At 46.9% G+C, this 141431-nt stretch overlaps 3 protein-coding genes across 11 annotated transcripts; 1 reads left to right on the plus strand and 2 right to left on the minus strand.

The window, feature by feature from the left end:
• Positions 1-16714: 16714 nt before the first annotated feature.
• On the plus strand, positions 16715-76203 carry BCL9 (BCL9 transcription coactivator). 7 transcript variants are annotated; one of them, XM_051619340.1, is made up of 9 exons: positions 16715-16846; positions 60939-61021; positions 64017-64323; positions 65906-66222; positions 67156-67345; positions 67803-67902; positions 68312-70541; positions 72430-72690; positions 74003-76203. In XM_051619340.1, the coding sequence occupies exons 3-9, from the start codon at positions 64271-64273 to the stop codon at positions 75118-75120; spliced, it is 4269 nt and encodes a 1422-aa protein (XP_051475300.1). In that variant the 5' UTR covers positions 16715-16846; positions 60939-61021; positions 64017-64270; the 3' UTR covers positions 75121-76203. The 7 variants fall into 7 exon arrangements, with proteins under 7 accessions (XP_051475300.1, XP_051475308.1, XP_051475316.1 ...); XM_051619348.1 differs by lacking the exon at positions 16715-16846 and adding an exon at positions 45150-45264; XM_051619313.1 differs by lacking the exon at positions 16715-16846 and adding an exon at positions 53345-60820.
• Positions 76204-81888: 5685 nt separating this feature from the next.
• Positions 81889-89496, minus strand: ACP6 (acid phosphatase 6, lysophosphatidic). Of its 2 annotated transcripts, none has more exons than XM_051644018.1 (10): positions 89321-89496; positions 88481-88609; positions 88268-88398; positions 87510-87589; positions 86629-86716; positions 84939-85071; positions 84137-84237; positions 82748-82843; positions 82373-82538; positions 81889-82067 (listed from the first exon to the last, which is right to left on the minus strand). In XM_051644018.1, the coding sequence occupies exons 1-10, from the start codon at positions 89459-89461 to the stop codon at positions 81927-81929; spliced, it is 1206 nt and encodes a 401-aa protein (XP_051499978.1). In that variant the 5' UTR covers positions 89462-89496; the 3' UTR covers positions 81889-81926. The 2 variants fall into 2 exon arrangements, with proteins under 2 accessions (XP_051499978.1, XP_051499977.1); XM_051644017.1 differs by having other exon boundaries at positions 89264-89496.
• Positions 89497-105759: 16263 nt separating this feature from the next.
• On the minus strand, positions 105760-124934 carry GJA5 (gap junction protein alpha 5). Of its 2 annotated transcripts, none has more exons than XM_051608048.1 (2): positions 124662-124934; positions 105760-108645 (listed from the first exon to the last, which is right to left on the minus strand). In XM_051608048.1, exon 2 carries the CDS (start codon positions 108590-108592, stop codon positions 107483-107485), a length of 1110 nt encoding a protein of 369 aa, XP_051464008.1. In that variant the 5' UTR covers positions 108593-108645; positions 124662-124934; the 3' UTR covers positions 105760-107482. The 2 variants fall into 2 exon arrangements, with proteins under 2 accessions (XP_051464008.1, XP_051464009.1); XM_051608049.1 differs by lacking the exon at positions 124662-124934 and adding an exon at positions 119355-119473.
• Between the last annotated feature and the right edge of the window lie 16497 nt (positions 124935-141431).

Here is a 141431-nt window from a genome sequence, read left to right on the forward strand (position 1 = left end):
CTTAGATTTTAAAAATTTCACAGAAGTACTTGAGTTACAAAGTGGACCATGAAATGTTTGTGGAGATGTTCTTACTCTCCCTCTACTGACTGACATCAGAACAAATAATGGGGTAAGGGAGGAGAGGCAGGAATTTTAGGATAACAGGAAAAGTAAACGGGTGATGCTAAGCTTCAAAATGCAGTTGTCATCCTTAGAAAGGACACGCTACACTTGCCTTGTTTTGGTTTCCCTTGTTCCAGAGAACATTCCATTTCTGTGAAAATTTGCCATTTCAGTTTAACAGCATTTATGTTCTGAGTGATGCTTTCCGCCTGAGCAGGCTGCAGTTCTGGTGACCCCAGGCTGAGGTTTGGGCTAACCAATAGTCGCTGGGGAATCCGAAAGGGCAAATTGCCAGTGCTGGTAAATCACCATTTAGTGAGAGGAAAACATGTATTCTGGAATACGTAATACTGCTCCTCAGCAATGCTCAGCTTCAGCTTCTCATTCAGCAGCACGGACATGAGTGATTTTCCTTTCACTCTGCAATGAATATGATGTTGTTGAAAGGTCCCGGCCTGACTGCCCTGGGAATTGATCCCTGTGGAAGCCCTCAGCAGAGAGGCAAAGGATCCTGGCTACAGGCTGTTCTTCTCATCCGGTTTCAATGATGGTGGAGGAAACAGAGTTTATACAAAACCGAGCCCAACCCCCAGGAACATCTTGCTTTGTTTATGTTCCGAGCTAAGCCTGCAACTCTCGCTCTTTGGAAGAACTACTCAGACATTTCTCCATCTGACTGACTTCACATCAATTCCTTGATCTCATCGAGAGATCTGGCTTTTAGCTCCCGCTCATGACGTCCTGCTTTTCTCTATCTGCTCTCTAGCATCTGAAAGATTCCTGTATAACGTGATTATGCAACCATGCAAATGGACATGGTTCTTTTCATTTTCTGAAAACCCTGCTTCGGGTCTCCCCTTGTGAAAATAAAATCATCAGTGAGAAATACACTGTAGAAGGGAGCAGAAGGGAGTTTTATGTGGCAGAGTTGGAATGCTTGAAGGTACTATTACAGATGGAAACAGACTATTTGAAGCAAATCGGTGTGCCACCATCTCTCCACAGGAACCAGCATCAGTTAATAGACTCAGACAGGTCTCCTCTGAATCCTTTCCCCCTAGGAAACCGCAGATACTCGCCTTCCTGGTTGTTTTCCTCAGCTGGAGGCCTCCCCCCTCACCCCCCTCCCGCCCCTTCTCCCAGAGCTCCAGGGAAATTCGCAGGGTGGCTCTCCCAGAAGGGTAATTTGCACCCTCCCACTGTAAACAGGCAGTTGCCTTCTTCACTTTGCACCCAGGCGGGAGAGCCTCTGGAGGCATTTAAACACGCTGCTGCTGCTGCTGCTGCTGCTGCTGCTGCTGCTGCTGCTGCTGCTGAGCATGGTACTCAGCGCCAGGGCTGAGGGCCATTGAGGAGGAGGAGGGAACGAGTCCCTTACACAGAGAACGAAATAAATAAAATGCACAAAGTTTGTACTACCTTGGGTAGTGATTCAAGACACCTTGGCCACCTCTTATTATCCCTGTAGGTAAAGATGGCCCTTATCCCATGGGATGATCCCATGGACGGTCCCTGTAAAAGCACCGGGCAAGCTGAGCTTTGCCACCGCTGCAAGCTTGGCTCCAGCTCCCTCAGGCAGCCCTCTCCTCACTCTCTGGTGGTGGTACCGCATTGCCTGCACAGTGAAAAGGATACACTAGCCCTCTCTGATTCTCTCCAGAAAAGCCGCTTTTTCCACTTCCCTGCCCTTGAGGCGGGTCTTCCCTACCCCAAAACTTGGCCTTACTGAGTCACTCCTGAATCGATCCAGCTCCCCAGACTGGGTACCCAGGGCTCCTTCCCAGGCTCGGGCAGCAGTTTACAGCTGCTGTGCTGGGAAGCAGCAGCCGCGGCAGGTCCCCCGGTGGCAGGTGCGGCAGAAGACAAGCCCCGGGCCGGCAGCAGCCAGCCCACCCAGGCGGCGGGACAGCTGGGCAGGACAACCTCCGCAGGGCGGGCGGCCAGGGAGGCAGCGGGGCCGCTCCCCGCGGCCGCACCGCTGACCAAGGGCGGCGGGACGGGCCCGAGGGCGCTCCCCGCCTCGGGGCCGCGGGGGCGAGGGCAGCGCGGCGGTGCCGCCCCGCCACCCGCCGGGCCGGGCTGGGCCGATCCGATCCGATCCGATCCGGGCAGACCCGGGCCGGGCCGGGCCGGCAGGGGGCAGGCGCGGCCCCGCCTCCCGGCCCGAGCAGGGCTGTGCCCGCCGCGGTGCCCGCGGGGCTCCTGCTGCTCCCGCCTTCTCCCTCCCCTGCTTGCTTTCTTTTTGTGTGTGTGTGTCCCTTCCAATTTCCCCCTTTTTTGCCTTCCCCGCCCTCCCTTTTTCTTTTATTTCCCTTCTTTTTTATTTTTCCCCTTTTTCTCTCTCCCCCTCCTTTTTTTTCCTCCCCCCTTCTTTCTCCCCCCCCCCCGCTTTTTTTCCTTTTTCTCCTCCCCCGTCCTCGTGTCCCCCCCCCCCCCGTTTTATTTTTTCCTTCTTTTTCCTCCCGGGGAGCTGGGGGGGCGGTGTGGCTCTGGCTGCCTCCCCCCTCGGGTTGCCTTCGTCTCCCGCTGCCCTCCCCGCCCGCCTCTCTCCATTTCCTCCCGCTCCCTCTTGTCAGCGCCGCACAGCCTGGCGTGTTTCTGTGTTCCTCTCCCCGCCGCGCAGCCCTCCCTCTGTGCAGCTCTCTCCGTGAAATGGAGCTGAACAATTGCACCGGAGCAGCTTTTTCTGTTGCTGCCATATGTCCGTGTGCCGAGGCACCATTTCTCTTGCAGTGCTTTGAATGCATTCGTGCCTGGAAATACCAGGACAATAACCCAATTGAATTTCTGTCTGTGCCTTTTTTTTTGTTTGTTTGGTTGGTTGGTTTGTTGTTTTTTTTTTTGGCTCGTAATGAGGTTTGAAATGCAGCGTGAATGAGATGTGATGGATGGTTGTGCTGATGCTTTCAGCTGGTTCAGTTCAGAATCATCTGAGATGCCCAGGAGGACCTTTCAGGAGGAACAGAGAGCATTCTCCTGGATGTTACCTGCTGTCCTGGCACCAAAAGGACATACCGAGTCACTGAAGTGACGTCATCCTTTCTTTCCTTCTTCCTTTTGAAGATAGACACTGCCCCACAATTAAAGAACCTCTAGTAATTGCCCAGTTCTGTAGATATGAAAGGATGATGCTTGCCTTCATCTGCAGGGCACTTGGGATGACAGTAGCTGTGATCAGTGTGTGCACTGCCCCATTCACCTTAATATGGTGTTAGCTGAGGCTGCCTCAGTGGCACAAGACATTCTCCTCTTGTCCCCTGATCTGCCCCCATGAAAGCCCTGCTGGAGCATCCCATGTCTGTCCTCTCTCACGCACATAGGATGCACAGCCCTGTGTCCCTCCTCCTGCTAAAAAGGAGCTTTGAGACTGGGAGATGTACTGCCCTGTAATTAATGTACACTCAGCCTCAAATACACAGTGACAACAATTTAAATGTCAACATTCCTAGTTAATCCCCTGTTAACAAAATATGCCTGGAAAGAGACGGGTCTGCATAATCTCCAGTGAACAAGATCTTATTTTAGCAGTACAAACACTTGGGAGATTTCTCCAGTTTGACCAACGACACCAAAAGATTTGCTTTCATAATCGCAGCTGTAACTGATGCGTTTTGATCCCCTCAGAGAAGAAACCCACTGCATGTGTTAGAGCAGACAAACCCTCCCCTGCCCAAGCCCTCCTCCAGAGCAGCAGCAGGCTGGTCTTCCTGGGTGGTGTCTGTGTAACAAGGGACGTGATTTCTGTTCTCTGATGTTCGCCTCTCTGCTCTCTGTTCAGCAAGATGTCCACAGACTCTTCCTGAGTCATGTTTTCCAGCCCAAACAGCTAGCAATATTAAAAAGGAAGGTATAGGGAAAAACTGATTTCAACACCCTTGCAGGAGCATTGGACCAAGGACCACAGTCTTGTGGTGTTTGGATTCCTCTCTGTACGTGTGGAGGCCAGACTCACGCTTATCCTGGGGAGCCCAGGGAGACCCCGAGTGGTGTTCCTGTTGTCTCCCTGCAGCTGTTTTAAACCTTCTGCGTAGGTGTTAGGCAGAGCACCCAAGGTGAGGAGATGAAACTCCTTGCTGTACAAAGCTGTCTGACATTTTCAGCGCCCTGGCTCCCTGCAGGCAGAATACCTGTGCTTCCAAGGCTGGCATCCTCAGATGCAGGGCAGCAGCAGCCCCCCTGTGAGGCTGCACTGAAACAAGGCTTCTTGCCTGGGGTGGATTGCTGCCTGAGCCTTAGGCCCAGCACAAAAACACAGTAGAGAAGTTGGTGGGCCATCGTTCCTCTGAGGATCACCCCAGTTTAACACGCAGTCCTCGCATCCCCTGGTTATTTGTGTTTGTGGTGTGCAAACACATGTTGGGGAGTTCCACAGTTCTGCCTGTCGTTTTCAATCACTGCATTCCTGCATGCCAGCATCACCTTACACTTGACAATAAAATAATATCCTCTTCTTTCCCTTGAATTTTATGGGATTCTTTATTTTATATATTCTTTGTCACTTCCTTTCTGAAGGATGTCTTGAGGGGTGCTCTCCCCATCATTACTTCAGTCTCTCATTTCAGCCTGACTCCATTCACACCCTCCTTCTCACACTGCCTCTTTTATTCTGATTTCTTCTTCCACCACCACCTGTCACCAAAAACTCTTCCTTCCCTACTGCATTATCTTCTTATAGAGACCTATCAACCTCCTATTTCTCCATTCCTAACTTCTCCCTGCCATTGTTTGATAAAATACCTTCTCTGCCTCCCTCTTTGCCACTTCGTAACATTCACTCATGCCCATCCCTTCACTGCTCCCCACCAGGGAAACACCCAGGAACCCACCTCACAGTTGCTCCATTCCTGTTGCATGCCATGACTGTGCAGCAACACTCCCTTTCACAGAATCATGGAATCATTTAGATTGGAAGACCCTTAAGATTACTGTGTTGAACCATAAAACTAGCACTGACAAGCCCACCACTAGTGCATGTCCCTCACCACCACAGCTACATGTCTTTTAGACACCTCCAGGGATGATGACTCAACCACTTCTCTAGGCAGCCTCTTCCAGTGCCTCACAACCTTTTCAGTGAAGGATCTTTTCCCTACTTCCAATCTAAGCCTCCCCCGGCACAATTTGAGGCCATTTCCTCTTGTGCTCTCTCTTGTTACTTATGAGAAGGGATCGGCACCCACCTCACTACAACCTCCTTTCCGGATGACTCTTCCAACAGAACCCAAGATGCTGTGACAACAGCTGTCTACCATCATGACATCCAGACAACGCTGCATGCTCTCTGTCTGGTACAACTAGCTGCTGAGCTCTCTGAATCTCAGCCCTGCCATCCTTGCATGATCTCTGCAGTAAAATAAAATGGCCTGCAGGGGTGGGGTGAGGCTGCTGGAGCCTTCTCCACCTCACTACAGCCTCCTTTCAGGTAGGTGTAGAAAGCAATAAGGTCTCCCCTCAGCCTTCATTTCTTTTGCAGCACTTAGCCCAGCTTGTGTTCACTCGGTGCCTCTCATCCCTCAGAGGAGTCTTTTCCCAAGGATAAATTTGCCCCAGTATTCCCCATTACTCATCTGCACGGGCTCTTTGGAGCTGCAGCTGTAACCCCTCGACATCTCCCCTGCCCACAGCTGCCTTCCCTGCCTTCCCTGCTTCTCACCTCTGGGGCCCTGAGCCCCAGAACAGCCCCCATGCTGCTGGTCCTCTGGAACCTAGTGGGATGGAAATGCAAAGGCCTTGTTCAGCATAAGTCAATATGGAAAGATGTGACTTCTGGGCTGGGATGGGCTCCCTAATCATTTAGTAATGAGTCTAAGGTGCTTGAATCAAGTAACAGTTAGAGGTGGGTTTGTGCAGCCCTGATCTGCCCTCTTTGCCATCTTGTTCTGCCAAAACAAGTGTGCAACACAGTCAGGCTCTGGAGATAATTGTGCATTTTCAAAGCTTCCATTCTTCTGCAGGACTTGCAGTGCTTCCATCTTTCCCTGCCCTTGCCTTATTTCTGACTCTCTTCCCATCTACTGTGACTGTTTTCTATTTTTACTCTTGACAAAGGGTTGTGGGCTTAGAGGCTGCTTTTGTAGCCGTAGATGTAAAATGCCTGCTGTGTGGAGTTTGTAATGAAAGAACCGCTCCTGGAAATTAACTAATTCACAGACCTAAATAATTAGCTCTGCAGCCGCCGCACGGAGCAATGGAGGAGTGTCAGTGTGGTTTCACTGCCGAGGGTGCTGGGCTAGGGGAGAGGGAGAGAAAGGAGGTGGAGAGACCCCTGTCTGTGATCCCAGCTCTTTCCCTGGCCCCTGCCCCCGTGAGGAAGCTGTTTCCCATCCCTGTTCCCCTTCCCCATGCTCTCACTCTTCTTCAGTGGAGCTGCTCGGGGCAGGAGCTATTCCTCATTATGCCTACTCAGCACCTTGTACAGGGAGGCCTTGACACTGGTGGGGGCACTAATCACTGCTGTTGTAAAAACAATAAATACTGAAGAGATAAAGAATTATGGAACCAGATTGGTCCAGATACCGGTTTGTCCCTTCCTGGATTTTCTTCCTTTGCTATCTGCCTCTAGGGGAATGGCCGCAGGGCTTTGACAAGGGCAGGTCCATCCTCCATGGTAGCCCTGCATCAAATCTCTTCTCCTTCCCTCAGGCCCCAACTCAGTCCTCCCTGGAGCAAGTGAAGAGATTCCTGCAGAAATACATCGGAAGTGGACCAGGGTCTTCCTCTCTAAGCAGCATAGTTTTGATATCAACCCCAATGGTGTTTAGAGTGCACTGGGAACAGACAAGGTTGCCCATACTATTTCAAGGCTAGATGTTTGATAGGAGGGATTTCTATCCATACATGTTCTCATGGAGGTTTGGTATGTCCACACTACCCTCTCTGGCTCACTCTCCTCTCCCTAAGTGCTGCTGGAGATTCCTGGGGAGCTCCGCTGGGCACCTCCCTATGCAGCAGTGGCCAGCAGCACAATGATGGGGTGAGCCCACTGCCTAGGGGCTTGCTGAGAGACTGCCAGAAGCTTCCCTGACCCACAAGAGGGTCACCCCTTCCTTCTGCCCAGCACCTGCCTCCGAGCAGGCAGCACAGTAACTGTGGCTTGTCCTTGCTGGGATGGTGGTTAGGACAGGGGCTTGCTGAGTAATACACAGCTCAGATGGGTTTCTGAGGCTCAGGGCAGCCAGAGCACACAAACTGGAAAAACCCCATTCTGCTGAGTCCCAGAGGGTCGAGGTGGTGACAGCTGGTGCTGTTTGGGATCAGGGATCAAGCCTCATGTTGCGGCTGCATGTGCTCCCAGCTGACATGCAGGGCTGAGCACTGCTGGGATCGCATCCAGCACGCGAGGATGCAGAGGCACTCAGGATGAGGGCCTAGAATGAGGAGAGGAAGCAAAATAATTGCTGGGTGAGGGTGGATATATATATATTCAGCTCCTTGACTGAAGTGTGCCTTTCTGCAGGATTGCTGAATGTGAGCTCTGGCCACAAGAGAAAACAGAACGGGAGCTTTTTGGCAGTTGACAGAAACTTGAAGAGAAGGCTCAGAGTTGGGCCATGTTCGCTGAGGGGATGCACGATGGTGACTGCTAGGCTGGGAATATGTGAGTGTGCATGCTGAGGCATACCTGGCCCTGGGGCAAGTGACAAAGTGTACCTGAGATGTTATGGAAGGCACGCTGCTGAACTGAGGAAGCAGGACTAGTACAGGACCCAAGGTGACTCATGTCCCACCAGCTCTGCTGTGCCTGCGTGCTCTGGTACAGAGTTAGCAGCAGCAGAGCTAACTCTGTATTGCAGAGGTGTCCATGTCACTGAAGTGGCAAATTCTGCAGATTGGCTCTTCTGGGCATTGGCTCACCTGCTAGATGGGTGAGGTGTAGCTTTCCTAAGAATTGTCTTGTCACCAGGTGTTATCTCCATCACTGCAAAGATGTATCTGACTGTGATTCCCAAGAATCTTTGGACCTGCCCCAGGTTTGGCAAACCTGCCTGGCTTGATAAGGATCACTCCAGTTATTGCTACGGTTGGTGACTGTGAACCTGTAGAGAACCCCAAGAATACTGGAAGTAACTGAACTGCTGAAAGCCTTCTCTTTGTAATTGCATCCTGCAGGACTTAATGTGTTTGTCAGGGCAGATGGTCAGATGTCAACTATGAGGGCAGAGCCAGAGCTGAGGAGGTGTAAGGATTAACCTAGCAAAACCACTATCTGTGGTTCAAGTCCACCAGTGCTTTCAAGTTCTGCCAAGCTACTGTGGCTGGAGGTGGTAACAGTCTCCTGTACCCAGCTTACACGTGATTCAGAGGTTGCACTTCTTTTCACACTAGATCTGCCAGAGGTCTGGAGAACCATCTACTGTGCTGGTCCTTACGATGCCAGCATAGGTAGGCTCTTTCTTTTGACCTGGCAGTGCTCAGCACCATGCATTAAGCTTGCCTCCCGGCACCTCTGCAGTCACTTAAATGGTCTAGATACCAGCTCATGCTGAATCTGAAGCAGGTGGCTCAGGCTAATGACTGCAGAGAGCCATTACTGCAGCAGAGGTTTTTTTCCAGCAACTGTGGTTGTTCATTTGCCCAATAATAGCAACAGATATTTGGGCAGGAAAAAATCAGCAATAAAACACCAGTTAGCAGTTTGAAGTTTTAATTCCCTTACTGTCCCCTCTCCTGGCACCTAACCTCTGTACTCTCTTACTCTGGATCCTAGCTGCATGACCCACCTTTGCTAGGTTTCTTTGGACCAGGACACTCACAGGCACATGCCATTCCTCTGCCTCATCCCAGGCCCTGATCTGTTGCCCTGGCCTGATGTGTCGCCCTGCGTTTGCCCTGCAGCACTGTACCATCCCAGGGGCTCCTGGGTGAAGGCTGGGCTGGGGATCACTTGGGCTGGACATGAGGGACCCTCCTACAGCACTAACCATCCACTCACAGGTGACTTTGGAGCACTCTGCCCCAGTTCTGACAGTAACTGGCTTAGTACTTGAGCATAATTGCTGGAAAACTGGTCTCCAGTTACCAGCTCTAACCTGGGTTCATCCACCTGAACCCAAGCATGGACCTGTCACGTAACTACTGCTGTGCAGGACAAGCAGTCGGCATGCTGCAAGCACCCAGGCACCACACCTGAAAGGTGCACGGCCCTGCCTGAACCCCCAGGGTACCCCTGCCTTCTGCAGGCCGGCTCAGCAGTGGCTTTCCCCCCTGAGCTGGGGGCTGGGATTGTCAGCTCCAGGCCCAGCCCCACCGGCGGGGAGAGGGGTGTGTGTGCAGCTGCAGCTTTGGGCAAGAGATGCTAATGGGAAACAGAAACAATTCAAACTGCCTGGTGGTAGGGAAACACTAACAACGTTGTGGGCTTGGAGTGTGTAAGTCCTCCTAGTGAAGTAACTGCTGGTGAAATAACTTTTTTTTTTCCTTTTTCTTTTTTTTTTTTTCATTATGACACAGAAGTTTTCCAGCTTGTTATACCGGAGCCAACAATATTCTTCAGTGTTAACAGGGTCTTGGGTAAGCCAACATTTTTCCTGCTAAGCATTACCAGAGAAAGAAGAGCAGCATGTTGTATGCCCTTCCCATATCTAGTCCCTGGGAGCACTGCCTATCTCCTTGGCTTGTGAGCAGGTAGAGGGTGAGGGGGGGTCCCGGCAGGGCAGCAGCGGCTCTTGGGGATGTGCTGCCCCTCCTTTTCAGCAAGAAGTCTGCAGGGCAAGCATGCTGCAAAATGCACCCTTTGGAGAGTGAGGCTGGGAGGGCTGGAGCGAGTCTCTTTTTTCCTCTGGGAGGTGGCAGAGCACATTCTGGATAATCATTTCATGCTGCTTGGGAGTGGTTCGTAGTTTAGTTTCTCTGTGGTTGTGTTAATTGTGTGGTAAGGTGCTTAGAGCCTTCTATCGGCATCTTTATTTATTTAAATGCAAACGAAGAAGGCATTAAATCAATTGTTCCTTTTTCTTTGCTCTCACTTGCCTTATCATTGCTTCTATCAGAGACTCTTAGCTGTACCAAGCTTTTGCTTTTTCAGCTGAATCAGGTACACTGAGAGTCCCAGGCTGGATTTCCTGCAGACTCAGGGAGACTGCACTGAGGGAGAAAGCACACCTTACATCACTATCTTTCCCCTACTGCTATTTCACTTCTATTTCAGGGCACTTCCTAACCTTATTTGCTATCCAAGGCTTTGGTCTGTGACCCCCTGTGCACCTAGCTCTCCTGCAATGCCAAATAAAACAAAGACAGACTAGCATACAGTTCTTACCCCTTCAGCTACGCTGCCTTTCATGGGCTAAATCTACGTGACTCAGTTGGCCCCTCTGCTGTTTTAACCTCTAGGTCCTACAGCTAGGAGCAGAACCCAGGATTCCACCGTTGGATTATTCTCCTGCTATTTAGCAAACAGTTTGTAACTAAACGGCAAACTATGAGCCGAGGCCCTCTCTCCTCGCCAAACTCCATAAAAGATAATTACTCCTGGAGTTCAAGTGGTGGCATGTTTTGCAAGAGATCTGGAAGCCTAGTATGCAGCTTTCAGATAGACATTGTAATTGTGCCTATGATTTCCCCCCTCCTTTTTTGTTCCCATATTGAAAACTTGCTGGAAAACTAAGATGTCTGTCAACAGTCTGCTCATTGTGGTGTGCTACAGATGAAAATACCTGTGTGCTGATTTGGGGACATTTGTTAAGTGCATGGGCTGGCAAAATCAAGAGCATGTGATTCTGAGGACTGAGGACTCTGCATCTATCATTACGTGGTAGTAGCAGGATGAAGGTAGTTGTGGTGCTTGCCAGAGGTGCAACTCTATGTTTGCACCATGCAGAGGTCAGAGCAAGGGATGCTCTTCATTATGGACTGGGTTCCCTCTGGAGTCTACACATTTTCCTTTAAACTTTGACTCCTCTTTGTCTCTGGTGATATCTCCTGTAGATGGATGCTGGACTCTTTGCTTGCCCTAAATTCTGTTATACTTACCTCATTACTCTCCTAATGATGAGGTGACAATGCTTTTGCTTGATTTACTGGTGGGGTTACAGGTGTATGGTTACACTTGTTGGTACCTTGCTACTACATGCCTAGTTTTTCAAATGGCTGGGTGTGCTAGCTTCCTTTGCAAAACTTCCCTGCACATTCACCTGGTATAGTTCCCTTGCCATGGACTTTATCACATACCTGTACCCAAAGCTTCCAGAAATATGCCCTGGGATTTCCTACAACCCCCCAAAAAATCAGGCCCTACATGTGGGTGTTGATATAATTGGTCTTCAGGGTGGAGAAATGACATGATGGAGTATCCATCACAGTGGCTATGGGTATTCTGGACCCAGGGTGGTCTGGTACCTACTCTGGGAGGAGCAGCAGGGCAGCGTGTGTCCCTTCTCCTCCTTGTGAGGAGCTCCCAGCTGCCACAGCTTATGGCACAGGCTTGCACCCTGCCTTTCACCTCTCTGTTTGAATTTTTAAAACACAAAAGGATGTTTTCACTGATCAAACCCCAGAAAACAGGCCTTGGCACCATATGCAGGAGAGCATTGCTACTATCAAACAGAGGTTTTGGACCAAGGAAGCAGGGCAGGTGAGAGGTCTCCAGGCGTCATGCAACGATGGAGCGGGATTTGCTTGGGAAGGGAGGAACATCAACATTTTGTGCACACCAGTTGGGCAGAGCTCTTCTGCTCTTCTTCTGGTTGTGTTGCTAGGAGAGGAGTGCTCTGCCCTCTTCATGTCTATGAATAGCTCGCTCTTGTTTATTCAGCTCAGCTCCGCCTGCTGGTTACAACCACAACCGGCACCATCTCATTGCACGACACCACCATAAAACAATGCAACAGCAACAGGAACAGTTCCCCCTCCGGCTGAGAAGGCTTCAGGATACCTCTCTACTGCACCACTCTAGAGCCATCCTTCTCCTCCTCCCACATGCCATGCTTCCAGCAGAAAGGTCTAAAACCAGCCGAACAGCGTGCTGTCACCCCCACAAAGCAACAAGAGGCAGGACTACAAATCACCACATGAGCTCAGAAACCTGGCTTTAAAATAAACACACGATCACTTCAGACTCCTTTTCTGCTATTCCTGTGTCAGAGCCTTTCATGAGCTAGAGAAGTTACTTTTTCAGTGAAGGCTGAGATTCTTGCATAAGCCCGTGAATCCAAGGTCAGGGACCTTAAGAAAGTAACAGATGGCTTGAAAATTGGCAATAATGGGATTCCCGAGATTTACTTAAGAATATTTTGTCTGAAGCCTGAGCAGGAATGAAGCATCTATGGTAAATGAGTTAGATGGGCTGTATTGACAATGGGAAAACTAGTGAGGCTGACCAAAAGACTCTCCAAAGTGCTGCAAAAAGTGACCAAGCACAGCATTTACTCCAAAGGATAGAGGGAGAGGCAGCAATCGCAACCAGCCCACACATTATGGGATGTGCATGTACCAGCAGACACAGGGAGCCATGCAAGTTCAGAACGGCAGTTACACAAAATTCCCATCTTTCAGAACAGCCTGGGTACTCCACTGCAAAGAGTAAGTACTGGTCGAGGCATGGCAGCATAGATTACAAGAGGTATGGATAGTTGCTGCACAGGTACAGATGAACCACCCCTTCTTTTCCTGCATCATGAGCTTCCACACGGACGTATTTACCTGGGCATGTCGTCTTTCTCCACCTGGGAATTTTGTTGGGATGAAATCTCAATACTGCATATGTTTATCCAGAGTTTCCACATGCCCACCAGGCCTTTCAGATAGCCAGGTTGCTGAGCATCCGGAATTTCAGGATAGGTCGACTGCACACTGGGGAGGTGAACTGTATAGCATGCACATATTACGTCTAACGAATCAAAAAATTGTCAGACCTGCTGTGCATATGCTGTGCAGATGATCTGCATATGCACGGTACACCCAGTGCATTCTAAAGGTGTCTGGTCTCCCCTTCATGTACAGAATGTCTGTACGGTGCAGCTGTATATATTTCTGCTTGACAAACAGAACAAACATAGGGGTTTTTTTACACATTCCGATATATTTGTAGAGGAAGGAACAGCTGAATGCTTCAGTGAAGAAGACAAGGAAACTTAGGTATATTCATATGTATGGAGGTGAGACTATCCTATTACATGCTACTTGTTTTACAGCAGCCACCTATACAATGTATCTGGGGTCAGGGTCCTATTATACAAGACATTGTACATGCACATAGTGAAAATGTGTTATTCCCCCCTGTTCTCTGTCAAAATCCTCCACCATATAATCTAAATTAATACTGGTGCAATAAAGGGGCATTGCAATTCCTACTTGACAAAGGATGAGCCAAATAAAGGGAAGCTCTTAGTCTCCTAAAGCAGGACACAGGCAACTTTTAGACATCTGAGTGCAAATTATGCTCCTGCAAACCCTTGTTCAGCTGATGCCTGGTGTTGGGGATGCCCAGACCCCTCAGATTTGACAGTGAGGCCCTACGGCTTCAGCAGCTCTGCTTCACACCTATCTGGGAAAGCCTCCTGTTTGACAAAACTAAGCACAACAGCAGCAGCAGGAGGAGCCAGCCATTAAATGCCTCTTTGCCTAGAGAGCGAAGCCTCCCGGATGGACTCTGTGCAAGCCCCCAGAGAGGCTGATGCTTCTTTTTTAAGGCACAGTGACCAAAGGGGTTAAAGCATCCACAGGAGGCTATGGAAGACCCAGCCTTTCCGGCCTCCTCTGCCCCAGGGCTTTCCTGTCTGCATCTCCCATGGACATGCTCCAGCTCTGGAGCTGCCGGCTGTTTGGGAAAGAGAGGGCATGCTTACCTCTTCTGCCAAAGGCATTATGATTTTCTTAAAAGAGTTGTGGCTTTCCTGGGCACACACACGCTGGAGAGGAAGCATCTGCAGGAATTGCCAGCCTGGCTGTTTGGGGTTTCGGCAGAGAGGCAGGGACAGGCCACACTCCCATTCCACTCTGGAGCAACCGCTTCTGACTTATACTTCATGTGTCTTTAATGTAAAATACACAGGTAGGTGCTGGGCAAAGGGACCCATGTTTTCCTTTGTACATGGAGTGCCATGAGATCAATGAGATTAAACATGTGCTTACATGCTGTCCTGAATTTGGGCCATGAGGAGCAATGGGAAAGTAAACAGAAGAGAAACGTTATGGAAATGAAGGAAGAGGGAAAATCCACCCTGCCAAGAGCAGCAGCTCTCATCAGTTGCAAGAAGATATGGCCTCACTGGGAGCTGATTAGGCATTAGGAAATCCAGGGACTTGAAAAGAAGACTAAGTCATCTTCATCAAGGTCCAAAAACGACCTGAAATGTGAGACTTGGAGCAGCGGTGAAAGGCCATCCATTGGGCACAGCCGCTTCCAGGAAAGGTAAGTTTAGCCCTGGTTTGTTCTTTCCCATTAGCAGAATCTGGATACATGAAATAATCAGGTTTCAACCTGTGACAGCCTGGAGAGGCTTAAAAGACTCAGAAATCCCAACCTGGGTGTTAGGCTCTGGAGAGGTGTCAAGAGTGTTGCTGCAGAGAGCATGCAGGGCTGCAGACCCTGCTGCCCTACGTCCTGTTGCGGACACTGTGGGAGATAAAGCTGGATGTGATGACCACTCTACGCAAAAATGTGTCTTTGTTTTCAACAGGATTAGTGTGTCCTCTTCTGAGGACTTGCGGTGCCGTGTCCTGTTGAGGACTGTGTGCCTGCCCCTGCTGCTTCCTGCAGCCTGCTCCGGGAGGGTTGTCTGACAGCTTTGCCCAAGGCTTTGGTGAGAGCATGCTCTACAAACTCCCAAGTGCCTGACTGCAAATGGTTTGGTTTGGTTTTCCTGCCTCTTCAACTCTAGACTATATGTTCTTCCCCTTTTTTATATTCTCCATGTTGCCTTGTGTCCTTTCACCCAGATCTCTTGGCACTACCCTGCTCTTCCAGCTAGGAAATTTGTAGAGTGTCTGATGCCCCAGCTTTCTCTCCTGGCTTAGCTCTTCCCCTTCTCATTTCTCCCCAGTCATTCTAGGTTACAGTCTTCCTTTCCTGCTTGACCTCTATTTCTCTTTCCTGGGAAGCACCTCATTTGCATCTGTCCTAATATCCAAGCTACAAATTAGACCTGTTTAAAATTTCTCACAGTGAAACCCTGACTCGTATAAAACATTTGAGTTTGGGGGAATTGTAGGAGCTCTATTTTTGGCCAGTGGCTTTTCTATGGAGCACTTGAGTCCAAAAATGTGCGTTCTCCCTTCTGCTACAGGTTCAGAAGGTGACCTTGGGTAGGTCACTTCATCTGCCTGAATCTGTTTTACCACTTGTTAAATTTAGATTAAAAAAAAAAAAAAAAGCCTTTGAGATCATTGGACAAAAAAAGCTATCCAAGAGGTGATTATTATGATTATTATAATTATTTTTATTAAATGAAACCAGCTGATGGTTGCGCAAGACTCTTCTGGGCTCTGCAGACCTTTTCCACTGAGACTCAGAGAGAAAAAAAAAACACTTTTGTTGTCGCTGGACAGGGGCGTGTTTTTTGAGATTGAGTTTTGTGGTTTTGTTACGAAACGTATGACAGTGGGTCATGTGGTTTGCTTTCTGGGCTGAGTGAACCCTGGTGAACCCACACATCAGGCAGCACGGAGTTTAATGATTCACACCAGCTATGTTTTGGTTTAGCTTTTGCTGGACGGGGAGGGTGTACAAACAAACCTGAACGCCCAGGGAACCCTCTCAACTAAAGTCACCGAAAACAACCACTTTGCCCAAATCTCTGCGAGCCTGGATCAAACGAGTCCCCACTGCTGGGGGAGACGCTTTTTGGGTGTCTCGGGTTGTTAGCGCTGGCCATGCTTGGAGACACCAAGGCTTTCCCACTGGAAAACCAGGCTCCCTCACCCCTGTCTGGGGGGGCCACGAACGTTCTCAGGAGCCCACGAGGGCCTGTATTTTGCCATTCCTTCTCTCCCGTCTCCTGCCACCGTGTCTCCGTGAATTCAGGAGGCTGGTAGGTGCAGGATGAAGCTGACCCCAAGCCCCTCGGGGGCTGTGTCTCCACCATTTGGTGCCTGAGGTTATTTGTAAGGACCTTGGGGGAAGGGAACGAGAGACATTCTCCCCCGGATCCCCTGTCGATAGGGACCCTGGAGGGGCAGGAGCACGCTGGAAGACATAGTTGGCAGCGCTGGCCAGGGAGGGAGGGAGGGGAGGGATGCGCTGGGTCGGCAGGATGTGCTTGGCAGGTTTCCCCTTCCCTCTGCAGCCGGGGCCCGGCCTGCCGGCCGAGGGAGGCTGGGAACCCCTCACCCTCCCGGCCAGGCTCTGGGCGCCTGCCATTTTCCCTGCTCCCTGCTCCCTGCTCCCGGCCAGCGCGGCTGGGGTGCGAGGCAGAGGCGGCGGCCCGGCCCGGCCCGGCCCGGCCGCCACCGGAGCTGGGAGTTCGCATGGAGGACGCCGGAGCAGGAAGGAGGGAGGGAGGGAGGGAGGAGGCAGGAGGAGGAGGAGGAGAAGGGAGGGGGACGTCTTGTTTGTGGCTTGTCAGCAGCCGCTGGAGACAAGCCTCCATGTGTGAAAGCCGCTTGGCATGAATGCCTGGGCCGTACCAAGCGCCGCGGCGCCCGCGGGGGGAGGCCGCCCCGCCGCCCCGCCGCCCCGCGCAGACAATAGGCCCCGCAAGGCTTCCCCCTAAGTTGCCTTGATGCTGCCCGAGCGCCCGGCCAGCGCAGGCCGCGCCGCCGGCACGCTGCCGCTGCCCGACATGCCGCGCCGCGCCTGAGCCAGGTAAGCGCCGGCCCCGCCGCCCAAGCCCAGCCCAGCCCGCCCCGGCTCGGCTCGGCTCGGCTCGGCTCCGCCGCCCCCGGGCAGCCTGCGCGCCGCGCTGCCGGCGGGGGGGCCGATGGCTGGCGCCGCCGCCCCCGGGGCCGCCTCCCCGCCGCCGGCTGCCCCGGCGCGGCTCGGCTCGGCCCGGCTGCCAGCAGCGGGGGGCGGCGTGTGCGCTCCAGCCTGCCCGCCTGCCCGCGGGCGGGCTGCTGTGCCGCAGTCATTCTCGGCTCCCCTGGCCCGGCCCGGCCCGGCGGGGAGGCGGGAAGTTTGGCAGCGGTGCCCGTGCCTCAGTTTCCCCCGTCGGCGGGGGCCGGGGGGAGCCTGGGAGCGGCGCGGGGGAAAAGAGAGCCGGGACCGAGCGCCGAAGGGACAAGAAGCTCCTTCCACCTGTTGGCTTCTGTCCCGGCGGGGTTTTGGGGGGGGCTGGCGGGCCGAGGATGGGGCGGGGAGGGAGCCGGGGCTCCCGGGCGCGCTGCCCTGCGGCGGGGCGAAGCCCCCTGAGGAGGGAGGCGAGCGGCCCGGGGGAGGGGGGAGCGCCGGGGTCTTTGTCACCGCTCCAGCCCTCTGCCTCCCCAGCCGGGCAGGCGCTGCCGCAGGGCTGGGAGCTGTTTTCGCCCTCCTGGATGCCGGGAGATTAAACGAGATGTTATTTACACTTGCCGTTTATCAGCAAGTAAACACCTTGCTCGGCGTGAGAGCAGCTACGTGAAGCCTGCTTGCTGGAGGTTTGCTGGCTGTTCACCTACTGTTGGTGAGGTGATCGTGTGCAAGAGCAAAAAAAAAAAAAGCCCGAAATAACAAAATAAAAGGCAGAGGGGAGGGAAACCCCGAGCCCAACGCCCAGCCTCGTTCCAGCATCGGCACTCGCTTTGGTTAAAATTTGGAGGGTTATTATTTTTTTTTTTCCTTTTGGTGTGAGATGCAAAAAGCCTCTCGGTGCACTAGGTGCATCCCAGCGAGGTCTTTCAAGTTTGTCATCTGCCATAATTCAGGTTGCACTGATTCGAGTTGTTTTGTTAAAAAAATAACCTAGAAGAATCGGAGCTGTACAAATGTTCATCATCCTAATGTCCTGACACAACCTAAGCAAGGCAGGAGCCGAAAGAGGGGGAGAGAGTGAGGATATGCGCTTTCCCAGTCAAGGCTGGGAGGAGAGCATCATGTGTTGAAGAATATGAACACGAATGGGAGATGGGGGAGGGAGTCTAAATTGTCCTGAGACCCTATTCAATCCAGCAAGGAAGATGGAGGATCTTGCTGCTGCAAAAAAAATGTACGGCAGAAATCTCAGCCAGCTTCTCTCTGACTTGTTACCTCCCTTCAGTAAATAAATAAATAACCAGAAGAAGAATAAAATCAAAGCCCTATGATTTGCTGTAACGTTTTCCGTGATACCTTTATCCCACATGCTTTACAGTCAGCCAGAGAGTCCAGTGATGGAGGTATGTGGGAAGCTGGGAGAAAGGCTCAGGTTTATCGTCACAGAAGGGGGAGAGGTATCAGATCATGTTTGAAAGGAGACTTGCCAGGCAGTGAGGTAGGGAGGAAAAATGCCTGTTCCAGGCAGCTGGACCTAGGCAGGAGGTAGCAGCTCTGGCACCTATGGTTCTTGTGCTGGGTGAAAAACCTGTGGAGGGAGGATGTAAACAGATGGGAAAGTGGAGAGGAAGAATGTTCAAGGAAGACCTTGGACTGGTTCCTTGGAGGGCTTAAAGAAGAGGGGAAATTTTGAACTGAACCAGAACATGAGCAAGGATGGACCATAGCTAAGCTGAATATGGTGTAGCAGGTCTTTTTGGTGTGGAAGAAAGCGCAGGCTGAGTTTTCTTGACAGAGTTTGGGGCAGTTGGTAGAGGGAAGAGGTCATTGTAGGCAGCTTCGAAGGGTGATAGCGACTCAGGCAAGGATTGCAGCTGAGGGGATGGGGAGAGAGCACGTGGCTCACCTGTTCCATTGGTGGTTTCTCTGGTAGGGGGACCTTCTGTTAAAATGTCTTTGCAAGTTTCTGTTAAATATGTTGGAATCTGGCAACTGCAAGGACAACATACCCATCCCTTGTGAACATTTGTGTGGGGATGGTATAAAGCTTTTTAATGAATGCTCCTATACACCCTGCCCCTCTGCATGCATGGCAACAGCAAGTTTTTGCACACATGCCTGCTTGTGCAGCACATTCTTCCTCCTGAGGGACAACGTGCACACATTGTAAGCATGATTCCTGCACAGACACAGCCCAATTCTTGTGCTTTCCTCAGTTTACATAATAGCTTATTCTATCAGCCTGGTAGCAGTAGTATTTGACAGCCAACTTTGTAATAGCACGCATCACGATATGGGGCGCAGCGTAGCTGAGACTTAAAACCAGCATGTGCCATGTTTTAGCTTTTCCATTCACGGTAGTGTTCCCGTGATGGAGCAGGCACGTACCACAGACATGGCTCGCACAAGTGCTGCCATAAAAATGTTACACACATACACATGCAGAGGACTGATCTTGGGTCGAACACCCTGGGAGTTTCTCTCTTTGGGAAGAAGCTGAAGCAGTGCCTGCTGGTTGCAGACAGAGCTTGCTTGCTGCTCCCGCACACGTAGATCACATGCATGCACACTCTACCTTTCCTCTCTGGGATCACCTGTTTGAATTCCAGCTGGGCTGGCAGTGCAGGGAAGTATTGCACCCCCCTGGATGGAGAGTTGATGCACTTTCTGTTCCAGCTTGGTGCTGGATGGGCTTGAGCCACAAAAGCTTAACAACAGGGAACGTTAATGAGCCCCCGCTTAGCATGCTGAGAAGAAAGGCCAAGGGCTGAGCAGGCATAAAAACAGTGGCGTGGAGCTACCTGGCCAGAGCCTGAGCCTCGGCATGAAGGCCAGGGAGGGAGCAGAGTCTCCAGAGCTGGGAACAAGACGGCAGCACTGCAGCAAAGGCAGGAGAGGAGACCATGTTGGGGGGAGGAGAGCAGGCTGCTGTTTCCACATCATCTCAAAACTCAACATGCTGTCAGGACAGAAGGAAGGCTTGTGCATATTTTATTTCACTTTTCTCCTTCTAGGACAAGCTGCTGATTTGATCAGCTATGCGCTTTAAGATCCTCAATGTGCTGATCAGCAAGTATGATTGGAGGCCAATAGCCAGCCTTGGCCTCCTGCCTCTGCTCCTTTGTGGGCAGTCAGTTGCATCCCATGCCGCCTTTCCCTGGAGAACGCGTGCACAATTGAACCATGCGCACCGCTCCTCAACTATGGCATGGGATGTGACTAGCTGCATGGAGATGGGGACAGAAAATGGCAACGTGTCAGGGCGGGGGTGGTGGGAGGAGGCTGGGAGGGGAATTGGCCATTTCTTATGCTGTTTGCTGATGTCTAGAAGGAGATTAGATGGGTAAATCAGTCTTCCTCTGAACTGGTTGTGCATTGCTCCAGTCAGCTGCTCTCACCTCTGAGATCTTGATCTCAGGGGTTGGTGGGGCTGGCAGTAAACAAGATGGATTTCACTCCTTCAGCCTGGATTGTGTGGCGTGGGGTCTGTGAGACAAGGATTTCTCCTCAGTAGTTTCTCAGTGCTGCTTTTGCATGGCGAAGCCACTTGAGCCACAGACATCGCTTCTGCCCACAGGAGATGGGAACATCATCAATGCTCTCTGCCTACACTTAAGGGTGTAGACATGTTGGGCATTGTAGTTTTGGTAACAGTCTCACGCACACAAACACATTCCTGTGTCCTGTAAGCAAACTTGCTGCTCTGAACACCATTTTGGGACACATGGGGAAACAAATATTTTTGCCGTGTGATGCAGAGTTTTGTACCTAACTGAGGTAACCTTGTCCCTGCTTTATCCTTCACTTGTACCACTTTGAGAAATGGTGGTCTGGAACACAGAGGTTTTGAACACAGAGGTCTCAGGCATGGGAGGTCTCACAGACCTTGAGATCCTGATTCTAAGTTTGATGGGCAGCCTTAGGCAAACTGCTTTAAAGCTCAGATCGACCCTCCTGCTGCTATCTGGAAAATGGGGGTAATGCTTGCCCACCTCCTAGGGAAGGAGCAGCACACCAAATAGCTTGGGTGACAGCTGTGAAGTGCCGTGTGCTCCTGTGCGGGCACGACATCAGGCTCGCGTGCTGTCGCATGAACAAAGCGTGTGGTTTTGTGCCGTGTGTGACTCGGGGTGCGATAAATTTTGCTGGAAGTCTGCACGCGCTCGGCGCTCTGTTGGACAGTGAATTTTGTTTTGTCCTCCCAGCAGAAAACAGTGCGAGTTGCCAGTGACACGGACTGTACATGTATTCCCATAACAACAATAGTATAAACATATGGTAAACCTGGTATAACAACTGCTGTTCCTGTCTCCACACAAAACAAGGAGCCGATTAACAAAAACTTGAGGCTGTCTGAGGCTGTATCTCCCCAGACTGTGATCTCATCAGCTTTCCCAAGCTAACCGCAACGTGGTCACTGCTTGGATTGTAAATTTGGGGTGGGGTGGGGGGAGTAGAGCAGTTTGCAGGAATGGCTATTTGTGATTCAGTCCTCTTCCCTCTGACTCAGTACTGAACCATCCCATGGTAGGCTGTTTGGGGATAGTACGCCTAGGATGTTGTCCATCAGTTTGGTTCTTGCGAGAAGTACTACAGTACTGGGGCTTGCTTACAATTTGAGTTTTGTCTTGGAATCTTTTGTAAAAACAATACCCTAAAAACTACTTCTGACTATTAAAGACGCCATGGTAATTTTTGCCAAAAGAAGCAGGGGCGGATGGTGGGGGTGGTCTTAGCCCTGGGCACTTTGCCAGACTCAGGCTCAGGAAATTGCAGTCTATCTAGGTAAAACTCCCCTATAGTTTAAATGAAAAAAAAAAAAAGTATTAATCTCTTACTGTCTTAAAGAGTTAGTGCTGTGTTCCTCTGGAGCCTTAAACAGACTGTACATTCTAGCTGGAGAGACGATTACAGTTGCTTGCTGGGAGAAGAATTTTTTATACAAAAACTGGGGCCTTTTTTGCATTTTTGGGACGCTTCTGATTGCAAAATGCTGTATACATTTCAGGCTATTGCAACGCTTGGATCAGCATACAAGTATAAGTGCAAGAAGATATGCTGGTGTGGTGTTTGTGCAGGGGGCAGGCAGCTAGCAAATACATGTTTTTTTCTGTAGCAGAAAAATAAGGACCAGTTTTTTAGTCTTGCACATGTGCATCTGGGGGCTGGATTTTGTATGTTTAGCAGCAATTGCTTTTGTAAGCTGCTGCTAAGGCATGTAACTGGCCGTGTGCAATTGCAGTAATGGAATGTGAAAATGCAACTACCCACAGACCTGTAATCTTGCATGCAAAATACTGCTGGTCTAGTTCTCCAGGTACAAAAAAATGGTCTGAGATTGTACTTGCCTTTCCATTTAGCTGTGTTCACCTGTGTTTTTCAGGTGGCAACTGTGTGTATGTAGTGCTGAATATCCTTCCTATTTTTACTCCATGAAGGAAGAGGAAATGAAATCATTACTAATGATTGGGGTAGTACCTGTGTTGTGGTAAGCACAGGATGAAGTTACAAGGTGAGGGGAGTGGGTTACAATGATAATTTAGTAACTCTTTGAAATCCTAGGGAAATGTATGGGCAAAGAAGGAGAGTGAAGAGGTGAGCTTCCATTCCCACTGCAGTCAAGGAGTATTGAAACATTGATTTGGTCAGTGGTGTCAGGATCTGGCTTCGCCTTCTGCCCAATCCGGTACTTTCAGAGCCTGCCAGAACAGAACGTGCATTTGGGCACAGATGGATGCAGGGCTGATGGATGCAGGACTGAACATCAACACTGTGAGGGTGTCTTTGGTTACTCTAGCCTAGGGCAGTGTGGACCAAAGTGGAACACGTTTCCTGCTTCTCACTCAGGGGATGTGTATCAGCCCTGCCCTGGCAAGCTGGAGGTGGAGGGGCAGATGGGGGCAGGGAGACACAGGGGACTGGGAGTAGCTCACTTTCTCCACCACTTCACTCTCTGGCTTCTCTGGTGACAGTGATAACAAAGGGCTGCTCGGCATTAGGTGATATGGATCTCTCTCAGCCCACTAAACCTGAGTCCCACAGGCTTCTCACTAGCCCTTGAGGCTTGGGTGTCACTGCTCACTGCCAGGGGTGGCCTGGAACAGTCCTCCTGCAACTTCTCCATGAGGTCGAGAAACATGGATTTTTTCCTACTGATAACTGTGATTATATTTTGGGATTATTTCTTGCCATCCTAGGTCCTTGAATGCAGTCACTTCCATTTTGCATGCTCTTCTTTGTAACTGAATCTATCAATGTATATTTAATCCACTTGGCACCATGGTTTGTAACTAGGCACTGTTTCCCAGCCTTCTGTCGCTTGTTTTCACAATTACCATCTTTAAGTTAGGGTGGATGCCTGCCGCTCAGCTTTTCCCTGGATTGCTGTTCTGTCTTGGAGGACCTGTGCTTGACAGTCAGGTCCACAGTCAGCATGGCTCGCATCCTTTGATCTGAATGCCAGCTAGGTGTGTAGGACTTGGGTCATGGAAGCTAAGCCTGTTGGCTTTAATTCTCATTTCTGCCACTGATTTGCTGTCTGTGATCACGGGCAAGTCCTTTAACCTCAGATGGCCTCAGCTGACTTATCTACTCCAGAAAGATGTTGTAATGCTTAATTATTGCCAGCTCTTCAGAAACCCCCAGAGGAAAAAAAAAGAAAGCATTTTATTCAGAAGTGTCTCTGACCTCTCTGGCCTTTCTAAGCTGTCTTGGTGGTGCTCAGAGGTTTTCTCTCTCCTACCTTAATAATGTTTCTTCAATTTTTCATCTGTACATTCACCTGCTCTCTCAGCTGCATGTAAAAATGCCAAGCTGTCTGAAGTCATAGAAATATTTTTATAAGCTTGACAGCCATGACAAACATTCTTCCTCAGCAATAAACAAACAAGGTACACAACCTGCCATTAACATCAGTTTATAGCAGAGTGACCTTCGTCACTCATTGACTAGGGAATCCTAGACAATTCCTGTGCTAGCAAGCCATAAAGTAGTGTTGTCTGAGGTTAGGAAAATACTGGATCCTGTGGGTTTCTGTGTGCAGTGAGTAACTGGGAAGCTCTGTTTGTGTGTGCAGGAGTGCAAACAGACACTAGATATTTGGTTTGTTCAGGGCTCTTACACACAAAGTTTGGCTTGGGTGTACATGGCATTGGGGGTTTGGTGTTTGTATGCACAAAAACCTCTTTTTCCGTAGTGGCAGTCGAAACATAAAGTCAGTACAAATTAAACTGGACAAATATTAGACACTTTTGAAAAAAGCTGCAAAGGTGTTAGTGAGCAGAGCTCCTGTTGTACAGCCTCCCATGCACCCTTCTTCTGTAAGCTGGTAGAGTTGGCAAGTAACCGAACCCGCACTGCAACATCATCTTCCCACAGGTAATTCTCCACGTAAACACTCAGACCTTACCTGTTCTGGAGTGTTCTAATTTAATTTTCTCTGAATATGTCTAAATCCAGATCTCCAGAGGCTTTGGTGTTGGTGATGAAGAGCACATGCTGCTCTTTTTCCTATACTACTTTGGTTTATCTCTCATTCTTCTAGCAGGCCCTCTTCCTTCCTATCTTTGGGTAACAGGCTCTCTCTGAGATGCTCAGGAGAAGAAAGCCAAGACTGTTCTTCACCTGTATCTTTGATAGAAGATAGAAGTAGGGAGCTAAGTTCCTTTCTACCATCTCATTCATATGTTGCCTCTGTCTCTGCACCTTAGTTCCTCCATTCTTAAAATGAGGATGACAACTCTTCACTCTGTTTTTGCAGAACCTTTGAAAGCTAAGGAGAAAAAAAGTGCAGGGTTTTCTTCCTATGTCTTAGGGAGACCATAACTCTCTCCTCTCCTCTCCTCTCCTCTCCTCTCCTCTCCTCTCCTCTCCTCTCCTCTCCTCTCCTCTCCTCTCCTCTCCTCTCCTCTCCTCTCCTCTCCTCTCCTCTCCTCTCCTCTCCTCTCCTCTCCTCTCCTCTCCTCTCCTCTCCTCTCCTCTCCTCTCCTCTCCTCTCCTCTCCAGTTCTTATTATATTCTGTCCCTCTAGGTCTCCTCTACTTCCACCACTCCTGCAATCTGTCTCTCTCTGCTGTTTCCACATCCCCTTCTATTTGCAGCTCCCTTCCTTCTGTTCATGTCATTTTCTTCTCTCACCCTGTATCTTCTACCCTCCCCCACTATTCATGCGCTGCACACTCTTCCTAACGCTTCTCTCTAGTTTAGTCCCCAAACTCCTCCCTTGCCTCTCTCTCTGCAGTGGACCCCTTTTTGCTGTCACCAGTGTTATGTCCCCACAGCCCAGCTGCACTGGAGCTGCTAGTGGGGCTGGTTGGCCAGTCCAGGGCCCAAGTGAGAAGGACAGGGCATGGGATTGGCTGGGCAGCTGCCCATGGAGGCCATGGCTCAGGCGCCGGTCAGCTGTGCTGGAGCTTGTCCTCTGACCCAGCAAGGTGAGACCCCTCTGCTTGTGTGCTGCTGGCTTTGGATGGGGCTGTCTGGGATTTTGTTCTGGCAGCATGGTTGTCACTTCAGTGCCTGTGTGCTTTATTTCTTCCAGGGAGCCTGATGGAGTCTCTAGTCTCAAATTTTGTCTCCTGATGTCACCTCACCTCCTTCGACATGGCCTTGCTAGTTGTTCTGGTTCTGGCCCATTCTTCTACTCCTTTTCCCCCAACTTCCCCTTAGCTCTAGACACTCTGCCCTGAAAATGTGATTGTGCTCTGCCTGGCTGCTTAGAGACATCTGTGGTTGTCAAGGGGAGGGTGACTGTCCCCCTGTGTCCTTTCCAGCTGAATTCCAGGTCCCCTGCTCTGCCAGGGAAAACCATAATGGAAGGAGGGGAGGACTTGCACCAAAGGTCTGTGGAGGTCTTTGCATCTTGTTGGAGAGCTGCATTGAGCCACCAACCCAGTGCCCAGTGGGTCAGGACAGCTGTGCTCTGTTCCTGAAAGACATGTGCTTATCAGGGGAAGAGAGCTGCTCTTTGGATGAGACAGGGGCAGCAAGGTCACTGTGTTAGGGAGAACCCTTTTCCCATCTGCCCAAGAGAGCTACATGATCTCATGCAGAGGCTTTCCCACTATCTATTGTAGGATAGGGTTTCCTCCAAGTCAGCTGGAGTAGGTACATCCTATTTAACCACCTCCTTGCAGGGACGGGATTTTGGCTGCAAGGATTCTGGCCAGCAGCAGCAGTGGAAAGGTGGTATTTTTTAGATATCCCTTCATAGACTCTGTTTGGCCTCCCACAATGGAGATGTGGTGTGGAGAAGACCTTCCCCAGGGTAGGTAGAAGTGGCTGCAGCTAGGCTGATGGGAGAGCCAGGCAAATCAGGGTTTGACAGATGTTCCTGACATTGAGGCACAAAGAGGTCACACAGATAGCTGTGTGTTGAAGTTAATCCAGTGTCCTACAGGATAGGCCATAGTGACTTCCTGGCCTCCAGTAGAGCTTGGCTCCATTTCTGGGTAGCACCACATTTGCACCTGCCAGGTGTGTCTCAGTCCCAGACTCATAAAACTCACGAGTCTCAGCTCTCCTGAGTTTCTGTTATCCCCCTTCTGTCTCTGCAGCAGACCAACCCTTCCTTAGTGTGCTGAGATGATATCCCTCATGCTCCATGCAAGGTGACATACACCTTTTCCCACTTTTCCCACAGCTGTTTCTCTTTCTCTCCATACCTGTTTCTCCTGTTTTACCTGCTCTTTCCCTTCTGCTCTGCCTCTGGGCTGGGTCTCTTTCCAGACTCTTTCCAGAATTGTGTTCTTCTGCCTCATTTGCCTTCCCAGCTGGCTTCCTTGTCTCTCTGGTCATGCTGTGAGCTTTCAGCAGCCAGGGGAGAAGGACCATTGCAAGAGCTGGGCATAGGCTGGAGGGTGTCTAGGAGAGCAGAGGAGGAAGGCAGAGGGTTGGTGGTTTGCTGGCATGTGCTGTTAGCAACATGAGAGAAGTCCCCTTCCCTGAGAAGACTGATTTTTCCCATTGCTTCTACTTCACTATTGGCAAGATCCTGAAAGGTTAATGAAGTCATTCACTGCAAAAGGAAAAAGCACATCTTTCCGTGTTTTGCATAAATTAATCTTGAAGGTTATGGAGCAGCCCGTGTACAGAGCACAGGACACGCAGCTATGTCCCCTCATCTAAAATGCAGCTCTGGGAGTATCATGTAGGTGATACTGTCCACTCCAGTCCTTAAGATCAGTTTAGGTTAAAACTTAGGTAAAAAGCTGTGGCATCCCCACCCATCTTTAGTCATGTTTCATTGCATGTAATGGGGACTGGGGAGGAGGTACCCAAGAATGCCATCCCCTTCCTCCCATTGCATAGATCCTTTTTTCCCACAGATCCTCTTTAGAAAGTGCTCTCTACCAGGTTTCATTTCCACTGGATTTTTTTCTCTCTGAGCAGTATGGAAAAAAATCATTCAATTCATTTTGCATCACATGAGTGGGAATAAGGACCAACCCCAGAATATAGGTGTTCTGATCCTTACTGCACTCAGATAACTGAAAATAATAGCACATAAATGCATCTTGTTTCTAAACCTCAGTCTTAGGGACATTTCCCTGCTTTATGCAACAAGAGCCCGAGCCAGGGCTCCTAGGAGGGTTGAGTCTATGAGCCTGACAGCTGGCTGCTGTAGGCAGCAGCACCTTTCCTTTTGGAAATGCAGATGGTACCAACCCAGATATTCAGGATGGGGAGGGTACAGGGCCAGTGTCCCCACTCTCCTGCTATCTTGCTACTGGGACTCTGGATGTTTTCCTGTGGCTAGTGTTCCAGGAAAACAGGAGTTTTATTGTTTCGGGCCTATATCTGTTTTGTTCTGCTTTCTGTGTCATCTTTTCACGAGCAGAGTGGGTCATACGGGGCCATACAAGACCAACTGGACCTCTGCATTTAGGCAGACCCTGAATAAGAGTATGGGATTCGCTCTGAAAAAGTGTATTAAAGCCCCGAATTGTTGAGTGCTTGAAAATAAATGAGGAAACCTGGCTAGAAAGAGGACATGTTGAATTTTGACTCACAGCAAGCTCCCTAGGACTCCCTGAGTCTCAAGGCACTGACCCAGACCTCCATCATCCCCTGCAGGCACCCCTGGGGAGGTCCTTCTGAGACTGTCCCTCTTTGTAGGCAGGAAGGATTTGTACACTGTGTGCTGAGTGCAGATATGGGACTGGGGACTTGTGCAGTGTGCTGTGCAGACACTGGATAGACACAGTGCCTGTCCTGAAGGACTTATTGTAGTCCCAAATTAGAGCATTTATGGTGCTTTCTGTAGTGGTTGTGGCTTGATGTTCCTCCACCAGGATTTTGTTTCCCTTCCCTCCTCTGTTACATAGGGAGCTTGTTTGCTTGGTTTCTGCCATCCAAACCACCACTGACTGAAAAGACGCCTGTATGCAGAGTCTTAGGAGGTTTCTGGCACTCTGTCAGTGTAAAGCATCTTGTTTATTAGAGCCTAATGCCCAATTGGGATGCACTTCTCACTAAAGCTCTGGAATTCCTCCCTTTTGACCCTGAAGATGCCATTCAGGGAGGCCCCCTGAGCCCAGTGTATGTTTCTGTTGATCGTCTTATCTGCCACTGTCTTGCTCAGACTGCAGGTTTAGTGATTTTGTTTCCATTAGAAGATCTTCTCCAGCTCACCTCTTCCTGCAGGGATCCCAGATAAGCAAATAAATATGATTCAGTGGGCTGTATTTCAGCATATGGAAGCATGTACATTTTGAACATGCAACCCGATACATGTGTGGATGCTTGCCTTGGTATTTGCTAGTGCGTTTGGGCTGGAGGAGATAGCAGCAAAGGCCTTAGCAGCTGGGAAGAAAGGAATGACAGGCCTGCCAAGGGAGGGAGGAGAGAGTTTGGTAGCTGAGATGAGGATTGGGTGACAACTGGAGGGGGAGATCAGATTTAGGATCCATGTTGCTCACTTAAGAAAACAGGAGAAGAAGTAGTACATTGTTGATTGGGGATTGTGTTATTCCTGTGCATTATTTATTGATCATCAGCTAATGGTACTGCATAAAGAAGTGGCACTTCTACAGAAATTTCATGGGCAGCTGGAGGATCAGTTCCCGGAGGTATTGTAACCAGGTCAGGTTGGTGTAGGGAGTCCTGCTGGGCTCAAGTTTTGACAGGCTTTGGAAAAGAGAAGATTGTTCAGGAGGCATTTGGAGGGGAGAAGGGGGATGTCTGTGGCTCACCAGGGAACAGTGATCACTGTGAGGATAAAGGGGCAGGCTGGAAGAAGACCTGCAGACAACAGTGAATTCCTGGTTTCAGTAGCTTCAGGATTCTAGCCTGAAGTATGAGAAAGCATAAGAAAATTGAGTGTTTAGGAGGAAGCTTCAGGAGTAATAAAGGCAGCTGGTGAGGAAGGCCAAAAGTAAAGAGAAAGCAGGTTTTACTACATGCTGAGCCTTGAAGTGGATCCTGGAAGGCTTGAATTTGAGGCAGGAGTTGGAAGAAGGCATTTACAGTAAGAGATGGCCTGTGCAATTAATGTGACCAAACCATTCTTCACTTACGGTACTGTCAGATAGCACAAACCCACCAGTTTGCAGACATGAGGTGTTGATGTGCTATGACCACCCAGGGACAGGAGGCTGTGTAGCTTTGTAAAGTTTGTAGTGCAGACAAATGGGTGTCAGGGTGGATGCTCCCAGCCAGTTCTCGAATACAAGTCATCCCTTGCGTTTGAAAGACGTCCAGTCACTTTGCGAGGTGGGACTGATATTTTGGTAGGTGGCAATCTTCTTTCACTCAGCAAAAACTGCAGGAGGAAATCACACTACTTGGTGCAAACCATCTTGGAGTGAGAAGCAACAGCTGAAATCCTGGTGGACTCAATAGTCTGCAAAATACCCAAAACCGCAGCACTGAGGGGTTTAGTTTTGAGTTTCATTTTACCCACCATTTCAGCCATGTCAGTGTTAGGCAGGGAACACCCTGCTTACTGGCTGTGGCTGTTTTCGTAAGCCAAGGGCAGTTCTAAGTGGTGGTTGCCTTGGTGTCTCTTCTACCTGAGAATCTCAGCGCCGAGCTGGTGCAGAAATTTCAGGGCTGGAGGGGAGGAGGAGAAGCTGCAACGTCAACACAGCTTCATGGGCTGTCCTTTATTTTTCTGTCTGCAGCTTGAAGCCAGCTTTGTTAGATGCAGTCAGACTGTGAACATGGGGAATCTTGTAGCACAGATGGGTTGCAAGGAATTCCGTTAGCTAGAGCCAGCCTCTTCCCTCCGCCATCGTATCCAGCACAGCTGAGCCATGGTTACTACATGGCCTTGGGTTGTAATCTCTAATTATATGCAGCATTGATGCAAATCATGCAACAAGTACAAATGGCTATTGATGTGTTTAAGAACTTTTTTTTTTAAGTTATTTTAAGTCTACACACTGCACAGCACCCTACAGCAAACCTCCTTACTCTGTGCGGCAACCGTGGTGGGATAGGTAGTGCTAAGTGCACTGAGAAGTTGTAACCTTAACTGCATGGGAGCGGCCTGGTTTTGAATGAACCAGGCTATGGTGGGACACACCTCTGTTAATCCACTGTGTCTATTAAAGCTAGAAGGTGACTTGGGCCAACCAACAGAAATACCTTCAGAGAGCATTTCTTTACTTTGGAGGAATCTGAGGTCATCCGAGATCTGGGACTTGAGTTTTAATAAGGCTTATCCATTCAAGAGGGACAGTCCATTTCAAAAGCTAAGTGCTGATGAGTCCAGGAATGATAAAATCACTCTTGGATTTTTTTTGTGTGTGTGTGTGTGAACTCCTAGAAGTCATCTATGTTGGTATAAATGAGATCATTTGGCCTAATTAGTTCCAAGCTTAATTAGCAGTAATTATCCCAACATGGGAGTAATACCCGAGTAGGAAGTACCGAGTCCTCGATTAGATAGATCTCTAATTGGTGTTACAATATTGTAATTAAAGCGTGCTTATACGCCTCTGCCTCTGCAAGTGATTTGTTTTATGTCTGATTAAACAGGGAGTCCAGCAGCCTCAAGGAGGCCAGGACATCGCCACTGATTGAAACAGTGTATTATTCTTTGTTATAGGAAAGAAGTGATGAATCACATATACTAGGAAACACTGTGGGCCAAATTAATCCTTTGAGTAATTGCTACAGGAGTTAGGGAAATTACAACAGGGGTGAATTTGGCCTCAAGTGCATAAACTCTATCTGTATATCACACAGTTAAACAAATACTCATTTGAATGTGCAGTCTGGCAATTACACCATCAGACAAATGCAAGTAACTTAATCTGCGTTTGCGATCACTGGATTGCAGTGGTGAGTTTGGGTGGCTGCTGAGTGATTGTTACTGGATTGCACATTCTGCTCAAATTTTGCAGGAGGTGATGCCATGTGTCCTGGGATGTGCTGCACACCAAAGCAATTTGCAGAGTTTGAGATGGCCGCTCCTGGCTGCAGTGTCCTCTTGTTGAAGTGAGACCCTAAAGGTACTGCTAGGGTCACCAACTGCACTTGGCAAATGGAGGAGATGGACAGATACAGTGTCCTCTTTTCTTCCAGAAGTGTTACTTTTGATCTGGCCAGTCTGGCCTTCCCTAGTACAAGACACTATGGAAGAGCAAGTAAACAGATGCATTTTGGAGAAGTTTAAGAAAATGAGAGCAAAACAGGAACTTTCTGAAATTAGTCAGCTTCAGAACATGAAAGCTTCCTGTGTCTTTTTAAGAAACCACCTCCTTAGAAGTTGGCAAGTGCACTGCTTTATTACTTATCTGTTCGCTACATGAGTGGGCGACTGTACTTCCTGATTTGGTTCTTCAGTATAGAGAGATCATCAGCATAGGTCTGTAGAGGACACTAACTCCTCGCCTACAGAAAGTAGCAAATAGGAATAAGGATGCATGTATCTTCTGGCTGTCAGAAAGAATTTTGAAGCACATTCGAGTCATATCCGAAGTAAGATGTCAGCTTATTTCCATTTTACAGCTGCAGAAACTGAGGCACAAATCAGTTAATTCTCTTGCTGTAGCTCACGGAACTGGTGTGTATGGCACCACCAGGAATGCAGTGCAGGGTGTCATCACTTTCTTCTTCACCCACAGCATGTTTCTTTTCCAAGGGGGAGAGTCCAGAATGAGGGAGGTGACTTGAGCAAGGAAATAAAATCCACACAATTCTGTTAAAGCAGTATTAGGGATAATAATTTAAACACCCCATATACAAGAATTCAAAGCAAGGGTTTCCATAGCAGCATTGCTTGGCCCTATTGTATATACTCTGTTTTGCATTGCTCTCATGATGTCAAAGGCATGTTCTAATATCTGTGTGTGCAAGATGTCTGAATGAGAGTTTCTGCAAAACTTAAGGCTGAATTACACCATGGAGGCATATTCTTGTGCGGTGCTGGGAGGAAACAGTGGAACTAGGTTTTGCTAGGATTTTTCTCCAGTGATAAATTTTTCGTAGAAAATTGCTGATTTGTCAAATCTGGTGCTATTTTTGGGAAAACTTGACTCCAGTTTCATGTCCCATCTTGAAAAAAAAAAAGTAGGAGAATAGTTTTGAAGCTGTCAAAGTGAAGTGCTTCAGGAAGGTAAAATGAAATCTTGCGTTTAATTAATTTGGTCATAATTGCTAGGTATAAGCTTTAATTTATTTATTTTTTTCCCCTGATCAGATCTGGAAATCTCTGAAAATCCTGAAGGAATAAAAAGCATTACCTTTCACTCTACATAGTCCCAAACTGCCCTGGGAGCAAGGGGCAACAAGGGAGTGACTGCCTTTCTCAGCACGATGTGTAGCTGCCTGGTGCGTTGCAGAGGGAGAGGTTACCCCCCTAGTACCTCTCTGCCTACCTGGTATAGGCAACTGTCAGGTAGTAAAAAGTGCTTCTGCAGTAATGCTCAAATCTTTCACAAGGCCCAACTCTTCTTAAAAAAAACACAACAGTATCACCTGAGTATCATAAGGTTAAGCCTTTAGTCCAAGAGGGTTTTGTGTGGGAGCCATTGTCTCCCTTCAGCAGGGAATGGGATCTCTGTGAGGGAGGCAGCCGCTGCCTCTCCCTGATTGATGCCCCACACTAGGGATGATTGGACCTGTCCTTCTCATTTCTGTGCACATGGCAAAGCATGTCCTCCATGGCAGCACGGCTCTTCTTGCACTCACTTGCCTGCACCCCACACTTGCAGCACCTTGTCCATGCTCTGAAGCTTTCTGGGGGAGAAGGAGGGATGTTGCACACAGGGCTGGGAAGGAGTGCTCACACTCATGGAAAAGCCCTTGAGTTGGTTTGGTGTCACTCTTCCTGCTGGCAGCACAGTTCCTCACTGCCAGCATTCCCAAATGTTAGTGTAGCCTGCATGCCAACATCTCCTTTCTCCCTGCTCCTTCATGTTGCAATTGCTAATTTCTGTGCCTGTGCCTGAAGAGCTGTAGTTTAGACTTGCTTCACTGTGCATCGAAGCCATTCTTGTTTAGGGAAGAAACTGCAAAATGGGTGTGGGAGAAAGGAAAAAAAGATAGCTTGTTTTTCCTATGTGGCAACAATGGATGCTGGGTATTAGAGAGAGACAAGCTGACAAACATCTGAATGAGTGGAAGAGACTCCTAACCCAAAGGGAGGAGTTGTGGTTTAGGTTAAAGCCACAAAGGAAGTGAAGGAGGTTACCACTTTCCTGTCTGTGGGCAGGAGGTTCTCCTTGTGTTCATTTGAAGGCTTAGCTCTAGCTCATTCTTCCTTAGGAACATGCTCATCTGTGTACTTCTTGAAAAGCATTCGATCTGACATCTGATCTTGGGAGTGCCAAACTTCCCCTTTATCCACAGAAATCAGCAGGAGCTGGGACTTAGGGAACTGGGTGGGAATCACAGCGTAATTTATGTAGCCAGATATTCTAAAGCATCTTGTTAAGCCATGTGTCTTGTTTGGTGCTAGAGCAAGTAGTGCATTTCTCTTTGATGCTTCCTCTTGCTGATTCCACTCAAATGTTTTGTTGTAAATATCTGTACCTCTAGAGCCTGCTGGTTTATCACCAGGCCTCACTTCTCTCTTGTTCCTAAGTGATTGGCAAATTGCATAGCTGTCCTGCCTGGATCTAGCAGTCTCACATGCTGATTCAGGGCAGATTCTGAATGCTATCGGGCCCCTACCAGCATGGCCTGTGATAATTATTTTCCTTGATTTTCACTGTGTGCTTTTCTTTTAATGGCTCAGAGGCTCTGCCTGTATGTGGCCAAAGTTTGTTGTCTCAGCTCTATAGCTTCGTTCTTCATCTACGAGGAGAGAGTGAGTGGTTAACCTGGGTGTGCTGCAAAAGGCATACCAGGAGGGAGATGAAAGAACACAGGATTGCTCTTACAAGTGAGCAAGCCTTGCCCTGAGTCTGAGGAGTGCTGCCATGCAAGCCAGCTATCATAACCTGAGCTATCAACTGGCAACTGCACAGTTAGAACCACTGTCAGTGACACTGACTTCAGCGTGTGCTGCCAGCGTCCTCTGATCACTGTGTGTTACTGAACATGAGAAGAGCATCTGAAAGGTGCTCCCTGAAGAGCCGTTATGTGGTCTCTAACCTTCCATTGACAGCTCACCTTAGCCCCTAACCCCAGCCTCAGGGTGCAACAGAGTTATTTCATTTACCAGGTGTGAAAATCTTATTTTGCCACGTGAGGACGATTGCTCTATCAGGTGTATTACAGTATCCATTTTTTAGATTTTTGTTTTGTTAGGGTTTTTTGTTTGTTTTGTTTTTTTATTAAAAGGCTTTGTTAGAACTACAAGATACCATTAAAGATTTATATGTGGCAAATGTGTCCTTTTTTGCAGAGTGTTTCCTTTTAGAGACCTTCACGGTATCGATTTCAAGTAGATTTTCCTCCTCTGTTTTAAAACATTTCCTTTGTCTATGGATTTTCAACTTTACTTACTGGATCTGTGTGCAGTACGTTCCTCAATCCATGCTATCAAGCCAAAGACCTTTACTGCTGGCCTTCAGGGACCACTTTTGAAGCTGGAAAGACCATTCATTTGCTGTGTTCACTCATTCTTGAGCAAGTATCCAGCATTCCATCCTTCTTTCTCTGGGTTGTACGCTGTTGTGTAACTGAGCCCTTGCTCTGCTTTCAGCATGTGCCAGTGGATCCCAAACCTATTCTGGCAACAGCCTCAAGCTGTCCCTTGCTTGGAATGAATGGTGTTTGTTTGGATGTTATAGATGGAGAGGAAAAACAAGCTGTATGATGGGGAAGTGAAGAAACTAGAGTGGTTAGCAGCTGAAATTGTAAGGTCATTTGTTTTTTGTGTCAGCATTTTATTGCTCAGACTTATCTATGTGGCATTCCAGTGGTGTGCAGGGGTTCTTTCTGGAGAGTGCAGAGGACTCAGCAGGGAGGGTGGGAGCACTGACACAGCGCAGAGCCTCGAGGAGTGAGGTGACACTGCCCTTTCAAGGGGAAGTGCCTGCTCTGCCTCTGCATGAGGCCCTGGGGTCTGTGTTCTGCTGGTGGGCGAAAGAGCTATCTGACAGCCAGCTACAGGTATAGGTTCAGTCATCTTTTGGTGGATCATATGCATAAGACATTGAAGACTTGGATTCAGAGCTTAAAGCATCTGGCTTACACTATTTGGCTTTGTTTACTGTACTGTTATAGCCTTAGGGCCACAGAAAGTGCAGCTTTATTGAAATCACTGGAGTTGTGCTTTCTTATGGCAGCAGGGAGATGGGGACATGTTTTTTTGGAACATAATGCCAGAAACATAAACCCTTTTCTTTGGAAGACGCTTTGTAAGGATGGCTTAAGCAAGTGCCTGGGAAGCATTGTCCTAATGGAAACAAGATGTGGAAATGATAGGATCTCAGAACAACTGCTATTTCTTCCACACATCTGTGACTTCAGAGCCCACTATCCTAAGGCTCAGTCCTTCTTTGATTACTGGCAAATCTTAGTTTTGAACCTCATATACACCAGCAAGAGCTGGGACACCATGGGGGATACTGCAAACTCTGCACATCGGGGAAATAGGGACCTGGATGAAGAAGCCACCTGAGTTGCATGAGACCCAGGCAGGCTGAAATTGTGTTAACTGGACAAAACAGCAGAAAACTTTGTTATATGATTGTTAAGGAAGGTACCTGTGCTAAACTATTTAAATGTTTACAATAAATTCATGGAAATATAGAACTGATCTGGTTGGAAAAGGCCTTCAAGACCATCAAGTCCAACCTCTAACCTAGCACTGTCCAGTCCCACCACTAAGTTATGTCCCTAAGCACCACATCTACACATCTTTTAAATAGTTCCAGGAATAATGAATTCATGCTGCTGTATTTGATGCCAGATAGTCATATAAAAGCAATTACCAAAAATGGAAATGGTTCTTAAAGATGCTGTAGCCAGAGTATTACCTGCATTTCTTGTGTAGTGGCTGGACTGCTGGCATTCATTTTGTCTTGGTTTGACAGAAAGGACAGGCAAAAGGTACAGATTGTGTATAGGAACAGCCCACAGCAAGCCAAGGCACAGGGAAGGTATCCCATCAGAGTGACGTTACCAAGGCAGGTCCCCTGTGCAGCACCACCTCTAAAAATGCTCTAAAATATACTAAGGATATAGACAGAAAAGAAACATGCTGCCATAGGTGCCTCTCAGGTTCTGCAAGACAGGTATTATAAGCAGATGTATTTGTGCTAGAGAATAAATAGATATGATTTAAAGTAAGCTGGCAGATTTTGTGCTCATATGGACTAAGAACATTCACACAGTCTGTTATTGCAGTTCAGCTGTGGGAGGCAAACACCTTCAGCTGAGAGGGACTAGCAAAATATTTAGGCAGAAGTATGTCCAGTCATGACATCTGTTGTGGTCCAGAGTTTGCACAATAAGAGTGCACAAGTAAAAATACAAGTGAAGCTTTTATGTAGCTAAGTTAAACTCTAGAGTGCCCTCTAATAATGATGACTCAAGTTTTTATTGGTATAGCCCTCTATCATCTCAGGTCTTGCAGATCTGAAAGCTGATGATGAGTACTGCAGAAGAAAGTCAGCACCACACTGATGATAAGCCAATGTCTAAACTAAAGAGTGAGGGAAAATCTGCTTGTTTTCTTTGGAGAACCTCACTGTTTTATGTAATCTTTGTACAGCACCTGTGAATCAGTGACGGGTACTTTTGAAATGTATTTCCTTCATCAAAAGCTATTTGAAACAACAGGTAGCACCTTTCCATTCAGTCTAAGCTCCCTTGACATTTTTAAATGACAGATAATGAAAACTGTCTTCATTATAATTCAAGCAATTTCATCAGACTGTCACCAGCAAACAATGGCAAATTAAAGACTGAACAACCCTCAACTCTACCCTCCTAAGTAGCTGTGCAAGAATGCCAGTGGTCCTTTCTACAGCTTCTAGGAAACAGAAGAGGCGATTTCTCAGGTGGGAAGCATTCAGGTATGCAAGGCACTGGAGGTCAACAGGAAGAAGTTGAAATCTGTCTGGAAAACAGTGGTCAGATGGCAAAAAAATGGAGCAGAAATGTGAGGATGCTTGTGGGCGAGAGACACGGCTTCTCTCACAGAGTGCTGAATTCTGCGCTGCCTTCAGTTTATGAATGGATTTAAAGCATGGTGCCAAACAGAGCATATTGCAGTTGTCTAATCCTTAGGTGACAGAGGCAGGCATGATAGTAGACAGAGCTGCATCCAAGAGGACTCATCAGAACAGCCCAGACAGCCTGGCATTATTGCTACCTGATCTGTGGGAATCAGTCCAGGCCCCTGAGTCTGAACTGCCGAAGGGAAGCCTAGTTGAAGGAGCAGCTGTTGAGGTATGGTGCTAGCTTATTTTACCCTGCTTGTCTCGCCCCAGCCAACATTGCTTCAGACTTGCCTGCACTGAACATCGGTTTCCCAGGTCCTTCCCCCCTCCCCACATTCTTAGAGTTAATCAAGCTACCCCCCACAGTTAAACTGAAGGGAGACACAGAGCAGAAGGGGCATTTCACAGTGAAACATCCTTTATGTGAGATGGCCATGGTATGGAAAAGGCTAGCACCAGGGAGTGAATTATAGGGGACCAGAAAAGAAAGAGGCTGTGGCGGAAAGAGGGTTGTTATTGGAGCACACAGGAGCAAAATGACTGAGATAGAAGGTGTAGATAAATAGTTAGAAATAGCTGCAATGATGTGATTTGGAAGGAAAAGCAGTCACTGCTTCAGACACCAGTGGTGTTCAGTTTAGGGAGCTGAGTGGTAAATCACAGGCGGGTTAGGACTCCAAGAACATCTGTGACCCTGTGAAATGCTAGAGAGGGAAAAGTTGCAGTAACAGTGAGTAAGATGCAGATCTCATCTATCTGAGCATGAGTATCTCAAGGTGAAATAACAGAAGGAGAGGAGGTGGGAATATTGATTTCTGCCTCACAAAACAGACAACAACGCCTACTTTTTCATAGCAAGAATTTAACCATTCGCTTTAACGGGCCAATCTGCAATACAGTGGGGGCTTGATTTCTTCTTCATGTGCAATCTAGAGCGGAAATGATGCTGAAGTTATTTTTATTTTATTGTAGCCTTGCAGGAGAGACATGAGCAAAATTTTACCCTCAAACACCTGTGTGCTGACCGTCGGGGCAGCTGTAGGCCCTGTGTGTAGCCCGTCTGCGCTGCTGCCCTGTTGTACAGCAGGCGGGTACCCGGTGCAGCCGGGTGCTGGAGGAGCAGCACTGGGAGGCACAAAAAGCCTGTTATGCCAAGAGGGCTGTTGTATGTGTTGGCGACAGATGACTTCTGTCTGTCTGAGGGCAGACTTAGCCGCCTTCTATTTATCCCGTGAGAAGGATGCTCCTAATGAAAGGTGCTTTCTTAGCTGGTCATGGCATTCTCAGAAGTATTCCTGTGGGAATCCAATTCCGTTTGCTTGGTTTTTACACCATGGAAGTGCACATGTTTGTACCCTGGTGCTGTGGGGCAGGCATTACAGAGACTGTAGCTGCATATGGCTGTGCAAGGGGGCTTGCTGTCTTGGACTAGGCTCAGCAGGTGGCTGAATGGAAGCAGGAGGTTAGGCTAGCAATTTTCTGAACCGCTGCCATGTCTTTTCTCATTGAAGTAAAAGATGATAATGCACATAAAATAGGAGTGTACAGTCATGGCCGAGAATCTTAAAAGGTTCAAGGGTCAGGCAATTCCACAGCCAAATTTGCCTGGCAGCACCACAGCACTTGGTGTGTGGTGGTAGTTCCCTGTAAAACATGGGGACAGTGTAATGGGAGTGTTCCTGGGCAAGCATTGATTTTGGAGTCTCCTGTAAGCCAAAATTTCCCACCTTTGTTAGCATTAATTAGTATTTTTTTCATGTGTTGCAGAAGCATATGTTTCCCCACTTTCTGTTTACCTGATTTCCCTTCTGATTCAGTATCTCTTCTCCCTTTTTTTTTTTTAAGTCATAGGAGCATCTGTCTCTATGGTATTTGCCTCATACCTGGTTGTTGACTTCAGAGATGACTGTCTAAATAGGGCAAGAGCTTCCTGCCACTAGAATGTCACAATATGTGGGATTTGTTCATCGCATCAGAGTTTTGATGTGGGATAATGTCTTGAATGGGGGAAGACCAACTAGAAAGCTCTCTGGAGCCCCAGAAAAGTATTTTAACCATAGGCCCAGTTCCATGCTCCAGCCAAAACTTGATTAAGGCTCAGATTATTTGAATGTTCATGTGAGCATAGGAGCATACAAGATCAATTGTTTCTCTCTTTTCAGTGTAGGTAGGAAAAGTGAGAGGAGGGCCTTTCTTGCCCAGCTGAATTTGCCATAATCTGTACACTCTGTGTGCACAGTTCACTGCCTGCCATAGTGATGTTGTGCAACCAGTGCTGGTCAGATCCATCAGCCCATCTCCTTCCTAACAGAGCTCTGTGCACTGTGCAGCCAGTAAGGCAGTAGTAGTTGGTATAGGTGAGCTATAGGTGGGGACATACCACTTCTGCTAGTGGTGGGGACAGAGGTAGGGTTTCTGTATGTGTTGTGGAGGATGTGTGTGTGTGTGTGTGTGTATATATATATGGATACTGACATTGTTATGGATATATATGCATTTCCCTCTTCTGTGAGTCTGAAGTAACGCAAGTCAGGGTGCAGAGGGACTGTTCACCTGAGCCGAGTTCCGAGTGTCCTCTGATCTTTGCAGGATTGAGGTTTGGCGAAACTGGGGAGACTCAAGGCAATGTCAAATACGAAAAGACACTGAACTAGAGAGAAAGCCACAGCAATCTCTCCTCCTTCCTCAGGCCTGATTTCCTAATCTTTTAGGAATGATTTACAATAAATAAAAGACTTCATGAAATAAGGTTTTGGTTTTTTTTCCCAAGTTAACAGTGGATGTTTAACTACTCTACCCTGTGGTCCTGTTTTTCCATCTCTTTCACACTGTCCAGCTTTTGACTTCATCCTGCAGCAAGATTCATGAAGGCAGCTCCCCTGTGCCCATGCAGAGAGATCACAGTGGTATTCGAACCATAATCACCTGGATTCCTTACAGAAATGGGTTGTTTCCTTTTGAGAAGGCTCATTAGAGCACACAGCCATGTAAAACTCAAAGCTCCTAAGAAAAAGATTTCATACAGCCTGATCTTGCTCTTGTACTGCAGCGCCTCTGATCATTTACACCAGAGCAAAAAGAGGGCAAAAAAACCCCAAACCCAAAGCAAACAAACAAAGCAAAACATCCTCCTAATGATGTGTGTTCTTCACTTCCAACAGTGATAGTGTTTTACACCCACTTTGCACAGGTGTACATGGATACAGAAGTCGGGAGGCAGTATTGAGAGCAAAGCTCTGAAGGAGTTAGTGGAGCTTCCCTGCTGGAAGGTTATAATCACATTCAAAGAGGGAAATCTTGCCTCAGCAGACAGGAAATCTGTGATGCAATTTTAACACTGAGTTGCTAGAGATAAAATAGCCCATAAACTGAAAAAAAAAATTGTAGGGAACCCTTTGCTTGGCCCAAATGTGCCACGGCAAAAATAATAGTGAGGAATCCTTTGACCGCAGAGGAAGCAGTGTACTGGCTGCAGGTGCACATGGTGACTACATCCTTTACCTGCAAGGAGAAGTGCACATCCTTGGTCCTGAGTGTAGTGACCATTGCCAGGTTCTTCCTAATGGGGACAGACTTTCTTGAGGGAAGGTTTTTAAGCATTAACGACTGAAAAGGCTCAATCTCCTGTTGCAGTTGAGGTGAAACTTGTTTCATGTGGAATGGCTGTATGCCTGGAGAAGAGGCTTCGCTTTAGAGGGTGGATGGTCAGGAGCAGGGTATACCTCAGAAGAGAGTAATGCTTCCAGCCTTCACATGCTAAGGCTCTGTGTTGCCATTTTTCCTGCCCTCAATCCCATCTTCCAAAGTTCCTTTTCCTCAGATGTTCCCACCTCCTCCAGTTGTGCCAGTTCAGCTGCTTGTGGGGATGAAGAGCTACATTGGAGCTGGTTTGGTGTTAAGGATTTGTTCTTGTTAGTAGGGCTTTTTAAAAAAGAGTTGGATCATTTAAACTGCTTACCTCTATGTGTGGCTATATAAATAGTTTAACTGGCACAAGTGAGTGGCAGTAACTGAGAGAGTGCGGCAGGATCCTCTTAAACCGGGGCTGTTGCAAATGGAATAGTGAAATGGAGCCACAGCCCCACATGCTCTTAACTTTATTTGCATGAGTAGCTCCATTGTGTTTCAGTGGGACTCTACTTACACATGTAAAATTAAGTGTTTGAAGGGCCTGGCCCTTAAAGAGAATAAAAGCTGTGATTGGGGTGTGCCATGCTGTGAACCATGTATAGAAAGTGTAATGCAAATCTGTTTTGCTGGCTGGCCTATCTCGTCTGATCTGTCTGCTCTGAAGAACTTTCCTTAGGCTTGGTTTGCTCTAATGGAAGAGGACCCTGCGTTTGAATAGAAAGGCTGATGTTCTGTCCCTGCTGCAGCCAGGGTGTTGCAAGTAGACTGTAGGCAGTGTGGTGAGAGCTGTAATGTTTCCAAGATGTTCTTTGGATTTGCCAGAGTGCTCTAAAGAGCCAGGACAGCTGGCCTTTCTGGGGCGGCTTTTACAGACTTGGCCAAGGCAGGGCAAGGCCCCAGAACAGAGGGATGCTCTCTAGGTTGGCAGTGGCAGTCCTGTGGTCTGGGCCTCCACTACCAGAAATCCTTCCTGCCTTACAACCTGTCATCACAGTTAAGATCACTTGGGAGCCTGTTGTCAGTTCCCATGGTAAAACCCTTCAAGGACAGCAGAAGGGATTTCTAGCTGAGAATCCCTGCCTTGGGAATTCACTGCTTGTGGCGGTTTCCTGTGGTGGATTCCCAAAGGTGGTGGTGGGTGAAGTAGCAACTTGACTCTTGAGAGTGAAGCAAAACACCTTGATAGTTTATTTCCAGAGCCCCAAAGAGAGGAAGGAAGAGACATAAAGCCGTTGGAGGGGAGAGGCTTGGTGTGGTTATTTGAGACCGCTGCCTGCAGAGTTGCACAGTCATTTATAACTGTTTGAAACGTGGGGGGATGGGGTCGGGGGGATGGGAGGGGAGTTGGAGTAACCACAGCATCTGCGAATTAGTAGCGTTTTATGCTCCTTTTCCCCAGTCCAACCCTGCAAGGGACAAGACAGCAAAGTGCCGGGTCAGAGGAGGGAGGAGAACAAAACAGGCAGTCAGCTAACACCTCATATTTTATTGCTGCTGTTGCATGTGCCAGGATTCAAGCACAGGCCAGGATTTTCAAAGGTACCTTCAGGAAACGGAAGATGGGTGCCTGGCTTCCTTAGGCTCCTTAGGAGAACCCTAGCCTCTCCTGCCCAAGGGAAACAAACTTCCTTTTAAGTGAACCATGATGCGTCCCTGATGTTGGTGAGAGCGGGTATTCCACAGGCTGCTGCAGCCTTTCCTGGGCTCAGTGGACTGAGCCCTATGCGATAGGGCATGCATAAAGGAGAAGGGAATTGTAGGTGTTATATTAAAAAAAAACTTGTGTCAGTGTGAAAATAGAGAAGGTTTATACATCAGGTAAAGGAGCCGGCTGAACCGATGGGAACAAAGGTTGTTCTAGCGGAGCTCATCAGTCAGGTTTCACCAACACTTCAGCTGTAGGAAGCGCTGCTGTGCTCGTTGGAAAGGTAGAGGTAGGGCGAGCGCCGGTGGGTGAGCTGGGAGGACTGGCCGGAGACAAACGGTTTCCCCCTCCCAGTTCTGGATTCTGGGAACTTATAGCCCGAAGGACTTGACTGGAGAAGCTAATGGAGAGAAGCAAGGAGGAGGCTTCGGTGGGCTGAAAGTCTGTCCAGCGCGAGATGTTTAGGAGGGCTGATCTGCAAATCAGAAGGGATTGAGAACCGCAGTTCCGAAGCATCCCCCTGAAGGAAGAGTGTGTGACTAGGCTAAGAGGTGCGAATTAGCTACTGTTGCACTTTCAGGAAGCTGTAAAGAGTTCTTTAACAATGTTACCAAGTATGCATGGGCAAGGAGGGAGGGAGAAGAAAGAAGAAAAGCCCCTTCCGGGGCTGAGCTGAGCGAGGAGGTGGTTTTATCTGCCCGAGTGATGTAGTCAGAATGCTCGGTGCTGAAAGGGTCTTCTTCCGAAGAACTGGGTTATCTAAAAGTGGGAGTTGGACAGGGTAAAGACTGGGTCGTTTGAGGATAAAGGGAGAGCAAAATCTGCATTTCTATTAACTTCTGTTGTATCGGCAAAACAGGTTATTCAGGCATCTTTCTCGTGTTGGGCTGCATCTGCGTGCCGCGGGTGGTTTGGGAAGCTCTTCCTCACGGCCGGCAAGATCGCCCATTTTAAGAGCGTTTTGTGGAAGTGAAGGGAAAGGATTAGTGGATGTTGAAAGTGCCCTTTTGATAGAGAAAGTCGCAGACTGAAAAGGGCGGGGGATTGCTACAGATCTTGAAAACTCAGAACTGCCAGCCGGTTTCAAGCTACATTGGTGGTTAATCCTCCAAACATGGAGCGTTTTATTCAGGATAGGGCCCGTGAGCGTATTTAGGAGCTGATACGTTGTATCTGTTTGTCATTACTGCCTGGTTCCTCCCTGTTTACTTGCAAGCTGCTGCTTCACCCGGTGCTTTCCACCCTCAGACCTCTGAGCCGCTCCATCCACCCGCTGGTGGGCAGAGCCAAGTTTCTCCGCTACCAGGTAGAAGAAACGTGCTTCTCCTCCACAAGTTCCCTACTGCATTCTTCCTGCCTTGCCCAGGGCCGGCCTATCTCTCCCCTTCCTTCTTCAGAAATACGTGGAAGGGAAATTCCAGGCTCGGTGTCAGCGGGCCGAGGGAGCCAGCGGGCCGCTCCGTGGTGCTTCCCCGCCAGCCGGTCCCTCCGGGCTGTGCCCCTTTCGGGGTGACGGCCGCCTTAGGGGTGCCGGTCGGGAGCGCGGGGGGGGGGGGGGGGGGGGGGGGGGGGCGGCCAGCGGCTCCCGCGCCCACCGGGGCCCGCACCCGCCCCTCCCCGGGCGCCGCCCCTGCGGCTTGCGGGGCACGCCGAGCCCCCGCCGCCGGGGGAGGGGACTCCCCGGGCTCCCGGCTCGGCGGAGGGGAGTTGGGAACAGTGGGTGCGCGGGAGGCGCGGCCCCTTTAAGGAGCGCCCTGGGCGCGCGGTCCCTTTAAAAAAGGGGAGGGGGAGGCGGGGCCGCCCCGAGGCGGGGGACAGGCCGCGGTAATGGCGGGGGCGGCGCCGCGGCCGGCGGAGCCGGGGGGGGGGGGGCGGGGGCGGTGCCTTGGGCGGGCCCGGGGGGGAGGCCTGTCCCTGGCAGCGAGCGGTGCTGCCGCCGCCGCGACGGGGGGGGCGAAGGCGGGAGGAGAACGTGTGCGGGGGGGCGTGCGGAGGGAGGGGGGGGGGGGGGGGGCGTGCGGGGCGCAGCCCCCGCCCTCTGGCTGGGGAGGGGCGGGGCGGGCGAGACCACTGCCCGGAACGGGGAGGAACGAGGCGGTCCCTTCGGCGGAGTGAGTAGGGGACAGTACCATTCCCGGGGCGGGGCGCGCGCGACGGGCGGTACCATTCCTCTCTCCGGGTTGCGGGACGCGGCGGGAGGGGGGGGGTGGGGAGGAGGAGGGGGGGGGGTGTCGGGGGAAGCTGTGTGGGGAAGAGCGGGGGGGAGGGGGGGGGAGCAGGAGGGGAGGGGGGGGGAGCGGGCGAGAGGGGCTGCGATGGGCGGTACCATGTGTGCGGGAAGGAGTGGGGGGGGGGGGAGGCGCTGGCGGACAATGGAGCCTGTGTGTGTTTGCGGGAGGGGGAAGGACCCGCCGTCGCCGGGGGGAGACGCTGCGCCGCCCCCTCCCGCCCGGGGCTGAGCGGAGCCTCGGCCCCCGCCCCTCCCCCACGGCCCGGCGGTGAGTGAGGGGGAGGCGGCGTGGCCAGCGCCGGGCGACCACCGCCCGCCCGCCCAAAGTTTGAGAGTTGGGGGCGGCCCGGGGGGGTTGGGGGGGGGGGGGTGTGTGTGCTGCGGGAGGGGCTGCTGCGGGGAGCGCTGCCCCCAGGACGGTGGCGCCCCGGCGTACCCCGGGGGCTCTGCTGGGCGCCCCGGCGTACCCCGGGGGCTCCGCTGCGCTGCCTGGAGGGGTGTGCGGTGCCCCGGGGGTGTGCGGCGTGGCGGGGGTTGGAGGATGCTCTGAGATGCGGGAGGTGCCCCGGGGCGGCGCGCCGTGGAGGGCCATGTGGGACGATGCCCTGGTGTGCGGGAGGTGCGCCGGGGGGGCCCCCAGTGAAGGGGTGGGGGGGTGCCCCGGGGGCTGTCTGCTGTGGAGGGGTGTGTGGGGTGCTTTGGGGTGCATGGGGAGGCGGTGCTGTGTGGAGGAGCATATGGAATGTTTTCCGCTGCATCGGGGGTGCAGGGGGACTGTGTTATGTGCAGGGGTGTAGGGGGTGCCCTGGTTTGTAGGGGGTGTCGTAGAGGTCGCACTGTGTGTTAGGGATGTGTGGGGTGCCCTGGATTGCACTGCGGTGCATGGGATGTCCTACGAGCTGTGCTGCGTGGAAGGGGTGCCTGGGATACACACACTGTGGTGCCGGGGATGCCCTAGAGGACTTCTGCTGTGTGGGGTGCTCTGGGGTGTGTGGGATGGCCACGTGGCAGGGGTGTGTGGGGTGCCCTGGGTCGTGTTGGGGCGTTGGGTGCCTGTCCTGGGGACTGCAGCACTGGGCTGCTTTGGAGGCCGTGCTGTAGGAGTGGGTGCCTGGAGTGCTCTGGGCTGGGCTGAGGCGTGCTGAGTGTGCTTGGGGTGCCCTAGGGGCTGTGCTGGATGGAGAGGGCAGTGTTGGGTGAATTTGAGAGGTAGCTCTGTGTCTTTCATCCCAGTGAGGGATTGGGATATAGAATATGAGGGGGCTGCAACACCCGGGCTAGTTTCTTGGGGATGAGGGGTGTGGGCTATCCCAGAAGAAAGATGGTGGTGCAAGTGGGGTGGGACCTGGGTGTGTGGGCTTTGCAGTGGAGCTGAAGTGAGGGGCTGGAGCATGAAGGTCTACAACAGGGATGCAGGTGATGTCCCGAAAGCGGGTCTGTTACCCGGTGTGCAAGAGCCAATCCACACACAGAGGGACTGGGGTACGAGGTGAAGCATGCAGTGAGGGGGTGGGAGATGGTGTGTGGCGTATTAGATCATCTGGATGTTCTGTGAGGAAGGGATAGGGGGCTTTGTTGCAGGGAGTACTGAAATATGGGTGTTTGGAGGAAGGGATGTGGAGAGGTGGATGAAGAAATGTGGGGGGTGGATGTAGTGATGGGAGGATGTGAGGAGCGGGGACTTGAGTGATTGAGGGGAGAAAGGGATATGGGACTGGGATTGTGATACAGGGAAGCATTGGGAGCCAGAATATGGGGTAAGAAGTGCTTTCAGCATGAGTGAGGTGGTGGACATTGTTGGAAAGGGACTTGTGGGGGTCCAGAGCTGGGAAGGAATACAGGGAAGCAAAGCATGTAGTGGCAAACTGGTATGTGTGATGGTTGTGCGAGAGAAGTTTGTGGTATACAAGGGCATGGGAGGGGATCTTGTATATAGGGATAGTGGGGAAGAGCAGCATCTGACAAGATGGGGTAATTGTGTTTATGTGGAAGTGTTTCTACTAGGTAGAGAAGAGGCATTGTGCATCTGTGCATGAGAAGGAGTCTGTGTCCTGGCCTACTGCAAAGGGGGTATGGGAGACAGTCAGTGGGGTAAGAGGGGCTAAACCTGTAGAGATAATGTAAGTTCAGGAGGCTAAGGGTTGGATGGAGGGACACACACACATGGACAACGGATGGACAGCACTGGAGACTCCAAAAATGCTTAGGGAAATGGTGGGACAGGTAGATGCATGCAAACAGCAAGGCTCCACTTCTAGGTTGAGAGAGAGCACCCTCAGTTTTCTGTTCATGAGGCCACTGTGTAGGTGACTGGATGATGCAATTAACAAGGCTTCAGATGATTGAATTTTTGGGATGTGGAATGTGGATGTTACTCTAGGAAGGCAGATAAAGCATGAGAACACAGATGGGAAGAATCTGATGTGACAGTCAGTTGTGGGTTGTTATTTGGGTACAAAACATTAAGGTGGGATGATTACGTGGTTAGTGGTTTAATAGTAAACAAAATGAGAAATCAGGAAGTTGTCATGTAGCAAAGAAAGTATGGAATAAGAAATGGCAGTTGGGAGCTGGTTGTGGAACAGTTCAAAGCCCACCAATGTGAAAGGGAAGATGCTTTTATTCTCCAGATGCCAAAATTCACTTGGACTCTAAAACTGGTCTGGAAATGAACCTTGCTTTCTGGGAGAGGAGCATCAAGTCTTGTAGCTCTTACCTTGTAAGCTAACAGCTTCTCCATGGTTTGGGCATTAGCTTCACTGACTTTGGGGCAGAGAAGAAAAGCTTGTGCCAAGTCTCATTTGTCTCATTAAACCTTCCTGTTGATGACTAGTTGCTTTACTGTCAAAATACAGTCGGTGGAAGTGGGGGAGATATTTCTTCCAATGTTGAGGGGTTCCAGTAACATTTTTATGTTTCCTTGAAAGTATTTTGTCCTCGATTTCTCGAAGGAAAAGCCCACACAGTCGACACAGGATGCTCTCAAGCATCCTTAAATGTATCGGGCTTTAAAAGCAGGAGGAAGGAAAAGTGTTGTAGATTTTTTTTCTTTTTTTGTTGGAAGCGAACAGTCAGTGATTGCCCAAAATATTACAAAAGCAAGTATTTGAAAGCTAGGCAGGGCATTACATGAAATAAATAATAATAATAAAAAAGATCACAAGGTATGGAATGAAAGAATTAACGTAGCTAAACAGCTTTATTCCTGTCTTCTTTTTGTTTGCCTCCCCTGCTTTATATTCGCGTCTGTAATGCCCCATTGCTGTCTACAGTGGGGTGTTACAGGTGTTGAGCTGGTGCAGTTAAACAGAGGGTAACCCACAGGGGTTTTTGTTGTTCATAGTATGCTCGCAGCAGAGCTGTGCTAGCAGAAGTGCACATGCCTGTATCTCATAGCAGACTGATCTGCTTTCTCCTGGGAATCACGGGAGTTGCTTTGGTGAAATATTATAGCCGTTTTGGAGAAGTTGGCTTAATAACTGTTGTGTGGTGTGTTTTGGTTGGGTTTTTTTATTGTTGTTTGTTTTGTTGTGTGTTTTTTTTTTTAAACAGTGATCTCTAAAGAGATTATTTTTAATGAATATGTCATTTTTATTTTTTTTTTTTCGTACTCAGAGCATAAAAATGGCTCAAGGGCTCATATTCTTTCCCGTCTCCCTTGCAGGCCCCTCCTCAAACAACAAAAGAAAGGCAGCTTTCGTTTTTTTAAGTTGGAGTTAACAACGATGTCAGTTTTGGGATTTTGGAATTTTCCCAGTGGGGTGGGTGGTTTTTTTGTTGTTCTGTTTTTTTGGGGTTTTTTGTGGAGAGGGGTCTGGGGATATTGGGTCTCGCTGCACTGTTGTGAACTCTTAACACCTTAATTGAAGGGGTGGAGATGCTGAATCACTAACAAAGACCTCCTTTATCCAAAACGTTAATCAATCATTGACGTTAAATAAGTGTGAACAAAACCAAACAAAAAAAACCCCACCCTAAACAAGTTTTTGTCTAAGTCCCCCTCCCATTCAGCTGCTCATCTTTGGTCACGTTCACATTAGGAGCTCTTTTGGGAATGTATTTTGTGTGTGTATATATGTACTTGGTTCTTGCAATGTGTGGTAAAAGTTATGTTCTGATTTACCACTATAGTTTTCCCAGTACAGATTGTTTAGCTCACAGATGAAACAAAGATGTTTTGGGAGAAACTGTGACCCACTCTTTGTGTGAGGGAAGTAGCTAGATTATTACAGTACTGTTGTAACCATCTTTTTGTGGGCTGGGGGTGTGCATACAGATGTCCTTTAAGGTTTTTGTGGTTTTGGAGAGGTGTCTTGCTTTCCTTTCTTGTAATCAGTTTAAGTTGTTTATCAGCTAACACAGCCTTCTAACCTAGGCAGGACCTGAATTTTCATGTGAAAGAAAGTAAGTAGGTTTCTGTTCATACAACCAGAAACTTGGTAGATCTCTTCTGTATATTATGAATACAAAGGGTGTGGACTCTTTCTTCCCTGTGCTTCCCCCACTCCCTCCCCCCTCATCTTGCATTTCATCTTTACAGTTCACGTACTTGGATTGTTTTCAGTTAGGGTTAGTCCACAGCCAGAGAAACTACATTTGTCACTAAATATCCAAATATAGAAACTAAGGGAACTATAAGCCACAAGGCTGAAATATTAATATACAACAGCTTTTCTGAACAGTTTATATGTTTGAGGTGCATAAGAACCGAGTACCTTTGATCTCTATTTCCTAGCTATTCAAAAGCTTGCTACTCTGTAATATATTGACTTTCCATACCTATTTCTACATGCTTCTTTCTATATTTTTTTTTTCCTTTTGAATTCCTGACATGCTGTGTCAATTCTGTTGCCTTACAAACTGTGTCTGTGGCTTAGGAATTTCGTTGTTTTTTTGTAAATTCAATGGGGGGGGGGGGGGAAAGGCAACTCACAACTTTATCTTGTGGAGTAGTTTACACACAAATGAGTATTCAGACTAATTCCAAACTTAAATGTCAGCTGTGCTACCTAGCAGGGTTTGATCTCTTCTGCTTTCTAGAATTTCACCAGGATTTCTTCAGAGTGATGCAGGCAGCCTTCATAAAATCCTTCTATCTAGTCTGTGTGGCCTTGGACTTCACAGAAATATCTGTGCCTTGGTAAGGTTTGTGGTCTGTTTACATACATGCAAAGTCCTTTAACCCAGCAAGATTTGCTCTGGGCTTGGATTTCCTGCTTACAAGCTCTGCTGGAGTCCCTCTGGTCTTCCTGCTGGCAAAATGAAGGTGTTAACTCAGGTTTTCAGAGCAATTTGTGAATGGAAGGAGATGCCATTTCTAAATATTTGTCTGAGCACTGCTCTGCCTATCGTTTTTAAAATAGCTTTCCCCCTGTAGCTTTACTTTTCTGTTGGTTTTCTGTTTTAAAAGTTAAATAATTTTGGAGCTGGACCTCCTTTGTGGTAGAGACTATTTAAGTGCAGAAGAACAGCAACCTTATTCAGAATTAGGAATTCCAGATAATCTTGAAGAGCTTGAGCAAAAAACCCCATCTGTTGGAAATTTTGAAAGAGTGGCCTTGAAGACCACAGGGTCTTACAAATGCTAGTTAACGACAATAGCAAAATGTAAGGTGACATCTTAATGTGTGCTGAATCCAGTTGAACTGTTCCAATGTTGATTTTTATTTTTTTGACGAAGAGGGGTTATACTTTGTGACTATAGCCTTACCTATAGGCCTAGTTGCACTCTGTTAGTATACCTGTGAGCATTTATTTTGGTGCTGGACTTAGCTGTGAGGAGACCTCATTTTGACTGCACCACCCGTCTGTGTGTTCTGGTACTGCTGCTGGAGCAACGATGTGCTGAAACAGATCAAAGAACTGATCCGGATTGTAAGCATCCGGGCAAACAAACAAACAAACAAAAAACAAAAGCCTGCTTCTGTTAGCCAAACATTGGCCACACAAATGGTTGTATGGGCACATCAGACAGTGTGGTGCAGGGGTGGAAGTAAATATTGGTAGCAGCAGTTTTTTAAGCTGGTGTTGCTGCCAAAAGGAATGCTCATCTAACTATACCCGTAAGAGTCTGCTCAACTGGCTGGATGTTATTTACACCTGTTTATTACAGCTTCCCTTGCCTCAGAACAGTTCCTTCGGCTTACCTTGTTCTTTTTGCCAGAAATGTTTCTCGTCGGAACATATATTAAATGTGTAAAAAGAGAAACCCCCTTTAAGAAGCTTTAAACAGGGTAAAAATAGTGTGGTGGTTTAGCTGTGCAAAAGTTTCTACTAGTTTAAGACTGTCTGATGATACAGAACATGTAGTGTAAATTGTTGATAGACTGTTTAGTATGGTTGCAATTAAGAAGTGAAACTCATGCTGTGAGAAACATCAGGAGCAAGAATTCAACAAGAGTTAAAAAGGATCAGATGTCTGTAGGAAAATGAAGAATATTCAATTATAATCAGTGACAGTAGACATTTTGGAGGAAGTATTAAGCCTGTGGTCTAAACCTAGATTTTTATTCTTCTCTAACAGATGTGCTTGGAAAAGAGAGGGAGGGAACAGCTTGGGTTGCCTGGGTTTGCTGCAGGGTTCTCCTGTTCTTCTCTGGAAACTTGATTGAGACCAGTGTGTGAGATGTGCCATTGAGCTGCATAGGCTGATCCTGGTGACCCATCCTGAATCTGGTTTCAGCTACCAAATTGTGTCTATTGTGAAAAGTGAACTGTGGCTACCCGACTACATTTGTTTTACTCCTGTTTCTTTGGGTTGTTCTTACCTGCTCTTCAGCAGAGTTGGGTCTCGGCTCTGTTTTTGATCTACTTTGACAACACTAATTTAATTTCTTTTAAAGACTGTTATGAAATTGCAGTTTGCTATATCTGAAGAGTAAATGTTATCTCTTTAGAGTAGATAGACATGTTCCAAGATCCCTTTTTATCAGACAGACTTAAAAGCAGAGGTGAGCTTTTTCCCTTGTTTGGTCTCTCAGAAAAGAAGCTTGTGGATTAGGGAAGAGAGGTGAAAAGTAGATCTGTAAGGTGTTGGCTTGTTTGTTTTTTAAAGCCTAGACAGAATCAATGACATTTTGAAGGAAGGAAAATGGAAAGTATGCTTTACCAGTGATGGAATTTCGTTCAACAAAGTAGGGCTGAGAAGTGATGGAGCAATGTCCTCTTGAGAGTTTGCTGGAAATTGGGTGCTGTATTCTTGAAAACAATACTGATTTTAAGTGTTCCTTAGTGGTATGATCTATGGCAAAAATAGTTTATGATGCACACAATAATTTAACTGCATATAGAATTGAGGGAGAGCTCACTGCTTTCTGTATTCAGTTCAGAGCAGTTGTGATTCTAGTATGGATAACCCTGCAGCTGACTGCTCTACTCCCAGTGTTTGCAATTATTCTGAGCTGGTTTTCTTTTTTTCATGGCTGTTTGGCCTCTTGAGAAAGCAATGCTACTGTATTCTTGCTGCTCAGCTTTCTGATGGGGCTGTAAGTAGCAAAGCAAGGGAGCTTTAAATTGTTGACCCTTCGTGTCACTGGATGGCTTCCATGTGCCTGTTGTCCTCTATGCCTTCTGAACAATGGGTGCAGATACCTGTTTTACCTTATCAGTAGGGTGCTGGGGCCCATGGGCTCTTGTAGAACCAGGTTAGGTTGGATTTGGTGGTGAACTTGAGAACAGAAGCTGACTCCTAATGTGTCTGCGATTAACTACTCAGCCATGTTACTTATGCTTTGTGAATTGATTTAAATCTGTGCGTCTGCTGGTGTATATTGCACGAAGCCATCTTTGCCACCTTTGCAGTGTGTATAGAATTACACAAAACCTGAAGGAAAATTCTGGTTTAGTTGTTTGCTGATAAAAAAACCAGCAGAGGAAGATCAAGCAGTAGACCCTTTTTCAGGTTCCTCAGAGCTATGTTTTCTGCATTTTGCTAAACTGACTTTTTTCAGGTGTTTTGATATCGTTGTTCCACTGCCTGTGAAATAGCAGTATTTTATCTATGTACCAATCTGGTTTTGTTTGAGGATTGATTAGAAATGTATTTGCAGTGTAATATAAAACAAAGCTGCAGCCTGTTCAGGTGAGCGGCCACAGCTTCTACAGTGAGGGTGGTTACAATGTAGAGTTTAGGCAGTCTTCTGTATGGAGAAACACTTTTCCTAGGGGAATTGGAAGTTTTCCACCACGTCTTACATGTATGTATGAAAAGGGAGTAAAGAACTTTAGGCCAAAATGGCTTGACAGCTTGTTAGCAAGAAAATGCTTTCTTCTGTCTCTTAAAAAAAATATATCTGTTAAAATAAAAAAGTTAACCTTCTTGTGGTTGGGGATAGAAAGTTAAAACTGTCAGGCAAATAGCCACCATCCAGCAGAAATGCTTCTGAATGTTCTTGTGAAAGCTAGCTTTGATTTGACAGTTATGGCTCTTTGAAAATAGAGCTCTGTTTATACAGTACAGTAAATACTTTGAACTACGTTAGGCTTTGCTGTACATGTGTGGCTAACTAGAATATTAAACACTTGCATCTTGTGTTGAGTGAGGGAGGATCCCGCAGCAATTGGAATTGCATACTTTTCATACTTTTATAAGATCATGTCAAAGCAGTAGATTTGATAATAGACCTGATTTTACAATGGCTTAATTTCTTGTCAAAGTAACATTTTTTACATGCAGTGTTTTGAGATCTTTTAGGTGACCTCATGTTACTTATCAAATGTCGGTTTTTCATCCCAGCAGCTTTGATACAATCATGTAGCATCGTGAAGTACTGCATACATGCAGTCTTTGCTTGCTGGAGTTCTTTGAAGTGCATTACTCTTTAGAAGAGTCATTGAACTCTTGAAGATCCTACACTTAACGACTAGGAGACCAGTATATGGAGGCACTGCACTGTATTGCTAAAGGTTGTGCTGCATCTAACATGCGTAGTGGGGTCTGAAACCAGAGAAGGAAGAGGTTCAGTGCACCAGGAGCACATACCCCTTGACATGCATCTTACCCAGCAGTAAGCTGCACGGGTTGTAGTGGTTCTTCAGCTCTGCTCCTGTGGGAGTGTCTGCTTTGCAGTGCTGAGCTCCCCAGATGCAAGTGCCTGGTATTGTAAGACAGCAGGAAGGTTCATGTAAGGGAGAAGAGCAGAAGGAGAACTGATGGTGACAGTCCTGAAAGAAAACTGGTCTTGCAGACAGCACTGGAAGGCAGCAATGCTTGGGGAAGCCTTGAAAAACTGCTAGGTTGGGGTGAGAGAGACCAGTTACCTGCTAAAGTGAAGGTTATCATGAAGAAAGGTGTTTTGGTTGCCCCCAGCAATTCTGACGGGCATCCTGTGTGACGTCCCCTTGCAGCATACTTGGGAATTGTTGCTTGCTGTAGCACTGGGCTTTCCTTGAAGGAGGTCTGTCTTGTCTTGACCCATCTTGGCTGCTCGTAGCTTATGAAAATTGACAAGATTACAGCCTGAGGAGTTATGCCTGAGGACTGTTTCTTATCTTTCATTCCTTAAGCCAGGTGAAGGGATGCTGAAACGAAAAGAGAAAGAGCTTGTTTTTTTTTCTGTGCTGAACTGATAGGTAACTTCTTTCTCCCAAGCCTTCTGCTTAAATAGTGTGGTGTTACTACATGTTGAAGAACAAGTTGGTGTCTTCTTTGTCCTGTCCTCCCATCCATTATTTCCACATTGGTTTTTTATTGTTTTCTTTTTCTTCCTACCTCTCCACAGATTAGCTTATGAAGAATGGGCTGCTGGCAAGCTTGATGCTGGTGTCTTCTACCTACGGTGGTTCATGCTGATGTTTTACATTTTAGAAAAAGTAAACACAGAGTAGTAAGGTTGAAGAGAGGTTGCCTCTGTCTCTGAACATGTTACCTACTTCCCAAAAAGCAGATGAAGTTTTGACAGAAGGCAAAGCCACGGAAGCAGCCTGTGGAAAACTCTAGTCTTATCCACTGTACTCCTGCATGTAATACTGACTGACGCTGGGGTTGTTAACTAACATAATGTAGTAAGATGCAGAAACCTGTCATATATTAGGGAAATACTATTAAAACACTTCTTGAAAAATCCCTTGTTGCTGGAGCTTTTGATCTTTTATCAATGTTAACAATAGTAGGAGCTCTAGAGCAGACAGGCAGCTGCTAAGGTAAGTGACACTCCAAGTAAAGTGCTTCAAACTCCAGTTGTAGTGTACATAGACTGCTCCCAGCATTGCTAACATAGGTGGAGCTGAAACTGGTGTTGGCAGCTGTGCTGGGGAACACCGAGGCTAAGCTGAGGTCAGCGTGACGTCACGGCATGCTGTGGGGTACACGACAGTGTGCCTTATGCCCTGGCAGCAGTCTGGCCAACCTGCAAACCCTGCTAATGCCCGGGAAGCTGAAATGGTGTGAACTGCAAGGGGAAGTCTTTGTAGTATTCCTGTACAGAAGCAGATAGCTGTAGCTTAGGCTTTGCCTTTTTAAAAAAGGTTTTTCTTTTGGCTTTTTCCCCAAAACTGATTTCTGGAACTGTGGCAAAGTCTGACAAGAGGTTGTTCTGCTCCCAGGTGAACACAAGAGTTGCGTAAGTTTGTTTGTTTTTTAAATAATGGGAATTTGAAAGGGACTTCAGGTGTAAACACCTTGAATCCACTCATAAGTGTCTGTCTACTCCATTGCTTTGGGGAAGGACTTGTGGCAAGAGTTGTACAAAATTAGATACTGTCTAGGATAGCCATTCATCCCCATTGTGTTAATAACACACTGAGGTGGTGTTAGATACACTGAAAATAAAGTTTAATGGACATGTAGTTGTCTTTTTAAAAAAACTTTTAATCACAGTTCTTAAAAGTGATGGTTATGAGAGTAGTGGACAATGTGTCTATTGCAAAAGGCTATTTTAGTATTGTTTTGTAAATACTTAAAACGAATAATCTCTAAAACAGCCTTTACATCATGGCTATTGTTAATTATCTGTGTACTTGTGAGAGAAGAAAGGAAGAGAATAGTTGGTGGTGATACCATTGTCTTGAGAGCAGAGGATGGTTACATGACAAATGACATAAAATGCTTTATTCTCTCAGCCTGTGGGTTTATGTTGTGCTTTGTCAGTGTGGATTTTCTGTGGCCACCCGTGTTTTGAATAAACCTTTGAAGAGACTGGTTCTTTATGAAATGTTCCATTGTGTGGTGATAGGAGTTGGAGGGGTGAAAGTGTGGGAGGACGGGTATCTGTGCTTAAGTAAGCTCAAGATATGTGGATTGGCAGGCACAGGTAGGCTCAGCAGAGCTACATTTATGTGACCCCACAATACAGTACCTGCTTGGGGATGGTTAAGTATATTTTTAAAGTTTCTGGAAGGCTTATCCTGTTGTGCTGAATTCTTGTATTAACCTAAGCTATCCAAATTAACTTCTCTCCCTTGTAAAGCTATAGAGTCTTGCATGCTCTTTCCCCATCAGTGTGGTTGTAGGTGAGGTGATCAAGATGTTAACTTCCTGTGATCCTGTCTTTGCTCATCCTCTTTCTCTGTGCTTCATAGTTTGGAGGTAGTTGTGGGCAATAACCTCCCCATGTTTTGGAGCTTAACAGAGGTGCATGCACAACATACATAGAAGATAAGTTATTTTCTTTATGGAGGTTGTAACACTGCCTGATGTGTAGTCCCCACATTCATGTAGCAAATTGACTTTGTGACGAGTTCTTGATTCTTCTTTTCATCCAGAGTCCCTTCTGGTACAAGGCTATGAGCAAAGAGGTAATGCTAGGCAGACTTGGGATTAGCAGTGATTTTTCTGTTGTGCGTAAGGAAGAATTCTTGGCTTTGTGAAACTGTGAGGACTTTGCATATGCCGTTGTTTTTATTGCCAAGACGTATGTAGAAAAGTTCTTACTGTTTCAAGGTAAGTTGTGACCATCTAGAAATTGGTGACTGGCTACAAGTTGCTATCTCACCAGATTAGTATTAACAGGTTAGCTCTTGATGTTGAGGAAATTATTTATAAGCAAACCAGGTTTGTGACTTACTGTGGAATGACAGAACATGGTATTTTCCCCAAATCAGCAGCTGTTTTGGATAGAGTATGGTCAATGTACCATATGAGGTGCCCCTGGTGCAAGTGGCCAACGCCACTCTGGCAGATAAAACGTGAGCAAATCAGCTGAAAGTATACTCTGTGATAATGGTATAGTTTGAATAAAGGATGAGGTCTGCAAACCCTCCTATGAAAAGAGCTGGGGCAATAGGTAGTCAGGCCATCTGCTGATGACTTGCTTGGACAAGCAGAGTTGTATTGTGTCCAGATGACATGCATGTTGATACTGTGTCTTTAGCCACAGCAGTTCTTTAGTTACCTGCTGTATTTTCTGCCCTTATTTGAGAAAAAGGGCAAAGGGACCTGGCAGGAGAAGGATGCAAGTGTATTTGAACTGCCAGCTTAAGCCTATCCATGTCTGTGCCATCAGTCACTACTGCCTCCTTAGTGCCAGCAGCACCAGTGAGCTTGTGGCCTCCTCCTTTGCTGAAACAGGAAACATGTCTCCTGAAAATTAGTCGTATCTTATCTAGAGCTAGTTTTTAGCTGGGTCACAAGTGCTAGCAATGGCTGGAAGGGATAGAGTTGGGTAGACTTGGGCTGGTTGAAGTTGCTTTCCTGGGTCCAGCACACAGTTGGTGTAGAGCAGGAAAGGTGACATTTTTTGACAAACCTACTTGAATGTTGGTGGGTCCAATGCTAGTTGTATTACAAGTACATGCTTTATGCATTCATGGGAAAGGAGGACAGCTTTTGCTAAGAGGTAGGAGCAGATTTAAAGGTGTAGCTAAAAGCCGTTAATAGGGACAGTATCTAGAAATAAGGACAGGTTCAAGGGATTGAAGAGTGTCCTGTGTCCCTGTATCTTCAAGTGTCATGGGGAGATGTGTGTAGTGTAGAATACTCATATCACTTAATTTACCTGCTTTTACTTTTGCATGTTCTTAAGGCAGTCTTGACAGTTCAGTTAAAGCATTGAGTAATACTTCCTGTGTCCTCGTTTCCCAGTTGCACTCTTTATCAATGAAGTGTGTAATCGAGTACTTTAGTAAACAGTAGCGTACTAAAAAGTAATGTGCAATTCAACTGCAAGTGTGCAAAATAAGCAAACACTCAACGAAGCTGGTAAGTGCAGCATGTGAAAACCAGTGGTAACTCTTGGGTTGTCTTGGGTGTAGTGGAGTCACCTTTTGCCATTGTAGCTGTTTTCCCTCTTCTGTGGTTGAATGAGGGACAGAGGAGTAGGATGTGCCCTTCCCAGTAAAACTGCGCTGAAGGATCCCGTCAGTTGATTCATTGCATTACCCCATCTCTCTGGTCACACTGGGAATATGCTGGTGGGTGCACATGCAGAGGTTTGCATTCTGGTGACAGTGAGGATGAGCAGTTGCTCAAACAGCTCCTGCTCCTGGTTCTCGGTCCCTCCTGAAGCCACTGCTCTTCCCAGAGCAGTCTCTTACTCCCCTCTCTTTCTCTCTTGCTCCACTACCACAGCTACAATTCAGGGTGCTAGCTCAGCTTGCATTCAAAGTCGTCATTTGTTTTCAGTAGCAGTGGGTCTCTAGCCTTTTTTTTCCATGATGATTTTGGGCTCTTGCCACCCTCAGTCTAGCACAGACTGACAGTCTCAGAAAGGCCACAGGGAAAAAAGAAGTGTGCTCTTTCTTGTACATGGAAAAAGAGGTTTCTTGCCTTTAATGCTTGGTGTCACAGTCAGGCCACAAGTTTGATACTTTTATCTCCTTGGTATGTCTTTATTTCATCTCTCAACATTCTCCATCTCAAAGAGGGAGAAAAGACAGAAGTGAATCAGATAACTGCAGCTGAAGCAGCCATAATACTGTACATCTCCCAAGTACCTAACCACTAGTCACTATCAAGTTTTTGCTATTTAAGGGCTTAGTTTGAGTGTTTTCCTTCTGTGTGCGATACAATAATATGGTGGCTAGTTCATAGAAGTACAGGGCTGGATCATTAATAAGTTACCAAAAGGCAGGCTAAGATATGCATTTGTGGTTTGTTAGTTACTGTGTGGTGTTAGCTGCTTGTGTACATGCTCTCACCCTTTTGCTCTTAAATTCACTGTAAAGCAGGCTGTCTTGCACAGACTGTGGGCTAAGACCCTGCAGGTGAGCAACAGAGATGACAAAGCAGAGAATGGAATTACATGGCAATAACTGTCAGCGTTGCCTTGAAGATGGACCATATCTGATCATTTGTGTCCCACTTGCAGTCCAGAGCTGTGGTCTGTAAGGCTACCCTGCTCCTGTGCTTTGCCAAGTTGGACTTGAATGCTTCAAGCAATAGATCCCAGACCACCGTGATAGATCCTCTCCATCCTGATGTGTGCTGGTCTTCATGTGTTTTCCCTTTCAAGGGAAAAGGTGATTTTTGTCACTGCTTTGATAGAGGTGTGTCAGTATTGGCACTGGCATAGCATAGCCTGTACTGTTCGGTTGGGTGGGGTGCAGGAAAATGGGGAGAGGAGATATAACTGGATAATTGGATCCAGGGATGATTGTGCTGCTGTGGTAGGTTTTACTGGATGAAGCAGCTTGTTGCGATAGGTGTTTGTCTCAGCTTCTGTCTGCAGGTGTGACTTGGCTAGATAAGGATGGTCTATCACGTTGATGATTTCAGTGTTTGATTTGGCAGGACTGGGTGGAGAATGTAGCTGCATTGTTTGGGACTAGCTTAGTAGTTTGGTTTTGTTGAAGTGGATTACATGGCAGTGCATTGCTACATTATTAAGGTGAAGCTGCAGTAAATAATAGTTGGAGAATGTTGGAGAGAAGAGAATACGCACAGGGTTTCACAATGCGTAACTAATTGAGCCTCTCAACAGCTCCTGTGTTCCTGTTGGGAGATCTGGTCAGCAGAATGCACTGGGATTACACAGAAAACCTCTGGTAGTGATTTCAGTTTTCAGTGGTACTTTAACTGCAAGGCTGTCCATGCTGTGTAAATAGTTAAAAGTGCTCTGAGAGACCATGCTGGCCCTGAAGGTGGGAATGTTGTCTGGATTCACACTTGTCTTGCAGCCTCTCCAGTTTTCACAGTGGGCAGAGGAGAAGCTGGCAGGTAGCTGCTTTACCAACCTCAAATTTACCATTGAGCCATGCCTCAGAGTCTCTTTTTCCTTGTATTATGGAACTTTCAGACACTTAAACTTGCTCTAACATGTGAGTGAACAATAGTCGATGCAAGGTTATCTCCGTTACTGAAAGTGTGGCTGATCATTTCTTGGGCCATGAACTCTTGGCGTTATAAAAGATAACCATAGTACGACTCTTCTGTCTTGAGCAAACTTGCAGTATTTCTTACTTGGGAAAGCTTGCGGTTGCATTCCTTTCTCTCTTTAGTCTAGCACAATGATGTGAAGTAGGAGCTGCCAGAACAGTTGATTGTGCTTCTTCCTTCTAAAACCTGCCTGGTTTTCCCCTAGATGTGACTGAGCAATTGCCTGGCTTTATGTGGTGCTTGATGTTTTTATTTATACGTTGTCTGGCTGTGGGGGAGGTTTAATGTAAGAAACACAAGGGTTTGGCAGAAGTTGCTGGGCTCATAGTGAGGGGAAGGTGAGCCTTTGAAGAGAGGTGGTGCAGAGAAGGGAAGGTTACATGTCCAAGCTTTGTGCCAGCTTCTCTAAGCACAGATGAGCTCATGGGAATCCAGCTAACTCAAATGTGGGAGTGCTGAAGCCGGTCTGACCTATTTCCCCTCCATGTGCAGCACACATCTTCAGACTCTTCCAGTCTCATGGTGCTTGTTTTGGTGCTGATGAATCTTGCCAGTCTGAGCAGAGACTTCCCTTGTTAGTAGTTCAGAGCAAGTTTTGATTCCTCTGCTGCTTTGTCTGGACACATGGGAGGGACACACAGCTTGGCTGTGCAGCCTTGTTGGTGAAACTCTTCTCTTTCTTCTATTTCCAGGTGATCTTTTCTTGTGAAACGAGTGATTCGCAGCTCATGGCCTCCACAATGAGTAGTGCTGTGTCGTGACACCAGGGGTCTTGGTAAGCTACTTGTTGTAAAGGCGAGGTTCTATTGTATCTCCACAAATGTGGTTCCATCTCTTTTGTCTGTGCTATTGAGATTTGAAGTCCTTTTAAGCCATTCAAGTTCTAAGGTGCAGCCTAGTAGGGTGAGGCTACTTCTCACTGATCTCACCTCCTCCTTTGAGCTTGCAGTGGCACTGATGTTGTTAACTGATCAACCAGATCACGGGACTAATTCAGTTGAATAGACTTCTGCAGTTTCCCTTGGGTTAGTTCCCATTCATATCTTTCCCCGATCTGGTCCAGAGAGAGGTGGTAAGAGTAAGTAGCCAGTTGAACCATCCCTCTTCCCTGCAGCTGTTACCTGGCATGTCTTAAAGCAGTCCTGAAAGTACAGCCTGGGATGTAGCTTGCCAAAATGACTTGGAAAGTGGCTTAACCATTCACTGCCAGTGACCCTGCCTCTAATTTTAGAGCAATGATAAAGGCTTTGCTATGGCAGGCAGACTTCAGCTGCAAAAGTACATTTCTCTAGAGCTTTTCCATTATTGAACCCTAGATTCCCAGACATACATATGTTAGAAGTGCATTTAGAAAAAATCATGAGGCATTCCATTTCACATTATAAAGGATGGTACATTCCCAGTGTGCAGAAATGAGAAGAGGAAGTTGAGTTGCTGTTGTTTCACCAATGAATACATTGATGCGTCCTTTATAGCTCGCTCTGGTAAGAAAAAATTTAAACTGAGATTGAAAAACACATTCCCCTTGCAGAGCGCATCAGTTCTAATAGATGGAAGATACGTGTGTATAGGATAATAAAAAAGTAGGGTTAAAAAATGGGAGGTTTTTTCCCCCACCCCCTTGTGAAGTACTTGAAAGTTTGGTGATGTCGATGTGATCCTGATTCTATTCTTTGTTTCCTCGTTGCACTGTGCAAGACCAGGAGCCTGAGAAAATTCTCATAATTAAAGGAAACATGATAATGCATAAATATCAAAAGTGGAATAGCAGAGGATGAAACAACTAGAATACTTATGTTTATCATGCAGGCATCTACACCCTGCTTTTAGTATTAAGTTCTGCTCACTTTAATGCTATTGTTCCTTTTTTCTTTTTCATCTGACATTCACCATGTTTTCAGTCATACCTTCACCTTAAGTGAGGACCCTGAAGTATCACTGAGTTCCACTTATAGATGCATAAGTCTCCTGATAAATGGAGTTGGGTGCTGTTGATAATGTTATGGTTTTGTTGTCAAAACAGACATAGGAGCCAAATTTGCATGCAAAGATGGTACAATTTACATACTTGGGAGGATATTCCCTCTTGTCTGTAATGTATCTGTATAGCACTGGCTCAAATTACAGCACAATAGTAGTAATAATAGTAATAAAGTAACTCCAACATTGTTTTCAAAATCCATGGGATAACCAGCTCATAGTCCCAGAGAGGCATGAGAATCCTGTGGAGTGTGTGGCTCAGACTGGAGTTCATCTGATTGTGCCTAATAGGAGGCATTAAAGATGAGACCTTTATTGCGCAAGCCTTCCCCACGTTAATGGGTTTGTGCAGTGCGGTAGAGGTGAGAATAGAGAGCAGGATCATTTATCTGGCTTATGAAGGAGGCATGTGGTAGAGAGAATTTTGGGAGATGATGCAGAGCTTCATGGAACAACTGCAGTGTGGAGTACTGTTGTGTTATAAAGTTCAGCAGTGCAAAGTCATTCAAAAGTGAAATGGTACAACCTCTGAACAACATAAATTTGGGGAACTGAAAAACCATGGTGCTCAATACTACAAGTTATTCATAACTCTCCATGGCCATAGGTGGTCATACAGTGCCTGTGTTTCTTAATCTTCCTGCATTAGCTTGTAAGCAAACCAATTTTTGTTTCCTAAGTCCAATTTGAACAGTAGTTTCTTCCTAAAATTCAAGACACTCCCAGTCTGGTGAGATTTATTTAGTTTCATTTAATACACACAGGAAGAAGCTGGTTCTTTGGTGCTGAGAAGGAATACTGGGAATATTTACATTTGAGTAATATTTAACTAGCAATGCTTAATACATTAACAATAAATCTCAGTTAGATTCTAAATTAAGTGGATTTGCATCTGAGTAGGTGAGATGAGCAGGAGAGATTTTGTTGAAACACAAAACAAGACAGGAATTTGTTCCAAAATAATTTAGCCCAAAGGACATAAATAGTAATGTTTAATGGATACCTCTTCCAGAAACAATTTATGTGCCTTATTGTCTGCATCATGCATATTGTTTCTTGGGAAAAACCTGAAAAAATGCTTATATTTGGGGTTTTTGTGGTTTTGATTTTTCTTTTTTAAAATCTCAATAGTCAATGTAGGTGTTGCTGAGCAAATTCAGAGGGATAGTTCTTTAGTGATCTGTAGCCTTTCTAATTGTTATAATGAGTGACTAACCTCAGGTATTTTCAGAGTAATCACAGTATAGCTGGTTGCTTACAGGTGGTCAAGAAGGCATTTTATTTTATTTTCCTCCTTGTGTGGAATCCTTGGTGCACATCATTGAACATATGTCTAGTTATATTGGACCAAGGAGACAGAAAAAGATTTGAGTAGAGTTTATGTTCTTAAGAAATATCAGATTATGGCCATTCACAGGGGAATTCTGGATAGCTAAGTCATGTTGGGTATTTGTAATTCTGGCATCCTCCTGACTTGCTGTGAGGTGTCTTCAAGCTGAGCGCAGATGCAGAATCAAAGCGTCCAGACACAAGGCGCTTCCCTGTTTTGTTGACTCCAGAGTGATTTGCTTTGGATGAAGGGAAGATTGCTTCACTGCCTGTAAACTGAATGACCAACCAGGGCTGCCTCTGGGTTGAAAAACACAGCTGTACTGAGCCATCTGAAAGCTCTTCTCCTGTCTAATCAGTAATGGGTGAAGAATTGCCATTTACTGCTTCACACCACACACATCTGCTTGGCAAACTCCTCACTAGTTTTCTGTTCTCTTCTTGTGGGGTGGTTTGAACAGTGTGCCCTGGAGATGCGAGACTTCCCTTGGGCAGCAGGAGGCACGCGTCTAGAGAATGCTGGAGCTGCAGGAGGGAAGTGCCCAGTGCAGAACCAGAGAGGAGCAAAGAGAAAAAAGGCAAGCAGACAGCCAGCATTGAGAGAAGCGGGTGGCAGAAAGTGCTTCGACGCTGCCTCTGGCGGCACACTCCCCAGAGGAACTTGACGAGAGCCCATCTGCCTGCGTGTGAGACTGTGAGCTCAGGATTTCTGTCAATGCATTCCAGTAACCCCAAAGTGAGGAACTCCCCGTCAGGCAACACACAGAGGTAAGGAAAGAGCCTGTGATCAGCTGCTCTGGATTGTTGTATGATGCTGTTTCTGATCTGCTGCAGGATTAGCCAAGGGCTGGTATGTGTGACTTACTGGTCCTTCTTTGTGCTCCCATCTGAACCTTTGAGTAGTTGAGCAGTGGCTTCACACTGCAGTTGAGCCTCCATGTTTGTTAGGCTCAGGATGAGCTGAAAGCTCTAAACCCGTGAGGTGCAAATTATCTATTCTTTGCATCCTCCTCCCTCCCATCAGGTGTCTGAATAGGCTGTAAGGAGAGTAAACATACTGTTTCTATCTGGTGTTGTTTTTTGTTTTGTTTTTTTCTTGCCCCTTTTCTAATTACCTGTTTTCCCAAGGGGTAGTTGGGCAGCTGAAGGTCTTTCTGTCTGTACTTTCACACCAAACACTTCCTCCATATTATTGTCCTGAACAGCCTGGAGAACTGATCAGCTGTGCACTGAGATACTCTGCATCACTCATCTGTCAGTGCAGCAGGTCAGCATCACTCCTCTGCTAATTTGGAGGGGGAAAACTATGGAAGTGAAGCAATGTTCAGGGACTTAAAATGGTCTGATTGACAGCATTCTCAAGTTTGGTTATTTACTCCTAGAGGTCATCTGGAGCTTAAGAGTAATTCAGAGGGAATGCCTCCGAGTCAGGTACCTGTCCAAAGGAGGAAGTGGCTTGTGTGAGTCCTACCGTGAGGTTGCTAGCCAGCACTGCCTGTTGGAAGTGATAGTGATGAGGAGAAGACAGTGCAAAAATTCTGACAGCCATGGAGTAACTGAAGAGTGAGGAGGATGGAGTGGCTGATATGTCTGTAAAACCCAGAGGAACAATATATTTTTAGGATGCAATTTTCTGAATGGAAGAGGGAAGGAAAGACTGAATCTCCTTGGGCAAATTAAAGAAGCTTCATCTGCCCCATTTTGCAGGAGTGTGCAGGGAGATGGTATCCTTCTTTTATTCAGAGGCAGGTTGTAGCTGGTTTAATTGTTTTCACGGTCAGAGGTTTGTGTTTTCCTGGCAGCTCGCCCCAACTTATGATGAATGCTGCAGTAATGCTGCGTTTTCCTTGTGCTCCCTGTAGAACTGGATAGGGAGGTGCAAGGGAGGGGGCGGGGGGGTCTGTTCTGCTCAGAGCTGCAGTGTATAGTTGGGGTCCAGGAAAGTGGTGAGGTGAACTTTATTGTGCCTTGTTTGTTTACTCTGAGCTGGTCTTGGTGTGAGGCACTTCTCTGTGCCCATAGAAACCGTTGTCTTTATTGACAGAAGCCCCAGAGGTAGGTCCTCATGTGACAGCAGCTCCTGGGATCTGCCAGGTCTGTAGCTTGCCCTGGTGCCTTCTTGAGCAATGAGATCCCATCTTGGATAATAACCCTTTCAGGGCATGTTCAAAAAAGCACCTGCATGACTCTAAGCTTGCAGGCATTTTTTTATTTGTCAGCAATTGTCTTAGCTTGCAAAGGTGGAAGTGGTTTTTTCTGCTTTTCCCTAGCCTGTTCGTACAGGGTTGAATGAATCAATGATCTGATTTGTCACTTGTATTTCCTTTTCCTTTTTTTGCTCTGTCCCCAGTAGCCCCAAATCAAAGCAGGAGGTGATGGTCCGTCCCCCTACAGTGATGTCCCCGTCTGGCAACCCCCAGCTGGATTCCAAATTTTCCAACCAGGGCAAACAAGGGGGCTCCACTAGCCAATCTCAGCCCTCTCCCTGTGACCCCAAAAGTGGAGGTCACCCTCCCAAAGTGCTCCCTGGCCCAGGTGGGAGCATGGGGCTGAAGAATGGGGCTGGAAATGGTGCCAAGGGGAAGGGGAAGAGAGAGAGGAGCATTTCAGCAGACTCCTTTGAACAGAGGGAAGCTGGGACTCCTAATGACGACCCTGAAATCAAAGGTACGTTTGTTAGGATTCGTGTGCAAGTGCAGACAATTAGTCTGAACCCTCTGTGAGATGTAGGATTATGCGAGTGTTATTGAAATATTTATTTGGTTGAGGTTCTGTAAGTTATAGGCAATGAAGACTAAAGGTCTGGAGAGCAACTGAGGAGGAGAAGTTGTCGTATTGGCATTGGTACATGTCCTGTTCATGCTCAGTTACAGTGCAGACCTGACTCTGGTGGGAAAGTTCCTTTGGAACTGGGAAAGTTCTTTGTAACTCTGAACCTCCCCCAGAGGATTTGAAAGTACAAATGCAACCTGTTGGTTTCCTTCTGGCCTTTGGCCTTTAAGGAACTCCTCTTGTAACTGGAGTTTTGAACAATATGCAAGCCTGTTTTCTCAACACAGGTAACATAACCTGTGGCACCCTGACCGGTAACACAAGCCAGAGAGTTGGGATTTCTGTGTTCTGTTCCTGGCTCCAACATTGCCTCTGTGAGGCAATGCAAAACCAGACTAGATGAGTAGTTTTCCATCTTTCCTTTCTTGTCGATTTGCTAGACCATCTGGCTAAGGTGGCTGAAGGAAAAAAAAAAATAGAGTTTTGCACAGAGTGTTCTCCTTGTTTGCAGACATATTTATATTTGTTTACGTTAGTGTATCATTTTCCTGCTATTCTGTGTGGCCGTTAGAGAATTCAGAGAGCTCAGTTCTGGGAACTGCCACTTGCCTTGAAAGGGACAAGATGAACTTTCTCCCTGTGCTGCTCGAAGGACAGTGTGGCATTAGAGGGAAGATGCGTGGTGTAACAGAAGAATTGCCTTTGGTGGTGCTTGAGGGAGAAGCGGGAAATTTCAGAGGAGGACGAGCTCTGATTGGTTTCCAGAAATGTTTTCCAAATTGCTTCCAATATAGTGATTCGCATCTTTTCCTCTTTCTCCCCTTCCAGACTGCAATTCTGCTGATCATGTGAAGTCCCAAGATTCTCAGCACACACCACACTCCATGACTCCTTCAAATGCTTCAGCCCCAAGGTCTTCCACACCTTCCCATGGCCTGACTGCTGCTTTGGAGCCTGGAAGTGGGCAGAAAACTCCATCCAAAGTGGTTTATGTCTTTTCTACTGAGATGGCCAACAAGTAAGTAGGCAGCTGCTTGAATGTCTTCAGGGAGCAGGGCTTATATTTGTGCTCCCTTTTTACAGATTCTGAAGTGCGCTCCCTCCATCAATTAGAGCAAAAAGTCATTGCTTGTTTTGGTGATGCTGAAGGGGAGAATGTCACTATCTCTTGCCTTCTGAGAAGCGATTATTTATTCTTCCAAGGTGTTTTGGGTTTTTTTGGCAAGTGCTGGTAGATACTGTTTTGCAATCCATGCAGTGGGTAGCAGCCAGGATGGCTTAAACTGAGACATGAACCCTGAATACTGATGAGTTTGTCGACGTAAGCAGTTCTCTTTTGCTACTCATCTAGAGTGAAATATGTGTGTCTAAGTCTTTCTCCCTTCTGCCATCTGAAGGATAGAAGGGAGGGCGGTTAAGAAAAATTGATTTGTAGCTTCAACTGGATATGTGCATCTCCCTGTCTGTCTTTGCAGGGCTGCAGAAGCTGTGCTGAAGGGACAGGTGGAAACCATCGTGTCCTTCCATATCCAGAACATCTCAAACAGCAAGGCAGAACGAAACACTCTTCCCTTGGTAGGGAATACCTGCATGTGGGTGGGAACTGGCAGATGTGCTTGTATGTGTGTGTGATTCAAAGAGATGGATGATTATTTGCACCCTGAAGAGGTTGTTGTTCTAGCCTTCTGCAAATTAATGTCTTGGATCATCCAAAGAAGAGCTTGAGTCTGACACTATTTGGGTTGTATGTTTCTGACCCGTTGCTCATGCAGAGCTAGCAAGAAGCAAGGAGTACCTGCTGTAATGCTTAAGCAAAATAGTTTTCTGCATGGTCAAGATGCTGCTCTGTAATAGCTGTGTGAAGGCTGCCCTTTCTTGCAAAGTGTGGGCTGGTGGGGTTGAGACAGGATGTTTTGTTTGCACTGCTGCTTACGTAGCATGGCTGTAAGAAGAGTGAGTGACAGCATGTGGCTTTCTCTTGCAGAACCCCCAGATCACTGCACTTCGGACTGAACCCAAGCCCCTGCTGCAGCCCCAGCCCCCTGCTGCCCAGGACCAGAACCCTCCCCAGAACGCCAAAATGCAGCCGACTCCACCCATGTCAGCGCCAGTATCCAAATCCACTGCCCCCCCGTGTCCCATAGATCAGGACAGTCCCAGCGTGGAAAGCAAAGTCATGTCTGTGGGCAGCCCTGCCAACTCTACCCCGTTGCAGACAGAAGGATTTGGGCAGAGTTCGACCCCAAATAATCGAGCAGTTAGCCCCATTTCCCAAGGTAGCAATAGCTCTGCTGCAGACCCCAAAGGTCCTCCCCAGCCGGTGTCTGGTGGGGACCCATCCAGTTTGGGCGAGAATCCAGACGGACTGTCACAGGAGCAGCTGGAGCATCGAGAGCGCTCGTTGCAGACCCTGAGAGACATACAGCGCATGCTCTTCCCTGATGAGAAGGAGTTTACAGGAGGGCAAAGTGGGGGGCCACCCCCAAATGCTGGGGTGCTGGATGGTCCCCAAAAGAAACCCGAAGGGCCGATACAGGCCATGATGGCTCAATCCCAAAGTTTAGGCAAAGGGTCAGGGTCTCGGACAGATGGAGGGGCTCCGTTTGGCCCTCAAGGGCACAGGGACATGCCCTTTTCCCCAGATGAAATGGGGCCACCACCAATGAACTCCCAGTCAGGACCCATAGGCCCAGACCACCTGGACCACATGACTCCTGAACAGGTGGCCTGGCTGAAGCTGCAGCAGGAGTTTTATGAGGAGAAGAGAAGGAAGCAAGAGCAGGTGGTTGTGCAGCAGTGTTCCCTGCAGGACATGATGGTCCATCAGCATGGGCCTCGTGGGGTGGTCCGAGGTCCTCCCCCTCCCTACCAGATTACCCCTGGGGAGGGCTGGGGACCTGGGGGTCCAGAGCCCTACCCTGAAGGCATGAACATGTCACACTCTCTGCCCCCCAGGGGCATGGCCCCTCATCCCAACATGCCTGGGAGCCAGATGCGTCTGCCTGGTTTCGCAGGAATGATGAACCCTGACATGGAGGGCCCTGGTGTCCCGAATCCCACCTCCCGGCCTGGGATTTCGGGAGTTAGCTGGCCAGATGACGTGCCAAAAATCCCAGATGGCCGAAACTTCCCTCCTGGCCAGGGCGTCTTCAGCGGCCCTGGCCGAGGGGAGCGGTTTCCCAATCCGCAGGGTCTGCCTGAAGAGCTCTATCAGCAGCAGCTGGCTGAGAAGCAGATGGGCCTCCCTCCCGGTCTGAACATGGAAGGCATCAGGCCTGGCATGGAGATAAACAGAATGATGCCCTCCCAGAGACACATGGAGCCTGGGAACAACCCTATCTTCCCTCGCATGCCAGTGGAAGGGCCAATGAGCCCCTCCAGGGGAGACTTCCCAAAAGGAATACCCCCACAGATGGGCTCTAGCAGGGAGCTGGAGTTTGGGATGGGTCCCGGCAGCATGAAGGGGGACATGGGCATGAATGTCAGTATGGGCTCCAACCCACCCTTGGTCCCTCAGAAGCTGAGGGAGGCGGGAGTTGGGCCTGAAGAGATGATGAAACTGCGCCCCGGTGTCTCGGAGATGCTCTCCTCTCAACAGAAAATGGTGCCGCTGCCATTTGGGGAGCACCCGCAGCAGGAGTATGGCATGGGTCCCAGGCCTTTCCTTCCCATGTCTCAGGGCCCAGGAGTTGGTCTCCGGAATCTCAGAGAACAGATTGGGCCTGACCAAAGGACTAACAACCGGCTCAGCCACATGCCGCCACTACCTCTCAATGCCACCAGTAACCCTAATAGCCTCAACACTGCTCCTCCCGCGCAGCGCAGCCTCGGCCGCAAGCCCTTGGATATCTCCGCGCCTGGTCAGGTGCATTCGCCAGGAATCAATCCTCTGAAGTCCCCCACGATGCGCCAGGTCCAGTCTCCCATGATGGGATCTCCCTCGGGGAACCTCAAGTCCCCTCAGACACCCTCCCAGCTGGCGGGAATGCTTGCAGGCCCCACTGCCGCAGCTGCCGCTGCCTCCATTAAGTCTCCCCCCGTCTTGGGGTCTGCTGCTGCTTCTCCTGTCCACCTCAAGTCTCCGTCTCTCCCTGCACCTTCTCCTGGATGGACTTCATCTCCAAAGCCTCCTTTACAGAGCCCTGGGATTCCCCCAAACCACAAGGCATCTCTGACTATGTCTTCTCCAGCCATGCTGGGGAATGTGGAGTCGGGTGAGTGCTGCCTTTGCTAGCCAGATTTAGCTCTTCTGTCCATGTCAGGTTAACCCGAGGTGTGTAGCATGGTGGGGAGGAGGCTTCTTGCAGGGTGGTGGAAGCTAGACAATGCTTTGCCCGTTTGAGGGAGGCTGTGCCTGAGGGTCTGCTGAGTGGCTCTGTGAGTGGACTGCAAGTGCTTTTCCTCCTGCTGCATTTGTGGGTTTGCACTGTGCCTTCTGTGTGTCGAGGGGAGAGCTGGTCACTTGGAGTACATGGAAGTTGAAAGGGTAGGGCTAAGAGGTGTGAAAAAATCTGGTGTGTTGGTGGGAGAAACCTCTCCTCAGAAACGTTTTTTGGCCATTCTGCCTTAGCTGCTGGAGATGGTAGCTTTGTGGAGAAGATCCTGCTGATGTTATGGAAACACTGAGATAAAAGGCTGCTACAAAGACATGCTGAGTGTAGTTGGCCAGTTGTGTATCTAGGTATGGTACAGGTACGGTTAGTGCTTTATAGGTTTACTATCACAGACTGGGATGTGTGCTAACACTTGTTCAGGCTCCAACCATTCTGGAGAGTATGTAGCATTCGGTAGCATGCCTGGAACCCTGGGGTGCAGGTGCTGGCTCTTCCCCATCTGCTCCTGAAACTTGTGTGGGCTGTCAGCAGCATGCTTCTGCCCCCCCCTGTCTGCTCCCAGACCCTCTCAGGGCTCACCCTGGAGCACTCTCCTCCCTGCTCCATCCAGGCTGCTGGCGCTGCATCCCTGGCAGCCTCCTGGGAGGTCTGCTGGCCCAGTGGGCTGCAGCAGCAGCAGGCTGCCTGCCTTGCCCTTGAGCACAGCTTCAGGTAACCCAGCCAGGGGACTGCCTGCTGGAGCTGGAGGAGCAGCAGTGGCGTGGATGGTAACCCATTGCATCTGCTGGGAGGGTAACCTGGATGTTACCATCCTTCACAGCTGATGAGGCCATGCTGCTACAAGTCAGAAATGAATGCTCTAGTCTGTACCTAACATTGCACTTAACAGATGCTTTTACATATAGCTCTTACAAAGCGTAAATGTTTTCGTATTGTAGGATTTTTATTTTCTCTGTTCTTTCCTTTTCTGGGGGTGGGGCTGAGGAACGTGCAGTGAATTATCAGTGATAGTACAACTTCTGTTTAGCATCTTTCCTTAAATGTGGTCTGGGTGTCAGAATTCATTGATGAAGAACAAAGGCGATTGAAGTGCAGTTAAGTTGTTTCTAGTATTGAGAGAGCAAAGGATGATGTTAAGCTATTAGGGGCAGAGAATGCTTCTTTAACTGGAATGAGCATTAAATGTGTATATAAAACCTGAAGTGAAACATAAACAAAGGAGTTTTACTTGTAGCTGTTGATGCTGCTTGTCAGAAATCTGCTTGCATGTCTTAGCATAATACCTGCTACAGCTTTCATTGTGCAGCCTGTGTCTTTTGTGCTTGTTTGATGCCTCCTAAAGAAAAAGGAAAAGGAGTTATACTTGACATTTGGTGGGCACAGGAATAATTAGTTGACTATAGATTTTGATTTTCATTACTAGACCTGGTATCTAAGTCTGTCTTCAGTGTGTAAGAGTTGAATAGTAGGATTTTCAGACTTACCTGATAATTCTACATGTGGATTTGTAAAGACTTAAAATAGTTCCAGTAGAAGTGCAGAATCCAAGATAACAAATGTCAACTGTCTTGACCAATAGGCTTATTTTTATGGACACCTTTTACAGGCGTTGACTGCATTAGTCAGATGGTCTCTTCCAGCTAAAGGGTTTTGTACTTCCTATTTTTTTCAGATTTCTAGGAGAAAAGGGTGTGATTTAAGGAAAAAAAAATGTAAGAAAGAAAAAATAAAAGTATTTTTCTTTGTCTCTTTTTCTTTTTTTCCTAAGGTGGCCCCCCTCCTTCCACAGTCAGCCAGTCTGCTCCTGTGACTCTCCCTGGAAATCTTCCCTCTAGCAGTCCATATACAATGCCTCCAGAGCCGACACTCTCCCAGAATCCCCTCTCCATTATGATGTCCAGGATGTCCAAATTTGCCATGCCCAGCTCTACACCACTCTATCATGATGCCATCAAAACTGTGGCCAGCTCAGATGATGACTCCCCTCCAGCACGCTCCCCAAACTTGCCACCTATGAACAGTGTACCAGGTAAGAAACTCAAAGGAACATAAGCCCTAGCTATCAGGCAATAGGCTCAGGATGATTTTTATGGAAGCTTCATCAAATGAAGATGCTGAGAGGCATTAAATCTTAAAGAATATATATCAATGGCTTGTTTTTGAGGAAGGCAGTTGCAATTCTCTGAAATGGGGAGATGGAAATTTTCTTTGCAGCCAGCCAATTTTTTCTGTCCTGAAAGTGTCTAATCTGGAAAACTCTTATGTATGGGAGAGATTTCCACTCAAGCAGACTGGAATTACTTGTGTGAGTGAAAGCTGAATAAGGGAATAAGGGTCAGACCGACAATGTGTTAACCAGAGGAAACAAGGCAGTGTCATAGAAGCTTCACAGGTTTGGGTTTTTTTTTTGACACTGAATCATCTGGTCTTTTCCTGGGTTTTGTGGATTGCCTTTGTTGCAGAAGAGTATTAGAGCACTTTCTCAAAACACACATCTTTTCATACAGGGAATTGGGTAATGGCAGGTGACCCCAGCCAGGATTGAGGGAAACTGTGCAGGCCCCTACCTGAGAGATTTAAAGGAAAAGTAAAATAAAACATTGTCCTTTTCGGCTGTTTTGTGAGTGAGCATGTTTGTATAAGAAATCCAATCCTGCTGATAACGTAATGTTTGTGGGTACATATTTAATACAAAAGTTGTCTATAGCCCCTCCATCCAATCGAATTAACATAGATGAAAGAGAGGATGAGTGGATGTTTGATGAGAGCAGCAACTGGTAATGAATTCTTGATGAGTTTACCTGTAGCTTTGCTGTCTGATTCATGCAGTAATGATCAGAGTGGCTGAATATACCTGGGGAAGCAGGCTAACTGCGTAAGTTGATGATGATAGCTCATTAACCTCATTGATTGCCACCTCCTTAGTCTTACAAGGGCATCCTGATTCATCAGTTCTTGAGTTTTGAAAGGACATTCAGTCAGCTCCCAATGGACAAGTATCTATATGCTGATAATCTGCCACAGACATACATGTTTATTACTGCCTGTGCCACCTAAACTGCCAGGGAAGTAGTAATGGTATGGGTGAAATTGAGGTTCTCCTTGCAGAGAAGGCTTTAGGTGCTTTTTGATTGGGCAGTGACAAGCCTAGGGAGTCTGCTGTGCAGGTGGCATCCGTTTTCTGCTCAAGTAACATTTTCCAGAGCCACTACTGATGCTTTTTACTAGCACAGATTTTGTGTGTGTGCGCGCAGTTAAGGTAACCTTGCAGGAAGCTCTCTGATAGCTTTGTTGATTGTTCTTGGCTGTTATCTAAATGTGATTTCTGATTTCTTCCCTAGGAATGGGCATTAATTCTCAGAATCCTCGAATTTCAGGTCCAAACCCAGTGGGTCCAATGCCAACCCTTAGCCCAATGGGAATGACCCAGCCTCTTTCCCATAACAACCAGATGCCCTCTCCAAATGCTATGGGACCCAATATACCTCCTCACGGGGTCCCTGTGGGACCTGGCCTGATGTCACACAATCCGATGATGGGGCACGGTTCCCAGGAGTCTCCAATGGTACCTCAAGGACGCCTGGGCTTCCCACAGGGGTTCCCTCCTGTACAGTCCCCTCCACAGCAGGTGCCATTTCCACACAACGGGCCCAGTGGTGGACAAGGCAACTTCCCGGCAGGAATGGGCTTCCACGGAGAAGGACCTCTGGGGCGTCCTACCAACCTGCCCCAAAGTTCGACAGATCCAGCACTTTGCAAGACTGGAGGCCCTGGCGGTCCAGACTCCTTCACTGTTCTTGGAAACAATATGCCTTCGGTTTTCACTGATCCAGAGCTGCAGGAGGTGATCCGTCCTGGAGCCACGGGAATACCCGAGTTTGACCTGTCCAGGATTATCCCGTCAGAGAAGCCTAGCCAGACACTACAGTATTTCCCTCGTGGGGAGGTGCCAGGCCGCAAGCAGCCGCAGGGTCCTGGGCCCGGCTTCTCCCACATGCAGGGGATGATAGGAGAGCAGACCCCAAGGATGGGACTAACGTTGCCTGGCATGGGGGGCCCGGGGCCGGTGGGAACTCCGGATATCCCGCTCGGGACAGCGCCCTCCATGCCGGGACATAACCCGATGCGGCCTCCCGCCTTCCTGCAGCAGGGCATGATGGGCCCGCACCACCGCATGATGTCACCAGCACAAACGGCGATGCCCGGCCAGCCCGCGCTCATGAGCAACCCCGTGGCTGCCGTGGGCATGATCCCGGGCAAGGACCGAGCCCCCGCGGGGCTGTACAGCCACCCGGGCCCCGTGGGGTCACCTGGGATGATGATGTCAATGCAGGGCATGATGGGACCCCAACAAAACATCATGATCCCCCCCCAGATGAGGCCCCGAGGTATGGCTGCGGATGTCGGCATGGGAGGATTTAGCCAAGGCCCTGGAAACCCAGGGAACATGATGTTTTAAGCTGCTACCATAAGACTGGATGTTCTGATCCTTGTCAAGATGAGATTCCAAGTCCTGAGGGCTTTTTTGGGAGCTTCAGGAGTACGGTTTGGCCATGCAATAGGTGAAAAGAGACCAGAGGACACTTTGGGAAATCTCGAATGTATGGAATTACCTGAAAAAAAAAAAAAAAAAATTATTCATTTTAACAGGTTGTTTTTTTTTTTAAGATTTATTTTTTAAAAATTATTTTTGTGGACTTGGGTATCCCGTGACGGCACCTGCTTTGAGAATCTGTAGCTGTATTTTGAGAATTGCCATTTGTCACAAGTTGCACCATTCTCTGTATGTTTACGTCCTTCGGACTGGCTTCTCCCAGGACTCTCGGTTATTTTTGGGGTTTTTTGTGTACTGTACTATATTGTAAAAGGGATTTTAGCAGAGACTTTAGTCTTTGGGGTGAGAGGAGAATGGGATTCTAGGCTGTTTACTTTAGGTGGAGAATCCATCTTCAGAACTTCGGACTATTTTCCTTCAACTCCAATGTATAGAAAAACCAAACTACGACCTCAGAGCAGAGTATTAATGAAAAGCACAAAAAGGAACTTAAGTTCAGTGAGGGGAATCTTTTAAAAGAAATAAATAATAAGTTAAGGACATATTTTTCAAATTATGGCGTGCTGTCCAGCACCTTCTGTCTCTCCCTCCCACTCTTTATTAAATAGGCTTCTCTCTCTCTCCGTCCCCCTTCTGTCTCCTCCTATGGCAGCTGCAATACATTGTGTTATTTTGAGGAGTAAATCTAGGAGAGCCTCTCCTCGCGTGGGGACTCTTCCCACTTTTAGGAATGGGCTGGACTTGGACACTGTTACATCCTACAGTAGTCTCTCTCACTGTTTCCTGTTCTCCTTTTCTTAGAAACCCCAAGTGATTTTATTAATGTGGGAGTGGAACAGACACTAAAAGTTATCCAGGATTTTTTTTGTGGTTATTTTTTTCCTCCCCAGCGTAAAACGTTCTGTGTAACCTCCATTAAATTTGGTACAAAACCACTCGCCAGGGCTGTGGTGTCAGAAAAATAAAATATATTGTTTCTTACAAAAATGAACTGTCTTCTTTATCCAGTCCAGTTGTTTCCATGTACATCAGACAGCTGGCCAGATGTCTGTTTGCTCTTCCTTATAATCACAGCCAGTGCAGAGGCCAGGTGGGGTAAGCTTTGGCAGCTCCTGAAAGTCTGATCTGTAGACAGCTGCATGCTCCTTGCAAGGCACTTCTGGTTGCTTAATCCTGAACTGAGTTTGTGTTTCCTCAGAGTGAGGTCTTATTTTGGAATGCCCCAGGGACGGTAGTTAGTCTTTCTTCCTCAGTTTGTTGAGGGTAAAGTAATTGATGAAACTTGTCTCTGTCACTTCCTCCTGGTGAGTGTTTGCAGCATTATAAGGTACGTGGTTTTGAGCTTTCTCTAAGCAGTGGTGTCTGCTGCCCAAGCACTGGAGCCACATGCTGTGCGTGGCACTGGGTTTTGTGTCCCCCTGGGGGTTTTGGATTGGATAGGGTCTCTGACTGCCATTGCTCAGAGGCTGAGATAGCAGGAACGGATGAACTTAAATAACAAAGGTGAGAGAGAAATCATCAGTGAGCAGATTTTTGTCAAGACAACCCTGCTGGGTAAATTGTTGCTTTGCAGCAGTTCTCATCGATTGCTTCCTAATCCCCTGTCTTTTCAAACGTGCCTTTTGAAAGAGTTTCAGCAAGAAGGTTTTATGGTTTTGTCCACAAGGAGTGAAAGACTGGATGCTGAAACATGGATCTGGAATTGAGCCCCACTTCTGGAGAAGACCAGGAGGAGCCAGGTGTGAATCTGTAGGACAGAGTGTGGGCTCTGTGGCTGTCTGCTCTCTGGTCCCCCAGCATTGTGTATGGAGTGCGTAATCTCTGTTGTTCCAGTTACTGTTACTAGAAACGATTTCAATTAGTAGCTTCCTCAAAGGGCTGGCCACTAGTGTGAAACTTAATGTTGAGAATTAGTATCTTTAATATGCTTGTACATGAGAATTTTTTATGTAACTGATCTTTAACAGGTGGGAGAAGAATTGCTGTCTGCAGCCAGCTTACCAAAGTTTTGTTGCTAGTGTTACAAAATGAGTGAAGCCAATGCATCATGGGAGGCACGTAAGCCTCGGAGCCTTCTGTTGTCTGCTTCCAAATTCACCTTTGTGCTGTCATGCAAATTTGCAATGATTTTGGGCGAGAATTACTCTTTTGACAAAGTGTAGGATGTATGTTGTGGTGCTTCCCTCTAAGAAGACAAGCAGCGTGCCTGAAGCACGGGCTTGTCAAGATTTTAGAAGGAGCTGACAATGACACAGTAAGTGCTATTTCTGTAGAGTGGTGTTACCTCTTAAAATGGTTACACAGCTCCCTTTTGAGGACCTTGCATGGGAATTGTCACAGTGCAGCCTTTTTAAGTGTTGCCATTTCTGCCGAGACTCCTGACTGTTTTTACCATGTTGAACAAAGCAAACTTCTTGATCGACATAGAAATAACCTGGAGGGTTTGTTCGGGTTTTTCGAAGTCTTTCTCTGTACCTTCTGAGCTTGTTGAAGTATTTTGACTAGCAAAGGATTTGGGATGACTGCAACTTGTTCCAGAAAAATTAGAATAGGGGAGCTTACTGTTTCAAAGCCATTTGATAGTGAAATAATACATTTAAAAGATGCTGGGTAATTAAAGTCGATCTAACTTAAGAAGCTGGTATTTGGCATCTTAATGAGATTTTTCCTACAGAAAATGCAGATGATGTGGATTCTCCTGAGTCCACATGGGCGCACTTCACCTCACTACCCTTGCCTGGTTTGTACCAGCTGATGGACAAGAGAGGTTAATGCCTTGGCTGGCTCTGGTTGGCAAAATGACTTGGTAGATTTAGACTGCGCTTCTCTGCTGTGCTCCAGTTCTACTTCTCCCCTTTTTGCTTTGCAAATGAAAAAGCTTTCTAGCTGCCAGCTTTGCAAATTCACCTTGGGATCTGTAAGGCTCTGTTCTCTCCTGCTTATTTATAATCAGTAGTAACTGTGACTCAGCTCTGGTAGTCATGGTGCAGTTGAAGGTGGAAAGTGGGGTTTGCCATTTTTAGTTTTCTTCCCCTCCCCCTCCTCTTTTTTTTTTTTTTTTTTAAACTTTCAAATCATCCTCCTCCACCTTTGTTTGAAAGAATGAAATAGACTTTATTCATACATGCTTGGCTGCTCTTCCTCGCTAGTAACATGGGAGGAAACAGTCTGCTGTTCAAATTATCTCATCCCAGATGGCTGCGCAGCCGGAGTGTGGAGAGACTTAAAAGGTAAACCCAGCAGATGGTGAACTTCTGCAACGCAGAGTAATGCGCCTGCTAAATCAAAAGTTTAAAATATTTGAAATCTGTTTGTTTTAAAGTAGTAGACTGTTGCAGACAGGTCATCTGTGAAGTACACTGGCAGTATTAAGCACCATCCAAATACACTCAAGCCTGGTACCTGTATCATGGGCTATTTAATCTACCAAAGAACACGACAAGCGAGTAGCCAGCCTTACAAGTTTATTCTGGACCTCTTTGTGGTATCTAATGGGTAGCGTTTCAGAAGACAGACCAGTATGTGGAGAATTAATTACATCAGTTTTGGTTGGGATTTGAATGCAGGTGGTGCTTCTGCTATAATACATGTATACTGACTTGAAGTAGATGTGAGTGCTTGGCCTTTCCTGAAGGGTGTGAATCCTGAACACACTTCTTAATCTGCTGGAATGCAGCATTTGTTGTGCCAAAATGTTGAAGCTATTACAAATATGGTATACACAGGGCTTAATTTTGTGGTGCTTGGTATCCTGAGGGTCTGCTGTGCTGCTTTTCATTCTGGTGGCAGAAAAGGCTACATTTAATTTTTTTTATGGTGCTTTTCTGCAGTCACAATGGTGAATGCCTTCTTCATGCAGCCTTGGCAGGCTGTTGGCCAAAATCTGTTCCCTGTTTTGATACTTCACAAGGGGAAATTATTCATGTTTGAGGTAGGCTTGTATTTAGTAGAGCGTGCTTTCTCTATCAATTGGTAATAATTCTTAACTTAAAAAGAGGTGAGTTCTCTTCCATATGTGCTGTGTCATCTTTCTGGTGAGGTGACCTCTAATTGAAAGATTTTTCCATTTTTAGTTAGTCTGCATAGTTTCCAATTATTTCTGTTTATGCTGTTTGTTGTGATAGACATTAACACTTAGCTTTACTGTGCTCTTTCCGCTTAAGATTAAACCGCATTATCAGGAGTGTTCTTCAGGCCTTAAAAAAGCCCAGACCCAAACTGTAGTTATATTATGTTAGATGTATTGACAACACCAAGCTTACTGTCCTCTTGATCTCCTTTGACTTTCAGCGAACAAACTTTTTGTAGGTTTGTTGGTCCTCATTACGCACTCAGGTTTTAACCTTACGATTGTTTTTGAGTTACAACCTGAGGTAGGAAAGAAAAGTAATGCTGTTTTGTCTGGGATACTAAGAACTTTAAAGGAGGGTGTTTTGCATAAGGAGAAAACAAGCCCTTAAATTTAACACTTTTCCTGCCAATTACCTACTATATTAACATTGCCTAAAATAAAACATACTGTACAAGGATAGGTTTGCAGTGCAACATGAAAGAGAAGTCTTTTAGGTTTAAGTTGACCAACATGTGTGAACTGCATTGGACTATAATAGCAAGGGAGGCAGACTAACTTGGGTTACCAGCTCCAGGTAAAGTTTGGAGGAACCTCAGATTAAAAATGTTAGCTGTTCATGTCAGCAGTTTTTGTATTAACAGCACAGGGTAAGACAGTTTGGGATTTTTCTGCTCCCTGAGATGTGTACCTTTCCCAGTTCTTGCAAAGAGCCAATCTATTTATGTAAACATACTGGTTCCTTGGGACATTGTTGGTTTCTAGAAGTTTTTTATTCCATGTTCTCAGAAATGCCTCAGCTCTTACACACCATTTGTAGTTCAGCACTTCCCCCTTACCTGTGTCCTTTGATCTTAAAACTCTGTGTCCCACCAGTCCTCTTCTGAAATGATTTACACCAGTTGTGGTCCTGCAGTTCTGCACTGCAGAAACCCTGTAAGGGACAACGACAAAATAATCTCTTGCCAGCAGAGGATTCTTCTTAGCTACTGCCAAGAAGCTGGCCAGTGTCATCTGCTGTTACTGAGATGTGTTACCCTGCCTCAAGTGATCTGATTAACAGTGTGAATGCAGTGCCCTTTTAACAATGTTATGTGCACTAGGTCAGCTCAAGCTGCTGATTTCTGTGGGTCTTGGCCGTGTTGCAGTTTATAACCTGGGAGAAGGTATTTCTGTTTAGTCTACTGATACGGCTAAAGCTTCTGATGCTGTCCTTCCTACCCCTATCCCAAGCAGTCTGTGCTTCACAAATAGCTTGCAATTGTATGGCTAATGTTTCCATCACTGTTCTCCAAATACTTTATACCATGCATAAGGGAGAGCTTGATTAGAGCAGAACACACTGTTCTTAAGCAAGGGCAGGCCATTGATTTTTATATAATGGCATTATGGGTTTAGGCTGTATAAAAACTTGGTGGAAAATAACAATGTTTTGTTTGCTTTTTTGACTGCTTCTAATAACAGTTCAGTGAGACCTCCAGCAATGTAGTTAGTATTCAACTTACTCTGTTCACTGTGCATGGTGTCAACATGTAATTGTGGTGGGGGCAGGCTAATGAAAGAGTAGAGATGAATTCAGCCCACGCTTCTTGGGGAGAAGGTACTCTAGTGCCTGCAGTCACACATCTGTCAATAACTTGCATTAACATCACTGCAGTCTGTTTTAGTTAGAGAAGGGGTAACACAGAACCCCTTAAAACGATGCAGTGTCACTTTTGTGATTCCCCTGTTTTAGCCTTTGCATATGCCAAGGTAGGCAGGTCAGCATCTAAGTTTTATTTACTGATTGAGAACCAGGAATTTCTGCAACACGATGGTCTTTAGTACTGCCTTATAGGAAAAAGTGTCATCATCTCAGCTAGAAGTACTTCTGTTGGCTATGCTGGTGCATTCCTGTTTCAGCAAGTGCAAAATAGCTGCAGTGCTGCCCAGAGCTGAAGTCAATACCAGCTCCACGGACTTCCTTGTTTAAAGCACATTAAGCAGAGTTCACCAAGAGTGCAAGTTCTTGTACTTGGCCCACTCTAGTTGTTTTGCATGTCCATAACAGAATTTCCATAATTACAGGAGAGCAAAGGAAGAGGTTCGAAGGCTTTCTGTCCCTTTGGAGAGGTTTTATGTGCACAAAAATGCCCTCAAGAAGATGGGGTAGATAAATGCTATGCAATTTGGGAGGTTCATTTGTCTGTAGAGCAGCCCTTCAACATGACAAAAGAAAAAGCACAGTGGCTTCTACAGTTCACCATACACACAAGCAGTCATCATGTCAAAGCTCCAAAGTCTGATAGAACAGAGCAAGCTGGGCTTCATCCCACAGGCCCAGCATATGAGGAAAAGCTACATTTAGTCTTGTATTCCTGAAGCAGCAGGGCAATTTAAAAAGTTCTGTTCTCTCTCTTGCTGTTTTCAGCCTCTCTTGTGCTTTTGTATGGCTACCTCAGGAGTGAACTTGAGCCATTCTGTTACGCAGCTTCTTTCATCTTGCTGCTAACAGTGAAAAGTAACACTGTGCCACCCTGTGTCTGGTAGGAAAAAGTCCCCTCATCTAAAATATCTTTAGAATAGAGAAGGCTCGCAGGAATAGAAGGAAAAACAGTCAAAGATTGTGACAATAAGCTAACTTTAATTTAAGATAACTTATTTATGAGTAATTTTGCTGATTCTCCTCCATTTGGGAACACAGGTTCTTGTACTCCTCTGGACTGACAGAATACTGTGAAAGAACTTCCAGAAATTCTTCAAGTGGGCAGATCCCTGCTCTACATCCTTTCACCACTTGTTCCTGCAAAGGCAAAGAGACAAAAATCACAGATCTTGTGTATTGCCAAAGCCCTTTTTTGCTGATGCTGGTGCATTCTGCAGCAGGGAACTACGCCAGTTGAGGCAGAGAGGCAGAGGTTCAGCCTGTGCCTAAACCCACGCTAGATCAATAGTCAGCTCACCAGGAAAGATATCTTGGCTACCACGGATGTGCTGTAGGTGTCTTACTGTGTTGTCTGGCTTGACAGCATGCTCGGAACAAGTCTTGTTTCACAGCTTTGCATGCATGTCCTAGATTTGTATGATGGACGACCCCTGGGATCTTACCTCTCCACAGTAAGACAGGCGGACAAACCACTCTTTGGACTGCCTGTGCTGATACAGTTCCAGGGTCACGTCTGCAGCATAAGGTGGCCACTTGTGATCAAAGGTGCCCAGTGCCACCAGGAGAGGCATAAGGGTAATATCATGAGAAGCATAGAGAATGAGCTTTCTGATAAAAATGGAAGAAAAAAAAACACAAAACCAAACCTGAAATTTTAGCTGTGTTCCTCCATGGATCACCAGTAGAACTCATACTTTTTCCAGCAGATGAGCACTCATTCTTTTTACCCCACACATTCCACATCTTTCTAAACCAGCTTCTCACACTGACAGCAAGTCAGAATTTAAAACAATTAGAGGAAGAGATCTGTCCTGTACCTGCCCTTTTCAGCTGGATATGAGGGATCTACTGCTTCTGTAATGTTCTTCTGTAAGGTATAGAACAGAAGACCAACACTCAGACGAAGAGTTTCTCTACAAAAGGAACAGAAATAAATCTAGGTGTTTTAACCTTCAAATTCAGTAATTTCTAACAAACACCTGGCAACTTGCTTTTCTCTTACAAATTGCTAACAGGTACTGAGTGTAGGTAGGAACTATTATATGCAGTCCCTATGATTACTTTTTATTTCAGCAGTTGCATAGTCACCGCAGAGATTCCAATGGGATTGCAGACTGGGAGGGGAGAGGTGTTAACAAGCAGTCTCATGAGGTGTGGCCCACATAAAGGGAAACCTAGAAACTCCTTGATGTTCTCTATTCTGTGTTGTTTCCCTAGTTGGGATATTTTTATGCATGGTTTACAATTAGGGAAGATGACTGTAGTTGACTGCAAAAAGCAACTGAAGTGGTTGGGGTCTTTGGCAGGAACGGGATGAAGGGGCAAGGTTCAAGAAGACAGTGGCTGTATTTAAAAAGTAGCTTTTATTCCTGTACTGAACAAAGATCTTTAGACAGCTTGTGGTGTGAAGATACTCCCTCTGCCTAATGAATGTATCAGTGGAAATGGAGGATGAGTGTGATGGTGGCTATCCTGGGTGTTGTGGGAGCAGGGGAAATTAGTCTTTCAGTACCTGAGATCTCTAATACAAGTTAAAGAAAAGGCTCAGGGCAACTGCCCTAACAGAAGAGCCAGTCCCATACCACCACCTGCGAAGAGCTGGTGAATTTGGCAGCTGCAAATGAATCTGAAAGGAAAACTGCTGCTAGGCTTGCAACTGTGGAGGAGGTAATGAACTGCACGTTGCAGCAGATTCTTTTGCAAGTAGTTACATGTGTGCTGGGCCTGGCATCACCTTTTCCGCTAGCATCAACACTTCTCAGCCCAGCTGTGCAGGTGCCATCCCTGGGATAAACTTCCCTGGTTGGAATTCAGATTGTATTTGTGCATCTGCAAGGGCAGCCTTGCCCGTGCAGCCTCAGCACTCAGGCAGGAAGTGTCTCCTTTTCTCTTCTGCTTTTGCCTTTGGCATGGGTTCACATAAACAACCATGGCAACAGGGACATTCACTGCCTACCTCAGTGGCTTACTACTGTTCCTCAGAAACTACTCTCTCCACAATTAGCAAACCAGGCCTAAGCCCACATTGTGGCCACTTCATTCTGGACTCCTTTTGTCCTAGCTCATGTTCCTGACTCAAGGCACTGGACTTTGTCCTGAGATGGCTGAGGCACAAACCTCAGAGGGGACAGTGGCCTGTGGTGGGGGAGCGCAGCAGGTCAGAAAGGGCCATCTCCAAGGCTGGAGGCATGGATACAGGCAATCACCTTGTACTGTCTTCCAGAAAGACTAGCAGCGCGTCAATGCATCGTCGCTCAAGTGTCTGCTGAAAGTTCTTCAGCACAGGGCAGCTTGGCAAATTGTGCACCTGGAACGAGAAGACATAACCTAACAACAGGGTTTGACCCTTTCTGACCCCAGCCTGAAGACACGGATGACTGCGCACAGAAAACAGCTGTTCATGTCACAGCATTTGCACTACAGTATGCACTGCAGTATTCATGTGAGGAGTTCTAGGATGATTTTAAACAGACCTGCTGCATGTAGCAAAAGGATGGATGCTTGTTCTTGAGGATACATTTCTGTGTGAAGGAAATGTACTGCCTTGAACTATTCATGTGACAGCCAGACCAATTACCATTAGGTCCAGCAAAACAGAGATAGTAGGGGGGGTAGAAATACACTCAGGTGCCTTCCAGTAGTAGAAGCAATCTAGCTCACAGGCAGTATGCTGCAAGCAGGATTAAGATGACTCCGTTAGGTCAAAAAAGGGAAAGTGCTTTGTAATGGGGAAAGGCCCAACTGCTCTCTTAGCTCTAGTTCATTATATTTGAAAGATACACTGCATTTCAAGGTAAGCACATAAATACTAGAGATGAGACTTCATCCATCCTATAAGAAAGGCTTTTTAAAAAGACCATGCTATTTATATAAAGCTTTTGGATTGCAGAGATAGGTACTGGGGTACCCACTGGTATCCGTGGGTGTTGGCACTCTGTGGTTTCCTCTTTGTTTGTGGTAAAGGGATGTTTCTTTCTGTGACAGTGCAACAGATGCACTTCAGCTCACCTGCTCAGCAAGAATGTTATCAAGGAGGAGAAAAAAATCCACTGACTTATCATCATCAATACCCATCTTCTCCTTAATTGTTTTCAAGTCATCAGAGGCACCTGGCTGTTGCAGAACATTCATCAACTTCTGTCTGTCAGGGAATTAAGAAACAACACAAAAACTTTTCACACATCAGATTTTCCATTTTTTGGATTTTTTTCTGTGACCTCAGCTCAGCAAGAGTTGTCTCATGTCAGTCAGGGGTAGAAGAGAAGCACCATGGGATACTGAGGGATTCTTGATGCTGTTAGTCTAAGTCACAGAGTGGACAGACACTGTGCCTAGAGGTGAAGGATCAGAGCCGGCTATCTGCTCTCACAGAAGTGGGGGAAAAAATTGAAATGTGAAGACCTCAGAAGTGGTTCCCGTAAGTAAGGGCTGTGTTGCAGTTAACAGATCTGGTCATACTGGAACACTGCAAGTCTGTGTTTTCAGGGAGTAGCCTTTAACTGCCTCATCAAAGAAGAAACGGCAGAAGCTTTGAACTTGATTGCTGCGTGGTGTGGGAAAAAGGAAACACCTAGATGCTTCTAGTTTAAATTCACCTCCTGCTTTGTTAGAAGTCACTTGCCTCTTCACACTGTTTTACATCATATTTTAAAAAGTTTAGCTGAGAATATCCATGCTGGCCATGTACTTCAAGCAAAATATGTTGCATAGGTTTTGTTTTCTCTGACGCTGATCTGTTGGGGAGGAGGTGGGAAGAGTTTTTTAATTTTGCTTTTGATGTTTTTTAGGAACGGCTCTAGTTCCTTTTAGCAATCATATGTGCTAGAAGTTCTGGCATAGTTAGCCTGTAAGCTGAGGCAGTGCTTCTTACTGCAGCTTAAAAAATCCACCTTGACATGATTGCAAAATGTGCTCAATTGTTGAGCTGGGGGGAGAGGGAGAAGAGCTTGCAGTTTACTCCCTTTTCGGATGGCTGGCTGAATGTACTGCTTCTGAGGGTTGTCATCTCACCACTGTCAAGAACAACCCTTTGCCTGCAGAGTCAAGTATTATATAATGAGCGTTTGCAAGTGAATGCTGACAACTCTTGAATTTTGGCCAAAAACATGCTAATGTATAATCCAACCATGCTGTAATACATTTGCCTCTCTTGCTCCCTTTCCATCCCATGCCCAATCTGGAAAGGACATTTGGAGTACTTGACTGCAAACATCAGTGTTCTTTCTATGTAGGATGTTCCTTACTTTACTTCATTAGTCTTAAAGGTGTCAAGGCCGAGTATATTTCAGTTTCTTCAAGGTATAGATGTGACAGGAATGTTGTAATAACCCCCAAACCAGAAGCTGAATATAAAAAGGAGGCCCAGTATGTTTACACGTGAAAGGTGTGTTAAGGGATGTAGATGACATTAATTCTGCCCTGTAGCAATGCCACCAAATAGCTAGTAATGAGTGTTTGCTAGCCACAGACTAAATTAAATTGGTCTTTCAAGAAATATTCTGTATTTTTTTTCTTCTGCCACAGCTTGGTATATGACTCTGCTCATCGAGTATTTTATACAACTAGCTAACCATTCCCAAAGAACAGTAAGTGGCAGGGGAAAAAATTGGGAAATGGGAAGAAAACATGCTGTTTTAAATTACTACTGCTGAAATGAAACAGCAGTGAAATCATATGGGCAGGTATGGCTGGCAATTACCTGCTCAAGTATTTCAGGCGCTGGCAGTTGGAGGCATTGGGGTAGAGGATTTCAGAGCTTGCTTCATCAGTGACAATGACAACAGATCCTGTGGAAAGAAAAGGGTGCTTCTGTGATCACTACTGCATCTGTGAGTCTTCAAACTGCTTTAATCGCTCCCAGTCTTTGTGCTCAAGTCCATTGTTGTCAATTAGCAATTCCCCCTAAGCTATCACCTGCAACACAAGGCACTGTGCTTGGTGTCTGTGCACACAGCATTTAATTCCACAGGGATGTCTGTTGTGCACCTGGTAAAGCTTTCAGTTGTGTGTTCATTTTTTTCTAGTGTTTGTAAGTGACAAAAACGAGTTCCTGTGTCATGAGGTATAAGGAGCTCTGGCAAGTCACTTCTGTTACTTTTTCTTTTTTCCTGGAACTGAACACAGAGGGACATACAAGTAGTTGTCAACTGTAGGATGCAGCTGAAAGTGACTCCAGATACTGAACTTGTAAAGGATCTTGGTACTCCTCTCTGGCTGAGATACTAAGGTTTCTCTGAGAAACTTTTGTTCAGGTGTGCGTCTTGTGAACCTTGTATTTGGAACTTTTTTCCCTCTTGATTCTCAAGCGGGTTAGTGCTAACCTCCTCAGTAGGTCTGAAATTGCAGCATTCATGGCAATAGATCCAAGCTGAGCATCAGCAGAAAACTACACAAAGAGAAGGGAGCAAGTGACAAGTTGATAAAGAACATGCAGAACCAGAAGAGTATGGGAAAGAGGGCCAGGCATGAAAAACCAGGGAAGCAGCAACAACCAGGAGCCAGAGAGAGCTGAGAAGTGTGAGGCGTGTGCATCTAGGGAAGACTGAGAAAGGAAAGGCACTGCTCAGAAGTCTCTCCAACCTTCTTTCTGCTGCTGATACAGCCCAGCTAGAAGGCACCGTGTGGACTCCAGATTCCGGAAAATATTAGTGGAACGGATGCTGAAAGAGAGAAAGGGGTTTATGAGGTAGCACTTTCTCCTTCAGGCGGATGCCGTTGCAGGCGGGGAGGACTTGCTGGAGGTGACGGTTCTGCTTTCACTGTGGCTTTTGAAACCTGAGGTGGGATTCATCTTGCCTGACTAAAGCTATCTTAAAAAATAGACACCTATATGGGGATTGCCATTTAACTTCCCTTGAGAGACAGCAGAGATAAAAAAAATCATACTTCTTTGTCTTCTTCGTCATATTTCTCTGGTGTGATTTTTCTCTCCTGCTAAACCAGATACTCCCAGCATGACTGACGTGAGCAGCAGGCATGCACCTCCTTTCACTGAACTTTAGCTATGTCATCTACAGGGAGTTAACTTGTGCTCCAGAAATACCTGTATCACTTCACTTGCCATAAAAGCTGAAAATACCACTGTCAGTGGTTAAAGGTAGGGTGAGACGACTCTGTCCTTGGCATTCCTCTCAGGACTGCAGGGAAATGGGGTGCTTCGTGTCACAAGTGAGTTTTAGTAGTGGGCTCTGCATCCTGGGCAAGAGAACAGCCCAGAGGCCAACCAGTCTGCTGCCTGGTGGAGAAGGGAATGCTGGTCCAAAAGTTCTCCTAGCACAGGGCTGCTGGTTAGGAGGGAGGAAGGAAGGGAAGGCCCAGAAGGGAAAGGAGAGACTCACAAGACCTCAGAAGGCTTAAATGTTGGTGAGAGAAAGTTGACTTCTTCCACATAGCTTCTCCTCAGCCTCTGCCCCAGGGCAAACATCTGCTGCATCCCTACTGTTGTCAGCTGTCCTGCTATCACACCGCCCTAAGTGCAAAGAGAAGGGTTTCCAGGAGGGAAATAAACAACTCTACAGCAAGAACAGGAAACCGCAGTGAAGGAGCCTCACCCTGAATGTAGTCTTCTTGTATCTCTCGTCATCGGGTGAGTGAGGCTGAGGCCCTCCCTTCAGGTCAGTCACGGTGTAATCAAACTTAGTCTCAGCAGGTACCTCTAAAACAGCAGGATGCCATTCCACCTGTTTCGGAGCAAACAAACCGTGCTGCAGTGGAAAAGCAGAGCTTTCAAGAGCGCCGAACCACGGCCGGGGCTGTTCCTGTGTGCTGCCTTGCCCGTGGCACAGCTCGGAGCAGCAGCTGCCGAAGGGGCAGCGCTGCAGCACCGCGGCTCCGCTCCCGCCTTCCCCGCCGGGGCGGGGGGCTCGCCTGCCCGGCACCGATACCGCTGCCGCTTCTTCTGCACTCAACTTGCTTTAGCTACTTTTTAACTCCCAGAGCTAACAAACAGCTGCCCCCTGCGAGGGCGAGCGGGAGACCGAGCCATCCATCCCCCGGGCACCGCGGCGGGGAAGCGTCTCCCGCAGGTGCGGCGCTGCGGGCCGGGCCGGGCCGGGCGCGGGGCAGCCAAGTGCTGCAGCTGCGGCAGCCGTCGCCTTGGGAGCCCTTTCCCTGCCTCCCGCGGTTCCCTCTGCCCCGCAACCCGCCCCGCCACCCTGCGCCGGGACCGAGCTGCCGGCGCTGCGCTGGGACGGCCGCGTCCCCGCCCTTTCCCCCCGGTTTTACTGCCGGTAGCGCCTCGGGGAGGGAGAAACCCCCCTGCCGGCAGGGCAGGCGGAACCAAGGCAGCAGCTCGGCAGCGGGTGCCCAGCCGCCCCGCCCCGCCCGACCCTCACCGGCTCCGCTCCCGGGAGGGGCCGCAGCGGGGTGCGTGCTCCGTGCCGGTAGAGCACCTGCACCAGCTTCAGCTCCAGGCCCCGCCGCTCCCTGCCGCCGCCGCCGTCCTCCTGCGGGGCGGCCGCCGCCGCCCGCCGCCGCTGCTGCGCCCACAGGCCCAGCCCGCCCAGCAGCCGCAGGCGGGACCCCCAGCCCATGGCGGAGCCGCCGACACCGCGGGCAGCGCCGCGCCGGCCCGGGGCGCGGGGGCCGACGGGAAGCGGAGTCCCCTGGCGGGGCCTGTCAGCGGCCTGGGCCTGGCGCCGGACTACAGCTCCCAGCAGGCACTGCGCCGCGGGGCGGGCCGGGCGGGCCCGGGGCGGTGCAGGTGGGGCCTGAGGCGCCTCCGCCCCCGGGGCCCGCTCCGGCGGCCGCCGGCACCGCCCGGGGGCGGGTGGGAGAGGCCGCGGGGCTGCGCTGCCGCCCGCTGGCCCTGCCGCCCGCTGGCCCGGCTGCTGCTGCCGCCGCCTGGTGTCACTTTTAAGTTCCTTTTCCCCGTGGCGGAGCGGCCGGACGCGCGGGAGTGCGCGGCTTCCCGGGGGGCAGAAGTCCTTCTGGGCTCCCGTGTTTTTTCCTCCCAGCTTTCCTTGGTGGAAGCGCGCCCGGCCGGCCGGGTGGGGCGAGCCCCTGCGGTGCCGAGGGAGGAGCTGGTGGGGCGGGAGAGGAGCCTGGCGTCCCTGCCCGCCTGGGCCCTCGTCCCCTCCCGTTGGAGGGAAGTCCGGGGCAGGGCACACGCTGCGTGCCGCGCACAGCTCGCAGGCCCCGCTGCACGGCCCTTCAGCCTCGGCTCGGCCCCCCTGCCCTGGAGCTGGGCTCCCTCCCTGGCCGCCTCGTCACCTTCGTCAGCGAGGGGCTGCGAAACGCGGCCCCGGCAACGTCGTTGTGGTTCCCGCTCTACGTGAGGGTTTTCCCCACTGTGAGTGGGCTGAGCAAGACGTTTGCAGCTCGGGTGCCTGGGAGCGGGCACCCTGGGAGCGGAGCAGTGGGCCTTGGCCTGGTCTTGGCTGGCCACGTGTAGTGGGGACTCCTGTCTTCCCTCTTGCCTGCCCTCCTGCCTCCTCGTGTATGTTACAGGCACCAGTACTCCTTTTCTTGTAGGCTTGGGTCTCTACTTTTACCCAGGACCTCTTTTACCCTCCCTTTCCTTCCCGCTTGTGCTGGTGGTTCTTGGTGCTGTGCTGGTTACACTTGTCCTCTCTGCCTCACCCCTGTTTCTCTTTATTCTTTTCAGGGTGCCAAGAATTTAATACTCTCCAAGATGACCAGAGGAAGTTTTACAGAAGTTTGGGATGTTGATGGAATCTGTTGTTTTACTGTCTGTAGAGATCAGTTCTTTAACTTGTCCATAGGTAGCTTCAGACCTGTCTACACTGCACTCGCTATCTTCCTCTTTGCAGTTTTCCCATTGGGAAGCAGGAGCTGTCTGTTGAGAGCTGGAGCATTCCCTGAAATGCTGGAACTGGTGGAGAGTGGCCTTTGTAAGGTAGTGCAGCAGAAAAATGCTGTGGAGACTGAGTCAAAGAGGGTGTTTACAGTAAATGAGGCCTTCAGGAAAGCTATCGAGTGGATGCTGCAGTGAGATGTTGGTGTCTCTGGGGCCTCATAAAGTGCCTTGCGGTTCATTGGAAGAGTAAAGGAGTTCCTTCTGTGCTTCAGTGTTGCCCTAGTCTGAACCATCCCTTCCTCTGGGGAGGGTCTTGCCTCTGTTTCCAAAACTTTGATTTTCTGCTTGGTCTGAAGCATGCAGGTCTGTTGCCTACCTGGACCTTGAGCTTTCTGGTATCTGTGTGCTTCCTCCTGCTTTCCCTTTGGTCTGTTGCCAGAGGCACACCTGGGGTGACACAGAGGGCAAAGTTTGTCAGAAAGCCATACGTGACACTTAGCACTAGGGCTGACATCAAAGTTGCTGGCCTGGCATTGGCGATCTTCTACACCACTAGAGACCCTTTGCTTGTCCCCGCCTACAAGCTCCTACAAGCCCCCCACCTAGCTGAGCACCTATACCAAGTGCTGGCAGCCCAGAGGCTGCCTGTGCTGTCTGAGGCCAGCTGGGGCAGTGAGGATGAGAGGACAGTGTCCCCATCCCCAGCATATCCTCCTATCCCATCTACCTCTTCTTGCTTCCCAGCTGTCCCACTTTCCATTTTTTTTTTTTATGCTGCAGGCAATTAAAGAAATCCTGGAAAGAAAGACAAGTTTCCGATGAGGTCACCCCTGAAAGAAGGAGGAGCCCTGTGTGAACACGTGTGGCATGGGTGCCAAGCTGATATCTAGGCTGGGAAAGAAGCTCAATGCAGGCTGAATATGTGTGCCTGTAAATGTCCACTTGACAGCACTGGCATCTCCTGCTCCCAGGGGGACCCTGTGGAAAGTCATCTATGTTCCCTGTCAGCAGAAAGGCTCAGTGCTTGCCAGACTTTAAAGACAAGTATCCTCAGACCATTCTGGAATACAAACACCATGTTACTGATACAAATCTGTGGCAAAGACAACGAAATAATTTGCCTTGTGTTAGGAGGAAGACCTGGGCTTAGAAACCAAGTCCCTTGAGTGTCAGTTCTGAGGATGCTTTTATCTGTCTCTTAGGAGTGGTACCCAGCATTGCTTCAAGCAGAGCTCACAGGACCTCTGGTTGGAGGGGTGGTGGCAGGAGGCACCAGAGGAGTCACAGGCAGCTGGTGCGTGTGAGGAGCAGGGCAAGGGTGAAGGGGCAATGGGAGAGAGAGGATTGTGACCTGCACAAAGGCCGGAGGGAGGAGCTGTTGCAGGTGGTGAGAGGTTGGCACCGCCGCCGGGATGTGGTAGAGGGATTTGATGATCTCCTCATGTCTCTCAAAGCACTGCTGTTCTGAAAGCGTTACCTCAGGATTTTGAGCTTAGAGCATGTGATACACAGAGGCACGACCAGAGCAGAGTGAGGAGGAAAATATATTTCAGAAGCCATGAAAATAACAAGTTAAGAAATCAAGACTAAACCTTGTGTTGTGGCAGAGTGAGGGAGGCAAGGATACTGGGGGCAGAGGGAATAAGAAAATGTAGTTAAGGGGAGGGAGTGAGTGAAGGAGGAAGAAAGCAAGAGGTGGTGTGATAGAAATGAGCAGAGATGGAACAAGGAAAGAGGCTCACAGTGAATTTATTTGAATTCCCATTCAAATGTTGTCCTGGAAGGAAACCCCAGTTCCTGTGAAGCTGTGAAGACTGGGGCTGCAGGTTCCCTCCTGTGGGGATTTAGCTGCTGGCACGTAGTGTTACTGTTGAGATATATTTGAGAATATACTGTGCCACAGCAGGTGTGTGCAATCAGAGGACAGGTCTCCAAAATAGCAGGTGGCTGATAATTCTTTTAGCAAATGGTATTGCCCTTTTTTTTCCTTTGTCCAGCTGTGTAGAAATGTATTCTAAGATGCATCATCTTTACAAAAACATTTTCAAAGGACCTGTTATTTTTATACTTCTGTTGCTTTTTGTGACCAGACGAGGAGCAGGAAGCTATTCCAATGGCTGCTCTGGGTGAGCTTTGTTTCACTGGTGGAAGTTAATGAACTCTAATGAACAAGCAAGTTTCAGGAAGCCTTCCTCTCTGAAAGCAGCCTCCTGGCTGGAATTTAACAAAATTTTAATGATTATTATATTTGCAAAGTGTTGCAGTTGCTATCATTTACTTTTTTATAGTATTTCACAGGTGTATGATAAGTTTGCATTTACATCCTCATTTTCATGAAGAGGAAACTGAATTACAGCAAGTTTCATAATTCAACCAAACCATGCAGTCGTTGTGTGACTGATACATGGACAAGGTATGTGACCAGCTACCATGATTAGAGTTTTGTACTTTGATATGGATTAAGTAGTGTTTAAAAAATACCCACCAAAGAAACAATTTAGCCTGATGAGTTCCAATGTTGGAAGTTGGGTGTTTCTTGGATTAGGCAGACACCTGCTTCCTGAACAAAGGGCTATAAGAGATTTCTTATAAAATGTGTGCATGGTAGAAACACACAAAGAGCATTTGGACACCCCTTAGGTAGGTGGGTTTTTCCCTCCCTGAATGTTAGGGGTCAGAAAACAGGCTTATATTGCCTTGGCTGTTTTGGTTCCTTCCCAAGTGCTTTTTGCTCAGCAAGGGGAGCTGGCTGGAAACATTCTCTGGCAGCTGACTGCAACACAGGCTGCAGCTGTGCTGGGAACCTGGCAGTGGTGCTGGCTGCCAGTGGCATAACAAGGCTGATATGACTGCCCACGGTGACACAGGCACAGCTCATGCCAAGCATGACATCTCCCTGTCCTGGTCTTGTGGGGCACGTGCCTGTTTTGGGGCAGATTTGTGAACTGCATGGAGCATATAGAATATGCCCTAATGGCCAGTTACTTTGCTTGCTGGAGCCACTTCTGGATGGGGTATCTGCTGCTCTGCTCTAACACAAAGTGTTTTCCAATCCTTCCAGTCCCTTCCTATCCCATTCCCCCCCAAACATTACCATGACTGGACCTCTCATTGAGTACAATTGCAGTGCTACTTTTTACTCTGGTCTCTTGAAGTGACTGGCTGGTGAAATCTTGGGTGTTGTAACTGTCCATTCCTGCAACATGGGCAAGAAAACATGCAGTACCCATGTTCAAAAGCACAGGCTGCTTTAGTCTACAGCCTGATGGGCTTTTGCTGTACCCAGCTGTAGAGCTAATGATGATGTCTCTGTGACCTGCAAGGATTGGTGGCCACAGAGGCTATTATAGACCAGTCAGTCTGGACACGTAAGCTGTATTGAGTTCATAAAGAGCAGAAGTTTATTTATAAATTGTTTGAGTGTGCTCTATTGCTTTCTGTAGAGCTGTATCACTCTTCTCTACTCCAGTCTGTCTGTCGTGGTGAACCTTGTAGCCAGCTGCTTTGTGACCAAGGCGCCTGGGGAAGTGGAAGGAATGTTTCCACTCCTAATTTCTGTGATCCTTTGGGGTGGAATCAGCAAAAATAAACTCCTAAATATGACCACAGACCCAAGTCCTCCCCACGAGGCACCATTCATAGCACAGTGTCCAGATCTATGCAACTCGTCTCCTTTTCTGCATGCTTTCAAATCAGTGGTTTACCTTCCAGCAATGAAATGGTGTGTGTTGATACTTGCAGGTTGTAATTTTATTTCTGAATTCCTGCAGGTTATGTGGAACAGTCCTGGAAGTCAGGTTCCTGTTTCAGGCTGGTATCATGAAGACATTTTTTGAGATTTTCTTCCATAGATTTTAGAAAAAAGGTACCAGACAGTTAGTTGTTTCATGTCCCTTTTGCCTGGGACCATATGATTTTCCCTCTCTTTTCCTTTTAAAGTACAAGTTTGGGCATTTGGCCATCATCTGTGTGGCAGCGGGAGAGCTGGAAGCTGGCTGTGTGCTGAGCAATGTACTGGTTGTCTGAAGGTTCATCCCCTGCCCTGTAACCTCGTGCTGAAGATGCACTCCCTGCCTTCTGTTTTTCTTTTGTTTGAACTTTGTCATCCTAAACTGGATGATGCCTACAGCCATCTGCTGCATTTGGTAGTTGGCAGCATCATGCCGACTCAATTATGCGCCTCTCTGGGATAACAGCAGGCCAGTTTTCCCTTCAACAGGGAAAGACTGTTTTTTTTCCCATGCAAACGAAGCCTGAGGTAAGTCGGAGGCTCCAGAAACAAGCTGCATAAGCTGTTCCCAGCCGTGTCAAGTGGACTCACAGTGTCTGTGTGGTGTGGCTGTCTGGATGCAGTGGAAGAGCTGCCAGTCTTTGTGGCTGAGTTGCTGCATCCTGGGGCTTGGTCCTCTGGCGTGGTGGCAGATGTGCTCCTCTGCGACATCATTTAAGTACTTGGCACTTCTTATCTTTACCACCTCCTTTGCTTCTTGTGGATATGTATTGTACCAAGTGGCTAGGGAGGATATGAAATTAAAAGGAGGTGATGCAAGTGTAAATTATTACAGTTGCTTTTTTCTAAGCACTCGGGAGAAGAGCTAGAGAAAGATCATTTTGAGCCTTACAGCGCATTCTTAGTAAAGTGAGTGGTTTAATTATGTTTTCATACTCTCACAGAAGTGAGCAAACAGTCGCACGTGTGTGTGTGATACAAGCTATGGCCTGTGTCTTCTTCCTGTCACGGGCTAAGGAGATATAACCAGAACCTGGGGCAAAATGTTATCCTTTTGTTTTGCTGCAGGCTTAGGTTAAGTTTTGAGACTCCAGGGCTGCTTCCTGTTTTCTTCTTTGCCTTCCCTGAAGGTGGTGGACCCAATGGCTTTCAACTCACTGTCATCCAGACTGGCTCATTGAATCCGTGTGGGCTGTCCATAGCACCCTGATCCTTTTTTCCATTCAGTATATACTCCTTGTTGTTATATGAGGATGGGGGTAAGAAAAATTGGTGGGGAGCTAGAAGAGAGGACATAAACCTCATCTCAGGGACCTATGCTATTTACATTCAAGACATTTCTGGCCCCACCAGCTGTTCCATGTGTGTTATTTTCAGTAGGGCAATAATCCACAGGAGGTCAGGAGGGTGGAATTGTGTGAATACATTGGGTGAAGGAGATCAAGACGCTTGAAAGTCCTCAGGCCTCATCATGACAGAGAGTCAAGATCTCAGATGATTATGACTTGCAGACTGGGAGAACTCAAGGAGACCTCTGAATGTGTTGCTTGTATGGCTAGGAAAGGCTGCTTAGCTGGATGTTTGTTAGCTGTTTTCAAGAGTCATCTGTGTTTACACTGCTGGCAAGACCACCTGTTCTATTTTGAACAATAAAATATATGTGTGTGTATATATATTGCTGCATTTCTGCATTTATTTTTAGCTCTTTCTAAAAAGCCCCGACAGGTTTGAAAGATGCTGTGGATTCTGAGCGGTGCCTGGCGGCATTGCTCACATTGGTGGTTGTCAGAATTTCCATGATAAATCTCTGCTTTGAAAGGCTTATAACTCATCCTTCTATTCTTGGTCCTGCAGCTCTCATATCCTGGAAAAAGAATTATTTTTAAAAAACTGTATTTTCCCTACAGGTTAGTGAAGATCAGTTTTGTTGGCCTCAATCAGAGCTTTTTCAAAGTAGACGTTGAGTTTTGTCACTTTATTTTTCAGTGCCTAACTGCAAATGTGTGGCAGGTCTCTTTAATGTGTCAAATATGGTCAAATGGAAAAACTATTTTGCGTATCAGACTGACAGAGACACTGGATGGTGTAAATCAGTAGGGAGCCAACAGCAGTTGGCCCTTCACTACCATCTGTGAGGAAGCACAAAACCAGCTGAATTATGGCAGAGGCTGCGCAGGCTCCAGGTTTGGTGTGATACCAGTTGCAGAATTACAGGGTGAATGCTCCTCGTATCAAGAACTAGCAGAGAGATGAGACATATCATGGAGGGTTTTTTTTGCATTCATCAACAAATGACATGCTTATTGCTATTATGTGCAGTCAGCAAGAGAAATCAATTTCAAATCAGCAGCCAGTGATTTTAAGGAAGAAATCCATAATTATCCATTATGAACTTTATGGTTCACGTGTCTGTCCTGTCTTCCATCCATGCAGTGGGAAGCAACTGATGGTGGTTAATCTGTACCACTCCCCAGTGAAGCTGTACACACATCATTGTGATTTCTAGTGCACACCCAAGAGAGATCGTGTTGTGAGGAGATTTAATGATGTACCCTGGTGATGCCATGAATCCTTGGCAAAACAGAGCAGCACATGGAAATCTGAGTCATACAACTGTGCTGAATGGACTGAGCTGCATCTCTTCTGAGGGTTTTCACAGTTTTTGAAAGCTGTTGAAATGTTAGCTGCAAATAGTACATTTGCATGCAGATGGTAGGTGCTAATTCAAAACATGGAGGTAATGAACTTGAAACTGGCTCCTGACACACAATGGGAATTGCAGAGGGAGCACTGGGAACTTGAGCTGAATCAACGTCAGTGTAATTTCACATGCAGCATTCAGTAGGCCATTCAAACTCAGATTATCTTTTGGCAGATGGGAATAACACTTATTCTCTGCCTCACCAGGAAGTCTGTGAGGTAGCAAAATGCATGCAGAAAGATTTGTATATGCAGGACCTCGGCTGTTTTTCAAACTATATTAGTAGCTGCTTGAATGAGGGATACGACTTTTCCTTCAGGTCTTGCCTGACAGCCATGGTCCCTCATGGTTACAAAACTGCTGCTATTGCAAAATTGAAGTAGTTTTGTGTTGCTTTTGTGCATGTTGCATTGATACACACACAGTGCCATTTATGTGTTTTACTGTAGCTCCAGACACAGAGCATAAACTTCTTTATGCTGCTCTTTCTTCCTCTGCAACTGATTTTCCTTTCCATATCAAGTCTTTTTTTGTTCTGGTTCCCCTGTCTATCTCTTGTCTATCTCAGGATATTGCATTCCTGTAGGATCTCAGCACCTCCTTGACAGGAGATGAGGGTCACAATGTTCATTTTCCAGATGGGAATTTCAAGCAAAGAAGGACTCAGGTGACTTGCTTGTTACCAGGCACACAAAACTTGCTGGAATAGGAACCTGAAGGCATTCTCCAAAATTTCAGCCTGATGCCTGAAGTACTTGTCCAGTTTCAATGTTATCTTTTGTTGCCATGCTGATCCCATCTGGCTGTCAGCTGTACCAGCCGGTGCTCTGTGGGTATTCATGCTACTGCCAGTTCTCATGTCTCAATTGGGAGTCATTTGATGCGGGTGACTGAGATTCCTTGAGAGGAAGAATTTGAAGTATCCCAGACAATGGTATGGTTAACATTGGTTTTGTCGTACCACTGTTTTATAGTATTTATTTTAAGGGCTGTTGACACACATGAGTTTTTCTAGGGCTTTAGTATCTGTGGTTTCAGTCATGAAAAGGGTCAGAGGAAAACAGTCTCGGCATTGGAGTTTAATATTCTTTCCATGTAAGACCATAGAATAAATAGGAAGAGAAACATTTGATTTAGAATCTTCAGTGACAGTGAGATTGTAGGAAAGGGACAAGCACAACATTCTTCATGATGCATTTGGAATTTCTGAAGAAAGATTGCTGGTAAAACATGACTGCAAGTCAACAGTCAACAAATGAAACAGAGAAGGGAATAGGGAGTGTCTCCCTTAGTAAAAAACTTTATTACATGTTGTCTTACTTTAATTACCCTAATTTGCAGTGGAGAGCTAATGAATATTGCTGAATGGATTGAAACAAACAGCAGCACCGTGGACAAAAAATAACCATTATGAGCTGCAGTGTGTCAACCACAGTGAATTTTTCACAGATTTGTAGGTTTTAATGCTGGGGTGACTGACTGACTGTCTGCTTAGAGCAGGGAAGAGGATCTTAACCAGTAATTTCCAGTGGGGTCAGTAACTTCTATTAGTACTGGTGCATACTTTTTTAAACACCATTGCAATAATTAGACATTACCTCATCCCTAGACTGTGCTTTCCAATTGCTAATTAAAATAATAGTTGTCATTATAGAATCATAGAATCATCAAGGTTGGAAAAGACCTTCAAGATCATCAAGTCCAACCATCTGCCCTACAACTCCTAACCACTAAACCATCTCCCAAAACACCATGTCTACCTGTTTATTGAACACCTCCAGGAATGGTGCCTCCACCACCTCTCTGGGTAGCCTGTTCCAATGCCTCACCACTCATTTTGTGAGGAAATTTTTCCTAATTCCCAATCTGGACCTCACCTGGCACAGCTTGACCCTATTTCCTCTTGTCCTATCATCAGTCACTGGGGAGAAGAGCCCAACACCCACCTCACCACAACCTCCTTTCAGGCAGTTGTGGACAGCAATGAGGTCTCCTCTCAGCCTCCCCTTCTCCAGGCTGAACAGCCCTGGGTCCCTCAAGCCTCTCCTTATAAGACCTGTTCTCCAGACTCCTAATCAGCCTAGTTGCCCTTCTCTGCATCCTCTCCAGCACCTCAATGTCCTTCCTATGCTGTGGCACCGATACCTGTACACAGTGCTCGAGGTGCAGCCTCACCAAGGATGAGGGGCATGATCACCTCCCTGGTCCTGCTGGTCATGCTATTCCTTATGCAGGCCAGGATGCTGTTGGCCTTCTTGGTCACCTGGGCACACTGCTGGCCAATGTTCAGCTGGCTGTCAGTCCTAAAAGAGTGCTCCTGTTAGGGGAGCAATTGGTTATTGGAAATATTGCCCCCATTGTAAGTGCTTGTGTATCATATCAGGATTAAAATGCTTCATTATTTTGTCTAGATAAGTTAAATAGACCAAGCTGTCGACTCCCATTGCAGGCCAGTGTGTGGTGGTGAGGTGCTGGGGGGTGATGCTGGAGCTGGTGTTGTGTGCAAGTATGGTGCAGCTGGGCCTGGCTGTATTTGTCTCTGGGGCTGAGGTGCTATGGATGTAGGATGTAGGAATGTGCACTGCAGCCTTGCTGCTTGCTTAAAAGTGCACAGAGGGCAGTGGCAGCCCTGACTGGAGTTGTGGGGAGAAGTGCATTGGAAAACTACACCTTGCTTGCATCATAGGGAGCAGGCTGTTCACCTTTCCTCCATACCTTTCCTCCATAGAGGGAAAGGGCTGAGGTACCTCAGTGCGAGTGCTTCTGAGGATCTCAAGCTCTTGGGCACCTCTCTGTGCTGGGAGCTGCCATGTGCTTGTGTGGTCAGGTATCCATCAGGAATCAGTGAAGGTTGTTCCAAGTTCTCTTTCATGTAATGAATGTCTCGATTGTTGATTTAGTCAGCTGCTTTAATGAACTTTTCAGAAAGTCCTCAAATTTGGCGTTTCTCTGGAAATGCCAGAGACAAAAGGAATCTGGAGAAACTAGAAATATGCAGAGAAAAGTATAATTATATCCTAAGAAAATACCAGACCATGAGGTCTGTGTGTGGGGAAATAATCCAAAGCCTAATTTCAGAGGGAAAAAAGGTGAGAAAGGAGTTCTTGTGATCAGTAACGGGAAAGAAAAATGGAAAAAATCTAATTTTTTCAGTGGAATACCAGTTTCAAACCACATGTGCATGGTTTATGCAGCGAAGGTGATGGCAATTTCTGCTATACAGGTGTACCAAAGTGCTGTCTTGAATCCGGGCTGAAGTGGAAGAAAAGCAAGGTGGGAAGTGAACCTGACTTCACTGGCCTATGTGATTTAGCAATGGCTAATTTTAGGCACTTGTTTCTGAAATGTCTTGCCCGTAGCCTGGCACCCGTCAAACTGGTTCTGTCAGGAACACTTTTCAGCCTCAAACTTTGTTCCCAGGCTAAACAGCTGGCACAGCATTTACTTAAAAAACAAATCCAAACAAATAGCAGCAAGATTCTGACCTCAGGGTTGCCTCTCATTGCTAATCTGATTCCTTTTAAGGGTAGGAGCTGGTGGGTAATGTGATTTCTAGTGAAACCCTGTGTGTAGTTGAATATGAGTTTGTCAGGTTTTGCTGGGGCTGCCATTAAAAATGTCACGTCCCGGCCACCCGTATCCAGTTCCTAGAAAAATTATTCACTGTGTCTTTTGCTTTCTTTATATTTTCATATAGCTGGCCATCACCAACATGCCTTTTTAAGGGTAGGTTCCTGTCCAACACGAACAAGAAAGTTTAACTCTCTTGTGGGTCAGTAACAGTTAATTTTGATCTCTAGCTTCACCCTATCTGTCCTGGCCCTCCCTGTCTAAATTAACCTTACAATAAAGGGGAGCTCCTGTGTATGAATAGTGAGTCACAAAACCCAGCTTGGGGTAAACCCTGAGCACCTTCCCCGCTGTGACCCAGCCCTGAGAGATGGAGATGTCCTCTCAAAAAATAACAGTGGTCTGCAGAGAGCTTGGTCTTGCTCCTGCAAGCACTGCAGCAGGGCTGTTGCCTCACAGGAGCTTGTCATGGGCCAGAATGACACATACAGAAATGAAAGAAGAAAAAGGTGCCAAATCCGCTAATAAGATGTAGCCGCCTCAAGGGAGGAAAGTGGATTCATGTAGAAGTCCTACAGGGCTTGGTCCAGAAACAATGTTAAAGTAATACATAAATATTGCAGTTTTGTGCCTTTTGCTGCCTGGCTTGCTTTAGGGGAATACTTTTTGCCAGCCAGAACGCTATGATTGCATATTCATCCAGACACTGGTGGGTTTGTGCTAATGGGTAGGCTACGAAGCCTGGTGCAGTGAACTGCATCAGAAGGTGGGGGAGTGTGCTTAATGCTGGTGCCCTGGTTCCCTTCATGGTGCTTTTCCTACTTTTGTGCTTGGGAATTGTAGGGGCTTGTGAGGGGGTGATGAAACCCTCCGTGCGGGAAAACAAAATGGTGAAAAGCATTCATATAGATAAACTGCTGAAGGACTCAAACTGTCCCATGGGAGCTTTGTGAGCAGCTGAGAAAGCCGGATCTTCTGTGTCACTTATCCGCATCCATCCTCCTGTAGGATTCCTGTGTGGGCACTGAGGATTGCCAGCCGTGTCACAGATGATACCTAGAGACCAGTGGAAGGGACCTAAAAATGCATTCTAAGTAACCACCACTTCCACCAGCCAGTGTATTGTAGTTCTCCCAGATGTTTACTATTACTAATCTAACACATAACTGTCTTTAAAACATCTTTTGGTGTGTATTTATTGCACGTACTCCCCAGTGGAGGTGCATTGCTTGGTTTGTGATAGGCAGGATTGGTTACACAATGTTGTTTATGCTTCTCAATGGCTGGAGGAGCACACAGCTGCTTCTGGGGTGGATATTGGCCCATATGAATTGAAAATTTAGTTTCCATGACTGACATTCACTTTCTGAGAACTTTGTTGCCTGTCAAACTTGATTGCTCAAATGTCTGTGGGAAACCAGCAGTGGTATGTGAATGTGGTCTCAGCAAATTCATTTTAAAAAAGGTAAACCAATGTTCACTGAAGGAAAAATGAAGCATTTTTGCATTATTTGGCTAGAGTGCATGTTATAAGCTCATTTCAACCTCTGTCATCACATTTTCATGACAATGTTAAGTATATATATAATGTATATATGGTATTACAGTTCCTGTGGTCTCCAGAAAGATCTTTAACCATCTAGACCATGTAAACAACAAACACTTAAGAGAAAAGCAAAGCTATTAATTTTGCACTTCAAAGTCACAACTTCTCCCTCTAAAAATTGTACCTTAAGAAACTGCAGCCCTCCATCCATACTCTCAGACCATCTGCTGCAGCTGGCCACCAAATCACTGAAATGTTGCACTTTTTTCACAAATGTGTGCAAAACCTGGCAACAGCCCTGTACAGGTTTCCCTCCTGTAACCCCTGCTGGGAGAAGGTGTCAAAATCCCCTGGGACAGGTGCGGCCTGCTGATCCCAAGCTCATAAAGAGCCTGAGCATCATTTTGGCCAGACTGCATCATTATTGAGAGCCTCTCCAGGGAACAGCAGTGACAGAGGGGACTCCCCTGGGGACAGCACTTCCCCTTGTGCCTGTGTTAATCCCAGGCTTCCCGAGAGGCAGTATTGGCAGGAGAGCTGCTCCTCCACGGCTCCTGCTGCTGCTGGCCACCAGCAGTGCCTGCTGTTCCTGCCGTCAAGCTCACTGCTGCACTACACTGACTCCTTGAACTATGAATTTGTGCATTCTGCAGACTTTGGCCATTTACAGGCCAGTCAAGCAGGTACTTGACACACAGTACTTTTATTCTTTGATTTTTGGATCTTCTTAATTCCTTGGCCACATGATATTTTATAGAAAAGTGATTGAGGGGAGATTGTGTAGCCCGGCATCTTTTTACCTGTTCCCTTTTGAGTCTTAAATGTTATCAGCTTTGAGATTGCTTGAGTGTTGCCTTGCTCATGTGTTCTGAAAGAGGAAAAACATGCTCAACCCACATGCTCTAGATCAGCCTTTACTTTTAAGTATTTCTCTCAGTTTCTCCCTCATTTGTCTCCTTGTCCGCTCAGCTGTCCCACTGTGCTGTTTGGAGAGAGGAGGGGGACTTACAGGCATGACCTTGTCTTGATTAATTACTTTGTTAGTTTTGGCATCCTGTATATTTTTAAATATAGATTTTCCTTTTATAGAATTAAGTATTTTTGTTTTAAGAGCTTGTTGAAACAAACACATGTTTCCCTGTTCTCCTATCTTAGGCTCAGCAGCTGGTCAGCACAAGGCTGTAGATCAGAACTGGCTCTGGGGTCCTTCAGACACCAGTTAGAAGAGGCCATGATGAACTGGTTTGAAACGTGCTAAGGATATGACTAGGGACAGTATTTCTGTTAAATGTCGGTTCCAGCTGTCACTGGGGAATTCACAGTTTTGAGCAGACCACAGCAGGTAAGACACCAGAGATAAGAGGTACAAGAGCAGAATGAAAAGCTCCCGTCTTTTCTTTTTTTCCCCATCTCGGAGCATTGTCTTTGTAATGCTGCCATTTAAAGACTGAGTGCCTATCCAAGGGCTGAATCTAATATATAATGTTGATTTAGGCCACAACTATTAGATTGTCTATCCATCCATCTGGTACAAAGCAATAAATGCAAGATCTGAATGTGCTCCTATCATGGTGTGATAGCCTGGCTGGCCTTGACAGTGGATTCCAAGAATCTCAAGTTTATGGTCTGTCAGCCAGTGCAAACATCCATCCAGCAAAGAATCCCTGCTTAGAATCACAGAATCACTTAGGTTGGAAAAGACCTTCAAGATCATTGAGTCCAGCCGTTAACCCTACTCTGCCAAGGCCACCACTAAGCCATATTCCCAAGCACCACATCTAGATGACTTTTAAGCACATCCAAGGATTGTGACTCAACCACCTCCCTGGGCAGCATGTTCAAATGCTCGATATACCTAGAAAAAGCTCTTGGAGTTTTTAAAGTTTTGGCTCTTGCTTTTTATAAGCCAAGAACAGTTTATTAAACAGGGCCTGTGTTAGTGCTTGAGTGGCCCTATGGAACATTAGTATCAGTCAATGGCCAAGTTTTCCAAGGGCATCCTTGGATCCTGACATACTCCCTGCATACCTCTCCCAGCAAGGCACACCCTGAGGAACAGGCATGCTTGGGGCTGTGCTCATGCCAGTTAATAACCCCATGCCTGCAGGACTAATCCTGCATCCTTGCTGCATTGTGTGGCTGTTGCTACTCAGGTGGCATCCTTCTGTCTGGGCTACAAACCCCCAGGTCAAGGCTCCTTTAGTCTTAAAGGGTCCCTGCAGTTTCAAACACAGTTAAGGGTCCTTGCCCCCGTGTCCTCATTGAATTTTAGTTTAATTCTTTATGCCCCCTCTCAGGCTCCTTGCCAGGACTCAGAACTTTACTAGTCTCCAGCTTCCCAGCCTGTAGTGTCCCATGGGATGGGAGATTGTGTGGAGGAAGGGCACTTCCTTTGAGTGGATGGGGGGATCCAAGATCAGAAGGAGGGAGCCTGTGAAATTCAGAAGGTAGGAGCAAGGGATGAAGTTCAGAGGAGATGCACCAGCTGGGGGAAGAAAGGGTTTTCTTTGGGCTGGGCAACTACATCTTCAGAGAGCTGAATACCCACAGGACCCCTGCAGAGATGGTTAGCAGTGGATTCTCAATGTCACTCCAGAACTCTTAAAAAAACCTTTCAGGGCCCTGTTATTGCATGGCCAAATAATCAGATGTCCAGGGGAGATGCTTTTCTACCCTTTTTCTGCTCAGTTGGCCTTGTATTGTTGGGGATGATGGGCATTTCAGTTAGCCAGTCAGTCAATCATTTCCTGAGGTTTATTATTTATCATAAAATCATAGAATCATTAAGGTTGGAAGGGACCCCCCTGCCATGAGCAGGGAACCCTACCCCTAGACCAGGTTCCACAAAACAAAACCTCATCCAGCCTGGCCTTAAAAACCTCCAGAGATGTGGCATCAACAACCTCCCTGGACAACCCATTCCAGTTCCTCACTACCCTTATAGTGAATAATTTCTTCCTAATATCTAACCTAAATCTCCTCTCTCTCAGTTTAAAACCATTACCCCTTGTCCTATCACTATCTTCTCTGATGAAAAGCCCCTCCCCAGCTTTCCTGTAGGCCCCTTCAGGTACTGGAAGGACACTATAATGTCTTCCCGGAGCCTTCTCTTCTCTAGGCTGAACAGCCCCAACTCTTTCAGCCTGTCTTCATAGCAGAGGTGCTCCAGCCCTTTGATCAGCTTGGTGGCCCTTCTCTGGACCCTCTCCAACAGCTCCATGTCTTTTTCTGTGCTGAGGGCACCAGAACTGTACACAGTACTCTGGGTAGGGTCTGACCAGAGCAGAGGGGCAGAATCAGCTCCCTGGCCCTGCTGGCCACACTTCTTTTGATGCAGCCCAGGATGCAGCTGCTCTCTGGGCTGTGAGCACACACTGGTGGCCCTGGCTGAGCCCTCACCATGTCCCTGCCATTCCAGGCAATGGGAATTTTTGTGATCTCTGAGCAGCAGAGGCTGGCAGGCAGTCTGATCAATGCTAGCAGCTCATTCTCAGCCATCTGAGAAGAGAAACATCAACAAGGAGAGACGGTTAGAACTTTATTAGGAGAAACCTAGACATGATTGACTAAAATCTCATGTTAAAGAGAGCACACAAGTCTTTTCAGGATTAAAAAATACACATATATAAAACACCTTACAAATAAAAAAATGGTTTTCCCCTCTCTGTGTGTATGTATGTATATGTACAGAGAACTGTACCAAAGCTAACTATGTAGCAGGAGCAAGGATTTATAATCCCTTTCAGCAGCTCCTAAGAGAGGGAATGGCTCAGTCCCCTCATAAGCTGGTCCCAGGCCATTCACTCATGTAGTCCAACATTGGGAAGTCATGTCCCGTGTCTGAAAGGGCAGCGCAGGGTAAACAACAGGGAGCAGCTTAGCTCTGATTAGGAGCTCCCGTTAAAACAGGGATGCCAGCTCTGCAGTGAGCTGAAGTATCTGGAGTGGGAGCTGCCTGCAGACATCACCCAGCAGACTCATTGTGCAGTGCTGGACCCCAGTGGTTGCTCTGAGAGGCTGCAGTGGTGGAAATAACAGGTCCAAGGGTGGTTTCTTATGCCATGTGTCCTAGGGAAAGAGTGGAGATGAAGATGACCTGCTGACAGAACAGGGTCTTGCTGTGACAACGGATATCTTGGCTTGCACTGGCTGGCAGGCTTGAGAGAGCAGCCAAGGGCTGAATGATGTGCAGAACCTGGAGAGGACTTCTGCTTCTTGTAGAAGATGCTGAAGTGTTTTGGTAGGTTAGTGAGAAATAAAACAGGCTGTACCTCTTCTGCAGATAAACAGAAGATGTTTTTTCTCTCAAGTTGGGAACTAGTGGCACCCTTTCAGCAGCATTCATATTGCTTGAAAGTTGAGTTTAAAAAGTGGAAAAATCACTATGATTCCACTTGGTAATTCCTTCTTTTTTACTAGTAGATTATTTGTTCTCCCACGAGAGTCTCTATTTCTGTTAATAGATGTCTTGCTTAGGATTGATGATATAAGTGTCTTGGGAAAATTCCCTAGTCTCCATCAACTGGGCATCTAAGTGATATCCCTGGGCTCTGGGGCCAGCCTGCTGCTCTGACGTAGGAATGGGGACAGGATTCCAATGTTAGACATGAGGCAGCTGTGTGTGGGGGACCACAGATGTCCTTATCTACAGGGAAGTTACGTGCACAGTGTCCAAAAATTCAAGTAGGATTTATTGTATAGGTAAACTGGTCTAAAATATCTGGACTCAGGTAGAGAAAGGGAGGGATTGACAGAATGAGACCAAAGCAGATGAGAAAGTCTTCATAAGACTACCGGGGCAGTGAAGCTTCAGCTCAATAGAATTGCCAAGCTGATGTAGCAAATATTGAATAGACACCAAGGAAGATGCAGGAGTGTTGAGGTCCAGTCAGTCTGTTGAATACCATGCAGCAGAGGATACCTGCTGGGCAGCCTCAGGTGTCTGCTGTCTTGTGCTCCACCAGGCTAAGGATGGCAAGTCTCCAATCCCTGTGGGTCTCATGATAAAAAGATGGCTGAGAGCTTCAAATCTGGAGATTGGTGCTTCTCTTCAGTGTGTGTCTCCAAGTGGCTGCCCCTGCCTTAAGCTGTGAGAGGCGCTGTCTGCAGTTTAACAGTGGTGTTCACTGAAAGGGAGCAAGAGGGTGTTAAAATAGAGAGAGGTTAGCGCAGGAGTCTGGAGTCTACTTTGCAGAAGTGTTACGAAATGCTGAGACTTCTCCTTCTCCTCGTCCCTCCTGGAGACAGGTCACACAGACAAGTCATCTGACCTGGCCTTGCTGCTGGCACGGCTGGCCTTGCTGAGCCGGCGTTTCTCATTGAAGTAGTTCTCGGGGAAGACGGGTGCTGCACATTCATTGGCCACCTCTGGACTCTCCACGTAGCTGGACTTAAGGAAGGGCCCTTCCCCAGCAGCATCCTCCTGGCCATGGACCCTCTCAGTGGCAAAGTTGGCAGTGTTCTGCTGGGAGGCCATCTTGTTGCTGAAGGGGCTAACGAATTTCCCATTGGGACTTGACAAGCACTGGTTAAAATCTGGTGGAGGAGTGTACATCTGGGCCCTTTCTACTTGTGGGGCAGACTCCAGTCTGCCAGAGGCTGTGCTGGGGCTGGGTTTGTAAGACCGGGAGCACCTCTCTTTGGCTTTCTTCCAGCCCAAGTGGTATAGCTCAGCCAGACTGAGGAAGAGGGAGAGCACTGCCACAGCCAGCATGAAGACAATGAATACGTTCTTCTCTGTGGGACGGGAAACGTAGCAGTTGACCGGGTGGGGGCAAGGTGCCCGCCGGCAGATATACAGGGTCTCCAGGAAGATCCCATACAAGACATACTGCCCCACAATGAAGGCCACTTCCATGGCAGTGCGAATCAAAATGCTGTAGACGTAGGTGTTCAGCAGACTGCCCCTGAGAATGATTTTGCCTCCTGATTCATCCCAGCAAGACAGCTCAGTCTTCTCTGCCTCAGGGCACTTCTGCTGGTAGTATGTGTCACCATTTTTTTTCACCTCCTGGGCCTCTATTTCTGCCTCCTTCATCTTCCGCTTCTCCTCCATGCGCACTGTGTGCATTGCGTGGCCCATGTACACCAGAGAGGGGGTGGAGACAAAGATGATCTGGAGGACCCAAAACCGGACATGGGAGATGGGGAAAGCCTTGTCATAGCAGACATTCTCACAGCCAGGCTGCTGGGTGTCACACATGAAGTCAGACTGCTCGTCCCCCCAGGAGGACTCCGCTGCTGTACCCAGCACCAGCATCCGGAAGATGAAGAGCACAGTCAACCAGACTTTCCCCACCACTGTGGAGTGCTTGTGGACCTCCTCCAGGAACTGTCCCAGGAAGCTCCAGTCCCCCATTTCTGCTCAGCAGAAGGGGTGAGAAGTCTTGAAGGGAGAATTAAATGCAGCCCCTGTGGGAGAAAAGAGAAGAGAGTGGTTATAAGAAGGGTTAGAAAATGTCCAAGTGGAAATGCATGGAGTGAAACGATTTGTTTTGTTTCAGAGGAAATGTTTTAAATTGACTTGAAATGAGTGAGGTCTGATTTGCTGAAAACTTTGTTTCACATACACTGAAAGCAGTGTCGTTTTGGTTTGCTTTTTTTGTTTGTTTGTTTTTTAAATTATTATTTTATCCAGCTTCTGAAATGCAAAGCAATCTTTTTTTTGCAAAACCCAACTATAACCTGTTAAACAGACTGCCAAACTTTGAGGGTGAGCCAGATTTATTCTTGGTTCAGAAAGTCCTTTCACTGCAATCTGTATCTTACATCCTCTGTGGACTGTGTAGTTAAAGCAGCATTCATCTGCCTGCAAACTGCACTCTGGGGAATCCTTAATGGGCTGATCCCCAGAGACATGAGACTGGAGTCTACAGCTTGGTTGGAGCAGTGCCTTGGCACTTTAATGTGTCACCTTTGTGTAATACCTGCACTGGTACCTGGAATGTGAAGTTCTCACAGCTCTGGGCTTCATTTCTGAGCTCAATGCCACCACTGAATTAAATGCAGAGTAAACCTTCCTCTTGTCCATCTGCCTCTTGCCCACAGATTTTGCTTTGGATTTACGGTGTTATTAGTTGCAAGTGTTCAATTTACAAGCTGCAGAAGTTTTGGGGAGTGTAAAGACTTCGGTGAGCTGTGCCAGTCCCGTAAACCTAATTTGCTGCCACCCCATTGCACCTCTCTGGGAGGGAACTGTTACAAAATCTAAAAGGTGGATCTTGCTCTCTCCTCTTTTATTAAGCTCTGAGACAAAATTCAGTTCAAATGACAGAGACAAGGGAAAAAAGGCTCCTTTGAAATGCTTCCCAAGGACCAGCAGCTCCTGGGAACTGCTTTTTGGTAGGTTATCTGACAAGAGGAAGGGTTTGGTGGGCTGGGAGTAAGATTGCAATGCACGGATGTAGGAGAGCTTGCTTCAATGTCGTTTCTGACTCTGACAGACTTTCTGACCAAGTTACTTAACCCCCTGGATAAAAAAGAGATGGATGGGTTTAATCCATCTTTTTGTGGGGCTCTGTGGGAGTGCTTGAGTAATCATTTGATCCAGTTATACACACTATGCTCACCTTCCCAGGGCACTGCAAAACTGGCCCTTGTGCATGAGTTAAGGGCTATGTGCTATAAAGTCTGCAGTGTTGCCTTGGAGATAACATTCTCCCATGGTCACTCTTTTTGACAATATCGTTTTAATAAATAAATAAAAAACTTAATCATAATCATAATCAAATATTCAAAGTACTAGGCTAGGTAAATCCCAGAGCCATAGGGACCAAAAGTGTTGACTCTCCTTTTTTGTCCTTTGTCTTGCTTTAAGAGCCAATTTTTTTTTACTGTGCAGAGAACCTCTGTGGAGAGTAGACACTGTTAAATGCTGAGAATTTACTGCAGCAATATTGTGTAGATTTTCTGTGAGCAAAAGCTGGAGGATGGAGAGAGATGCTTGTTGAGGGAACAACATCCCCTCTTCAGTTATGTGTGTGATGCAATTTAATGTAGCAGCGCACGTGATGATTTATGCCATTGTTTGCTTATGTGCAGGGTCCCTCTGAAAGGATGGGTGGGACAAAAATCAGAAGTTGAATCCTTAAACTCCTCATGCTGCTGAGGGTTGCCCTGCAGAGAAGTAAGGATGCCCCAGGTAAGGAGACAGGAAGTGACCACTTGCTACCTGATGACCAGTCAGAAGCTGTGTGAGGAGAAGCAAAGGGTGGGCTTTGACTCTTTCCTGCTTTGGCAGGCATGCTGCAGTCATGCTGGTGTAGATCCTGGTGGGTGCTCAGAGTAGACTGAAGCTTTCATTTGCTGCCAGCCCAGAATTGTAAGAGCAGTAGCAGAAAATCACCTAGTCTTTCTGACTCCTCTTTGTCTTTTGGTGAAAAACTGGCGAATCTGTGGGTCTGTCTTATTTTCTGAAATGGCTTTGGTTCAGTTACTGAATGTTGAAGAAATTAGCATATGGCTTCGTTCTGTGGGCACCAGGGGATTACATATGGGCAGATAAATCAGTGATGGGAAATATTTACAGACAGGTGCATTGAAATCAGGATATTTTTATATTTTTTTTTTTTCTCAGAGTGCAGATAAGGCAACCAGCAACCTGTGCTTCATTATACAGGTGCATCTAAGACAATATGGTATAGCACAATGATATGTATGGAACATTCCTTCCAAGAGAGCATGAAGAATGGTGTGTGTCCTCATTTTTCCAGGTGAGTTCGTGTTGTTTGCAGGTGGTCTCTTGCTCCTGATGTTTCTATTTGATAGGTTTTTCTTGATTCACCTTGCTTGTTGAGGTAAAACTGAACACAGTTCTCCCTGGCTGTGCCAAAGATGGGTTTTCCCTCCTGCCAGGTACATGTCCAGTCTTAGGCTTAGCCTCTCTTCCCGTAAGTTCTAGCATGTGGAGGTAGTTTGGGGTTTTACTACAGCTTGTTTTCTCCAGGGAAGGGACACCTAGACACTTGCAAATTGTAAAAATCCATGTGTACAGACAAGATTGGCAAATGTAAGTGCAAGAGGAGTCCTAGAAATTAAAAATGTTAATGGATAAGAAAATACCAGTAGTTTACCTACCACACACACACACAATTTTCTAAAAGGAGGTAAACCAGAAGGATCTAAGGCTGACAGCCATGAGGCTATTAGAGCCATTTCCTCTGCCCTTCCCACTGGCTGCTCATCAGCACAGGCTGTTTAAAGGAGGGGCTTTCCAAAGAACAAAATGCTTCCCAGTCATCCTACAGCCCCACAGAGAGCCAGGTGGCTGCTGCAAGGGGGTAGATGGCCACAGGAAAGTGGGTGTTGAATACTCAGAGAAGGGGTTTCCCTCCTTGCATGGTGTTTTTGGCTTAGATGTTTTTCAGTTGTTAGTGAGCTATTCTGGCAATGGCAGTTCCAAGGGCCTCCTAGAACAGAAGAGCTCTCTGCTGCCAGCAAGCAAAGAAGGATTGCTGTCACCTCCTGACAGCTTTTCCTGGCTATGCAGGACTGCCTCTGCCTTTCTTCCTTGAGTCTTTACTATTCTTGGGAATTTTCCATACAGTTCCCTTTCCTCGTTCCCAGACTACTGCTGACCTCATGTACTTTGACCTCTCAGCGTGTGAGTATCCACAGCCTTTTATACTCCTAGTTTGGACTCAGTCGGACAAATGTTGTCTCAACCTGGTGTGACTCGGCAAAAAACACCTCTGGGTATCTTCATGGGGTCTCAGCACCTGATAGCAGACTGTCTTGACAGTGGAGTTGTGCATATGCATGCAGGGTCGTGGGCTGTGCCACTGCCCAGCCGTGCCTTTGGCTGTCAGCTTTCTGCTGGACCAACAAAGGAGCTGGGTGCTGGCATGGGACCTTGGCAACAGGAAGCGCGTATGTGACAAAGGCCAGTGCAGCCTGGCACAAACCCAGAGACATGGCTGTCCTGGCTTAATCATCACCTGCAATGCTATTAAAGCTGGAGAAAACCAAATATCACAATGCAGGCCAGGCGTGGAGTCCATCCAGCTCCAGGCTGCCATGTGAGTGCCAAATTCCATGACAAAAATACCCCAATGGGGACGCACCTGCCAGTGTGCAAGGCTGGCTCACCAGCCACCATCCTGTTTTTGCACTATGTATTTCTGTGGGAGGGGGAGTGTCCAGCACCCTTGGAGCAGTTTTGTCCATCCTCTTTGTGATGCTTAGTGCTCTGAATGACAGGTGAGCATTTTGCATTGCTTCTGCTTGCTCTGGCTGGCACTCTTGTTCTGGATGGACCACCCAAGGCTTTGGGGAACAGCTAGGAAATTCACACCAAAGAGGGCTGTTCTTCTTTTTTTACATTAAGTAATTTCCCCTGGAATTCATATGAAGAAACTTTTCCCTTCTTTAGAAGACAGGCGAGACTATCAGCAGCGATATAAATAGCTGAACTTGACACTTCATGCTAACTTTTCCCACAAGGAAGGTGACAGGAGGTTACCGTCTCTGCAGGATGTTTCTAAAATAAAGTGAAGAGCCTGATTATGAGACTGTTTCTGCTATCCCTTTGCTGGGCTCACTTCTTCCCCTTGGAAGGTCCCAGGTGCACAGAGAGAGTCTTCAAGCAGGTCTCCTTTGTGTGGGGAAGCATGATTTCCAGGGAGGGGGAAAGTAATGATGTGAAAGCCATTGTATTTTTGCCAATCTGCACGTGTGATTTGCTCAACTAGATAAAAATGTGTGTATCTGATAGTTAATGAGATGTCCCAATGACCTGGAAGGCTGGGGCCCAAGATCTCAACAAAGACACAGGGCTGTGTGTAGAGGCCATGCAGCAAATCCATCCCCTCTGAGTTCCCACTCCCAAATGGGGAGGCAGCCATCTCCTTTAGGTATTGGACACATGAGAAGTAATAGCCCCATGCAGTGGGGCATCCAGACCACCTGTGGCATGGTCAGGGCTTAAGGAGTTGCTTGTGGCCTTACTTCCTCATAGCCTGTCCAGGCATGGTATGGCAGATGGGGCACAAGAGATAGCTACTGTGGGGGTACAAGGGCAGAGATCTTTTCCCCTGTGTTGACAACTGTCAGGCTGCAGCCAGATCCGAGTGGTCCCTGCACTGCAAAACTTGATGGCCTCACATATAGACACTCAGGAAAGACACTTTGAGCTCTGCCCTGGAGGCTCGTTAACACTGCTTTTCTATATAGCTGTACATTTTACCTAAGGATCTCCAGCCCCGTTAGCAGTCCCACAAAGTGCAGATGGAGTCATCTTTGTCTTGCAGATGGTGATCACAGGTACAGAAAGGGCAAACTGCTCGTTCGAGGTCACTGTGTTAGTGGCAGTCTGGGGATAGAACTCAGGGGCTGAGACTTGCAAACTTGTGCCCTTTTTTCTATGTAGCACTGTCTCTTAGACTTGGTGATAGTGACACAACATCACTTCAACAGCACAAGAACATCTGCTTCTACAGACTACAGCCCTTCTCTCCTGTGCCCCAGGACAATACTGTCTTGTTGACCTGAAAGAAATCCCTCCTGTGTTACCCTTCTAAAGCAGGTACACCTGGCAGAACCAGAGGTTCTCTTTCTCTCTTTTAGTGCTTCTCTAAGAATTGAACATCTTGTCATTGCTGGCAGAGCCTGCAGCCGTGGTCAATGCCCAAAAGGAAGAAGCAGCCTTTTCAGCTTACATACACAGTGCTCCTTTGTTGCTAAAAGCACTTTGGAAGCACATGGCTTGCAACAGTAAAAGATGAATAAGGTTAGAAAATGCACTGTTCAGCTGTGGGTGCCATGCTTTGAATTCCAGAGGCTTTTCACAGCTTTGTGACATAGATGGGTACTACAGCCCACCTCAGCAGGTATCTTTTTGTTCACTGCTTACTGACATTGGCTCCTTCATGTGTGTATACAGTAGACAAGCAATGGCCCATTAGGCATTTTTGTCAAAGTTCCATTCCTCTGGCTTCATGTATGTAGCACGTGCTCACCGTAAGGTTCTGCCTGGAACAGGCAAGTTCTGTAGCCAAATTTGTAACTCGGATCTGCACACAGATCTCAACTAAATAGGTTTGTGCTAATTTATGCTTTAAAAAAAAAAAAAAAAAAAAAAAAAAAAAAAAGAATCAGACACAATTGTGTAGGTTCCTTTCTAGTTCCTTGGGTCCAAAGTACTGTGCTGGATCAGTAACAGAGGGAGTGATTTTGACTCCAGTGCTCCAATCTCATGGGAGTAGCAGAGCTCTGTGTTAACAGCTTCTGTCCTAGAAGATGGACATCTAATGTTTCTCATTTTGCTACTCCTTCTGAGCACAGTGCAATTTTTGGAAGGGTCATAGTGGTATCCAGACCACAGACCCTGCTTGCAGTTGCAGACAGCTTGTTATTCCTTGATGAGGTGTGCTTTCCCCCTCCTCTCCAAATGTGGAAAATCTCAGAGTTCACAAAAAAGAGAGTGGGCGAGAAGATAAGGGAGTTGAATGACCTGTCACCTCCTGAACACACACACAACTCTGACGCACACAGTGACACAGACAGAGGGAAATCACTCAGCACTTCCAAGTGTGTACATCAGGGATGTGTTACACACACAGATGACAGTATTCTGTAGAATATTTTCATCTGAAGTAATGGTGGAAGCTGCAGACTTCCAGTTAGCTGAATTTTTATTTTTTGTCTATGCAGGACATCTAATGCTATTTTGCCCCTCCCTTGGCCAGGGTAAAATTGTGCTTTCATATATCCAAATATTAGGGTAAAGCTCTGCCTGATGTACATGCAGGAGACCAAGAACAGAAGAGACCTTGAACTTGGATGGATAAAGCTGAGGAATGAATTTGTGCAACGGCCTTGGAAAAGCCCACATCAAATAGTTACATGATCCAGGCATTCACTTAGCATGCAGGGAGCACCTTCGTTTAATTCTCTTGGGATTCTTTCTCTTTGCCTTAGAGAAACGTGGGTCCTTGGAAAGCCTAACTAATGTGACAAAACTGGACTTGGGATAAGCTGAATGAAGGCTCACATGTGCTTTTTGCTAGAAAAAAAAGCCCATCAGTTCTCTCTCTGTAAATGCTGCAGAGAGGCTAATGGATATTACTCAGCTTACTCCTTAACTAACAGGATGAAGAGCATCCTGTTCAGGATTACAGAGGTTGGTGCTCTTTCCAGTTTCTTTATCTTTGCAGGGAGAAGCTGACCTAAATGAATTTGCAGATGATGCTTCATATGGGAGTGCTATACACAGGAGAGGGACAGCCAAACAGGGCAGAAAGAGCTCTAGAAAGCAGAAACATGCTGAGAAGTTTGGGTGCTGCTGTAGTAAAGCTGTTCCTGAGCTCTGCTGAGAGAAACTCATCCTAAGCACTGCTTAGTCAGTCGGGAGACATGGCAGCGATGGCAGGCGTCACGTTGGGCCCAGTATAGCAGCAAAAAACCTGCCCACGTCATTTGAGGCTGGTTCATGGACTACATGAGATGTGACTTGTTACAGTGTTGAAATAAAACAGACTGGAGAGCTAGTAGGAGAGCAGGAGAGGTTTGTCATTCAGAGCTTTTCCCTCCTCTCCCCCCAGTGTCTCCCTGCCTATCACTTCCCCATTGCTCTCCTACAGCCAAGCTCCCCCGTAGAGCCTTGCCTCAGGTTTTTGGCAGTTTTGACCACTTAACTCTCTACAGCGCCCAGATTGCTAATGCTTTCAGCTTCAGAAAGGGGAAGTTTTCAGTGACTATCTACTTCCCACTTAGTACTACTTTGTCAAATATAATTTCGTCTTTCTTTCAAAAAATCTGTAGGATTCTCTTCACACTCCAGCCTCTCTGCTATATCCTTGCCTCAATTATTTAATTTCACATTCAGGGTGAAGTCTGGCTATAACTCATGAGTGGAGTATTTTATATATTCAGAGTCTGTACACATATATATGCACCACCACTCCCCCACCTTCCCTTTAGAAACAACTATTATTAAATTTGAAAAACCCAGCAGTAGAGTTAGAAAATGCTAGAGTTACTGTTCCCAGTAATCTTAATTCAATCTCTTTGTGCCTGTGCCTCATAGCTACGAGTCCTTAACCACATCCTCACATTGTCACCTCATTCTTTGCACAGGATGCCTGCCTTGTTCTGTGCCAGCCTGGCTGGGCTTCTTGTACAGCAGCTATTCAATGTTTTGTTTTCTCCTCATTGTTTAGTGGGTGGCCTGTGCCTCATTTACTGTATATTATTCAAGTCTAGTTCTAAAGAGAGAATTGTTTGTTTTCTCATGGGTTTTCCTATGGCTTTCATCACAACGGTATCTGATTCCTTCACAATTATTAATTTACTTATTTTCATTATGGCCCAGAAGTGAGGAGACGGTATCAGATCAACCTGACAATTGAGGCACTAAGGCAGTGAGAGATTAAGATAAAAAATATTCATTAATTTTGGAAGCTGTTTGGTGATGTTATTAGTCAGGATTTTTTTCAGTGTACTTAGCACTGTATAATGTATGTTCAAAGCAGAGCTCTGTCAGGTTAATGCTGGAGTGGGAGAGCTTATCACTCCCACCCGTTGGATCGCAGCTACAAGTCAGATATCCAGAAGATGAGAAACAACACTGAGGGGGCATTTGTGAAGAAACGTGCTTAAGTGATTTGGCCCATCATGACAGAGGCAACTGGAGCAAGAAGCAAGAATTAACGCCAGTCCTCTTGGATAGCTTTATCTGATTTAAAACTGGAGATAGTTTTTCTCACATCCCAGTATTCCCCCACTTCTTCACTAGACATCTGAATGCAGCCGAAGACCCTGGAGCTCTGCAGCAGCCACCCTCACTGCATTGCTTCACCTCCTGAGTGACCCCCTGCCCCAATCAAGGCATCTGTCAGCTTTTCTGCTCCTAAGGCAGAGGAATTTCATAAGGAAATTCTCAGCCATTCTCAAGGCATGTCAGTAATGACAAAGATCATGAAGAAAGACAGAAATGTAAGTGAAAACCCCTTAGTTCTTATGTTAAAAACCACTGACCCTTCCTTAAAGATATGCTAGAGAGATGTAGAAGTGAGCACCTCTATGCTCATTACTTCCTTTGTGGCTTGAGTATTTCTTTGTTTCTGGAAAAAGCTGGCATGCTAGATATTGCTCATAGATATCTCTCTGTTGTCTATCAATAGCCATAAAATTAAACACCACCACCGCCCCCCTCCCCCCCCCCGCCCCCCACTTGATGAATTCTTAGCCCAGAGATTGAAGTTTCTCTGGTGCCTCCTGGGAACTATTTCTAATTTTAAGCCTCTGTCCTCGTGCCTCATACAGCACCCGAGGTGTGGAACAGCCTCTGAAATGTGCTGCCTAATGACATGGTATAGTCCTGAATTACTCATTCCTTCTTGTCTATTTTCAATGCTGCGAGATAAGTGAGAAAACAAGGGCACATGTGCAGAATGTGTGCGATCCATCTGAAGGTCAAAAACAGAAGAGAGGCTAGGGCATGAAGTCCTGTATTTTCTGCCAAGGTTTAATTTTTTTAATGTGAAAGCCTGCAGTACTAAAATATTGTGATAATCTATAGTGTCGAGTGGAAAAAACCCAACAACCCCAAATAGCTGTAGTAGCAGGAATACTTAACATAGTTCCCAAGCGACCGGAGCCTGATGAGTATTTTAAACCCTGAAGCCTCCAGAATTCTCCTAAACTAGTGTTCTGCTTCCAAAAAAAGTTGGAAGAAAGTTAGAAATCTCTGCTCTTCTCAGAGTAGATTATTTTAAAGACCAGCAAATTCAGAATTTTTTGGCTTCTAGTGCAAATACTAAATATTGTGAGGCTTCTGAATAACAGTTTAACCCGCTCCTAGCTGCCCTTGCATATGCACATATATATTACATGCATGAAGTTCTTTAGCCTTAAAGAGAGATTCACATAGGCAGTAGTAAGGAAAACCTCTCTCACACACTGCTTCACCAAGGTATTTTGACAGGTTTATTAGCATGGATGAAGAGTTAGACTAGTAAGGCTCATTCAGCCCGTGACTTTTTTAGCTGCATTTTGTCCAGAAATGCTACTTACATGATCCTCTGATGGTTTGTACGATACTTCAGGGACAGAGGCGCTGCCTCAGTTTACCTGAGCTGTTAAAATCAGAGTGCTACACGGCTCATTAGACATGACTAATGGCCTGTAAAATGACCCTTTAGAAAATCAAAAGAGTCACCACAAATCAGAGGTGGCAATTAGCAGGCAACCTCCACAGCCATTATGGTTGCTTCTTTCCAGGTGAAAGTATTGGGGTATTGTGTTTTTTAGCTGGGCTATTCTTTGAAACATGCAGTTTGCAATGCTAGAAGTATTAAATTATGGAAATGTAACTGAGTAATTATTCCAAAGACAAAAAGGGAAAAAAGTTAGGAAGGCAGATAAAAAGAAGCAGCAGCAGCAGCTCATGGGAGAGGTCGTTTGGCCCTTCAGGTCTGCGTGCCTCTTTGCTGAGGCTGCCCTGGGCAGTGTCGGGATGGAGAAGAAAGGCATTCCCCCAGCGGCGTGCGGGATGAGTGACTGGGAGATATGAGCAAGGCAGTTCTCTGCGTTTGAGTTATGATCCCAGACTCCATGTCACAGACCAGCCAGGACGCAATACGCTCAAGGAGAAGAAACTGCGATACTTTGAAACCGTCCTGCACGTTTCGGAATATAGGCGGTTCAGGCAGACACTTGATGAAGTGTTTATACCCTGAGAACCTCTCATAGGTAAGAGTTCCCTTCATCACCATCCCTCCCCTGAGCAGCCTGACAGCATGCTGAAATGGGATCTGACAGAAACTGCCATTTGTGCATTACACTGTCTGAGGGTACTTGGGGCTCTTCTCCCTCTTTCCCGTACATTGAAATCTATCAGTATCTATGTTCATTGCAGGGAGGCGTCCTTGTCATTTCTGTAGCTGCCTGTGGCAAAATGAGTTCAATTTTTGAAATTTCCCAAGCCCATCTTGTTACTAGCAGGAGTGTTTTGGAGAGAAATTAAAAAAAAAAGTAAATTTCTTAAGTTACTTTTGGCCATCCTTCTTTCTCTGCCTCACCAAGTCCATCCCCCCGTCATGCTGTTTTCCCCTTGAGAATAACAGCTTGATCTGCCATCGATGCTTCTGCAGTTCTGTAATTTCCCCCTCATGGTTACTTACCCAATTTGCAGTATCTTGTCCTCTGTTGCCTTTCCTTGCTTTAACACTTTTCCTTTCTGTAGTGGAGTTGGATTCCCTGTTCTTCTCAGTTGCTTCGCTTTATTCCTTTAATATGGTTCTCTCCCTCTTCCTCTCTTTTTCTCCTCCCCCTTTCTGTGTCACTTTTTGTCTTCCCCACTGCCTCTCTGCCTTTCTCCCTCTTCTTTCTTCACCCACTTTTCGTGTCTCTCCCACCCCCTCCAGCTTAATCTTTCTATTTTCAAACCTAGTTTCCTGTGTTTTTCCTTTAAAGACCATGGATCTCATTCCTCTCTCTCCATTCTGAGCCTCTCCCCATGCCACTCTCCCCATGCCGATGGGATGTATTCACTGCTGGCTTCACACTGTCCCTTCCAGTTGTTTGTAGTGCTGTTCTGTGCACCTCCTTCCCCAGATAACATGCCAGGGTCTAAACCTTCCAGATAGATTTGCCCCACAGTTATACCAGCCAGACCCTGGGAAGGTTTTTTCATGCAAGACATAAATGGAAGATATTTTTCTGACTCGTTCAAGCTTAATCTGGCAAAGCAGTGTTCATGTGGAGTAGAGTCCTCCACCTCTTTAAACAACACAGGACTTACTCTGCTGACTTGGACCAGGGGCCCAGCACAGCTGAAACCTTGTCCTGAAGGGCACCTGATCCTTCCCAGAAGAGCTTTACAGAACCCCATACTGATAAATTGGAAATAACCTGCCTGTCAGGAGAGGTGCTTTTTGACACAGTGCCCGTCCGTCCCCCCCCCCCCCCCCCACCTCCCTGCACACAGACAGTCTGATGTACAAACACTTTGGCCTTTTTAAAAAATGCTTTTGGCACATCAAGTGTCGGAAGGTCTTGTATTTCATGTAAGTGTCAAGTCAAGCCTCTGATTCCTGCATATCAGGCCCCAGAGAGGAGGGTGAATCAGAGATGCCTTCTGGCTTTGATAAAGACTGGTCTCAAAGAGCTAGTGTCAGGAGAGTGAGATTTGCACAGAAGACTCTGCTACCCTGAAAACTAGCTTGCTGTGTACAAGCTTTGGCGGGTGTCCCTCCAGCAATACTAGATTGCTAGATATCTCCCATCTGGAACATAATTGTCCAATGGTCCCTATGGAACAGCTAGTATAGATCATGAAGCAAAAGCAGTCCAGAGACAAAGCCACAAGGCTGACAACTCTTCTAATCTAATAACTGTTCTCCCACTAATTTAGTTTCCCTTTTAGTCCCGAGTTTGAAAGCCAGCCCATGCAGGGACAGTGCTGTGCAGAGGTTACCTCTGGAGATATGTCCTGTGTGGACACTGACTCTGAAGTTAAGAGTGCAATGCCTTTACAAGAGTGCAATGCCTCACTGGTGATTAGTGCTGGACATACAGTGCACAGAAAATTCCCATAGTATAGAAAAACCCACAGGCATCTGCAGCCTCATTTCTAACTTTATTGAGAGGCCTTCTTTGACTTCAGAGAAAATGGGAATGTTTCTGGAGTTGTTTCTCCCTCTCCTGCCTGGCAGTTGTATATCGTATGATGAAATTTCATGGGAATGAGCATTTCTCTGTGTTCTTTCATCTTTCTGGAGCAATTTCCATAAAGCATTATTATGTAAAGTCCTGTTGATTTTATGTCAATGAAATTGTCAAGGACTTCATCATAAATGTGTCCAAACAAAAGGAGTTAATAGTATAGATCTGGCTCACAGATGGCTTTGGGATAGGCTAGCTAAGGCTTGTCAAGTGTCTCTCACGTGCTATAGAGAGGCAGGTCCTGTGAGTGAGTGGCCTGAAATGTAATCCTCTTTCTGTGTGGCTGACACTTTGCTGTGCACTCAGGGTGATCAGGTCTGATTCTCCCTGCTCACTCCTTTGTGTTTCCTATCCCAGTATTGTTTCTGAGTTCTCTTACAGATTTAATCTCTGAATCCAGCAGATACAGTCTAGCTCTGTTGAATGAATGAGGGAGGGGAGAAGGTTTCTGTCCAGTACATGCATCATGCATGTGAGGTAACTGTTATGGGGTTTTGTTTTGTTGTTTTTTTGTTGGTTGGGTTTTGATTTTGTTTTGGTTTGGTTTTTTTTGTGTTGATGGTAACTAATGGAATTTTGATGCACAGGAATAAAATAGGTGAAGGCAGGCAAGGAGGCAAAAGACAGAAGGGTGAGTAGAAATGTTGTATGGGTGCCTAGGCCAGCCCCTCAACATGTCATCCCTTCTCTAATGCACCCTTTTCAAGGGAAAACAGAGATGTCATGGCAGGTTCTCCAGCTCCACAGCCAGAGAAATAACTGTTCTGTCCACTGGGAAGCTGGGAAGAAGGATTTTTCCTCCCCTCCCCAAGAGACTGCTATGCAAAACTTGTATGACTTGAGTGAGGAGAGCAAGTGAAAGAGAATGCTCCCCCAGACAGTGGGAATGAGGAGAACAGCTGACAGCTTGCCATGTGCAGCTTGCAGATCTCAGCAGTTTATGATACTGTGGAATGGATTTTGAAGGAAAGGAAAAATAAGGCTAGGAGGTAAGGGAAAAATAGGACAATAAACACCATAGTTTGATCAAAGGTAAATAGCCTTCTTGGGGCATGATTCTGGACCCTCTGGGTAAAAGAAACATAGCAGAGGTTATCTACCTGGACTTCAGTAAGGCATATGATACTGTGTTCCAGAAGAAACAAATGAGCAGAGAAGGGTCAGCTGAAGAAGACAGGAATTATTAGAGAAATCCTTCAGTGGGTAAGCAACTGATAGAACTGAGACACTGGTTCCCTGATAGGCTGAAAGGAAGTTATCTCTGAGGCTGCTCAAAGATTGCTTTAGGACTGATCTTTTTTAATATTTGTGTTAATTATCTTGGCACTTAAAGTAGAAATGCTAGTGAAATCTGCTGATGAAACAAAGCTGGGAGGTATCATCAGGGCAGAGGTGGATTCCAGCACCAGGAGAGATGAATGCTCTTTGTGACTGGAGTCATCTAGGTGAGGTTAAATGGGATAGTGCAAAGTCACACTTGGAACTTGTTGCCTGGAGAGTAATAGGAATCTCTCTTAGCACTTGGGAGTTCATAGTTGGCAGGACCAAGAAGGGGAAAGTATTGGGTGAAGGTCACCAAAGGAGGAGGAACCAGCGATGCTATTAAGGGTGAAGAAAGCAAGTGAACTTTCTGGATGTAGCAGTATTTCCAGTTGCAGTGAGTCAGATTAATGTCATCCAAGAGGATGTGAGACCCCGCCAGAATAGTGTGTGCAGTGCTGCTCACCCACATTCAAGAAAGATATTCAGCCTGGAACAGGTGCAAAGAAAGGCAACAGGGTGATCAGAGGGACGGAGGGTGCCTCTCAGCCAAGAGTATTGTTTACTTATCAGTCACAGAAGTGACTGCAGAGAGATATCTGAGCTGATTTGAAAATAGATGCAGTACCAGTTTGAGCCTTTCTGCCTTAATTATTTTGCACTGAACTTCATGCTTGTGCAGCTACCCAAAGTAATTAAAATATGGTGTGATGTGCCTGGAGGGGGAATACCATAGGGGAACTTAGTTACTTAGTCTGGCAGAACAGAGGTTAAGAGAGAAGAGATTTACTGCCTATAAATACTTTCAGGAATTGGGGGCTGGGCAAGTAAGTGCTAGGGAAAGCTAAAGGACAATGTGGCACAAGAATAAATAGATATAAATTGGTCATGAATGAATTTAGGTTGGAAATCAGAAGGTTTCTAAGCAACAGAGCAGGGAAGGAGGTGCTGGAGCAGCATTCTAGTAGCACAAGTGAGGGTGAAAACCTAATGAGATTTAGGACAGAGCTTAGTAAGTTTAGAGAAGGCTATTTGTTTTGTACTTGCCTGTTATTCAGAGGGGTTGAGCCTGATAAGCCAAGAGGTCCCTTTTTCATTCTATTTCCTGTACTTGCCTTTATTGCCTTATCAGAACTGCTCCCTTTCACACAGAAGCCAGGTAAATCCTGATGAGTTTGTGTGATGAGGTTTTCGGGATTGATCCTATGTATGTTTAGTGGAGGATTCATTCTACGTCAGGGATTTAAACAAACAAAAAGAGCAAGCCAACACAATACATAGAGAAGGTCTGCAAATAGGCAATATAGAGGTAAAGTCACATATGAAAGAGCTTCTTCACGTAAAACAGATGTTCTTGGAGCATCTAGCTTTGCTGGAAGGCTGTTTCAAATGCGGGTAGATGCTCTCCCTAGATTTGAGAACTTCAAGAGAAATTCCCTGTCTGCAGGGAAAATGTCTTGTGCTTTCCTGCCATTACCAAGGACTTTGTGCTTGGGGCTGATACCAGATTTACTGTGTTGGGAAATGTCAGAAAAAACACCACTCAAGAGCGGTGGAGACATAAACTTCTCATAGGTGTTTAATCTTTGGTACCTGGCCACAGCACTGCACTTATTCTGATTCTTATATTGTCCCATGCTAGACAGGCATGACTAGTACCTTCTCTAAAGCATCAGTGGATGCTACCTTCCTGGTGAAATATTTTATCTAAAATCTCCATTAATGCATATGATTGAAAAAGAAAGGGAGAGAGGAAATTTCTGTTATACATTAGACCTCTGGATACAGCTTGAAGGCATCCTCCAGCAGGGGAAAAATTTCCAAGAACAGGCTTGGCCCAAGGGAACAGGAGTAGCATGTGATGGTGGGCCCCTGAATGAGGGAGAACAGTTTTGTACTCACAGTTCCTTATTTAGTAAAATATTACAAATTATTCCAATGGACACTTATAGATGGTCACTTTCCCCTTCCCAGCCCAGAGTACCAAACCAGCCCAGAGTGAGAAAAGAAGCAAGAAACAGCAAGGCCTAACATGTCACTGTGTGTCAGTCTTATTTACTGGTAAAGTTTTCAGCAAGAAAAACTGGAAGAGGATTCCATCTCACTGAAGAGAAATTACCAGCTATCTCAAAGTAAATGCTTAGTTGTCAGCTTTATGTTACTGGAAATAAAGTGTGGCACTCTCATGACTACTCCTTCCACTTCTCAACTCTGTAGCATCTCTGAGTAGTTTCGAAGTGCTTTGCTGATTATAATGTAATTACAGCTCCTATAAACACTCTCCTTGCTTTACAGGTGGAGGAACAAAACCATGGAGAGTGTAAAGGATTTGTCCAAAGGATCAGCAAGTAATTTTCAAGCAAGGAGTCCTCATCTGCCTAGCCACCAGACATTAATCTTGTCCTGTAAAATTCCAGCTAGATGAATTGCTGCTTTACAAAAATATGTGTATTCATATATACATATACATGTTTCCCAAAGTGGAAAGAAAAGAAAGAACAGACCTTTACGTCTTCTTGCTGAGCCTTCCCGCGTAGGAGGAGGAACAGGTGAAGCTGATCACCCTTTAGCACAGCCCCTTGGTCTTGCTGGAGCCCAACTCTCTGTCAGTGTTCAGCTCCCAGAAGAGATCCGTGTCTGAGGGAGGACACTGGACAGGGTAAGCAAAGCCCAGTCAGTTCCCAGAAGCTCAGCCTCCTGCTATGGTCTGACACTGGCTCACTGGCCAGAGATTCCCTTAAGCCTGGAGGACCAATGCTGGAGGAGACTAGCTCCCAAACTCTTCCTGACATGCACTGGCAGCTGTCTGCCTCCTATTCTTTTAAAGAGTCTTCGTGGATCAGGATAAAAATGTGATCTTACGCAGGCGGCATTGTAAGCACAACTTGGCTCAAGTTCAGCTCTTCCTCTGGCTCCCAGCTACTCTATTTTTATTGAAGGAATTTGAGGCTATCAGAAAGGAAGTCAAATTGTTTTAGGAAAACAATAGAGAAGCAACTTGAAGTTTATTAGCTTCCTGCTCAGGGTCTGGGACCAACTTGTCAAACTTATTAGAGCGATTGCAGAGCTATTTATTTAAAAGGGCTAGCGACAAGACTCACAATTTCATTCCTGTTTAGGCCTCAGTGAAAACAAAGGAAAGCCATAAAATAGTATCTGAAGGCAGCAGATGGCTAACTGGTAAATGGTGCAAGCAAGGTTGGCCTGTGAGCCATTTGTGGTGTTCACCAGTGCAATGGCTTTTGTGGGACTTTGTTATCAAATGAACGCCTGGGCTTGCATTCATAGGCTAGCCCCATCACCCCAAATTCCTTATTGTGGCTCAAATTTTCAAATGGAAGCCTCACACCTCAGATTACAGATTTGGCAGGAAAAGGTCTTAGTTTAGAGCTACTGAAAGGAACAAAGCAATACAGCAGGTCTGCAAAAGAGTCAGGAATAGAGCCCAGGTGTCCCTGATCCTATTGGACTGCTGGAGCCCCTCAACTGTAAAAAATATTTATATCCTTCAGAAGCAGCTGCAGTCTGCTTCCCCATTCAGCTACCCCAAAGTAGCAGTGTCATTAAGTCACTGAAAACACACTGGCATGTGGCTGGCGAGAAGAATGGACAGCCAAACTGTTGGACTTACAAGCAGAAAGTGTCCATGCTGCCTGAGCCTCTCTGAGGAATTTCGTTGTTTGCAAGGAAACAAGTAGAGAATAAAACAAATAACTGAGAAGCATTTGCAAGGTCTGCTTAATGCAGAGCCATATCCCTTTTTCAGAGGTCTCTTTGTTAACTTAGTGTTTAACCTGCTTCCAGGGAGCATATAGGAAGAACTTACCTCTCCTTTCAGTGGTGCAGTCTCTGGGAAGTCAGGCGCTGAGAGGTACTGAGCCCGCAGAGCTATGCACACACGCTTTGAACAACTCCGTAACCGCTTTTCAGATGAAAGGAAGAAGAACCCACCTCAAAAATTCTCTTCCTTCTCCTCATTAGCTTAACTAAAAGTGGGAACGCAAAGCAACAGTTTTCTCTGAGGCCTAAGGCAATTGTGCGTCTTGTATTGGCAAGTGGTAGAAGAGTTCTGTTTATATGCTCCTTTTAATTTATCCAGGTTAGATGCTTGTAAAAGGGTCAAAGGGAGTGCATGATCTCTGAAATGGCCTAAGAAACTGGGTCTTAAACTTGGTAGTTTTAATGTAAATTAGACAATCTTGCATTTATGTAAGGTATTCTTACAGCTTATAGAATGTTTCTCTAATTTCTGTCCCTCTGAGGTATTTCCTTGGTAAAAAAATCAGCCAGAGAAGCACACAGAAAAGTGCAGCATCCTAGCTCATTACAGTTCGTAGGCGTTCACTTAATTTTAAGTACATTCTTGAGTTGCATTGATTTCAATGAGATTTAATAGCCTGGAAGTTGAGCACCCTACGTTGCCAGCCAGGCCAGCTTTGCTGGGGGAATTCCAAGCAGACAGCAGCTAGTTGACATGCTTCTCAATCACCTCTGCTGCAAGGGATGCCACAGGAACATCACAAGATGGCATTCTGGCAATGGAAAATATTTTATTTGCACTTACTTGGAATCTGTGTCATCTGGACTGGTACCACTTAATTTGCAATTTGTTCTAATAAGTGGTGTTTCAACCCCAAATGTTTGCTGTTAGAGTCTTTTTGTCAGTCCCTCTGGACTGTCTGAGTCTGGGTAGTCCCTGAGGCTGGGATCCTGCAAAGGCTTGGTCGTGTGAGGAACTTGATATAGTTAAGGGCTTGGGGCCACTCATGTGGGTAAAGGACCCTCTGTACAAATGTCATAGACTGGAACATGTTGTAGATTGTTTAACCTCCTGTTTGTTCTACCAGGAGCCAATATGATTGCTAAAAAACTTCTGGGAAAACGGAAGTTACTAGCCAGATGGATGGATGGATCTGGGGGACCTCTTGCCCAGAAGGCTGCAATATGCTGCCATGTGGTGCCAGTGTCAGCACCCAGTTCCTGGGACATGCCCTCCAGTTGTGGGTCTAGATAGCTGTGCTGCTGTGAGATCTCTCAGCTCTAAAGCTTGAGGCATTAGAAAAAGGCTGCTTAATCAATATTGCCAATGTGGAAAGACTAACAGGCATACATCTTGTCATACAGCAAGCTAGCTTTGCTGTGGGGTAGAAGGACCTCAGCCTTCTCTCTATGCTCTCTGCAGGGGAAGAGAAATCAGGACCTGCATCTCCTCTGAAGGACAAGATCTCTACAGCTTTCCCTGGAAGTCAGCCTCAAAGGAAGAAACAGTAAAAGAATTTGAAGAAAAAGAGGCATGTGCTTGGATGGTGGTGACTGGAACTGAAAAGTAAACAGCCTGAGTTATGGGAGGATTCTCAGATGGTGCTTATTGCTCCCAGCCAGCTTGTTCTCTTTCATGACGGTAGCGTTTCAAGACAATACGTCCCGGGTAAAATTAAGAACTAAATTAATTGCACAATTTTATGAGTAATGGATCTTCTTACCAATTTGGTGATGTGTGTTGGCTGGATTCTGAAGCCTTCTGTTAACAATAAAAATTACAGCAAATGGAAGGGGCAGGAGGACACTGTTGGCCCAAGCAGATTAGAAGGGCACATTTTATATTAGAAGACCAAATATCTGTGTGCTACGTGTGTGTTTGCACACACACACAGAGATTAAAATTATATTTCAGTTGTTGGCAAAAGCCTGCAAGCTAGACTAACTCCCAGCAATGTTGTGGTGCACAGCATGCAGGGAAGGTGCCTTGAGCAGTGTGAGGGAAGCAGACAGCCTTGCTCCTTCATGCTGTACCTTCTGAGTGGCTGTACCTTCTGAGTGAGTGGCTGCCTAAAGGCAAACAGGCTCACAGGGGTGCATTAGGCACCTATACTTGTCAGCCTGGAGTCCTGAATATTTATTAGAGGAAAGCTTGGAAAAAGCTTTGTATCCACTTTGGTTTTCTGGAAGAGTGAAGGGTTTGGTCAATTCAAATATCCTTAATTGTATTTCTGGACACCTGGGTTTCCTGGTAAAATACTATCTGCTTGACTGTTTCTAACAGCCCCCCACCCAGAAGAAGTGACAGCTTGCAGAGGAAGCAGGTGTGGTTTTTATTCACTACAGCCACAAAGGCAAGGAAGTGAGTGTCCCTGGCTTCTCCGCAGGAGCTAGCCAAGGCCATGCAGAAAGCCACACTGGCTCTCCAGGTGGCCACAGCCAATGCTCATGTTTCAAGCTGCGAGGAGTGGGGAGAGAGCTGGGATGTCTTCTGAGCACTGAAGTCCTGCCCATGGCCTAACTCAGGGGTTTCCCCACTTAGCTTCCCACTTGATTTCACTTCAAGTCTCTCCCTTTGCTCCTCATACATAGAGTGATGCACTCTGCTCCTGAACTGCCATCTGCTCTGTATAAATTTCTGCACTGCATTCTCACTGGGTCCTTTGGACGCTGTAGCTGCTTGGTTTTAATGCTCGCAGAGGCAAAGATGAAGTGTGATCATGGGACACCTTAAAGAAAACTACCTGCAAATTTGCTAGCCTGTACTGAGATGTTTCATTTTGGGTTCCTGTTTTTATCTCTTTCTGATCTGGTGATTGACAGATGACATCAAAGTGAGCTTGCACTGTGTTAAGACCCCTGTATGAGCTCATGCAGAAAAATGGTGATAAAATCTGAACAGTAAGTGATGTCAGACAGGATTGTGTTTGTTTGCTGATGTTTATTGTTTTCCTTAAAAGTATAGAAAAAGAAGAGATATTTAAACTTGATTGAAACAAGATTGAAAATTTGTTTTGAGCTGAATCTTGCCTTTCTGTACTCAAATATGGAGTTTGGCTTATTGGTGAGAAAATGGAAACTTATCTTCCTTAAAAATGAACCCCCAAGCCCAACTGAGATATGACATAAATAGCAATTAAAATAATAAGCTTCCCCCTGCCCCCCCCCGGCTGGGGATGGGCTTTCTGTGTGTGTGAGAAACAGAGATGCTTAAGCAATGCATATTAGTAGGATAGATGGGTTTTGCATGTGATACCCACATGATATGATGTGGGGAACTTCTATAATTATCCCATTCCCATTGAAGGAGAAAAATAAATTGGTTCTTTCAGACCAAGAGGAGCCCAAGACTGATTTTTTTGACAATGCGCTCAGTATTTAGGAGTGTTGTCACCAAAACAGGGACACCACAGGATGTGCTCACTGAAAGAGCACTTCAGAATATGAATGGCAGTGGTTAAAATCCACTCACAAATGCCCACAAGAAGCAGAAAACAAGGAAATGGGAAGCCTTAATGTTGTCTGCTGTTCCCCCACTCTTTCTTCACTTTCCTCTTAGGCCAGCTTTGTGAAGAACACTTCTCTCTCTAGGGGAAAGTAACAATTTGTCACAGCAGGGAAGCAAGAGGTTTTGTAATGTGCTGCATGAAATGATGCAGTATCACTCAACTAACATCTGGTAAAATGTTCTTTATTAGCCTCATCTTCCTGCATCAGCATTTCTAACATCAATAATTTTATAGGTAATAGTCAACAAGGGCTGAGATTTGTTGGAGGAGGATGGATGGGTACATTTGAGGAGAAAACGTAAATGGCTTTGAAGTATGCTGTTAGAAAAATACGGTGGCAACATCACAATCACTGAACTGAGAAATCTGCACTGATTTGCAGTTCCCAAATTGTTTGGAAAACATGAGGAATGCTGCCTTGAGAGTAGCTGCTGGTCCTTTAATGCCATAAGATTCCTAAGAGCTGGAGAACTTCCCAGGTGCCACAATCGAGGGTCAATCTAAACCTGACTTAAACATTTCTCTCAGAGCTCCTGTGGCTGCCCATGCTGCTATCATAAAGTGCTTGGTCTTGCACTCCCTACAGCCCCATCCAAAAAACCTTAGAGAGGAGTTCTTCTCCCATTCCTCTCCAACAGGTCTGGGCAAATCCAAGTAAATTTTCCAGTTTTGAGTCTTGCATCTGGGGAAGAACAACCCCATGTACCAGTACAGGTTGGGGGCTGACCTGCTGGAGGGCAGTGTAGGAGAAAGGGACCTGGGAGTCCTGGTAGACAGGATGATGACCACGAGCCAGCAATGTGCCCTTGTGGCTAAGAAGGCCAATTGCATCCTGGGGTGTATTAGAAAGGGTGTGGTTAGTACGTCAAGGGAGGTTCTCCTCCCCCTCTATTCTGCATTGGTGAGGCCACATCTGGAGTATTGTGTCCAGTTCTGGGCCCCTCAGTTCCAGAAAGACAAGGAACTGCTTGAAAGAGTCCAGCACAGAGCCACAGAGATGATGAAGGGAGTGGAACATCTCCCTGATGAGGAAAGGCTGAGGAAGCTTTAGCTTGGAAAAGAGGAGACTGAGGGGCAACCTCATCAGTGTTTACAAATATGTTAAGGGCGAGTGTCAGGAGGATGGAACCAGGCTTTTTTCAGTGATGTCCAGTGACAGAACAAGGGGCAATGGGTGCAAACTGGAACATAGGAGGTTCCACATAAACATCAGAAAAAAACTTCCTTACTGTGAGAGCGACAGAGCACTGGAACAGGCTGCCCAGAGAGGTTGTGGAGTCTCCTTCACTGGAGACATTCAAAACCCACCTGGACATGTTCCTGTGTGATGTGCTCTGGGTTCCCCTGCTCTGGCAGGGGGGTTGGACTAGATGATCTTTCGAGGTCCCTTCCAACCCCTAAGATTCTGTGATTCTGTGATTCTGTGATTCCAGTCAAATTCTTCCAATCCAGCTCACACAACTTTCTTTCCTCCAGAGAAATCCTTTCCATTTTTCCTCCTCTGCTTAGAACTGTGTGATCATCCTTGCTTTGAAAAAGGTATGTTGAGGAATTGCTTCAAGTAATTAAAAAGAATTATTTTTCACTCTGAAAAGCAGACCCACATGAAAACTTCAGCACAGGGATGACACAAGATTATCTTTCAGCTACCAAAGTGATGTGAAATAGTAGCCTGCAGCTGTGTAAGCAAATAGAGCAGCATTCCAGGAATCCACACAGAGGTCAATGGTGATCTGTGGAGTGGTATCTGGCATGCTTTGTGCAGGCAGTCCACTTGGTGCTGAACCTGATGGGAACTCACATTTTGTTTCCAAGTGTAACGCAGCTGTGAGGTGGTTCAGCTATGAAAAAAAGAAGAAGATGGAGCTAAAGGAACTTAATATGATGCCAACATTAATATTATCTGTGCTTGGTAATGGCCAGACATCTCAGAAGATGGAGATATCTGGGCTTCTTGCTTCCTTTGGGCTCCTACTGTTATCTCCTGTCAAAGTTGCTGAACCCAGCTGGTGATGGTGAGATATGCCCTACAGCATTTCCAGTAGTTGGAACAGGTGGTGACACAACAAGTATGGTTAATATGGACTCTGTTGTAAGCTGCAGCAAAAGAGAATGGGGACACAACAGAGGAAACGCACCAGCTGCTTACCTTAAGCCATCTTAAGGCATGTTGAGCTCTGGAAAGCTTCTCTGATGTTTCTTGCATTATATACAGCAGTCTCCAGATTCCTGTATCTGTTAACAGGCTGCCCTCTGAGCTACACCACTCCTCAGCTTTGCCACAATCAAGGCTAGACTCCTAGTCTGTCTAGTGTTAGTAGTGAGCATGAACTGCTGGGGAAACTGGTGTCAAAAAAGAAGGCTGTTGTCAGCTGATGAAGTTAAAGAACATGAAGTTAAAGCCTCTCGAGGTGCCTTCCCACCTGAACTATGCTAGGATTATAAGTTGCTGGCAGCAGCAGATGGTCTATAGCAGGTCAAGGTCAGTGCAAAAGCTTCCATACAGGTAAATCATACCAGTGTACAGAATTTCTTTAGCATATCAATAAAAGTAGTAAAAGGAAAAATTATTAATAATTTTTTTCAATAATTCCTCAGATGAAGCTATTTAGGAGACCAAATGGCCTTGGTTTGAGGAGGAAGCTTTGTCATAAATCATGAACAAGTAAAGAGAAGGAAATTACTGAAGTAGTTTGCCAGTCTAACACAGAAAAAAATTAATAAGTGGACACATCCCAAAGCATATTGTAGCACAGATGCCATTTAAAATGTATAGTAGTGACTCAGATGGGGACAAGAACATGACCAAATGCACAACTAGTACAAATGTATCTGTCTACCCATGTATGTATCTGGTGAGTAATACTATACACAGGTATATATGCCACATGCATCAATAACATTCCTAATTTGAAGGTCTGATTGCTCACTGAGGAAGAGCCTTCTGTGTTAAAAAATACATGCTATTTGCTTCTCTAGGTGCAGTTCTGTCAGAGTGGCTTTTATTGTCTGGTTGCTTGGGTTTTCATGGTTAGAAAAGTATATCAACACTTGTTTTTGTGGTCATCTTCTCTCAACAAGAAGGCCTCCTAAAAATGGGTCTCTGTATTCTGGATCTGTTTGTTTCCTTCTGCCATAATTGTGACTCCCTTGGCAGAGGATACTTTGTCCCCAGGTTTCACATAGACTATCCTTGCCTCTGAGTTCCCATTCCAGTTAGGGAACAACTGTTGAAGTGCTTCACAGATTGACATCTTTCTTTTCATGTGCCAGGGGATTTCTGAGGTAGTACTGAAAAGCCATCTCTGCTTCTCTGTGAGATACCATGTTCTAAGTTCTGGGGAAGTGTAGCTTTGACTCAAGTGGTGGGAGTGATATAAAATGGCCAGGAGACAAAATTCATGGGAGGAGTGTGAGCCGCTGCTTTGGTAGAGGAAGCATATTGGTCTTTAAGTTCTCCAGGCTCTTGAATAAGCTTAACTCCTCATAGAAAAAGTTGTGGAAAGCCTTCTTGTGACCAGCTCCCTGACAAGCGAGGAATGATTGCCCAAACATGGGGCTTAGCTGCAGGCAGAGGTTCTGGGGTTTGAACAATATGAGGATAAAAGAAAATGGTCTTGAGAGCAAATGACCTGGCACAGCTTATGTCCATTTGGATTTTTTCTCCCTCCCTCCCTCAGTGTTGTGGTTTGGGCCCAACAGGACAACAAAGGAACAGCCCCATGGCCACTCACTCAACTCCCCCCCACACACTCTGGGATGAGGAGGACAAAGCTCATGGGTCCAGACAAAGGACAAGGAGGGTTCTTCACCAATTAAGGTCCTGGGCAAAACAGACTCATCTTGGGGAAAAAATAATAATTTAATTTCACACCAATCAAACATGCACAGGACACAGACAACACACAGAGCAGAGCCTGCATATGTTACCCCACCCCTCCCTTCTTCCCAAATAACTTTGTTCCCAGTTTTTCTCCCTCCCTCCCCCCAGCAGCACAGGGGGGCAGGGGATGGGGTTTAGAGTCGGTTCACAGGCTGGTGGTTCCTGCTGCTCCTTCCTCCTCAGGAAGAAGGATTCCTTACAGTCCTTCCCTGCTTCCCACGGGGTCCCTGCCATGGGAGAGAGTCCTCTATGAACCTCTCCTTCATAAGTATATCCCATGAGGTCCAGAGCTGCTCCAGCCTGGGCTTCCCACAGAGTCACGGGCTGCTTCGGGAACAAATTCCCCTGGCACTGGGGTCTTCCACAGCTGCGCAATCAGAGTCCACTGGCAGCAAATCCTCTGGCCACAAAATCCAAGTCCACTGGCCAAGTTCACCCCTCCTGGCACCTTCAGGGAATGTTCCACCACGTTCCTCCAGGAGTGCAGGGGGACAGCTGCCATCTCGCCATGGGTTGCAGGGAAACTTCTGCCTGGGCACTTTCTGCCCTTCTTCCTCACCAACCACCAGCACTGCTCTCCTTTCCCAGCACAGCTCTTCTCCCTTAAGTGCTCCTCCTCAGGTGTTATGCTGATTCTTTCATATGTTAATCGCTGAGGTGCATCTATTGTCCCTCTAATGGCTCTTTGGCTGGGTTTGGAGCAGGGGGAGCTTCTCAGCTTCTTACTGGAGCCGCTCCTGGCACCCTTCCCCTGTTACCAAAAACCCATCAAACCAAACCAGAACACTCAGACCCCAAGCAGGGTGCTTTTGTCCATGCTGCCTTGTGGGAGCCATTACTCATTAGGCCAGCACCTGGACCATCCTGGGAGAGCATCCTTGACCTGGAGAGAGGTTGCCAGGGAGCATGTTGACCATTCAGCAGCACTGATGATAGTGGAATCATATTGGAACCTCTGCCTTAGTCCTTTTAATTTGTGAGTTTTACATGGACCTTCACTATCTGAGAGAAAGCAAGGTTTGGAAGAGAAAGAAGGTCAGAATGTAAGTAGTGAAGATTTCACCGTGCCACTGAGCTCAAGGAGAGAGGAGTTGTCCCTTAAATTTCAACCTGCTGCATTTATTGGATTGTGGATTCCTCAATTACTGCCTGCCCAAATATGTGGATAAGGACATAATTGACGTCTTCACTAAGCTTATGAGCTGATGCAGTAGTGACTTCATTTATCTCTGGATTGATGTGCAGGTTAGAGCTAGAGTAGAGTTTGGTATTGCAGAGCCAACTGGCTCCAGCCTGTTGTGTCTATGGTGCCTGTATGGGCAGAGTGAGCCAGTCTCTGGGCCTCAGCTTTCCCAGTCTGGTGCATGGCTCGCTCTGTGCTAGACACTGAGAACAAGCTGGCATGGAGGCACTATGAATAAGCAGTCCTAAGACAACATGTTCATCATCTTTGAAAAACAGAACATGGTTCTTGTAGAAGGGGAGGTGTCACCTACTGGAGAATATGTTTAGCTTTGTTGTCCATTTGTTGCAGACTGGAGGAAGAGATCCATGGCTGAGTCCTGGCTGCTTTTAAACTTTGGAAAGGTGAAAAATGCATGGAAAGAGTGAAACTGAAGCATGAAAACCTGCAGGAAAAGTTGGTGTAGTCACACTATTACCCAAATGCATAATCGTACACATAAAAAAATGTTGTGGAATGTTTCTAGATACTGGAATAAATACCTAGTGTCTACAGAGAGCAGGCCCTATTTTTGGACATCCACTCTCCAATACACTGCACTTTCATTTAGGGTGTCTTTGAAGTGAATTCCTATCTTGATGTTTGTCCAGTCAGTGCCTGAAGGAGTTTATGTTTGGGTTGTTTTTTTTATCTTAAGGGTAGGTGAAAACAAAACCCTCCTATGTATATACAAGGTGGTTATATGTAAGATTCCATTGCAAATGAAGAACAAACCTATAGATAATATAAAATCAGGAATCAACTGTACAGCCCTGAGGGGAGGCAGAAATATTTTGGCTGGCTGAAGACCTGTCTGATGGTCACTGTTTGCCCCTACTCAGTCAAATCAGATGTGTTCAAGTACTGAAATGTGTTGCTTTTTAATGCATCAAGATGCACCAGGAAATCAAAGATTTTGCTTCATTCCTGCCTGGAGATAACAGGAAACTGTACCATTCATTGTCTGTCAGCTCATTTGGTAGGTGTTGGGTTGTTGGTAGGCTGCAGGCATCTGGTTAGTTGAAGTGCAATGATGCATGTCACCCTACTGTTGTTTGGTTCTGTTGAATAAAGAGGAGATGCTCTCACCTACTGACATTATTTTGATAACTATTGCAGGCTGGGCCCCAACCTGGCTAGCTAAACCTGCTGAAGAGGAGGAATAAGGACATGGGTGGCAAGCCTATTCTCTGTACTGTGCCATACTGCTTACAGAACCCGGTCTGGCTTGTGTAAAACCAGGGTGGGTATGTTTATAGCAGCAGCCATCACAGCAGCTACTGGGGCTCAAAGAAAGACCCAAAAACTTTTAGGAGGCAGAGATGTTTTCTTTCTGCACCTCTCTGAACCCACTGGAGCCCGAATGCAGCTCAGAAGGAATGCTGGAGTGGGGCTGTGCATCACATTGGTGTGCCTCAGAGTTATTATCTGGGCCTTAGAGATCTCAGAATAAGGCTTTTTGTTTGAATGCCTTTTCTTAACTATCAGACACACCATCTCTGGTTCCCAGAGACCACTCTCCTCAGCTCAGTGATAAAAAACACTTTTTGACACCAGTGCTGCTGTGTTCCCACGCCTGTTGCTGTCATGAGGGAGGCCAGCCTTAAACAATAGCAGAGGAATAAAGAATAGTCTCTCTAATCGATATCCTGCCTAGACGCTGAGTCAGGTGGCAGCTTGGGCCTCTTTAAAATTCCTGCATTGTTCCTGATTTTTCTTTTGATTGGGGTAAATTTTTATCTTTAAGGAAAGAAAACACACAGGACCAACTGTCCCTGCCTGCTCCACTGTTCCCTTCCCACCTACCCCCACTCAATTTTGGGGTCTTTTTCCAGTGGTAGCCTCCAGCAGTGAGGGTTACAGATATAATTTGCTACTTTGGACTTTGAGCTGAGTGTGATGTGCTGTGGTCAGCACAAGGCAGCAGTGGTCTGAGCAGGGCTCCCCAAGTCACATACACTTGTGAGGCTTTGGGGAACACAATCTTTCACACCTGCATTTCCATGTGTGCTCTTATTTATGTGATTGGTCTTCAAATGATCAGAAAGTAAGGCGAGGATGTGGGCACAGCTTCCCAGATAATTTTTCCACAGACAAATGTTTGGAGCCCTGGCAGGATGCTAGCACACTTTGTGTGTGAACAGACATTTGGAAAATTGACAGAAGTAGTATTCACTTAAACAAACTGGAGGATCCTGTAGCTTGAGCTCTACCATCCACGTCAGCTGTACTAAAAATGTTTTCTAGAATGTGAAGGCCAGAGTGGCTCCCTGTAGCCTCTGAATCTCACAAGGCCTGCAGGGTCCTGTGTGGGGGTTTCATTCTGCTCCTGTCATCCTTGGACATCATCTTGGGGTTGCTCTCATCAGCCTGGACTGGAGAGGCTGTGGCTCTGCTCCTTCCCCTAGCCACGAGCCCTGCATCAAAGGCTGCAGAGGAGAAAGGTCAGAGATGCCCCCAGTATTTTCCTCAAGACTGGGGTTCCCTAGGGAATCTTTGTGGCTCTCTGGCACTGCTTGTCTCCTGCTAAAAGGCCTCAGCAGAGGGGAAAGCGTGGTCCTCACTGTGCCGCCGGGCAGGAACTCTTGGAGTTGGAAAGGGAACTTCTAAGGGTTACAGTTGCGCGTGTAGATACGAGATAAGAGCTGACCTACCCTTCACCCCAAACTGAACTCCCTGAAGCTCAAACAAGGTAAGGCAACTTCTTGTGAAAAATGCTGGAGGGAAGCCTGCCAGACCAGCAAACTGTTTTTGCCTGGGGCTGGGAGCAGGCACTGAACATCCATCCACGAGGTACTTGGTAGGTCTATGAGGAGCTTGCTAGGTCCCTGACTAAAACACTTGAGGACCAAATGGTGGTAGAGAGGAATCAGGAGCCAGGATGAGCCTCGGAGCAGTGGGTGCTGGGGGCTGCCAAGCATGGCTCCCTGGGGACACACACCATGCCAGCACTGCTGAGGTCTGCAAAGCCAGTAGGGGCACACCCAGTCCAGCCACAGGGCCCACTGTACCAGAGGCTGTTGGGTGAAGGAACCTGTTTCAAAATGTATTATTTTTTCCACCCTCAGATGCTTTTTTGCTTTTCCTTTCCAAAAGTGCTGACGTTCTGGAAGAATTCTGTGTTCGGCAAAGGGAGTGAGAAAGCTCACATGGCAAAAGCTTATTTTGTAGGCCACAGAGCACCATCAGGCAAGGGAGGGAGCCCAGTTGGTGGCAGGATGGCAGGGGGAAGGACTCTTCACTCACTCACTCACTCACTCACTCACTCACTCACTCACTCACTCACTCACTCACTCACTCACCTGCTGTATCTGGAGACAGGGAGAACAAAGGAGCCAGTGTTTTTGTCTCCTGTGGAGAGGGCACCAGGGAATCTGTGTAGGCAAGCTCACAAGCCACCGAGGAGGTGCTTGGAGCCACCAAGGAGGTGCTGGCATGAAGACCCCTGTGATACCCATGTGTCCCTTTCCATGTATACCAGTCTACCTGCCCACCACTATGGGCCCCTCCTGCCCATTGTTCTCTGGCACCTTTTGTTTCAGGGATTGCAATTTTTCCCTTGTTGGAGACAGGGGTGTGTTTAAAAACTAAGGCAAAAGAAAAAGAATCCAAAGCAGGACAAACCCCTGAGGTTCCCAGCATGTTACTTGGCAGAGGTACAATCCTGTCTTCAGACAAAGCCTTTGTCCTGCAGGGTGGGGGTGGAGGGAGAAATAGAAATTACAGACAATGGAGAAATCCCTTCAGACCAAGCTGAAATAGCATCTACTCAGTATTTGAGTGGGGCCTTTACTGCACATAGCCTGTGACTCTTGATTTCAGATATCCCTACAGTGATACACGTGAGAGATTCTCTCACAGCCTGTGCAACTATAAACAAGGCAATATCCACAGCTAAGTGGGCTTAGATGGAGTTCCTGTACTGGAAATCTATTTCTTCAGGGAAAGAAACATCTCCCTTTAATTATATTCCTTGGTCTTTAAGTGTCCTGGGAACCTCAGATTTGTTTTGCACAACACAGGTAGCAGTGCCTGCCAATGCAAGCATGGGATGCCATGGTGAGGGTTGGCCTGGCCCTCACACCATGCTCTCAGCACTAAACCCAACGTGTCTGCTCTCCCAGGAGTGAGCAGGGGTCTCTGCCAGTGCTGCCTGCTGCTTTGCAGGATGCATCAGCAGGATGTGTTTTTGTATTGAATTTCAAGGAGTAGGGAGAGACTTTTCTTGCCTTTGGCATCTTTCTGAAGACTAGGAAACAGAAAGCATGGATATGTCAGAAGGTGCTTTCCAGCAAGGATGCACCAAGAAGAAGTGGCTCTGTCTTCTTTCTCTATAAACATAAATTCAGGGTGCCAGAGGACCAGCAAGATACACCCTGCTTGGTTAAATGCTCAGTGCATCTCAACCTCACACTCGCATGGCTTCTCTGGAGGTGAACTGAAAATTTCTTTCAGATCTGGCCTTCTGTGCTGAGGCTGCTGGTAAGGACTTCACTGGCTTCAGCTGGGAAAGGCAGTGGTTGTGACAATCACACCTGGCCCATGGGAATATAATAGACTCCTTTAGCTCATTGCAGTGCTTGTGGAATTTCCTGTGTGAGAGCCTGTTAGTGGTGCTCTGGTGAGTTGGTTGCTCTCTGGAGCAGTGTTCCTTGAGCCACTGGGCCTCAGCTGAGTTAGCTCAGGTAGTGGGAGCATCCTTGGTGTCCTTAGTATGTGTGGATCCTTGTTATGTAGGTTGTGGAAGACGTTATTGAGTTTTGGGTTGTTTTGAAACACTCTGATTGGTCTGTGGCCACTTAGGCTGTTTCTGCTGCTGCCAGATTGAGTTGATGGTCACCACAGCAAGGACAGAGCCAGGATGTTTCGCCTCTAACAACAAGTACTGTCCTGTGATGTGGTTAAGCCTATGGTTTGCTGGCTGCTTGTGTGATTCCAGCTCAGGGACTGTGGTTGCACAAAATAAATACATTTCTTATGAGCTCCTTCACCTTTCCCTGAAGTCTTGGTGGAAAAAGACTTAGGTCCTAATCAAGCTGTTAGTCACAGCAGGTTTTCTCAAGCCTTGGGGCTTGCCAGTGCAGGGGTGTATGGCAGGTATGCTGCTGGGGGCTCTGCTCCACTCCAGACAGCACGTGTGAACACCTGCCTGGGAAAGCAGTCACTTCAGGGAACAGATCTTTCCTCTCTGGGAGGGAATGGTGGGAAGGAACTGAAGCAACCAGGCTACCCCTCCATCTGCACATTTGAGCAACAAAAAGATCTCTCTAGTGCTCACTGGGGAACCCACAGGGGCTTCATGAGAAGAGATTTGTTCCCTGCAGGCCTGATGCTGTGACAGCTTCCAGCGGAGATGATCTGGCTGGCTAGACAGGAGGCTGCCAACCGAAAAGAGAGGGCGAGAGGTGCCTCCTGCCAAAGCAGCAGCTGGTGAAAAGGCGACTGGGCTGCGCAGCATCAGCGCACACACGGTGGGTGGGGAAGCGTGAGCCCAGCTTCAATCCTTGTCAATGGCACCTCGTTGACTTTTAACACCTCCTTATCGTGTCTGCCCTCACCTCGCAGCAGCACTGATAAAATGCCATCGCCGGTGTAATCTCCTGAGCAGCTCTGCAGAAAACGTTGCAGAGCATGGGAGGCTGAGTCGCCTGCAGCCACTGTGGGACTCCAGTCCAGAGCAAGGTAACAGAGAAATGGCCCTAACCGGAGACAAGGTGAGGGTGGAATCATCTCCTACGTTTTTGGAGCACCAGGTGTGCTCATATGACTGGCATGGCAGCACATGAATTTTGTGCTAGATTTGGGGTTTGCAGAAGCTGGGATAGCTGTCACCTTTCCGTACCTAATGGAGCTGGCAATGTAAGCCATCTGAAGTGATTGCAGCATGCTAGTGCCCAGAGCTGTAGAGTTTTGTTCTCTTTTAATTAATTAATTAATTAATTAATATTTCTTTTTCCAGAATTATCTTATTTCTCTCAGTCTATTAAGCACCTAAGTAGTCCTTGTACAAATCTTAACTATCACTAAAAGAAGGTATAATTTTTCAACATGTAACTGATACCTGTAGGCCCATGGCAATTTTAATTTTTTTTTTTTTTTTTTTACAGGCAAGCAACTTGATACGCTTGGGAGAGTCTTCCTTATGGGTTTGAACCAAGGACCCCTGAATAGAAAATGATAAGCAACTACTGAGCAGGTATGTCATGTTTGGAACGTGTAACTGGTGCCAGATTGGTGCACAGTATCTTGCCACTAGAGGACAAACAAAATCTATTGTAGAACTGGCTGGAAAGAAGAAGAACTTTCCTTTTGAGTGAAAAAGTTGGATGTATAAGAATGTGATGGGTGTGGAGGTTTTTTTGTGGTTTGATTTTTAATTTTTTTAATTAGAAGGATCCTACACTTAGTGTCCTTCTTCCTGAGTTGGAGAGAATAGTCATGATGCAAAGATTTCTTGGTGGAGAAAAAATTATGAAGATTTTATGAAAAAAATTTGGGGTCAAAGTCCTTCACTTTTTCTATGGCTGAAGATTTGCTGGACGAGTGAAGCTGATATCTGTTGTAAATTATGAAAGGTGAAACAAGGGGCTTTTTTAGAGGAATAAATTATAATAAACAACAGGACCTTCTACTGAAATAAAGGGAAAATTTCAATTTAACCTGTTGTTTCCCTTTTCCATTCTTTTTCAGAAAACAGATTTATGCAGCTCTCTATCTTATTTATTGAATGTTATTATCCTGTATCTGTTAAATAACACTACTGTGGTAATCCTGTAACCACTTCCACATGCTACAAGTTCTTCATCTCCAGTACTTGCTTGGATACCTTCAAGATTATTTTCAGTATCGTAATCCCAAAGTTGTTCTCACAGGAATATTTAGTATTGCCCCAGCCACCTCT

The sequence above is a fragment of the Apus apus genome, chromosome 1 (assembly GCF_020740795.1).
Source record: "Apus apus isolate bApuApu2 chromosome 1, bApuApu2.pri.cur, whole genome shotgun sequence".
NCBI classification, from domain to species: Eukaryota; Metazoa; Chordata; class Aves; order Apodiformes; family Apodidae; genus Apus; species Apus apus.

Excerpts from the sequence above, each read along its gene's own strand:
- BCL9 (XM_051619340.1), top strand. The coding sequence starts at position 64,271 with ATGCATTCCAGTAACCCCAAAGTGAGGAACTCCCCGTCAGGCAACACA. Across the intron at positions 64,324-65,905 it reads CCGTCAGGCAACACACAGAG|TAGCCCCAAATCAAAGCAGG; the intron begins GTAAGGAAAGAG and ends CTCTGTCCCCAG. Across the intron at positions 67,903-68,311 it reads AACGAAACACTCTTCCCTTG|AACCCCCAGATCACTGCACT; the intron begins GTAGGGAATACC and ends TTTCTCTTGCAG.
- ACP6 (XM_051644017.1), bottom strand. The coding sequence starts at position 89,461 with ATGGGCTGGGGGTCCCGCCTGCGGCTGCTGGGCGGGCTGGGCCTGTGG. Across the intron at positions 88,399-88,480 it reads ACAAGAAGACTACATTCAGG|GGCGGTGTGATAGCAGGACA; the intron begins GTGAGGCTCCTT and ends CTTTGCACTTAG. Across the intron at positions 82,844-84,136 it reads TTTCTGGAAGACAGTACAAG|AGAAACTCTTCGTCTGAGTG; the intron begins GTGATTGCCTGT and ends TTCCTTTTGTAG.
- GJA5 (XM_051608048.1), bottom strand. The coding sequence starts at position 108,592 with ATGGGGGACTGGAGCTTCCTGGGACAGTTCCTGGAGGAGGTCCACAAG.